General features: G+C 36.1%; 6 protein-coding genes across 13 annotated transcripts; 4 read left to right on the forward strand and 2 right to left on the reverse strand.

Annotated features, from left to right (window-relative positions):
• Window positions 1-2,309: 2,309 nt before the first annotated feature.
• Window positions 2,310-57,476, forward strand: LOC115620619 (protein held out wings). Of its 8 annotated transcripts, XR_003995230.1 has the most exons (9): window positions 2,310-2,390; window positions 3,248-3,797; window positions 33,178-33,311; window positions 42,896-43,012; window positions 46,087-46,227; window positions 46,714-46,810; window positions 47,099-47,443; window positions 50,896-51,579; window positions 55,085-57,476. XR_003995230.1 is itself a non-coding variant. In XM_030513945.1 (8 exons), the coding sequence occupies exons 2-8, from the start codon at window positions 3,539-3,541 to the stop codon at window positions 48,749-48,751; spliced, it is 1,128 nt and encodes a 375-aa protein (XP_030369805.1). In that variant the 5' UTR covers window positions 2,310-2,390; window positions 3,248-3,538; the 3' UTR covers window positions 48,752-52,259. The 8 variants fall into 8 exon arrangements, 7 of the variants coding, with proteins under 7 accessions (XP_030369805.1, XP_030369799.1, XP_030369801.1 ...); XM_030513945.1 differs by lacking the exon at window positions 55,085-57,476 and having other exon boundaries at window positions 48,717-52,259; XM_030513939.1 differs by lacking the exon at window positions 55,085-57,476 and having other exon boundaries at window positions 50,896-52,259.
• A 1,894-nt stretch (window positions 57,477-59,370) lies between these two features.
• LOC115621626 lies at window positions 59,371-64,369 on the forward strand. Its single transcript, XM_030515323.1, has 4 exons — window positions 59,371-59,689; window positions 61,705-61,847; window positions 62,335-62,473; window positions 63,953-64,369. Exons 1-4 carry the CDS (start codon window positions 59,436-59,438, stop codon window positions 64,200-64,202), a joined length of 786 nt encoding a protein of 261 aa, XP_030371183.1. The 5' UTR covers window positions 59,371-59,435; the 3' UTR covers window positions 64,203-64,369.
• A 5,653-nt stretch (window positions 64,370-70,022) lies between these two features.
• On the reverse strand, window positions 70,023-70,796 carry LOC115621292 (glycine-rich RNA-binding protein 1). The gene is made up of 2 exons (XM_030514894.1): window positions 70,658-70,796; window positions 70,023-70,590 (listed from the first exon to the last, which is right to left on the reverse strand). The coding sequence occupies exons 1-2, from the start codon at window positions 70,749-70,751 to the stop codon at window positions 70,313-70,315; spliced, it is 372 nt and encodes a 123-aa protein (XP_030370754.1). The 5' UTR covers window positions 70,752-70,796; the 3' UTR covers window positions 70,023-70,312.
• Window positions 70,797-71,902: 1,106 nt separating this feature from the next.
• Window positions 71,903-72,578, forward strand: LOC115621401 (immune-induced peptide 23). The gene is made up of 3 exons (XM_030515045.1): window positions 71,903-72,008; window positions 72,078-72,119; window positions 72,187-72,578. Exons 1-3 carry the CDS (start codon window positions 71,957-71,959, stop codon window positions 72,366-72,368), a joined length of 276 nt encoding a protein of 91 aa, XP_030370905.1. The 5' UTR covers window positions 71,903-71,956; the 3' UTR covers window positions 72,369-72,578.
• A 35,852-nt stretch (window positions 72,579-108,430) lies between these two features.
• Window positions 108,431-112,284, forward strand: LOC115620353. The gene is made up of 4 exons (XM_030513557.1): window positions 108,431-108,543; window positions 108,846-108,988; window positions 109,598-110,539; window positions 112,229-112,284. The coding sequence occupies exons 1-4, from the start codon at window positions 108,431-108,433 to the stop codon at window positions 112,282-112,284; spliced, it is 1,254 nt and encodes a 417-aa protein (XP_030369417.1).
• Window positions 112,285-118,922: 6,638 nt separating this feature from the next.
• Window positions 118,923-119,540, reverse strand: LOC115620763. The gene is made up of 2 exons (XM_030514163.1): window positions 119,172-119,540; window positions 118,923-119,118 (listed from the first exon to the last, which is right to left on the reverse strand). Exons 1-2 carry the CDS (start codon window positions 119,448-119,450, stop codon window positions 118,954-118,956), a joined length of 444 nt encoding a protein of 147 aa, XP_030370023.1. The 5' UTR covers window positions 119,451-119,540; the 3' UTR covers window positions 118,923-118,953.
• Between the last annotated feature and the right edge of the window lie 15,169 nt (window positions 119,541-134,709).

Raw genomic sequence — 134,709 nt, forward strand, 5'->3', positions numbered from 1 at the left:
CACATTAGCTTTGTGTGTCAATTGTAAATTGGCAAAAGCATAATTTGGCGGCTAAAGTCAAAGCGTTGGTGTTGCTATAACCACAGTCATAAACTTCATGCACATACACCAACTTGCTGGCGTTTGGCCAACAAATTTGCATGCAACTAAACGTGCAGCGAACAGAAATGGTGATGCCAAGGATGTAGCACATTGAGTGTGAATATTACAGGCGCTGCAAATGGTTAGAAACGAAAAAGAAACTGAACTTTCAACGCAAAACCTTTTCGTATTCCTCTGAATTCTGAAAAACGTTGCATTCGGGGGAAGCAATGTACACAATTTTGGAGCTCTGTACTGTTAAAGACAAAATTTATTTGCACCTATCCGACTTGTATATACCATATATGGGTATGCTTATTTAAATTTAGATAATACATTTGCGATCATTACTTTCCCTAGAGTTAACTTTTTTACATAAAAATGGAATTTAGCTATCCATCTTTTGAAAAATGTGAGAAAATAAGAACTGCTTGCAGAGATTACATTTTGGAATATAATCATCCTATGAGATGACCTAATCCCATATAATAAATAGGACCTGGTTAGCTGATCTCTAAAAGATGTGATGATAAATACGGGAACTATAAGAAAACAACGGTGGACGAGAGGATATATATTATATATTAACGATATATATATTATATATATATTATATATTAACGATATAAACAATACAATTTCTTGTATAGTTGCTGCAGCTTCATTTTGTGTGCTATGCTCATCTTGACTAAAGGGCATTGTGCAAGGCTATGGACGAAAAGAGATCCCACACGACATGGTAGTTTGTCAAACTGCTGCACGGACACTTCCTTATATGACCGTTGCCAGTTGTCTCTCGCTTTGGAATTGAGTTCAAACAATTGAAATGCATTTTAAATGCAATTTTCAGTTTGACGTTTTCATGAGTGCGAGTGTGTGGGTTTTACCACGAGCCTTGGATGACAAGTGGAGCACAATAACTCACGCCTTGCGCATTTGGCGCCGTTTTGGACAAAGTGGTGTTTGAGCATGTGGCACAGCAATTGAGGCATTTTAGTGTGCAGCTTTGCAGCTTGTTAAGACTTTTGTAGGATGGCACGAATTTGAAATCGTACACAATGATTCGAAGGTCTTCTTAACAGCTTAGAAGCCCACGCCATTCCAATCACTTGGTCGTAGGTGTGAAGATCAAAAGGGCTATATCTACATACATATAGAAATGAAAAATCCACAAAACATAACAAAGGCAAAGTCTTTACGCGCTCTGACACATATTTGAGCGACAATACGATATAATGCGCCTATATTTAATGCTCGCCATATAATCACGGCCCACACATGCACTGGCCAAGTGGCAGCAACTTGCACACAAATTTGGAGCCTAGTGGGCGCCTGCTTTTCACTGATCGGTAATATGTACATACATACATACATATTTATGCATGTGTGTGTGATTGAAAACTTTCACGTCTTGTTTAAGTGCATGCGGGTGCTGTAAGCCGGCCATGGTGTCAACATTTTGGTCAACCAACAAGCATTTACACGGAAGCCACAAGCCGACAATGCAATGCAATGGAAAGTAAAAGTTGTGTGGCTGTCTGTAGCCGCTTTTGGTGCGTCGCCATCGACGCCACCACTGCTGCTGCGTGCGAATTCCAATTTTCCCACATACATTTGCCCATGGGCTCTTACAGCAAACTAACACTAACACTTGGTTACGTATATTTCCATCAAAACAGATTTGTAATTTGCATAGATTTTTGGCCAAAAAGCCTGCCCACATGCATACATATGGCTACACAAATCTGCGGGGCTACCCGTCGTTTTGGTTCTAATAAATGCGCACAAAAAAGAATGCTTTTAACAACAACTTTTAACAATTTCCGTGTATAATTAATGCGCCTCCACTTTGATCACCATAATTCAAATAGCCGCCAACGCGCCAACTTGATAGCGCGAAGTATGTGTGTGCGAGCAAGATAGTTACTGTCAACGGCTCATGTTTGATAAGTGAGTGCTACCAGATGTTTAGCATACTGGTGATTGAAAAACATTTACAATCGTAGATTGCATAAGTCAAAGCCAACTCCTAATCTAGATGTTATTTTTGAAATAAAACTTCATTTAACACTTTATTTGCTTTGAAAGCCACGGTATTTGCACAGTTTCACTGTTAAGCCAAACAGCTGCGCAACACTGTATGTTAGCTGTGCCAGGTGGCAACGCTTGTATATGATCCTCAACACTCAACCTTTTTTCGCTTTGCGCTTTAGCATTCAGTTTCATTTTCTCAGTCTTTGCGTACGGTTCAGTGGTGGAAGAATCGTTGAAGTAAAGCGAGATCGTGCGTTTCCCGACTCGAATAGCTTGTAATATAAACACATAATAAAAAGGAATTCTCAAATTGTTTATTAAACTAGTGTACAACTTATTCAAAAATGTATGTGACTTTAAAACCAAAACGCAATTAGTGCAAAATGAATAACGAAATGCAGCCAAGCCCAGCAACAGCGTTGGCACCAACAACAACAAATACATAATCAGCAACTGTGCATATTTGTGCAAAATTCTCAACATTTGTATTTCATAGATATTGCCATTCATTGTGATGGAAACATTGCAATTGTGCCATGAATTTGAATTTTGTTTAGTTTTCTAAATGTCCAGAACACTGATTTGCATATTAAATAATTTCCCTTACTTTTTTTATTGTATTGGTACAAAGACGAAGTTTCAGGCTGCAGCAGCAGCCGCTAGCAAGCGCTGGGGAGTGAGCAGGAAAGCAGCACCTATTTTGACATTCTGCTTTCATTCATCTCCGTAGCTGCGCTCACCACGCTCACTTAGTTCACAAAGTCACTCTCCTCTCCTCTTCGCTTTGTGCTGCTGCTGCGCTGTTTTTGTATTTTTGCGTTTGCTCGCCAGTGCTTCTTCTTACATTTTCGTAAAACGATCAACGCTGCTCGCTGAGGAATTTTCTGTTTTATATTTTGGCTGGCTGGACTGGCTCTCTCCTGCGCTCGCTCACATCAGTTAGATTCATGTTGTTGTTATTGTTGCTTCTCACACATTTTGGGCGGAGTTGCTTTCATTTTGTTATGCTGCACATTAAATTTTATGAAAATAAAGGAAATGAGAATTGTTTTATCGACTTAAAAAATAAAAATAATTTATCGCGACAGTAAAGTGTTCTGAATTACATATGTACATATGTCTATTTTTCCAGTTTTTTAGAGATCACGATCACGCGTGTTAAGCATAAAGTGCAATTGTGCAATACATAAAGAAGCAAAATCAAAAGTTAAACGTTAATAGAAGAACAGTAGTGGAAAGTTAAGTATACATACATGCTCGCAAAATTATAAAAAAAAGAGAATCTCTCGTTTTAAACGATACACCCGCATTGTGCAAAAAGTAAACAATTGTAAAGGCATAAACAAACACAAATACAAACATAGAAAACACCTCTCATATAAACACACACATAGACGGAAATAGAGAATCAAAAAACAACAAAATGAGTGTCTGTGAGAACAAAGCCGTTGTGCAACAGCAATTGCAACAACAAGCCGCCGCGGCTGCGGCTGCCGCCGCCGCCGTTGCCGCTGTCCAACAACAGCCCCCACAAGTGGTGCCACAGCAGCACATTACACCACAGCAACAACAACAAAGCACACAGAGCATTGCCGATTATTTGGCCCAATTACTGAAGGATCGCAAGCAGTTGGCTGCATTTCCCAACGTCTTTACGCATGTGGAGCGTCTTTTGGATGAAGGTAAGCGTAACTGATGATCCACGTCGTAACAAATACAAATACAACAAATATTGTACAGTTCACATTTTCTGTGATGATTCAATAAAGTTTTAAATGTATTTGTTGTTTGTTATTCGAAATGTTCATGATAAACACATCGTTTAATCAATAAAGAAAATCTAGTAATAGTTTTATAGTCGTGTCGTTGCAGTGCATGTGCATTCCAGCACATTTGCACCTTCAATTACAGCCCCTCCCTTATCAATAGTTACTTTGTTGCTTTCTTTCGCTTAATTTCTATATTAAGCGGCATCTTTGGCTGATCTCTTCTGCCGTTTCGAGAGTTCATTCCACCTTACACTCAAAAGATACTTTTGCTCTGTTGCTGTTGTTTGTTATTTTTAGTGACTTCCTTTTTGTGCGCCACTTCGTGTGCTCTTCAGCATGGCTCTCTGCACTCCCCCTCTTTTACCTCAGCCAACATCAAAACATCATCAACGTCGCGACGAGGCCACAGGGCTGTGTCTGCATCTGTGTCTGATGCGCTTTCGTTGTTGTTCTGCTTTTAACTTCTTTGTTGACTCTTCCCATTCCATGTGTTGCACGCACCCTGCTGGCCCCCGTACTACCACTTACATATACATACATACAGATATGTATGTATACATGTACATACATATATGCGTAGGTATTTTGGAACTCTGGTGCACAGCATTCTCGTTCTCTTTACTGGGACGCTGATGTTCCGCATTTTCATCTGCTGCTTAACGAGCACGCACAATATACAGATACACAGATAAACATTGTATGGCGCTCTTATCGTTCAAGGCAATGATCTGCAGTAGTAATTTCTGTGCTGGCATGGGGCATAACAACAACAAGAGAAACCACAACAAGACCGCCCATTAATATGTTTTACGCACCATATAGAATTTTTATTATGTGCAAATGGAAAAATTGTATCTGAAAGTTGCGTCTCTTCTTGAACGCAAATGGTCAGAAAATGCGTGCGTATTGGAAAGTTGCCATGCCCAAAACAAACAATTTCGGTCAAAAAGTAACAACAACACAAAAAGTCCAGCCGTAGAGTCGTCAACTCTGGCGCCCGTCAGCAAAATCACGAAGCGGGGCGTATGAGGCGTGTGCAAACAGTTTCGAATAGTGTGTGTGTGTGTGTGTGTGTATTCGTTTTTTGTGAGTATGAGTGTATTATGGGCCAGGATGCGAGGGTTCGGGGCAATTACCTGGTCCGGCGGTGACGTTTCACAGTTCGTTTTCATTTTTCACAAACAATTATTTTGCTTTCTAGTTGGTGTTAGTGTTGGTATTTGTCCAACATCTGTTGCCCATGTGCATATATAGTAAGAGTGTTAGTGCTCGTGTAGCACTTTTCGTAATGACAAAATTATGTTGCACAGATACAGATACTTTAGACGCCACGGCGTAGGTACAAACTAGTTTCTGTCTATGAAATTTATTTGCTTAAAGCAAAGCGTTGACAATTTGTAAAACTCGTTCGACCAGTAACCCACAACAGCAACTGAGACAACAACAATAAGTAACAAAATTTAAGCAAAAACAGTAAACGCCATCCACAAAAGAAATTGTAATATCTTAGAACTTTATAAGAGCTGAACTAAAGACAATTTCTTTAGTACCAGACATTGTAATGGACCTTTTCACTGATTTAATTACTTTAAAACATACATTTTGAACCTGGAACGAAATGCATTTACGACTTTTGATCTGGGGTTCAAGTATCTTGTACTTGTATATTACATAGTTTCAATTTCAAGTGATGCGAATTAGTAAGTTCATATTATAGCTACCGAACTGATCAGCACGTCATATGCTACTTAAATATTCCTCCTACAATATTGGGATCCAATATCTAGTTTGGTAAAATTTCTTGTAATAAATTGATGTTTTTCAAATTCAAAATTTTGTTTAATATGCATTTCCTATTAAAGTAATTGTACATCGTTTAAAAGTTTTGGTACCGATTGAAATGGCATGTTCGAAAATGATCGGAATTAATTGACCAATAGAGAAACATTGAGTCCATGTGTAGTCTATTTAATATATTCTTACCAGATAAAAAAAAACTTGTCACGTAAACTAGGCACGGGAATTGTAAAAATGTGCATACAAAAGCAATCGTAACTATAATACACTTCTAACACGCATGATCACATACCCGTTGCCTTGAAGAACATTCAATCTTCACATTTTCGATAAGTGTTATTGCCTAAGAAAGAATTCCCTGTACTTGGAAGGCATCGCTGCATAAGTGCCGACGTCGTTTTTTTATCTGTGTGCTTTATCAGATTTTGGGGCGCGGCGTTGCGGAAGCGCGACCCAGACATGGAAAATGTAGTAAACTAATGTTGATCGCAGCCTCCCCGAACTCTTCTGTGAAGCTTGGCCTGCCAGCCAACTGCAAACTTGTAAACTCTTGCGTTTGCTTCATTTTGTTTCCTCAGTTTTTACCCGTCAAGGCAAGTTAGTTTTGTCCGGGGAATATATATAGGTATATATATATATTTTCGACGTTTGCTGTTTCTAAAAAGAAGTTTTTGCAACTTTCTCTTTTCAATTGCTTTTGTTGTGGTTTTTGCTTTTTTTTTATGGCGGCGGTTCGAGATGAGGGCAAAAACAACTTTGAACCGCACATGTGCCCAGCAAGTAATTTGAAAAACTGCCCCCGAGTTATTGGCGGGCCTATTTTTTTTTTTTTTTTTGTTGCTGCTCGCTTATATGAATGTTTGTGACTGTAAAAGTGTGGGTGTACAGCAGAAAAACAAGAAAAGTTTACTTTGATGACAAAACCCCAAAAAATAAAAAGAAAAAGGCAAAAGGCGGACTGCAACAAAGACAAAGACAATTCATTTCGCTTTTCAAAGTCGCCTGAAATACAAAATTTAAGTAGCTTAAAATTATTTTGTCCCATACACAGACACTCGCAGTCACTCACATCAAGGCGGACCTCATTAGGGTCTACCCTCCGGGTTGCGGATGCGGCGGGTGTCGCCAAACTATGGCTACCTGTTGGGTGCCGTTGTTGTAGTGGCTATTGTGTCTGCGGTCACTTGAAATGCACAGCTTGTGATTACATTTAAATATGTTTTTTTTTTCATTCTAATTTATACCCTATACACAAAATGTATTATGTGTATACGGGGCTACTGAAAATATATGTTACAGGTGATATTTATGATCAGTATGTTTATATAGTCATGTGCCCTGAAACTCTTCTCACAACATTTGATGAAAAGATGTTTAGCGTGATGATCAGTTATATGTTAGATTTGGCTACCAAGGCCGACTAACATTAATTAATTATACGTCAGCTGGGTGGAGGGTGTCGCACAGTCGTCCGACTATAGCATTCATACTTGTTTGTTCACACACACACACAAACATTTTTGCGTGCCCCTCTTTTTGTGTTGTCTTTTGGCTTATTATTGTCTTTATTCGCTCGACGCTTTTGGCACTGCTGACATAAATTTTGTTGTTCTTTAGGCTGACTCATGCCCAAATAATATAAAGCATCTGAACACAGCATTGAATTCTATCTCTAAAATACTTTTGCCATGTGACACAATAAGTAAGCGAGCTCGCAAATATTGTTGTTCTTGTTTTCCACATTATACATACGTATGTATATAAATTTACATACATATATGTATATATATATATATTTATATATATATATATATATATATATATATAGACGTAGATGGGTGCTTTGCACAGTTGAAGTGTGCCTAGCCTGTGGAAAGCCGACGTCAAAACGCTCAGATTACAGAGCCGTGCAGTCCAAGCATAACTGCACGTAAAGCTCTCGCCAAAGCATCTGTGAGTGTGTCTCGGTTTCTTCGCATATCTTCCGCATGACGCTTGTTAATTATGCAAGCAAATTGTGGCTTATATCAAACAAAATGCAGGGCATATGCGCATCTGGGATATACCAAGTCTTCTATACTATACACGTATAAGTTTAAAGGCAGTCGCACCTTTAATTTGATTATTTTGAAGAATTTCTTTTAGAAGAATTTTATGTAGCTCACAACGCCCACACTTGGCCGAAGAAAACAGGCAGAGCACAGCAACAAATACTACAGCAACACTGAAAAAAATTTCGTATCGTTGCTACGTGTCAACATCGTTTCATTGGACGCACAAGGCGCAGCGTACGTAGCTCTCTACATGCGGTGCCGCTCGATCTTATAGATACAATATACGTATATATTTACGCGTATATGTTATGTATATGTACATATATACTCGTATAGTATATAAATCTTGCGGTGTGCATTCAAAAAATCAAATTACGGCAACACCCGCTACAAACTGCCCGTCTATATTCATACATACATACGTATATACATATCGTGACTGCTTTATTCTGTATATGTGTGCATATATACATACATACACTCATATGTATAAGTATAGATATAGATGGTATTTTTCAGATACACAAATTTCGTTGCTACTTGCCGCCCCTGCAGCTACTGCCACTGCCCGACATTTTTCATGAAAATTTGAAATGTGTTTCATTTCGTCTAAATTTAGAATATTGGAAAATGTTTTTGCTCTGGTCTGCTCCCAGCGTTGAACAAATGTTTTTTTTTTTTCGAAACAAAAAAAAAAGAAATTGTTTTTTTGCGGCTCTTTCTCTTGGAATTTGGAATTGTTGCTGTTTTAGGGCGTTATAAGGCAACAAAATGTGAATTTGGGAGCTCTTCAAAATATCTCCGCACACAGAACGTAAAAATCAAAATTATTCCAAAGTTATGTATGTATATGCCGATGCGTCAGCAGCTTACAATATTAAACCTATGTACGCATTAAAAAATAAAAACAATTACAGATCTAGGTAAAATATGAAAATGTTTTAAGTTGATAACCGTTAACAAATTAATTGCGTACTATTTTATGAGCATTTATATTTTTTATAAAGCTAATATCTTTTGCGTAGATTTTTTAAATCTGATTTAATTTTATACCAATTTTATTACTCAATAGATGCTTCTGAAAGGTGCAACATTTTTCAAAACATTCTTCCAATTGCTTCAACTTTAGTGCTGTCTAGGACTAATATCCAACCCGTTTTGTGATACGTAATAAATATCCAACAGTTTATTGGCTTTTATTGCTTACTGCCTCTGGTAATCAAAACAAACAGTTACCATTTCCATTGTTTACCCCTATGTTTATTTATAGTTCAAATTTTTGCCTAGCTGATTGGTCATTACCCGATAGAAAGCTAATACATAGCTTCATAAGGCAAACAATTGCATTCGAACAACAGGCCCATCATCATCCGCATCATCTCACGCTTCAACAGATATATATATATAGTATATATATGTGCAAACTTAGATTGCAATCATCGCTCGATCGCTTGATTGCTTGATCAATCGAGTGCTGACATTGTCGCATCACTAGCTGACTACAAAAGATCGCCAACTGTCATTCCTCCTCTATGTTTTGGTCTGCGCCTGCGCACACGCTTTACAAACAAAATTTATTTTAAATTAAGCCCCATCGATGACAAAAAAAAAATTGAAAAAGAAAAACACAACATTTAAATTCAATTTTCAGCGTACAAATATTATCATAGGCTCGAAGCAATGCTTAACGCAATTTGTTGTAACTACAGTCCATGCACAACCATGGGGAGGCAGTGAGTCAAACCACTAGAGACAATACATATAGTTAGATAAATGACGTGCTCATAAATTTGTTGACAATTGTTATGCGGCAGGCGTACGCACAGCTGCACCCTCACCCGCGCTTGAAAGCCGTACCCGCACGTAGCATGTTTGGCTGTCCAGCCATCTACTCGATGACGACCTATTGGTCAGCACTCTACACGTTTCATTGGGTTTTCAAATTCAATTAAAATCTTTTGTCATGGCGCGGGCTCGCAAATATTGCGTGCCATTTGCCGTTTACCGTCCGCTGTTTACTGTTTTGATTTAGACGCAAATGGTAAGCTGATAGTCATTGTTTATATTACGCTACTCTAAAAGCGCTACCAAAAATGCAGCGAAGCGTTCGTCCACGGATGTTTGCTGGCCAATTGCAGTTGACTAGGTAGCCAGTTGGCCAACTGCATTATGCTGACCATTGAACAACTACGTCGCAAATGAAGCAATGTGGCTTTGAAAACAGCAGTCACACATGCCATTTAATAAATGTTTAATTTTTTTTTTACATGTTTTATAAAAGGGCATTGATCGTTGTCATTGTCAGTGGGGCGTAGAGTTGCCGGCCAATGTTTAACAAAACTTAACTATGTGGGGAAACATAGAAAGTGGAATGCAAAGACTAGAGATTTGTCAACAAAAGGAATGCATAGATCAATGAACTTATTTATACTATTGAGCGTCAAAGGTCCCTAATGTAATCTAGAAAAGGTGTTCATATAAAAATAATTCCAGAAAATAATACTTGTACTCGTATTAAAATATTTAATATAAGCCGCTTATTTATACTATTGAGCGTCAAAGGTCCATAATGTAATCTAGAAAAGGTGTTCATATAAAAATAATTCCAGAAAATAATACTTGTACTCGTATTAAAATATTTAATATAACTTCTCTTGTTTAAACAATAGGATTAGGCCTTTGTTTTGAGATTATGTTATTTTCGCAAAAGAATAGGAAACGCTGCTGCATGTTTAGGGGCGTACTACCGAACGGACGAGACGGACATGTTTAGCTCGATTTCTGTATCGTCCTGCTGAAAAAGAATATATAGTGTATAGTACTCAATTGGGTCCGAAAAGTTTCCTTCAGCCGGCTACATACTTTGCTTCTGGGAAGAGCGCATAAAGTACAACGCGTTTTTGAGTTACTACATACGAGTAGGAATAATGCTTTCGAAAATAAAATTACACCAATAAATTTTCCATTTCCAATTTCCATTATTGATATGATTTGTTAAGATGGCAAAGAAGTAATGAAACATTACATCGCATTGAATGATTGCTTCCTACACTTTGTGCCTCGTGGGGGTGTTACTAAACGCATCGTAAATATGATTACATAAAGCAAATTGAACGCCCACCAACAACCGCAACCAACATGCATGCTACCAAACTTTAATGATTGGCAGGCCAAAGCAAAGCGCCAATAAAATGGCATTTAACCCAAATAAATAAACGAGAGCCAGTACGACATAAACATTTTTTTAATGCGATATCAAAACTGCCAAAATAAAATAAAGTAAAATAAACAGACTGAAGCAATGCATACAGTAAAAACACACACACACACATAAAAATATATACATATATAGATATATATATATATATATTAAATGCGCACCTACACACACAGGCAGCACCTTGTACCGACTAGTCAAGCATAACACCTGAGTACAAATGCAACAATTAGAGGCACATTTTCCTACCTGCGCATAGAATTTTATGAAAAACTTTAAACTTTCAATTCAAATACTTCAACGGCATAAAAAGTTACAGATTTCGTGCGTTCAGATATGCGAAAATAGTGCAAAACTGAAACGGGTGTTGCCAAAAAGCCGACGATGACGGCGGCGGACCCAAAAAAAAAAAACAACAAAATGCCAATTCACTGACACAGACACAAATACACATACACAGTCAGTTAGACAGTAGTGCCCGATACGTTAACGCAAAAAGACGTGACAACGATGGCGGCAACGACGACGTTGGCGACATTCATTCATGCTACAAAAGTAAATACACGCCATGGTGCACGCAAAACTTGCCGTGTATTACTCAATTGCATTTGATGGTGGCACTTGCGGGGAGGGTGGTGTTGACAAAAGATACCACACAACATTTAGCGAAAAGATACCGCTTCGCACCAAATAGCAAAAGCTATTCTCAGGCTCTTTAAGTGCTAACCGCATTCATATGCTTTACCTCGATGTAGTAGTCTTTATCTAACTTCAATTATTTTTGCTCGCAGGGGAACGAACGAGAAACGCCCTTAAACCAAATTAAACTTACTTTAAACATATGTAGTATAATAATTTGTGGTATTAGTAGAAGTATCCTACAAGCTCCGCAATTCTGGTAAACCTCATTATTTAAGTCGTACAATGCAGGAGTCAGCATAATAAATATTCATATATGAACCTTTTGTCTGCATTTCGAACTTTCGATTATTATTTTGTAAAATATCATTAATTTGTAAAAGTGGATATACCTAAATTATTTCCCATGAGTTCAACATCTTGGAAACAAACTATGTACTATATTCATTAACAACCAATTGAGAATTCTTAAGCCATAGTGAAAAAACATACTTGCTTATTTCTTACAAATAATACATTTGTACCACTGATTATTATTTTTTTTATACCCTGTACCCGTAGGGTAAAAAGGGTATATTAGGTTTGTGCAAAGTATGTAACATACAGAAGGAAGCATCTCCGACCCCATAAAGTATATATATTCTTGATCAGCATGACGAGAGAAATCGATCTAGATATGTCCGTCCGTCCGTCTGTCCGTCCGTCTGGATGAACGCGAGGATCTCAGAAACTATAAAAGCTAGAATAACCAAAGTTGGCATCCAGATTCTCCTAAGTCCGAGTAAGGACGAGTTTATTTTATTTTTTGGAATTTCCCCCCCCCCCCCCCCCCCCCCCCCACCCTTCCCACGCTACAGAATTTCGTCAATAGCGTCCACATTTCAAATGGTACCTAAACCAAACTCTGCACACATAATTTATATATAATTGTCTACTGTTGTTCAAAATTTTATTCAATTCGGTCAATTCTAAGAAAAGTTATTAGCGAAACAAATTCTCGCCAGTACAACCCCACCAAACTGCAGCAACAAGTTTGCTCTTCTTCTTCCTCTTTTTGCTGCTGCTTTGGGCGCATATAACTCAGTGACGGAAGTTTACCTGGGTACAGGGTATTACACTGTCGGGCTTGCTCGACTGTAGCGTTCTCTCTTGTTTTTTATTTAGCAACTGACACACTTTAAATTGGCTGTTAAAAAATGCATAGAATGTAGGTGGGAAAATTTCAATCTAACTTTTTTGATTTGACTTGTATCTGCAGGTTACATTATGTATGTATCTTTGGCTATTCATTACGCGTCGCTATTAGTTGTCGCAAGTGACAGTGATCTTGCTAATGTAAAATGCAGCCTCTTCGACGATGAAAGGTATACACACACTCGCACATTCAAACTTACATACATACAATTTTTCAAACTGTCTCTTTTGTCTGCCACAATTTGTTGTATCTTTGCATCTTTTTCTGCACGTACGTAATGTCGTCGGCATCGTCTGGGCCATATGACGCATAAGCGGCAAATATTTCTTTTTGTTTGTCATTTTCATCAAGTTGCGTATCTGTTGGCATATCTGTAAGATGATTTCTTTTTAATGTTTGTCGACGGACGTACGCTTTATAGTTTCTATTGCTGTTGTTGTCAACGATTCGTGCTTTTATTTATTCCTCTAGATTGTTTTTTCTTTCTCAAAATTTTCTGTGCTCCACACATACTTGCTTCTATGTTTATACTTGTATTCATTTTCGCCTTATCTAATGTTATTGTATAATATTTATTTGTTTACATTTTAATTGTTTTGCCACTGCTTAACCCATTTCATGCGCAAGCGACGTTCACTGAGACAAACAAAAAACTACTTACGGTTTTCTTAATTATTAAATATATCATTAAAAATAAAGAGAAGCACGAACAAAACTGATATGAATTGAAAATGAACGAAAAGTGATGATAGCTCGATTCTTCATAAAAACCATGATGCCATAACACAGCTTTCGAATAGAAAATTCTGAGACAATCGATACATTTTTTACATCTAAATGTTTTGTTGGATTTGGTCTGTCTTAAGGTAATGGGTGAACGGTTTTCGGTCTGCTTGGGGTGTGTAATGCTACTTAAAAGTATGTATATACAGGCTGTATGTATGTACTTAAAAGTATATAAGGCCCGCATTTCACACGCCTGTCTGCGTGGCTGCCTGCCTGCTTTTCGGCTTTTCACTTTTGCTCCTGCATTGGCAATTGAAAAATTAAATTGATTAACGATAAAAATCGGCTGCATTGTGCGTTGCACAATAAAAGTGATTCACTTGCTCAAGTGGCAGTGCGACTGTCTGCCGCCGGGCTGCTGCCTTCCATAAAGAGTCAAAAAGCCAGCGATTGACCATATGGTGCGCGAAAAATAAAAAGCCACAAGGCACTTCAAAGCGAACATCGGTTTGGATCGAATCGAATCGCATCGTCGTTGTCGTCGCATGAGCTAGTCACAAAGTTGTCTTTTCATGCGCACATACTACATACAAGTACATATGTATGTATGTATGTACGAGTATGTACTTTTAAGCGAGGCGAGTAGCGAGCAGCGGCAACTCTCAGGCAAACAACTCTCAACAGGGGCAGGCACACACTCTCTTATCAAATTTGTTCAATTTGTGCCTTGGTGGTGGGCATATTAAAGCAATTGTCTAATTTCATGGCGGTCTGCTGCCACATGGCTCTTCGATTGCTCGCTTGCTCCCTTTTGTGTGGATGGGTTAAGCTGCTGGTAGTCGCGTGCCACACAAGTTTGAAAGGGAAGCGAAAAACACACTGTCGGTTCTGAACAAAATATTTCCATGTGTGTGCGTAAGTCTGAAAAATTGCCTTGCAATAACAATAAAAAAATATCCATATAATATGAGCATGTGAGAATGTTCTTTTATGCGATTCTCTTTTTTTTTTGTTTTTATTTCGTTGCTCGAAAAAATTTGGTAATTGCCGTACTCTGTATTTTAAGCGTAAAGAAGAGTTATATTAGAATCATGCAGGTGTATGTAACACTTCAAGGCAATATAGCTGAAAATGTAAACAATTTTAATAAATGAGATTACTAAGCCGCTAGGGCCTATTCGCCTATTCGTTATGAAATTCTGATCTATTAAATTTAAATACAACACTATTAAATTTTCTTGTTGTCCTGCAATAAGGAAACAAATAAAATTTTTAGCTAAAAAATATATTCAATTAACAATTAGAAGGAGGCATTGCACACCCCACAAAGTATAATCAGCCTTGGATCACTCTTAGAAATCTCAGCTCGTTGGTCCATTATTGTGTCTGTCTGAATGAAGGCATGGATTTCCAAAACAGCTGAGAACCCACATTGACTGAACCTTTTATTTAGACTCTCTAAGTTCCGCATCAGAATCTGGTCGAAACAATTTAAATACTATTTAATTTAATCGAAATCGGTTTTCTGAAAAGTCGCGTATAAAAATGGGTATAATATAGCGACGGCATTTTTATTTCTGGCTTTCTATAATGTTTTATTTCAAGAAATTTAAAATAAAATTGTGTTTTTTTAAAATGCTGTTTTTGGCTAAAGAGTATTTAATAATCACCTTATACTATTATGTTCACCTTTTTGTGCCTATGTTTGTGAATTTTTGTTCATATTATTTGCTGGTGATGGTGCTGTTGCTTCTTTAAAATTATATCCCATGTGCTGCAGTCGAGGCTATCAAATAACGTGCCAAAATGACGTAATTGCCAGTGAGTACGAATATCTGTGTGCATGTGAGAGTGTTTGTGTGGGTGCTTGAGTGTGTGCATTTAAGTTGCCTAGGAACTGTGAAATAGCTCATACTCGTATATGTACATATTTCCAAGGAAAACACATTCGATTCGGTCAAAACTCATAAGAGAATTATTTATGGTGGGCGCCACAGAGCAATGATCTGTCAATTATAGTGGCAATGTACTGTATTACAAAACAATTGATATCGATATAAAATGTAATACCATGTGATTATTTGGAAAATCTCAATTCTTCTCATGTCGAGACACAGTCCTACTTCAATGACCTCTGTTTCAAGTCTGCTTACGCAGCTTCGCACTTCACTTTTAAAGCATTTGGACGTCTGCCCACTTAGCAGCTTCACGTTCCAAGGACGTCTTGTGACGCCCTATCAATAAAATGCCACAGTATATACAAGAGTAACAACACTTCTAGACTGCAACTACCATTTCATGAATGTCATTGGCATATCCACTTGCATTTTCAAAAGGGGTAACTTGGACTTTAAAAAACACGTAGGCTTCTTATTTTCCGGTTTTCCACGCATTTCACAAACCAAAGAAAATCCCACACACACTACATTTTTATGTGTTCAAAACCCAAAGAGCGAGAATTATAGTGAGAGACGGGAAGTGGGAAGCAAACAAAAAAGTGGCACATTGACAACGACAACGCGTCGTCGCCTTCATTGTGGCCGGTGTCTTGATGTGGTCGTAACAACTAAAAATAAATAACAACGTGGGCGCACGCAAAGGTGTAAAGAACAAGTTGCATACAATAACAACAGCAGCAGAAGCAGCAGCAGCAGCAACTACAACTACAAAACAGCAGCTACATAAAATTAAACATACATAAACACAAAATCCGAAACGAAAAAGTAATGAAAGAAAAAAAAATGGTCTTACAAAACTATGATTGTTGCTCTAAATACGCTTGATATGTCCATTAAGATACTCGTAGATGCCAATAAATATAGGGGAATATAAAAAATAACATAGCTGTTCTCGATCAAAGTGACAAGACGGATTGATTTAAACATTTCATATTTGTCCATATTTCTGTCTCGTATTACCAGAGCTCCAAAAAGAAACCACTCCTCAGAAATATGCTAAACAAAATCCAAGTGTAGAAGTTTTCTTGATGTATACATTGCTTTCGAATATTGTTAGTTATGTTACTCTTTTTTTTTTATTATTAATTTCAACCTGTGGCAAAGTACGCTATATAATTATGTAGATATGAATAATCAAATAAAGAGATACTATAGAAGAAATAGCTGCCGTTGCTGTCGCATAGTTAGCCGTACGTATACAAAGATGGGCTTGAGCTGGGTAGGTGGAGAAGTGGGTAGGCAGTTGAGTTGCCAAGTCGTGTGCCTGTTGCTTTTTGATAATTTATAGCATCGCTTTATGTATTGTCTTTTATTTAAATAAATGCCTGCGTGTGTGTTTGTGTGGGTAGTAGCTTGTGGAGGCCAAAACGCTCGATCTGTTTGGGCATGCAATTCAACTCGCCGTCGCACTTTGCGGGACGTGTGTCACGTTGCGTATGCGCGATAATCAAAATTAATTATAAGTCAAGTAAAAAGGCAAACGAGCGAGTGACAACAGCGGAGACTACGACCAAGTCCATGATCAAGTGACATGTTAATGCCATGAGGGCTACCTATATACACAATGCTATATAGCATATATAATTTCATGCGTGGCCCATTTTAAAGCGCTTAATTTACCCGCCCACAGCTTGTTTTTCCTTCCTTGTCTGTCTTTGCCCTTCTTTGTGCACAGTTATGTATGTGTATTTCGAAATTTTGTTTTGACGATCTCGTTCAGTCGTTCGCTTAGTTGCTCCTCGCCTTTAGGCCACTCATGAATGATCGGCCTGTCTGTTGGCCTGGCCAGGTTTGGTAGTCAACGATTTGTACGTTATTAAATTAATATTAAAGCCAAATAGAGACATTAACAAGTTAAAGTTGTGCTTAAGTGTAGCAAAAGTATTTCTAAATCATGACATAAGCGGCGCACAGGCGGCGTTGGCGGCTGCTCCCAAATGGCACACACAACTTTCACTCAGACATACATACACGCAATCCATATAGAAACTACAATCTTAAATATGTGTGTTGTGTACCTAGGTACATAGTTCCATAAAAATTTATGGCATTTTTTATAAACGACCAAAAGTTTTTCTTCCATCTAACACGTAAACTTCCTTGCACTGCACTTTGCAATAATTTCCTGCCTATTTCTTCTAATATTTTTCATTTATTTTCCGAATTTTGTGGCCTTTTGGGCGCATTTCCTCATCACAACCGGCTGCGTATTTTCAAAACAAAATATTTTTCGTAATTAAAACAACAGCGCGAACAAAGTCAGAAAGACCAGTGAAAATTTGCTTGTTGATGGAGCACAGCTTGTAGAACATTTGCCGAATTGTTTACGTTTGCCAGAAATTGAAATAATTTTTTCAAATTTTTGTTTGGTTTTTTTTTGCGTTGTCTGTCCAAAGCAAAATGGCTCTGGTTGCTAAAGCTATGCCACATATTTGTGCATTAAAATGGCTGTCTAATAAAAATTAATTGTATAATTGCGCAGAGGCACGAGGCATGTATTAAATGCTGCATTTCACACTGGCCCGCATACTTCGATGCCAAGAAAGGACACTTAGCCTTCAACTTTTAAAGAGGTTTGAGGTGTTGTTCTCATGTGCACAGCAGTCGCATCAACACTTTTATCCTTTCACGGCTAATAAATGTTATTTATAGTCATAAACAAAGAAACATACTTTAGCCTACTTTTTACTGGAGTGTAAAGCAATAAGGGAAACAATTGTTGCTCTCAAACTTTAATGTTCAAACTGAAATAATTCATCACGATAAGATTCTGATTTAGCGTATTTTGTATTTAAACCCACATCTCTATTGATCACTTAGAAACTATAAAATAAGTGACTGATATTCTTTATCCATATTCTATATTTCTATATATTCTATTATAAAGCCCATCTTTTGAGATTTATCTAAAGAAATCCGCAATTATTTGAGTGATCCGACTGTCTTCAAACATTTTTTTCAATATCTGGCCCAGTGTGCGTTGTATAAATGGATCGTAGAGCGAACCAAAGCGCCGTAAAGGCGCGTTGACGGTCTACCCCCAAACGAGAAAAGGTCATGAACCCTGCGTATGCCAAATATGTTTCTTTCTATACATACTCGTATGTGTGCGTGCGTATCGCGCTGTAGAATTTGTTTTTATTACTTTGTTGGTTTATGCTGTGACTTCTGTGGTGGCAACGTCGTTGTCTGTTTATGTTCCACACACGTAGACCGACATCGTGGTCATATAAAGCGGAAAATTCATTCGGCAGACGATCTGAGCGGGTTCCAGAAATAAATGGAGGATAGCAGTCAGTGGTATTGTCGGAGTGGGGCACTATAGATGTTTTCTGTTATAAATATGTGTAAAAATAGCAGTCCCGAAAAATAACAGAAATGATACATTCTATGCTCTGGTGCTAAAAGCGATCCTAAATCAACGTGTTGATGGAAATACTCATGTAGCGCAGAGATCCCTGCAGCCAAACTATGAGCCATGTGTGAGATTTTAATTTTAAGAGCACGATGCTTTTCAGGTCTTCATTGTTTAGTTAGTACAGAATCTTAAAAAAATGGGCGTGCGTCAAATGCTATAGTCAAGAACGATTATAAATTATTATAAATCTATCTTGATTACTTATTTTGTGCCCTAGGCATTATGAACTCGCTGGCCATAAATTGATTTGAGAAACCCTATTTAAACGCCATTTGTTAAATATAATTAATCTAATCTTATCTTCTCTTCTTCATTGCTCGTTACAGGTGAGTTTACTTAACAACTTATCAGCTGGCGATAACAGTAGCACTACTGGCTATTGGTAATGCCAACAGTCAGCAGCAGCCATTGAAATAGCAAGAGGAGTAGCAGTAGCAGTAGCAACAACAACAACAAAATGACAACAAAATGCCGGCGGTGTGCACGGTTGGTGCTACCCAAGGGGGAAACTAACCTGATTGGTTGAGTACACAAATCGTGTATGACCTATACTATATGCTGTTAATTTTTAATTGGCCTAAGCAGCCATTGCTATCTGCCCATTCATATGTGGCATTTCTGTTTTGTGACTGACCGCGCTATAAAACAAGCGCGATTAATTGCTTTATAAAAGTTGAAATAACGAAATGAAAACACAATTGTAAATGGGTGCGCTTGAATCGACTATTGAGTCTACCATATTTGAATGAGTAATAACTGTCTGCCTCTTCCAACTTGGTATTGTGTATCCACCTTTGGAGGGTTTTACTACAATTTATGCATTTCAGTTGGCGAACGACTGCAATTTATTTGTTGTCATACTGAAGTGATTAGCTTAAAAGGTATAGAAGTCATATTGGAAAAACCATTTTATTTCCGGAAATTCACAAATACCCACTAAACATGTTGGTAAATGAAATGCTAGTAGACTCTTATAGTTTCAGCTTCATATTTGTAGTATTATATTTATTATCTTGAAAGCATTATCTTCTTTAACTGCAAATAGCAAAAACATATCTTTTAACTTTGTGGAACGAATACCAGTTCTGTGTTTGCGATACAGTTAAAATCCGTTAAAAAATTTTCTATTGCAGCTCTTCAAATATTGACCCAATTTTTACATTAATATCGTAAATATAAATAATACAGATTTAGTAATTTTCGAAATCGTTATATCAAAACCGTTATTAGCTCTGTAAAACCCTCGTCAATAATATAAAAATATATACTGTATAAGTAGCACAAATACTCTTCATTGCTTTAAAGAGTGTGTGTCAAATCTGATTTTTCTGAAACAATAATTATTGCTTTTTAGGCAAATTTTCGGTCGTTAAGATGTATACTTTACAGACAATTGAAGAATATTGCAATTATGAAATGAATAGCCGATGAGAACATATGTATAGAACTATATTTTCAGCCACAGTAAAGCCCTTGGCTACCCTACCCAAGCCCATGCCCATTCCGTGTCCCGAAGCCCCTGCATTGTGTGAATCTTAATTAATTTTTAAATATTGACAAGAAAAAAGGCAAAGTGAACGACTGAACGGAACGAACGACGAGCGGTCAAGGTGTGGCTTCCTGCCCAGCTAACTTGTCTGTTATACAATACAGTCTGTATCTGCGCTTTTTTTTTGCAGTCATTAGTAGTGCAAAGTTTTTGGTTTTGGTTTTGGGTTTTGTTACCCATTTTCACTTTTTTTCAGCACAAATTTACGCATTTATTGCATATTTATTGAATTGTTTTTTGGCTTGCGATTATTTTTTCTCTTGTGCAGTACGTGGGGGTATTTTGTTGAAAATTGCGCTCATGGGAACTGATTGATTTGCTGCTGGTCGGTTGCCTGATTGAATATCGCAGCTTGGCTCAATGCCTGCCTTGCACTATATATCGCAAAATAGCAGCAACAACTAAAACAACAACAAAACAACTGTTAAACTGTATAAATAGACATTTGCAACATTTTTTGGCAATGACAAGTTGCATTTTGCTGATGTCGTTGTCGCCAGTGATTTTTTGCTTGTTTTTGGAAAAATTGGCGTACAATTTTCGAACTTGTTTGCAATTTTCTACTTTTGGCTGCAACGCAACATGTTTGACCAATCAGTGAGTGCGCATTTGATGTTGTTTTAGTTGTAATTTTATTTTTTGGCATTATAGCATTTGTTACCTTCAACTAATGAAAATTTCGCACATTACGCATGTGTTTATTTATTTATTTTTTAAATATATATAATCACGGGTAACCCAACTCTGCATATTTTTCGTCTATTATATAACAAATTTATCATGTGAAGAAATTGGACTCGAATTCAATTCTTTCAGCCGGTTATTTATAGTCAGACCACTGATCATAAATTCTTGTTCAGTTCTGCTGCATTTGAATCAGAAGATCTGCCAATCTGTTCCCATATTATCTCTTCATTTGTGCAGTACACAGGTGAGCTTAGATACATTTTTAAGAAGCATTACATAGTTTTCTCTTACTCTTGATCAGAAATTGCAAACACGACCAGAACATTTATTGCAACATACTGTCTAACTCTCAGATTCATGTTGTCAAGCTTTAGTTAGTTGTAAAATGTCACGTAAATGTCTTGTTCTTAGCTCCACCTATAAGAAAAATAAACATTAAGAGTTCTGTACGAATAGACCGTTCAAGGCACTTAGGCAATGTTGATTCAGTGATTCAATTTCCATAAAATTGCCCTTTAGTGCGAAAAAAAGAGGATACAATACCGAGATATTGCGTTGCTTGGATTGCTAACTTTGCTGTGATTCACGTTTATTTTTGTACATACAAATTTTTGTTTATTTGCATTGTTGTCGTCGTTTTGACAGTAATTTGATTTTTGTTTGCGCCAAGACTGGTTTGCTGATTACTAACACACATACGAGCAGACATTGCCAACAACACAACAAACAGACTGGCAGGCGTGCAGACCGAAAATAAGATGTATTAAAATTATATATCAGGTAACTAAGCTAATGTCAGGCTGCAAGGCTGCCGGTGTCGTTTATAGAAGTAGTTGCTGTTGTTATTGTCATCAATTACGACACACGTAGTTCGTATGCAACTGTATTTGCTTTCATTATATGCGTGTGAAAATTTGTTAAGATGCCACCCACACGGCAGACTTGTTGTTTTAATAGACTAGCATGTACTTAAGTATTTAACTGCGTGTGTATGGGTGTGTTGTGTGTGTGTTTGCTTGCCAATGTTGCTGCGCATAATTTTGTTTGGTTTAACAGTTAGCTGCGACCCATATAAGATATGCTTGATGACAACTTTCCATTTTGGCCATTGTATTGTGAGTAAGTAGTTGGCGCTCACAAAAATTGAAAGTTCACGCTATGCCGTTGGCATTTCACTTCCTTTTTAACACACACATACTACGTTAGCTGCTGTGACGACGTCGCCCCAGACAAATTAAATCAGTCAAGATTTATGCGCACACATCGCTCGCCTTAGCTTGTCAAAAGGCATTCTAGCGTGGCCAAAAATGTCTGTCTGAGAAACAACTGCGGTGCCATTAGGCGGCGGCTGCGGGGCGACACCAAGTGAAAAGCAGCAGAGAAATGTGGCATGAACAACTACAACTAGTAACCACCTTCACTTTGTGCATTGTTTCTGTCGACTGCCACCACTGACATATTTTCCTTTATGACTTCTGCTGGTTATGCGAAAAAAAAACTTGGCTTTTACTCACACCTCGCATTTCCATTACCTTTTTACTGTAGTGGGTGAGTGAGTGTTAGGCGTTGTCTATTTGGCATTAATATTTTAATGCCCTAAGTCAGTCGTTTGAAACATTATTGCTCATATTAATAGTCGTTTTCAAAAATAATTCTGACTGCTTTGCCAAGCAATGCCAACCAAATGCCATAGAATGCCACATCCTCAGTCAGATTGCTCGCCCATTAAATTGTTTAATACTCTGTCTGTGTATTTGTTGCTTTCATTTTTCCTATTCCTATTAAATGACAACGGCTATATAAAATTTTAGTCACGATTTTTGCTAATTGCACGTATAAATCTAAGCTCATTTTAATCATAACGAATTATTAGCTCGGGCTATTTTAGATTATTTTTTTCTTTTTGACTTGCTGTCTTAACATTTTAATTTGGCTTTGTCTTAATTTTTTTAAATGTGTGAGTTGTAATTTATGTTAAAAAGTTAATAATATTGCTGAGCATTACACTAAGAACAGAACATACTCGTTGTGGTCGAATTTTTGGGTAGCATGAAATATAAGAAATATTTTCTTTCAAGTTACAAGAAGCCACCATTTAAATTTCACCATTATAGTTAGATTCCTTTAATTTTCAAAGCAGTCTCTTTGGCATTTAAAGGTAAAAGTACTTTCTATCTTTATATAAATTTGTTTATCGTATTTGTTTTCTTTTAACATTCCGCTATTAGTTACAAACTGACTTTTGGTGACTAATAAAAATGATCAAATAGTCTAATAATAAATCAAATTACTTCATCGGCAACGCGTTCGATACGACTAGATGATGGTCTGTGCAATTTATGATGTTAAAATATTGACGCATTTGCATTGCTGTTAAATGTTTAAATTATACAGATTCTGATAGCTGCAAAGAAATCGATTTGATTGTTCTCCGTAGTCTTGTAGTGAAACATTTCAGTAAAAACAAGGGAGAACGTTACAGTCGAGCAAGCCCGACAGTGAAATACCCTGTACCCAGGTAAACTTCCGACACGGAGGTATATGCGCCCATAGCAGAAGCAAAAAGACGAAGAACAAGAGCGAACTTGTTGCTGCAGTTTGGTGTGTGTGGGGGGGGGGGGTTACACTGGAGAGAATTTGTTTCGCTAATAACTTTTCTTAGAATTGACCGAATTGGATACAATTTTAAACAACAGTAGATAATTATATATATGTAAATGATCTGTGCAAAAATAAGTCCGTCCTTTCTCGGACCTAGGAGAATCTGGATACCAACTTTGGTTATACTAGCTTTTATAGTTTCTGAGATCCTTGCGTTCATCCAGACGGACAGACGGACGGACATGTCTAGATTGATTTCTTTCGTCATGCTATATATATTCCATACTCTTCCAAAGCCATGTCCGACTTTAATCGCATAAAACATGAATTACACCCATTTCAATTGTTGGGTTATTTAAATGGATTTATTTTTAATTGGATATTAATTTAATAAAGTTTCTGTTAAACATGAAAAGTTGTAGGAAATATCTGTAATTGTTTGCAGAATAATCTTTAATATTAGTTGTATACATTGCAAGCATCTGTCAACAATTATGAAATGTAGCCATAGTATTCATCGCGCCCACAACTCGTTGTGGTTTAAAATGTGCATTGTCAGACAATCCAATGTTGGGTATGTATGTGTAGTTGTTGTTTTTATAATGAGCGGCGTTAGAAATGTTTATTTAACTAATAATTTATAGATTGGGTTTTGTGTGTTATTGTTTGCTTAATGTGCGTTTTAACAGAAACGAGCTCGCAGTTTTGTTTTTTTAAGTGTTTATTGTGCGATCGCACCCAAAACTAGCCACTAAAAGGCGCCACGCGCGTATCCGTGAGTTTTTTTCTTCATGGGTAATGCAAACTTGAAGATACATTTCAAATAAACAAAGGTAGCGAATTGGCATTAGCCCGGCAAACCTTTTGCCTTTGTATTTATCTCAGGTGTTTTTGCTTCTTTGGCTTTTCGCTTCACGCAATTCTTGTGCATGTTTTTCAAAAGGTGTTTTGCATATTTCTCGTACGACTTTGTTCATAGCCCTTGGCCCCCCTGCAACCATGCTGCTGAATCATGACGAAGCTGCTTTTGTTTTGCTTTTCAGCTACGCGCTTTGCTTTGCCTCTGCTGTTATTGTTATTGCGGTTTTTTTTGCTGCTTGTTATGACCTATATCTCTACAGACAGTTTTTTTTTTTTTTTTTTTTTTTTTTTTTTGTAATTTCGTTGTTAATGTAGCTCGCTATGTTGTTTTTATGTATCTGCTATTTTTAATTACCTTTTTTCTTGCTCGTGCTCTCTGACAAGTCAACATGTTTTACCTAAGCCACAACTTTCAGTTGTTTATTTATTTTGCAGTCATAATGCAGAAGTATAGCAGCAACAATGTGAACTGAAAACAAAAGACTCTTGTACATTTGTAAAATTCACTTTTTATGCAAAAGTATATTTTGCGCATAAATTTCAAGTAAAGCTTTAAACAATAATTTTAGCCAGCGCGCTTAAAATAATAAAGCCATGCCAGCACAATTGTGCCATATACCATATATAAATAATAATATTATTGTTGCTTGAAATGTGTGACGGCTGTATTGTAGAAAATATGCGAGCGCGTGTCGAACGCGTGAGAACCAAAAAGTTGATGACAATTTTATTACAAACATGGTAACCTGAAATGATAAAAACGCACTAAAGCTGTCCCAATATTGCTTAACAAAGCATTCCCAATATGATTCACAACAAAGTAAACAACGACGGTTAATTATTCTGTTATTTTATTAAAAAAAAAAAAAATTAATTAAAATTAAAAATTAAAAAATTAATAATTAATATGATTGTAATGGGATTTTGTTTAGCTTGAAACTGAATAAGATATTAGATATTATAAAGCTAATTATCTTAATTCCCACGAAAGTTTTCATATAAAGAAGAATCTGTTTGTTAAAACATCTGCTGAAAAGCAAACATAATGTTATAAAATATATAACTATTTACACAAATTCTAAGGTACACAAGTTTGTGAAGGTACATATTTGGGGCTTAGATACGATCGTAACTCAGTTAGAATTTCCTTTTATAATGCGTATAGTCAACTGCACTATTCTAGTAGCACATTTAACCGAATTCTTTGTTCCATTATTAAGTTAATAATGAAAATGTAACAATATTCCTAACAATACTACATTCTCATCTTGCCTTTGCTGCGTTTTTGTAATTTAGGAATATGCATTCGTTCGGAATAAACTATCTAAACCAATAAAAATTTAAAACTATTGATACTATGGATGTGCCATAGATCTTTTATCGAATTTTTTTTTTATACTCACTAGCTTAACAAATACATATATATTTGGTTATAAACCTGACTTCAACTTTGTCTTTAAGAGTTTTGGTACACGAAAATGTAGTCTCTTAATTGAAATCTGTTTCAACCAGTTGACTCTTTCGATAACATTCGTTTTGGTATACTTAATATTAAAATAACCGTTTCTTCAGCGGGCAAAACTTGGTCGATGGGGAGTGTCCGGTTAATTGCGGTTTTACTGTAATTTATTTTACCCACCGTTTTTTGACCAGTGCTTTTTAAATATATACGAACAATTCATAAATGTTTGCATTTATTTATATTTACTTGCCACGCTATTGCCAAACCGCAGACATCAAAATATGCACAAAATATGCAAAAATATATGTATTTGTAAAAAAAATAATGAAATTACACACACACATGTGCATATTGTGCACTCAACATGACTTTGTGCCAAATTCAAGGTTAACCGCAGGCGACCAGCTAGCATTTCATTAGAGTTCATGCCCAGACCAGACCCCAGACCATTAAACCAAATGGCCCGATGTTTGTGTTCGCCTTCTGTCCAATCCAGACAACCAGTGGCGCCTGAAGTGCAAATAAACACAATTGCTTCACAGCTTAAAGCTATCAATCGTCGAATGCGTGCATTTGTGTTTATATGGCCAAGAGGCACGTCTTAATCGCAATACCAAGCAATTGTCATAGATGTTTGTGGCTTAGAAGCAAAATCTTGGCCACAATCAACGTTGAGGTTAAACGCTCTTGCACCTTTTTCGGGCTTAAACTTTTGTCATTGCAGCGACAATTTGTTAAACTTGGCTTGTCACAACTCGCCCACCACATATCACATGGAGAGTCGGTTGAAACACTTAGCATTTGACATTGTTGTTGTTGTTGTTGTTTTTGGTAACACCCACATATGTATATAAACGCCGCGACGCTCAGAATGGCGCGTCATCTAATTTGTATGAATGGTTTTGCATTCATAAATTAGCTTTAGTTTAAAATACAAGCGAACATGTGTGTCTGTGTGTGCGTTTGTGTGTATTATGAGGTGCTTGGGTATGTGTCGCACTCAAAACATAATCGTGAGCTAATGCAAATTGCTCGAGCACAGACACCTCGCACTAAACAACACCAACATCAATCAGCTTGGGATGGCTGGAGTTGTTAGCTTCGTTCGCTCTGTGACTGATTTTAATTTGACTTTGGTGGCGCCTATAATATCTTATGAGAGTGACAAGTTAAGTTTCAGTATCTAAAGTGGTACAATATCAGAGCTTCGAGTTGGCAAATTATAAAATTATTGATGTATGAGCTAGCTTACACCATAGATAGAGCTACAATATTTTTAAAAATACGATAATAGTTTTATTTTTCAGAAACTATATTTGAATTTAGATAACTTCCGATCATTTTAATACAAAGATTTTCAAATATTTTATGAGCTTACAATTTATTTTTCATTTAACATAGCCTTCAAATTCAAAAAATCATAGATTAAAGTATACTTATAAACAGTACTTACTGTGTTTATAATCAGATATAATCCGATTACGTTGAGATTAAATTCTTTATTTTCGAAAGGTTAAAGGGTATACTAGAAAGTCTAAACGCTATATAGTATGTAACAAGCAAAATAGGCGTGGCAGACTGTTCAGTGTTATTAATACTAAATGTCCGTCTGTCTGTCCGTCCGTATGAACTCCAAAAACGTTTGAACCATAACCAAACGTGACATATAGACTCATTATTTTATACCTATAGAGGGGAGAGGACATTTTGTGATTATGTGTTTGCTAAGCCCTAATAACGGATGATCGGAAATTAGTCTTACTATTTTTCTTAGTATATAAGTATTTTCAGTCTGTCTAAATTAGTTGTAGGAGGTTCAATAGTTTTATTTTCATTTAACCATAACGATACAAATTGTAAAACTATTGTAAAAGGTCGAAAATAGTAATGAACGAATGGTGAACACAGTCCACTACTATCCACTTCGTTTTAAACTCATTAATAAATGTTTCTTATAACCAAATGTGCATTGCTGAGCTCCGATTATTAATATTTTTCAATTTATTTTAATCAAAATTAATCATAATTTCTAAAACTGTTGCTCTAATTTCAAACGTCCAATCATCATTTGTCCTTGTTCTCTTGTCTGCTTTAATATCGCACATTTTTCCTTTTGACATTTAAATTAATGATATTTTATTTTCATCAACTTATGCGCAGCAACGCCTCTTTATTTGATATTGTTTCTTTTTGGTTTTATTACCGTGGACATAAATAAATTTGTAAATTAATGGAAAAATTATTTAAACCGGCACAAAAAGAAAGCAAGAAAATTGCATGCGTTAAGCCATAATAAAAATTGTGCACCTTTTAATTTTTTTTCAGTGCGACATAAAAAATAATCAACAAATAATAAAAACAAAATGAATGCATTATAGTATTTTTGGAAATATTAATAGCAAAATAAGAAGAAAGAAATTCAGTGGAAAATGTGGCAATATGGTTATCCATGTTTGTTTTTCTGACCAGCAACACTTGGGGGAAAATGAAAGCAAAGAACCCATAAATAAAGTGCAAAATGACAACAATCTACGTATATATACATACATATAGTATGCTCTGAGAAACAACCGATCGAGTCCATATAATTAAGAGCAGGTCACAAAGAGCTTGTTTTTCATACTTGCGACCAAAGCGATTTCAAATTCTTAAACATATATAGTATCAAGTAAAAGTGGTATAATTAATTTTATCCGACTATCGAATACACTGTTTACATTTTTTTATAGAGCCATTTGCAGTGGGCATCGATCAATTTAATTATAAGTACTACTTGGTATTATTCGGCTATTCTTTAAACACACAACTACTGGTGTGAGCTTCCTTCTGTTGCCTGCCTATTTCAATACATTTCAAGGTAGCTGTAACAACCGTTTACTTTTAAGGTATTGAGTATCAAATCTGAGCCTTAGATCTTTTGGTTGAGCATAAATGCAATCATGACAGCTGTCAATTTTAATCGAGCAAATGTCACGCATGTTCGCTGGCAGTCGTCGAGAGTTGTTGGCGTTGTTGTCGTCGTTGTCGCTGTCATGACTGATGTGCGCTACATGGAAGATTGGGGCGGATTAGATGAATAAGCTGCAGAAAATTGGTGTAAAATTGCATTTGCATATGTTGATGACGACTACAAGTTTGTGGCGACGACGTGAAGGCCTGGGGCGTCAAGTCGCGGGAATTAGTCATTGAATTAATGCTTGGCCGCTGGGCAGCAAACACAATTGATAGTAGCATTTATATAAATTACAATAATTAAGTTGGCTGGCCATATGCGCAGCGCAGGCGGCTTAATTAATAACTTGGCTGTGCATACATCTCTTAAGTTTTAGAACGCTCTCTCTTTCCCCCCATACTTTCCTCCATATTTTTTTTGCAAACTTCATCCGTGCTGTTTTAAGCTGTGCGTCAATGCGACTATAATTAAATCGTGCGCCATTCCATATTTCCATCTGGCCTTTTTAGGGCAAAAATTAGTTGGCGAACAAGTTTAGCGTTGGTCGCCATGTGAGTGTAAGTGTGTAGGTGTAGCGGCTGAATGTACAAAGAACCCCTCCAATGGCAATCTAATAATTATCAATGAATGATCTTTTCAATTCATTAACAAGTTTGCCGTTGTACATTTATGGCGAAAAGTGAAGTCAAGTTGTTCGTTTGGCGAGCAGTTTTCAAAGATTTCTATCTTTCATTTCATTCATTTAAATAACGTTCCTAATGCAAGTCAAGTTTAAGCCATAATTTATATGTGGCTCTATACACTTCTATTTTAACTTTATCTTAGCAATTTCAAATGTGTTGCGCGAAGGCTGTAACCACTCTATAAGGCCTGGGCAAGGTGTCTAAATTTGGCGTTACTGGCTATAACTTTTTCGCAATGTTATGTCTAGGTATCTGTGTGTGTGTGTGTGTGTATGTGTGTGGTTTGTGCATGTAGGCAAATGTTCAAGTATGATTATTATTATTTTGTATAATTTGCTGTTGCTATTGACTCAACCCCCACACGCTGCTTTAAGTGGCTCAAAAGAAAAATTTAGCGTGCGCATGCGTTGGACGTTTTGACAATTTGTGTTGTGTCTGTTCTTATACTCATACTCATAGTATATACCCTGCAACCAAAAATATAATATAGGTAAAAAAGTATATTCATTGTGGGATAAAGTAAAGTTAAGTTAAGCACACAGATTACGTTCTGTTGGTGCCACATCGATCATAGTTTAAGATATCCTTGAAGCTGAGCCGCACAAAGCTTTATTTATATTTTCAAAATAGAACTTAAAGGAATTTTAGGTATTTTACTTCCAACAAAATTAGTTTAAACAAACTTTTAGTATTTTTAACTTTGGCCGATTAGCAATTTTGTGAATCATCATAAAATGCTCAGTGTATGGGAATGCACATATGGGAAAAACTCTACAATTACGCTATCCGTTAAATAAACTAAAAACAATACTAACCAAAATATAAATCATTGATTTAGTAAACAGCATTCATGGCAAAATAAAACTGAGCTTCTTTAAGCATGTTGTCTATTTAAACGCAACATTGTGCACAATCTATAAATTATGTCCTAGAAAATTGCTATATAGCAGAAATATAGGTATACATATATGTACATATATATAAATAAAATGGGACGAGGTTCATAAAATTTGACAATTTATTGACAGTCGGTTGCTGCTCATAAGGCAAAATCTAAATTTAAATTGTTGCAAAATGTTGCAGCTAAACAGCATAGAAGGCAGAAGCCAGAAGGCAGACCTTCCCTCCCTCCATGCTTCCCAAGCAGCTAAGGGCGCCATTTCCTTTCGACATGTACCCACAGAGCCGTAAAATTATGAAAACCAAGTGTCTAGCAGAGAAAATGCAACAGAGGGCAGCTATTTTTGGGGATTACATGTTGCAATGCACACGTAAATGATATTTTCGTATGCGCAAGAATTTATGAAGCATTACAGAAAATTTCGCAGTCAAAATGTCCTAAACAAAAAATATAAATATACTATACTTATAGTTGTGCATATGAATACAAGTACTGTTTTCTAAGTTGTGTGAGTGGCTTTAAGAGTGTGAATGCCAGACCACTCATGTCATTAGAGACACAAATCCACTTTAAGCCAAGAGGCAAATCCTTAGCATGATAAGTTATTCTTAGCATGTAGAACGAATGTTTGTTGATATTTAAATACTTATTTAGGTAGAGAATATAAGTATAAACAATTTGTCCCAACAAAAAACAAAATTAGTATAAAATGCTTTGGATACATTGCATTGCCTTATAAAGCAGAAAAGTTGATTCAGCATTTTAAGTTCATAATAGTACATACTTATAAGTATAATAGAAACAAAACGCAATAATTTATTAAATATTTCATTATCTCGGAATTGTAAAGAAGTGAATGTGTTTCTTCTTCTTATTCAATAAAATATTTATTTCTATAAACAGTAGTATATAGCGTCTAGATATTTTAACTGATTTAAAAATATTTTAAAATAAAAACAATAAAACTTAAGTGACGCCCTTTACATTAAAATTGGACAATCTGAGTATAGAATGAGTATAACCTATGAAATTAAAGTTGATGTCATACAGTGACAGTTCTTAAGTCATTCCCATGACATCCGCTACCACCCACATAGAAAATATGGTAAAAATACTATAATTGTCAGTTTATATGTTTGGTGACAAATTATTGAATGTTAAAGCGCAGCCTTTGTAAGCGAAATGGAACGCATGTCAAAATAAACAATGCATACTATTAATTGCATATGCAAAACTAAGTAACACCAATACCAGGAGCAGCAACTGGAAAATCATGTTGATAATATCAATTGTTAAGGCGCTGTCAACTGACACAGTTGGTGGGCCGAGAATAGAACGGGCACGGGCCGCTCTACTCAAAATAGTGTGAATTATAGGCGACAACTCGATGACTGTCAAAGCTCAGCTCAACTAATGCATAAACTGCATAAGCACACACACAGATACACACGATTCAGTAAGCAGCTGCTATATCTAAGATGCTAAAACGCTTTTAGTCTATAATTTTATTGGCAAATGTATGCCATAATTCGTTTATATATAAACCAAATGATTTCATTAGTAGCAGACTAGCGTTGAGACAGCGTTTTACATCTAATAAATTAGCAGCATTAAAATAAAATAAACATTCACACGCTATTATAAACTAACAATGTTGTTGCTGCAATTTATAGCTGGTGTGTTAATAATACAAATAAAAGGCAAATTAGACGTAATTTAATCCGTGCGTTTAACTATATGACAAATTGCCGAAGCGCAATGAAATGAAGGCCGCTAGAGTGGCGGAGGGTACTAAGAGCTGCCACTAATGCTGCGGCAAATAAAATTATCAGCAATGCTCACATTGCCAACGGAACGGAACTGAACAGCAGCAGCCTCAGCACACGACAGTAGCAGCCAGTTGCCTGTCAAAATGGCCACGCCTTGCCAAAGTTTGTTTGTCTATTTTGGTTGTCAGTTTATTGTTTAATATTTTCATAATTTTCACAGTTTTGCAGCATAATTATTGATGTCGTTGAGTTTTTGTTGTCGCTGCTGTTGGCAGTGGGACCAACCCAAACGTTTTAACTATTTGCAGTGCTATTGGGACGAAATTGAATTATCTGATGCGCCTACAAATACAAATTATTGATTGGCGAATTATTTTGAAATATCATTCCCTTTGCTTAGAAGGTGATGGTAAAGACTTTCTTTAAAACATATACAAATTAGTGACTTTTCCCTCTTTTTAAGAATGAGCTTTTTTAGTCGCACTAGTATTTTAAAAGCAACGAATGAAAACCCGATACAATTACGAAAGGATGTGGTAGAAGAATTTTGATACACGTAGTTAAACAAGAGTTATAAACAGCATTTTTACTTTCTTGCTTAAATCAGAATGGAATTTTGACACATGAATTTGATTTCGCCAAAATTTATGAGTCATAAACATTTGCATTTGCTGATTCACAATGATTCAAGATAAAAGCGGTTCCCGGTTTCTTATCCCTTTTAAGGATTACGGTAAATGTCTCTAAGTTATGGTTATGCTTTATCTTTTTAAATTACAAAATAAATGAAATACTTATAAAATATTTTTCTATCTTCTTACAGAAATTGCACGCGTTCGTGCCTCCCTATTTCAAATTAATGGCGTTAAGAAGGAACCTCTCACGCTGCCAGAACCAGAGGGTGCAGTCGTCACATTGAATGAGAAAGTGTATGTGCCAGTGCGTGAACACCCAGATGTAAGTTTATAAAAATCGGTTGATGATCTAATTTATGTAGATGTATAGTATACTATAGCTATGTGTTTGAATGATCCATTTTATTATGGATTTATGTATGCGCATTAGAGAATCGAAACAGAAATGTTCGAAACGCTTCCGCTAATTAGAATTGACAACATAGAGCGGGGCGCACGCGCCTTTTTACTGCTGCTGCTGCTCAATGAAGCTCAATGAGCAACTGGTACACCGGAAATCGCTCTAAGGTGCGCCCTGCTGCCTGACTGACTGCTATGAAGACTTTGCTTTTGCTGCCGATGTTGCTGTTTCTGCAACAAATGGGCGGTTATGTAACACTTGCACAAACACACACACGTAAGCAGTCAACTGTTAAGTTGTCTAAGACAAGAAAACGCCTTAGGCATAAAGCCGGTCGCATTAACAAGCTTTTACAATATGTGTGTCTATGTTGCATGTTGTCAGTAAGAAGACGTAAATGCAAAATGCGTAGCAGCCACTGTCATTGCCACACCCCACACCTCGTTGCTGTTGGTGCTCCTCATAGCTCTTTAAATAGGTTAGACGAAATCACTGAAGCGTTTTAGGAAGTCGTCGTCGTTTAGATTTTGTTATAATGTTTTTTTTTTCCAACTGCCTCCATTTGTAGGCGTTCTGTTGTTATAGTTGGTATTGTTGTTGGCTGCCATGGCAAATTAGAATTTGATTTAATTTTATGCAATTTAAAAGGCCTTCTTTTTTATTATTTGGAAATTGTTTGGGTGTAGCTTGGCTTATTTATGGCTGACAGCATCGAGAACTGAAGCAAACTGAATTTTATTTCATTGCATGACACACTTTAAGTTTATGCTGAACTGTGACTGCTGTTGCTTTTTTCTAGTCTTCTACTTAATGGAGTTGTACGATTTCCATGTATAAGTATGAGCTACATACAGTCTAATGCATAAATTTAAATAACATTAATGAGTGTGGCGAAAATAAAAAGCGGCCACGCATCGTATTAAGCAGCTATGGGACAGGTGTTCAAATATTTTCCCCAACCAATGGCGCCAACAATTAGAACTGACAGCTGAGCCATGTTGTTTGTATATTCGCAATTTGTTTAAATCAAATTGAATAGAATATAGAACGTAAAGCTAAGTTAAAAGTGTCGGAGCATTGCCGTAAGCAAATATCAAGTATGCGCCATGTGGCACTTTGGTTCCAAATAAAGGAGCGTTTTCGTATGAATGCGTAAATATATGCTTATATAGAACTGCTCAAATTTTTACTGCTGCCTTTAAAAATATGGCTACAAACGTTCTTTTGTAATCTCTTATTTCAAAAATATCAAAAGCACGAAGCTTAATGAATCTTATTCAGTTCTCATACAAATTAAAAAACCGTATTACAGTACGACCATAAAAATGAAGTATGTATTTGAAAAGTTCTTGTAGACGGTGTTATTTTTTAGGCCTCATAAAATTAAGTTCTATACAAACAGAGATTATTCATCAAAGCAACATACTAAATACCTCTGGGTATTGCACCAGCTGGTAAATGTGTTAAATCAGGAGACAAACATGCATAAACATTAAATTGGTTTTTATTAGCAGCACAACATAAGATATGTTGACGCATGTCAAATGTTTTGCTCTCTTGGCCAACGAATTGGAACGAAATAAAATGAATATGAATGAGCTTAAGTAATAAATTAGAGAAAAAACATATTTTAAATCTTGTAGCGACTTTTTGATCATGCTGTTGTTGTTGTTGCTTCTTCTTCTTTTTCTCTCTCGGCAATCAACGCTAGTTGGTCAACGTTCTCCCAAAAATGATATGGGGCACAAACTTGGAAGATTTATGTGCCATGGGCGCTGATGTTTCAGGTGGTGCCGCTCAAAAACATTCCCATGTACTATATTTCGATGCCAACTAATTAATTTTTTTATGCCAGCGCCGCCAACTAACATATATTTTTCGTAAAGTTGCGCGGGCGTTTGAGCGTTGCGATAAATCATTTATTTAATTGCAAAATATCGCACATTTTTGACATTTTCTATTGGCATTGCGAAAAATTAGCTAATGTTTTAAGTCAGACAAATTTCTCGTTGCCAATTGCATGCTCTGAAGCATACTCATAAATATAAACACTGCTGAAAAATTGATTGTCTCTTAAAATAGTATTAGTAAAAAGAAACGCACTTGAGCACCAACGATAATTTATAAGTATTTGAAATATTATATACATATACCATTAATGTTAAAAATTAGAGAAGTTAAATAAATATAGTATTATATACTTGTATGTTGTTATGAGAATCTTTCACTCTCTAAGGTACTCGAACCCGCCCATTTACTTCCCAATTCTATATATTATATAGTGCATTAATTTATAAGAATTTATTTCTTGTTGCACTAGGAAATAATAATAAAATAATAATAAAATAATAATAATAATACAAAGGGATAAGCATTATTGCGAAGAAATTTAATGCCACAACTGTGCCTTATAATGTTTCTCTTCTCATTTCGAATCTATATTTATAAATAAATATGAATATTTCATTTTTTTAAATTTTAAAGATAAATGCACTTTAACGAAACAAAAAACAATTAATTAAATTACTTTTTGAATCGAGCTTTGAACTGTATGTCTTAAAACTCTCAACTAACTTGACCAACGGTAGCCAAAACTTACACTTATTCTAGTGCAAAAGGAGATGCGAAGGCCGTAGACCCATCCTCTTTTTGGGAGTGTTTCAAAAGCGTAAATCTTCTAATACGATATGCTATTAGATAAATAGACAATGGCTTGAAAAAAAAAACAAATTTGTCAGTTAATATTGGAAAATACGATTGATGAGTGATTAAACCACGGAATTTATATGAGATCAACGCGAGTGACATCAAAGACATCAATAAAAATGACAATTAAGATCGACAAGTTTTGCAATCTGAAGCTAAACAGACATGTATTAATATGCAGAAGAGAAATATTAGGATGCTTTGTGCATTTTAGAACTTAAAAGTCTGAAATTTTTTTGCAAAGAAAGCGGAGCAATATTTCAAAAATCTTGAGTTTTATGGCTTATGTATGCATATACTAGTATTTTTATTATTATTTTCTTTTAAATAGTGCGATACTTTATTTAGTGTGTGACCAAATTTTTCTCCTTTACGAGGGTGTTAAAATTATAATTTAATGTATTTAGTTTAACGTAGATGTAGACATGTAGTCATCGCCGAGACAATTTTAGGATTATGTTTGTTACACGGGCCATAAATTTCAAGGCATTAAAAACGGACTCATGCAAAACTAAACATGTCTAGTATTTTCAAAAGTCCACACATCGCTTAATAATAGCAATCAATAATTTATACAATACTTTTGTGTGATTAACTAGGTAAATAGAGATTTGTCTGTTAGTTGACAGAAACAACAACAAATGCCATGTAAATGGACAGCAATTTGTCAACGTGCAGCTACAACAATAACAACTAGTTATGGCAAATGTGAATGCAACAACATGTCAGGCTCTCATTTACAATATATATGTATATAAAAAAGACAAATAGAAGCGAACAGTCAGCAATGCAGCCTTTAAATGCGTTCAGTTTCAGTTTCTTTTATTTGTTGTGGCTGTTGCTGCTACTGCTGTGTCCAAAACATAAATACAACTTAATTAAAGTCAACAGCGGCGGCTGCTCTACCAGAAACAACAACAACAAAAGCATTAAACAGCTTACAATTAATTACTGCACGCCATTAGCGCGCATACTCGTACTTGTGCAGTTGGTGCCCCGCAAAACTGTCCAACTGTCGGCTGTCTTGTCTGGTCTGGTCTGTCAACGCATTGCGCATACGCCCCGTTGTGCCCATCTGACAATTGACCCAATGCGTTATGTGTTTGTTTGTGTGTTCGTCTGAGATGTTTGGCATTTTTGCTTAATAATTTAAAGCTGTCATAAATTTTAGTATGTTTTTTGTCTGTTCAACAGTTTTAATTTCCTTTGCTCTTCACAGTATTGTTATGTTCAAGTATGTTTAGGTGACAGCCCAGCTGACATCTTTTCAATGAAGACCCAAATTTGTTCTCTGCACATGGTGGTATATTTAAAGTTTCTGGGACAGTATCAAATTTTAGAATTAACAACAAATCTTTTGCCTTTGGTTAAAACATGCAATAATTCGATTTAATTTCTTTCGATATTTTAATTTGTATGAATTTGATTTCTTTACTGAAAAATTTGCCAAAATGTGGAACTGTAGATTGAATTTTTGTATTCAAATAGAAATGAAAATAAAAACTGTTCTGAGCTCAAAAAATCTGATAAATTCATTGCCTTCCATGCATTCTCTTAAATATTTATTGAATTTATATTAATGTACTTTCAATCTACTTATACCGTGGGCTTCTTCAAACATTGCAAGATTCATACAATTCTGAATAGAATACAATTCTACATTTGTCAAATCGGAGAAACGTAAAAACTCCACCCCCACACGCTTGCAAATCCAAAATAGCCAGCTCTCAAAATAAAGAAGAAGTCGATCAAGAAAAGCTGTGCAATAAATATACAGAATTATTTTTCAATTTGAGATCTTAAGTTATGTGTAGTGCAAAAACCATTTAAACTCTGTTTTTTTCTCATTCCTGCTGATCACTAATAGCTCATTTAACTGAGGGTCAGATGCCATCATTACGGAGCACATAAAGTAATACTTTATGCATGTATGTTCGTTTCTAGGTAGCTATATATTTAAATAATTTGCTGCACCAATATTTTTAACGCTATACTGTCCTAAAGTCGTTAAAAACACACTCAATTAATCTACAAAGTGCGGCAAATTAGTCATAAACATAAAATGCTAATTACGTTCAGTTTTTATATTCATTTCGTTTAAGTAATTTAATAGGTACAACCATCAAAATATACATTGAAAAAATGAGTCGCACATTTGCTTATGTTTGTTTGCATTTGATATTTTCAAGCTGTGTTTTCAGTTTTTGTGTTACATGTCAAACTTTGATTTATTTTTCCGTGCAATAGACACGCTTTTTGTATTCAGTTGCGCGTAATGCTGTGCATACCTCTCGATACTATATACAAGTATATATAAATATATGTAAAGAAGTAATATTAGACGTAATCTGTTTGATCTGCGCCGACGAAGCTGCGCCAAGCCGCAGACTTAAGTGTGAGTGAGTATCAATTAGTGTGTTTGTATGTGTGTGCATGGCATTTTTCTAATTAGCTGTCGGCTAATATGAAAAGATGCTGAAATATTTGGAAAATGTACAGAAGCTTTTAGGATTTCCATTATGCTTACACATTTATTTGCAAATGCCAGAAAGCGGCCCTAAAAAATGTTTAAATGTATTGCAATTGTTACAACATTTTTTTTTACCCTTATAATTGAGCTTTGGCACGTGTTTGGTACAAGAATTTATTCATTCGGCGGCTTTCTGTTTGCCAATTATAGGCTGTTACCAAGGGCAACATATCATTATGTGCCTGATTACAACGCCACGCCCACAGGGACTGTCTGTTTGACTGGCAGTGTTGCCTGATACTTTACATATTTAGATTCTAAAATAAAAACATTCGGCAAAGATTGGTACTATTATACAATTTTGAACGTATAAAATGGGATAAAAATAGACTCGTAGATTTGATATTTCGTATTTGCAAGTAAGAGCTCGCATTAAGGCGGTATGTAAACATTATTTTTATATATACTTTGTATAAAAGACTTACATTTGTCTTCCAGTCTATTTTTGGGTTCGCATTAATGTTGGCAACACTGCTTGATTCTTTGATTGCTTATTATAAATTTTTAATTTTTGTGCACTTTTCTTTTTGCCTTTTTTCCCTTTGTTGTTGTTGCTGTAAGTAGCTTTTGGCAAACTTGCGATTGTCCTCTGTGGCGGCTGTTACTGCGGCTTATCAATTGTTTGCTGGTTGTACCTTTTTCCTCATATTTAAGAGCTCTCTGGTGCCCTTATCAGTGAACACAATCTGTAAAAAGCTGCAGCATCAACTACTTGCACGTACATATGTGTTTGTATGTATGGCGTTTATATATGTATGTACATGTGTGTGCTTTATATATATGTCTTATGTATGAAGAAGATTTGTTTGCCTTCGCTGCTGCTCTGTTTGCTGCTACACTTCACTTTACTGAGCTGTAGCTGCCTGCGTCTCGTCTGTTTACAGCACTTTTTTTTGCTCAAGTGCTGCCGTAGATAACAACAACAATTTATTTATTTAGCGTTGTTTATGTTGTTGCTGCTGCTGCCTTTTATGGTGGATGCTTGCCACTTGAAGCGCATAATTGCCAAGTTATGAAAGGTTGTCTCTACATTTTTATTCTTCTCTTATTGATTTCGAATAAGCTTCACTTGTTTTTTTTGGAAACAAAACCCACTCAACACACATTAAAATAATTTATAATTTATTTGTACATTTGGTTGACTTTGCGCAAATATTTGTCAACTTTTATGTGCCGCACTGCGAGTCATTTAATTTCCGTTAGCCCACTTAAGCAGCTTGTGTAAACCTATGGCACGGATTGCATTTTAATTAAAATGTTAAATATACGCCTTCTGTTTTTAGCAAAGGGGAAACTGTGATAAAAATGTAAAGATAAGCATGCGCTTTGACCCAGAAATTCATTTTTATTGTTTTTTTTTTCTCAAACGATTCAGATTTAATGTGTACGTTTTTACTTGAACTTTCTGTAATACAATTTTTATTCATGGATTGTTATACAAATCTTTTTTTTTTTTTGAGATTTTATTTGTATTGATATACTACTTCCAACCTTTTACTTAAAGCTTTAAGGGCATTATCACAAATATGCAGAAATATTCTTTAAAGTCTTTATAATCTGAACATTAAGCCCCAAAATAACTATACTATAGACAAGAGCAAATAAATTGTTAAATACTTGTAGGTAAATAGTTCCTAGTAGGTCTACAAAGAACAGAAAAAGCGTAGACGATCTATGACGACAGACGAATCTTTATTTCTAATAATTAACTAGAAATCAAATATGACAATCAACGATAGAACATTTATAGCAAAAGCCTGCTGGATGGCAAACGCAGATTGGATTTTAATCCCCGTAAGGCTCAAAAAATAATTGCTTTTGGGTGACTTTTTGTGATCGTGATCCTGATCATTGAAAAACAATGAGGAAACAAAACATACATACAGACAGTAATAGAGACATTAATAGAGAAACGTTACAAAAGCAAGTTTGTAAAAAGCAATAGTATTCTCGGCCCCTAATTACATGTCGTTGTAAGCCACAGAGTTTCGGCGCAAATAACCATCCCCTCATCTTTAGTTCGTTTTTGCCATAACTAGATACTTCGTCTTCAAAACTTTTGTTGCCACTAGACCTATTTTCAGTGCATTTTTATGCAACCAACAATTTTATTTTAAACAACTTTTGCATATGCACGGCCCGACTGTAACTAAAGCTATATGTTGAAACTATGCTAATTGCATGTAACAAGACATAACATGATGCGGCAGCTTAACTTTCGGGCCTTGCAACTTTCCCATCAAATTTGGAGAGGTGGCATTGCAATGCGCTTTGAGAAATCGCGTTCATTGGTATAAATGCATGTGGCTGCACTTTAAATTATTTTAAAATTTAATTAAGCCTAAAGCCATTAGGCATTAACTGCATTTTTTTTAAATGGTTTATTTTGAGTTGCGCTATTAAAGGCCGTCAGCCATTTGTACAATTTAGCGTTAACGTGCGTTTGCAGCAATTTTCAATTGATTTGATCTCTAACGCGCTCTCGGCTATTCGCTCAACTCAAATCAACTCGAACGGCAATCTTTCGGTTACAGATACAACGGCTGCAGATACAGATACAGCGCAATTGCCTGTTGATGAGCAGGCAGTCGGCCAGTCAGCCACCCAGCCAGCCAGCAGCTGTAATGCGTCAGCGTTACTGAAATTACCAAGGCATTCACACACATACTCGCATACTCACATACCCATACACTTCACACATCACATCATAGCTTCAGAATAGATTTCGTTCTTAGTCAAATAGATAGTGAAACAAAAGGCAATTGCGCTATATTGTGGGTGGCCAGCGGCAGACTGTGTTCGGCCAATCAACGCGTGCTACTGCTGTAGTGGTTGTTGCTTTTGTTGCCTCTGGGCCGTTCGAGAACTAGTTTTTAATTTCCATTTCCAGTTCCACCTATCCAATGTAATTTATATAATTCATAGAAAATTGTTGATATCGTACCACCAATAAATCTAATTTATCATCTAATTTATGGAGCAATCAAATGACGCCACTGCAGGCGTGGTTATCGCCTTGGCTTAAACAGTTTTAACCTTTTGCATTTGAGTGTAAAGTTGGTCAACTATTTTGCATGCCAACCATTTGGTCGATAATTGGCGCCACAGTTTATGATTAAGAGCCGCACTTAAGCCGAAACAATTTTTGAACAATTTTTTGTTTTCCTCATCAATTATCCAGCCAGTTAGCCGCTTAGACAGACAGTCAACTTAAAACAAGCTACGAAGACGTTTATGCTGCATTTGTTTGCGCTTGGTTTGTCATGCCACAAGTAGTAAGATTTTCCATGCATTGTGAGCGATGGAGCAGACGATGACAGCGTCCATAAGCAGCAGCAACAATAATAACAACAACAACAACAAAATCACAAAGCAACATTGCTGTTCGACGTTTGCGTCAAACTTTGCACGCCAAGTTGATTGTTTTTCAAATGCTTTGAGTCCCGCCGCTTTGAGTAGTGGTTTGGAATTGATTCTAGTTGCTAAAGCTATATCGATAAAGATTTTTACCAAAATGATGTTGCAAATTGTTTGCCGAGAGCAGAACAATCTACAGATGCTTCGACTATTATTTAGGCCGTCAAGTAAATTTATATTATTAGTGTATATACTTGTATGAAGAATAGGTGGGCTGCAGTTTAATGAGATTCGATAGGTAGACTGCATCTGAGCATTAGATTCAAAAGTGACTTTTGTCACTGAGCCAGTGGTGTTGGAGTGGGAAATCAGTTTTTATTTGATCATAATACAGGTATAACAAACATTTGATGCCACAATCAGTGGGAAATAAGTAGTAATGTAACAAGATATGAAGGCTTGTTAAGTTTCACCCAAAAACATTTTTGAGCACCACTGTGCGCGTTGCTGATGCTGCTGCAGCAGCCGCTGATTGGTTTATCGTGCTAAATTCAGGCGTGTCGCCTTAGGTCATATTACATTTATGTGATTTTCCACGCTGACAGTATCTGTGCAGGCAGTCAGTCAAAGGCGTAGACGGCTTGTGACTAAGAATGCGCTTAATAATTTTGACTTTGAAACATTGTTTGGCATTTGGGGCTGAAAGTTCGCGTATTTGCGACAGTTGTGCTCACTCGTATTTCTTTCATGGTTTTATTAGCCTTGCATTTATAATGGCTATTAAATTTATTATATGAACTTTAACATTTCCAGACTGGAAGCTAAAAGCACATAGTTATAGCTAATTCAAATTAAAGTGATGTTTAATTGTTTCCTCTCTATTCATTTGTTTCTCTATATTTTTCTTTTGCAGTTCAACTTTGTTGGTCGCATTTTGGGGCCACGCGGCATGACCGCCAAACAGCTAGAACAAGAGACTGGTTGTAAGATAATGGTACGAGGCAAAGGTTCCATGCGAGATAAAAAGAAGGTAAGCGTAAATGTTAAGTTTATTTATTCAACAATAAAAATGTTCTATTAAATTGCTTCTTATTTAAGTTGAAAGTAGCGAACAAATGGAAACATGCATGCATTATAATGTACACAAATAATGAAGAAAGAATCTTGCCCTATATTCAGCATGAGAGCTTCTATTTATCATTAAAATCTCCGGTAAATGAGCATAGAAACGAAAAATCAATAATGTTGAAACAAAACTCAACAACTCATAGATTAAAGTTTTTTTTGGAATGGTGCCAAAGAAGACGGCCCTCGAACATCGTGGCCTATGGCACCTGAACTATTTTGCAAGATTTCTTGTTATGAGATGGGGAATCGTTTTAAAAGTCATTTGAAAGCTGTCCGAATATTTCACTGCTGGAAATGAGCCATTTGTTGATTTGTTAAAAGCAATCTTCTTTCATTAAAAATCACATTTAAATGTAAGTGTTTCACACAACCATTTGATCGGAAATTCAATCCACCTCCGCAGCCGCTTACACATTTCATTAACATGAACAGAAATAAGAGGCCAATTTTCTGACGTCAGTCACTATGGCAAGAGATTTATAGTTCAAATACCAAACTAAAACCGAAAACCAATACAGAGGCAAACACACATCTGTCCGTACATGTGTATAGATATATGTATTCGTAGAGCACTTCCATTTTAATTAGAATGAAATTCCTAAACACATAGACCGCTCACACACTCATGGGTATAAAATGTCTGTTGACAGTCGGTTTCCGTGCCAAATCAAAATTGCAGTGTATTAAAGAGGGTATACAATAAGTTTGTGCACAGCCACACATAGCCACATACACATATTCACATACTCATACACATGCATGTAGCTGTCACTCAGATGATGACTTAATTTCCTTTTAACGTGTCTGCTGCCCAAAAAAGTAGCGCCGATTAAATGTATTTTTGTATTTCTTAAATGTAGCACGCATTTTGCATCAACAAGAGAAGCGAATTAAAATTTCGTTTATAGCGTTGCATTTGTTTTTATTTTGATAATTTGGTGACAAAAGTTTCAGTAACAGCAACAGCTATAGAAACGACAGGCACCCACGCATCGGGCAACGTCTGTCAACTTCGGTTGACTCACAAAACCAAACACACATATACATTCGTGTATGCAAACATTTTGATACACTTTGTGAAAATTTGTAGTAGGGTTTTTCATTTTAAGCATGGGAATTGCAAAAAAATAAAAAACAGTCGAAATGTTTACCAACATGTTTTAAAAAAGTGCTGGTGCACGGTCAATTACTCATTGTGCGAAATGTTCGCTAACTTAGCGGCAAATACCGAGCACAGTATTTGCACTTTCTAGGTGAAAAATACATGTCTTAATACTAAATTATAAAAGTATATTCACTCAATTGAGCTCAATCTTTGTAGGGTAAGAAATTGGTCATAATTTCACATTCATTTCCTTTTTATTATAATTTATTATTACTAAAAACTAAACTAAACTAAATGGGTGAATTCTAAAAATCAACATCTGCTTTTAGAATAATGACCCAACAGTAATGGAGAGATCTTAGGATTATATTTGCCGATCTGAGGCCTAGGCCCATCTGTTCTGACTGTTAACCTGGAATTAATGAATATATGGCCTCTGGCAAAAAAATTTAAATTTAGAAGAACTGCCTATCTTTGTTTTTATTTACGGCCATTTTTTTAGACTAATTTTAGAATATTAATAAATTTAAGCAAAACATTATGTCAAAATACTTACGTGTTGAAGTGTATAGTATACATATGTATATGTATGGATGATGCTGTTATTGTTGTAGCAAGCACCCACCCGAAAGAGACAGTTTGGGACTAGGTAGGATGAGGTGTTCTTCTATGCAAATGTTATAAAAGATTTGTTGTGTGGCTCATTGCCATCTGACAGCTCTTCTTAATTTGACACATGAAAGCAACTGCGACGGAATTAGCCGGAATGCCTGGACACTTATGTATGACGAGTCAACAGTAGAAACTTCAAAAACCAAAAGACATGTGACAGCTCTTTTGCAATTTTGAGCCTAATTGATTAGGTTAGATGCCAAAGCATTTTTATGGGTCATAAGTGCAGTGCAGATGTGTCTGTTTTTACGCATGGGTGGAAATATGAAATATATTATGAATATATTTTGTGTTGCTCCTTGTTATTCTGTACAAAATAATATTTTTGAGCATTGGTCGTCATTATCAAGTGCTCATCATTGTTGTTGGTCGTTGGCATAAAGTAATGACTGAGAAAATGTTTTTAATTGCATTGCAGCGAAACGCCCACATTTTTATTATTGCCCATTGGGCAAAGAAATTAAAAGAAAAGCCGCAAAAATGCTCAGCAAATTTGTTGCTTTTAATTGTTTGGCTAAAGTGTTGGCATTTGCATTTGCACCGACGGCTTCAGTTTGCGACGGTCGGTGCCTGCCATTATGCGCATCACTAATAAAATGTTGCACTTTGTGGTTGCGGTCTGTAAAAATAGCAACTAAATCAAGGCAATGACTTTTATTATGCTGAAAAAAAAAACAATTTTTGTTTACAGCCAAACAGTAGCGAGAAAGTAAAAGGGTGTACTAGATTGTTAGGAATGTTTGTACTTATATATAAAACCCTTGTTCATTGGTTTTCATCTCTATCAGTCGTTGTTTTTTTGTGGGCATGGGTCGCCTAAAGCAGCGCATTGTGTTAGTTTCTTCATTATTTGTTATGGTATTTAAAAATATAAGATCAGAAAACCAACCAAATCCAATGGCCTTTAGTTCCTTCAGATAGTTCTTCTGATCAGATAGTTTCAGATAGATCAGATAATTTTCTATAAAAGATAACCAAAACCTATGTAGTGAACTACTGCTTTCAGGAAATGCATACTCCTATTCCTTCATATTATCTATAAAAAAAAAAAAAATGTTGTAAAAAATATTTGTTAATGAAATGTTAATGTATGCTTTTTTAAAGGCATTTTCAATAGTTTTATGTAATTTAGCGACACATAGATGTAAACTCTAGTTATGTTCACTCTCAAACATTTGATCTTGTATCTTCATTTACAGGAGGACGCAAATCGCGGAAAGCCCAACTGGGAGCACTTGTCAGACGATTTGCATGTCTTGATAACTGTCGAGGATACTGAGAATCGAGCCAAAGTTAAATTAGCTCAGGCTGTTGCCGAAGTCCAGAAGCTTCTTGTGCCGGTAAGTCTGAAGTGCTTTAATTAGCGTGAATATGTTAGAGTGCTTTTTTTTTGTCCCCATGCTTGATCCAAGTACAAGAAGAAACACTTAAAGCTTACAATTAAACTTAAAGAAAGAAGAAAGCTCAATGAAAAGAATTGGGCCGTCTTTCTGTCTTGTCTATATGTGCATTAAAATGAAATTATTTTGGAAGCAAAGCCAAAACCGATATGCCAGTTGTTTTTAAATAATAAAATAATATGTTTTTCATTTAAAATGAATAATTAAAAAGAATTAAATTGTGTGTTTATTTGCGCTGTCTCTCTTTTTTATCTGTATAAAATAAATAATAAACTATTTCTCATAGCTAAAATGTTAACAAGATATTAATAATGAATTTTTTATATTATTTTCATTTTTCTTACCAAAATTAATATGCTTTAATGTATTTTGTTTAATACAATACATTAAAAAAAATCACACACACACATGTACTCGTACTAACAGCAAGCCGAAGGCGAAGATGAACTAAAGAAACGTCAACTTATGGAATTAGCCATTATTAACGGCACTTATAGGGACACAACAGCGAAATCAGTCGCAGGTATGTCTATAATGCTCTACTACATACTTCTACTTACTACATACTCTACTATATATGAAAAAAGGATAATGCTTTTTTATGATCGTAATCAATAATATTGTGCTTAATTGAAACGTAACCACCGGCCCTACTGACTAACGGCGTCTATAAAAACAAAAGAAAAAAATAAAAGCTCTAATAACTACTACAAGTTTAACATAACACAACGATATCTATAAATAAATATTTTTATAATACTATTTTGCCACCACAATATTCAATTTACATCCACTTTTCTTTAACGGCCAGCTTTCTCATGCGTTGGTTCTTCTTCTCTTCTGTATCCCGCAGTGTGCGATGAGGACTGGCGTCGTTTGGTTGCTGCATCAGATAATCGTCTGTTGACGCCCGCGCTGCCGGGACTAGCCACACAGATACGCACACCCGCCAATGCACCCCTTGGCGCCCCATTGATACTTAATCCACGCATGACCGTGCCCACCACGGCCGCGAGCATACTGTCCGCCCAGGCAGCGCCGACTGCTGCCTTCGATCAAACCGCCCATGGCATGATATTCGCACCCTACGGCGATTACGCGAACTATGCAGCACTGGCTGGCAATCCTTTGCTGACGGAATATGCAGATCATAGCGGTGGGTTGTTTGCTAGATAAACTCTATACTATACTTACTATACTATACCTACATACATACCTACATACCCTATCTTACTTAAACTCTCTATACATACATGCATATATATCTGCATATTCTTATAACCGTTTTACCACACACATTTTTAAAACAATCGAAAATGATTTTATTTCACATATCGACTTTAACTGCAGTAAATTTATATCTATATCTATATATACATATATATGCGCCATAACTGATTACCAGCACTCAATCAGCACACAAACATGCACACTTTTATATCCCAAATTCGAGTTAGTCATCTAGGCAAAAGAGCAAAGGGGTGGACAGTAGCCCCAACTGCATCTTTGAGTTATTGTAAGCTACTGTATATATTTTTTTCCATTGTTTAAATACTTCCCAAGCAGCGAGCAAAAGTACTCAACAAATACACGCCTAATATTTTAATATTTGCAATGCTTTAGCTCTACACTCTACACTGAAAGAAACAACGGTTTGCAAAATGAATACTACATAGCTGTGTTTTAAATCATTATTTTCTTATAATCAAAATTTGAATCCACCAGATGCAAACAAATCTCTTATTCTATTTAAAGTTGATCCCAGATTTTCTAATGGAGATCAGCAAATTTAAATTCAATTTAGTTTCAACTCAAAATATCTCATACGGCATTCTAGTATACAACAAATGAAATAACACTTCGCAAAAAATACGAAAGAAAATAGAAAAATAAAACTATTCAAACAGTACTATGTTTTAACTCAGAATTTAGCTTTAGTGAAGTTATCAAAAGAATTTACTTTGAAAAAATTCAAAGAGCGAATGTTATCGGTGTTTAGCTTGATTTCATATTTTGTTATTTGTTTTTTATATTATTTATTTGTTTACATGAAATCTTGAAAAAGTTGAACATTTTGTATACATTTATTATTAAAAGCATTTATTTATGTCAACTTTGTTTTAACATTTTAAAAACAAAACAGCGACTCTAGTGTTGAATAACTTTTTACACAGTGCCATAAAGTATGCAGCAGAATATTTTTTTCACGCACACTTTAACACTTAACATGTTTGCTTTGCATGACAAATTGTGTTTAGTGCTTTCAATTAACGCTTGATAAATCACCAACAAAACCGAAACTTAAAAAGAACAACAAAAACATCGGCAACAACAACAATAATAACCAACAAATGCTAACCAGATTTCTTCTAATTATTGTTTTCATCAATTTTTTCTTATATTTATTTGTTATAAATAAATTTTTACAGTTGGTCGATTTATGCATGCCGGCTCCGTCTTTTGAACTTTTTTTGTTTGAGTACAGAAAGAATTTTCAAATATACTCGTACAATAGATATATCCAATATACAATATACCAGTAAAATAAAACGTCTTAAGAAGTGTTAGTATTTAGTTATCAATTATTACACGCCCACAAAAACACACAACATAAACATAAACACATAGTATATGTAGTACTATAGCTGTATAGCATATTTATATACAAGCCTATTTATTTAGAGCCAAGCAAAGTTTACAACAGAAAGAGAAGAACATCTGCAACATCACACCAGCAATCAACAATTTTTAATAGTTATAATAATGGCGAAGCCATTCAACACAATATAAGAAACATTTACAAAAATCAAAAAGAAATACTCAAAGGCAAATGACAGGCCTGTCTATTTATAAAACAATACAAAAACAAATATTATTGCTCGTCAAAGTTTTTATAGTTAGTTTAAGGCCCGAAACATTTCTGCATATATTATTTAACTGGCAAATAAGTGATTTTTAGGCGCTTAAGCGCACAATTTATATATGCATACATATATATTTAGGTATCTATGAACGTAGTCATTAAGCGAGTGCAATTTTTTCAATTTTCTACTTTCAAAGTACGTGCAAATTAAAAAAAAAAGAAAAAAAATTGATGAAAAATGAGTATATTCTAGTTAACAACAACAACTGTATGAACAGCAACAGCAGCAGCAACAACATCTACTTGTTTGCTATACTCTGCTGCACTCGGTTGTTGTTAGGAACCATGAGTATTCTATTCAGAACTTTCACATAAGTTTCTGGGTTATTTAACATAGGGTTTTTGTTTCTCTCTTGTTTTACAACTGTTTCTTATAAACTTTGCATCTTTGCATATACACATACATATGTATACAGTTTCGTTGTTTTAAGGGTGTGGGGTTTACATATGCTGTTGATGTAAGTGCAATTTATAGCTTAAGTTCAGTGTGTATGTGTGTGTGTTTTTTAGAAGTTACAAAATGCAAGTATTTATGCACAAATGTACCTTATGAAAAGTATCTATATCGGTTAGGTTTTTGTAGGCACAAACCGTTCGATTTTTTCCAGCTAGTGCCATTTTATTTGAGCTGCTTTTAATTTCTAGCATTTTTACTTATTGTTTTAATTCTATTCGATTCTATATACACACATACTATTTATATAGTATAAATGGAGCCTTGAATCACGTTGGTGCTTACACTTAATAATTATATTACAAAATAGGGTTCGTAGTGGCTTCATCTTGCGACAGCCGTCCAAGCAATATCTAACGACAACATTTGCACAACACTAGTCAGCAAAAAATATATTTAAAACAATATGAATACTTAAGCACAGGCAGCTTAGTCTTAGGGATTTTCTATGCAGAAGATAGCCGGAAAAAATGCTAAAGAACTCTAAGCTAGATGTTAAACACAATGAAAGGCTAGGCCTAATTAAGCTGCTTAAAAATCACTTATTTTGTCGCATGCGCCATGCACACAAAATCAGGTTAACATACTATATATCATATATACAATGCAAGATTTGTAAAAGTTTACACATTTCGTCAGTGAAATGGCATATATATACGACTCATTCCAAAGAAACAGAGAATTTAAAGTGAAGTAGCATGCAAATGAAAGAACTTATAGAAAAAAATTACACATTATTTTACAATTGGCAGCAACAGTAATATAGTACTGGAAAAGGAACATTTATTTTTATAAGGGGAGTATCTGTTCGAAAGGAAATGGTAAACACTATTTAGGGGCTTCACTCCAATTTTGTTGTTGTTGGTTGTATGTATGGTATTGCTATAATTCCTGACTAAATAGTACATCACAGTTTAGCGAAATTTGAACAAAGTTTTGCCTAGTAATGGAAACATTTGAAGTACCTTACCTACTGTTTTCACTTCCCAATCATTTCTTTAAAGTATAATACTCCCCTTCATTGTAGGAAACAGCAAAAGAATAAAAAGAAAAGCAAGCAACAACATTTTCGTAGCAATTAAGTAGGCTTTGCATATCTATATTTATACCCATACCACATAAAGTAGACAACAAACATATATATTTATTGCCTATAAAAATATATTTCTATATACAATAACAACCTATATATATATATTTAAAACTACATGTATCGTATCGTATATTTTAGTAGGCGCCATTAAGCAGCAGCGTCGTTTGGCGGCCAACAGAGAACATCCCTATCAGCGTGCTACAGTTGGAGTGCCAGCTAAGCCGGCGGGTTTTATTGAAATACAGTAAATTAAATGAAATACAAATCCGCACCCACTCATACAAACACGCGACTATTACACCACAAATCACACACACAAACACGCCTAAAAATTTTTGTTTTTGCTTTCTTTTTGCGATGGGGAAACCCAAAAAAAATTAATATACTTGTAAAGAACATTATAGTTGCAGTCCTTGCTGCACTTTTTCTCGTTTTTAAATTTTTCTTAACTTAAATAAATTAAATTTTGTTTTTTTTTTTAATAATTCTCTCAGCCTGCCGCCATTATGTTCAAAGATATGAAAAGGCAACACAGTTTAGTTAAATTCTTTTTATATATTTGTTATAGCTGATAATAATAATTTTTAAAGCGATATAAACAACAAATTATGTGAACATGTTGTTTTAATTTATTTTATTTACTGTAACTCTTCGATGGGACTCAGTTGTCCTTCAAAAACGCCGGCTGAGCTTGCGCCCAACTCTGTAAATCGCTGGCACCTGGCGCTGTTCTCTGCTCTCTGTGCGAGGTTGAATAAAACTCAGTCAGAAAACCCAAACAAAACTCAGAAAAAATCAAGAACATTTTTCAGCGCCTAACAGGTTAGTTGTGTTTCTCTACTCATATATATTTTTATACCCCTACATATATATTTTTACTATATTCTTAAAAAAAAAGTAAAATGCAACTCTGTAGGCAAACAATTTGCTAGTTGCATTTTATTTCAAATACTTCCACTTGTGAATTTTGCGAGTTTTTGCAGCATTTCTTTTCAATTACATGACTGTTGAATCCATATACACACATACAGACACACGCCCGCAAAATTGCTGCTAATTGAAAAGTAGTTTCTTTAGAAAAACAAAAGAAAAGAAAAGAACAAATTATTGTTTTTTCCCCACTTTGTACACGTTGACTTGTGCCTTTGGTATTGAACAAAAAAAGAAGAAAGAATATTATTTAATAGAGGATTTCCCAATACTGCATACTCCAGAAATATATAAATACATTTATTAGTGCACTCTGTATATTGTACGATATGTTTCTTTGTATTACTTTCTGTAAGCCATATATACATACATATGATGAAAGATTAATGATAACGTTGAGACGTGAAGATAATTTTACATGTGTATTTAGAAATATAAGCCATTGTTAGATGTAATGTTTTTTATTATGTATATCATTTGAATGTATGTTGCAATTGAATTTAAAGTGTACCAGAATAAAGATCAATGACTTTTGTTGAAGTGAAAACGAAAACAAAACCACAACAAATGCATACCAAGTGTTATGATTTTACTATATTTGTTGTACGTATAGTACAACGTACTTCCCTAGAGAGATGACAACAAGAACCACATCGGAACTGAAAACTTTTTTTCCAGTCTTTAAACCTAACGCTTTCGACTTTAACCAAATCAATCGTACCAAATCGTAATGTCACACATAACTCATTGATCACTAAAGAAAAACACTTAACTACTGTTTGCAACTGTAGAATCTAAGTCTTAACTTTAGCCTTAAGTTGTATGCTCACTAGGATAGTTCAAATCGGCAACAGCCACATCCACAAACTAATGAAATCCCAATCGATTAGACAAAATGAACGGCATTCCTCCAGTATGATAGTATATCGCTTTACTCCACTAATATTTGAACTATCCTAATACGTACACGTTCTTAGCCAACGCAAGTTGCGGAATTTAAAACTTGGGTCCTGATGTACTACCATAACTACTACTAGCAACTCCATACTGTCGTATATGGGCCTATCACGCCAAGTAATTGTATAATACTATAATATATGCTTCAAGTCTGTTTTACGCACTACTCTCCCACTATATAAATACTTAAATCATTAAAACATTTATGTATGTCGCGCAAAAATGTGCCAACAACATCAACCAATACCCACCACTAGCAACAGCTCACTATGTGTATTTAACAGATTTAGAACCAATTGCTCAATGTTAATTTAAACTTATTGTAACAATCAATATTTATTGGCACCTTATGCCTATCGCATGTAAATATTAGGCTTTACTCGTATTTTACACAGAGTTTGAAAACAGTTTTTAACTGAACATTGAGATATTGGTTCTTACTACTATCTAAGCTTAATGGTTCTGGTATTCGTATCAATCAAATGTTTAATATCTAGCTTATTAAGTTTACATATTTTGTATGATGTTGAAAAACAAAATTAAAAAATTGCATTCGCATTTGCTTTTATAAGCAACAATCAACTCACAATACACCCACATAGACACACAAACATACCCCACACGAACTACTTACTAAATCCATTTTAATGTCATGCCAAATGTTTGATGAAAAGTAACCTCGTGCTTGTTGATATGCACAAAAAATTTCCCCTTGTCACATGCTTAAGACAACAAATCAATATAAATAAAATAAATCTATGATACATTCTTTTACCGAAAGTCGATGTAAATAACGCTTTTATTTTTGGCATATTCGAGATGAATTTGTATTGATTGACAATGATTGACAGCCAATGCACTTGCAATTTTACTTTTGATTTTTTACACACTACACAAAATTCTTTAATGATTATTAAAAACTTACATTTTATTTATAAAAAATACATTCTCTATAGCATTTACATAAAGGATAATTCTTAAAAAATATAAATATATACCAAATATGTGATGTAATATTATTGCTAATTTTAACTAACCAAAGGCCAAGTTAACCAAACAAAGAAAACAAAAAACAACATTTTTATGTTCTTGTAAATTATACTCGATTAATTGATAAATTCGATAACCGAAACTTCTTATTTTGAATTAATAACGTATAGTATGTAACAAGATATTTGTTATATACAGCAAATCATAAACTCTTATTATTTGTTGCACTTCTTTACAACTTCTATACTCTTTCTCTTAGTTCATTTTCAATGCTACTCGTAAATGCAAAAATGTGTACTCGTATGTGTTGTTTCTTCTACTCTTCAAAACGTTGCAATACAACAACATTTTCAGCCTACATACACACATGTACATTGTGGCAAAATAAAACTATTTAGTTAACATTTTAGAATATAATTTTAATTTACAAGAGACGGAGATCAAGACGACAAAATCAGACACAAAAGACAAGGACGGGTGATGACAGAAAAACACAAAGTAAGGCTGATATTGACAGACTAGGCAATAAATAACAGACCAAGAATGCACGGACAACTGGAGGCAAATCTTCAAAAGACATACAAAGTCGGTGGAGAAAGGAAGACAAACACGCATAAAATCAGGCAAATGAAAAGACGTCTAAAGAAAACAAGGATTATTTGAGAAAGACAAAGATATACAGAAGTCAGACAATGTTAATAGCGTTTATAGATCGAAGAAACCAGAAAAGGACATACAATAATAATAAAACATTGCACAAAAATAAGCAAAGCAAGAACAGATAATGGAAAAAAAAAACAATATAGGGAAAGCAAGGGCGTAAAAATGAAGCTAAAGACAAATAACGACAACGAAAATGTAAAGACAAACAAAGACAAAAAATAACAAAGAAAAGTACAGACAAATAAAGTTAACAATGAAAAGTAAAGACAAACGAAAATGAAAAACTACTACTACAATCTAGAAGATTGGCCAAGAGAGACAACGACTTAAATGAAAACTTAGAATATTTTGTATATTTTAATATTCCATTTTAAAATAGTTTTTGTGCCACCATGTGCTGTGTGTTTAGCAAAAAAAAAAAAAGTTACTAAAGATGCTACGCTGATTTGAATTGCATGTTTATAATACCTAAGCCATGACCATGCCATTTAGTAACTTTTTCGACAAGAACTCGCATATTAATCTTACATGTTTAGCATTAAGAAGAAAAGAAGAAGAATAAGCAAAAAAAAACTAACTGCTAACCATTTAATAAACCAAATTTCCACTTCTATGACTCTTTTTATTTACATGCTAACAAAAATAAAATCAATCAAAAAAATAAAATTTTAAAACAACCCACATACATTTAATAAACACACACACGAAAACGCATAACAAAACCACCAACAACAACAACAACTACAACATCATCCATCGCCTGCTGCCTGCCTGATGCGTTTGGTAGATGAGCTCGATTGGGGTCGCAAGTATCAGAATCGGTGCAGGGAGCATGCAACATTGGCAGGCGAAGCCGCAACCGCATCAGCATTGTGTCTGTATGTGCCATGTTAAATGGAATGTGAAAAGCCTAACAACAGCATTGACAGCACCGACAACATCATCCACAGCAATACCAACAGCAACAACATGTAAATGTCACTGACAAACACTAATACATACAAACCAGCACGCACATATTCTCGTAAATGCCTGCCTGCCTGCCTGCCGACCTGCCTGCCCATTCAACAGTAGACCCAACATTATCTGAGAGACAAGTGCAACAAGAATCATCATCGGCAGCAGCAGCAGCAGCAGGATAAGCAGAAGCCGGAGGAGAACAGCTGCAGCAACATTAGCAACAGAAGCAACAACAAATACAGCAACAACGTGTCGTCGATACAATTTTGTGGCCATTTCTGTTACGGTTTGTTGTCAGTTAATATACAAGCCAACAACAAATCAAACAGCGCCTAGTTTAATAAAACTCACAGATACACACACACACCCACACACACACACACCCACACACACATTTAAAAATTGAAAGTTCAACGAACAAAAAATGACTTAAACACATAGATTGGGGCGCCCATATACATAAATATTTAAGTATAAAATGCGCCATGAAATTTTTTAAATAATTTAAATTTGTTTTCTATTTAATATGGAATCTCATAAAAGGAAGCCCCAAAACATTATTTTATCTCTTTTCAATTTTTTAAAAATCTCACTGTCGGCAAAACGCAAATCATGTTAAAAAGCGTAGAAGAAGAAGAATCTTTTATAGTTGTTAAGTTGAAGGAAACATATGTTTGTTTGCTTTGTGTAATATCATAATATAGCCCCCACCCCCACTGCAAACTCATTATGAAGCAGCAAAATTATTTGTTGTATATTAATTAAATTAACTTAAATGAAATGAAGGGAAAAGAAAAAACTAAAAGTAATATTTCTGTTAATTCTGACGCACAGTTTTGTTAATCAATCATTATGAGTATTTGGATTATGATTATGTTATGTAATAATATTACTTATACCTTTATATATACATATATATACATATAATAACGAAATGCAGCGCGAACGCACGCGCTATCAAATAAAACATTAACACTTATAAAATAACAGCGCCATATTTAGTTAATACAGAAGAAAAGAGGAACAATATGAAAATCATGCATTAATAATACATTAAATTAGTTTTAAACAAATATATAATATATATATAAATATATTGATGAAATGGGAGAAATGTATTTTATGCAAAAAAAAGAAGAAAACAAACAAAAAAATCAAACAACAAAATTAAATGGCTGTTAAATATTCTTTAATATAAAATAAATACTAGCGATTGTAGTGAAAAAGAGTTTAAACAAGATTTTATACTTATTTTTATAAAAGCTGCAAATAATAACTTTTAAGCCAGTCAGTCGAAAATTTTTAAGATAACAATCCTACGAGTGAGTATCTATAAATAAAAAGTGTTTTATAAAAACAAATTAAAACATCAATTGAATTGCATTTAAAACATGGTACAAATAAGAATCAAGCCAGCCGAAGCTGAGCTCACATAACTAATAGAAATTATAGTTTAATTTTTATATTAAAGAATTTTTAACGGCTTGTTATGATAAAAATAAACGAAATGTAACTGGTGTGCCTTTTTAAAAACATTGCAACTATAGTATGTTTAAATATAATATGACAATCAAATCAAAATGCAAAGGCAAAAACTTGAGCACACGACATTTGCTGCATAATAACCACATAATTAAGTAAATAAATTGAATTAAAAGAATATCGAACTACATACTCATTAGTGTCAACAAACAAAAACATCAAGAGAATTATGCAATGTGCATAAACTTATAATAATATAATTATAACAATAATTATAAACATAAAAAATATTACGGCAATCGTGCAATCGTCATTTGCAGCATCGCCAGAATTGAAAATCTTTTGGTGTGCTGTTTCTTTTCTATAGTTCTGTAGTTTGTTCTTGAACAAAATTGATTTCGTGGCCGAAACTCAATTAAAAACGATTATGAGTAATTTAACTTTTATATATATATTAAATATTTTGTAGTTTTAAGTTCATTCTCATTCAACAGTTGATATGTTGTATGTACTTGTATTGTGTTTCAATTCAAAAACCAACCCATATCTAATTCATCCATTCATTGAATTCATAAGATTTATTATTTTATATGTAATTGTGAAATCATCGCATATACAAGCTATCGAGAAATTATCATGTTCAAATATAAAACATAATATATAATAACCCGCGAATGTAACAAACAAATCAAATTATGTATAATTTTTGCATAAATAAATGTTTATAAAAACTCCAACCAATTTCTTTGCTTTTATTTCAACAATTTTCTTAATGATATGTTCCCACAACGAAAAGGACGATTTGGACGTCTTTCGACACCTTTGTCTTAGCTATTTGGTTTCTCAGCAAGACGAACCAAATAACAATGGGAGCCGAATACTAGATGTAAAATAAAATAAATTTATTGTAGTCTTTGTTGGCCTTTGTTTAGTTTGTTGTTTTGTTTCTAGCATGTCATTTCTTACTGTTACGCACAAATTGTTGTATAAATCTGTGCAGCCTTTGTAAGTAAACAGGCTGGAAATTAATAAATTACATTAGAAATAGCAATACACCTAGGGGGGTTGCGTTTCTGGAAAGCCTCGTGTTAGGGGAAATCGTGTTAAGCGAGACAAAAGTAAGTAATACGGTTATTTTTATACTCTGTACATAAAATGTACAAGAGTATATTAGGTTTTGCGGGAGCTGAAAATGTAACAGGCAGAAGTAGACGTGGCAGACCCCACAAAGTATATATATTCAGCATGACGAGACAAGTCGATCTAGCCCTGTCTGTCCGCCCGTCTGTCCGTATGAACACCTGGATCTCAGAGACTATAAGAGGTAGACATCAAACTTTGCACAAAGATGCGTTATGTGTGTACGATGTGCAAGTTTGTTTTATTTTTTTGATTCCCCCCCTCCCCCCACTTCCCCCCTATGGTGATTTTCCCGATTTTCTATTCGTATAATCGCCTATATCTCGGAGACTATAAGACCTAGGTTCACCAAATCTTAGTCCCAGGTGCTTTATGGGAATACGCAGAAAATGTGTATTTTGGAATTTCCCTCCCTTTCCCCTCTCCCCAGCAAATCGTAACTCCCGTAATTCTTGGAATTTCGAACTCAAATTTGGGAAATACCCCCAGTTAGTTATTATGTGTCCGTGTGTCAAGTTTCACTAAAATCGATAAAAATGTTTTTCTTTGAATACTCTTAATTTTTGTTATTTCTATAATTATTCTAAATATATGTACAGAGTATTTAAAAGTCGGGACACCGGACTTTAGCTTTTTTACTTGTTCAATTTATATCGTGTTTTCTGCGTTTCAAGCGTGTTAAAGGTAGGTAGAAAAGGTAGCAAATTTTTAATCGTGTTAGACCGAGTTCATATTAAAATAGGTCACCGTGTACCGAGCATTTTATAGTAGAAAATACAATACAAGGAAGCTCCTACGTTTGCTAATAATTTTCCATAGCAAAGTAGGTAGTAACGCATACCATGAATGTAAAAAATGCAACTCACAACCGCTGTTTTATTAAATACTCTCCTCGTTGCTATTAGTAGGGACTATGTGCGACGGAAACAAGAGTAAGTTAATTAAGTCCACTTTGCAAGCACCGTGTGGCGCCTACACACAGGTTTCATAATTTATTTAGCTCTTAATTGACACTGTAGCCAGAAAGGCAACCTTTAAAGCTTAATTGCATGCTTAAATTTCAAGTAAAATGTCAACAAAGTTGAATTGTTTCGTTTTGCTAAGACCGTAGCATACGTTTAAGGGCATTCTACATAATTTACTTTAATATCCGGCTAATGACTGCTAATAAACAGTTTGCGAAGAGCAGCAGTAACAACACTCTAAAGTTTTCAAACATAGATGGTTCAACTCGAAAATATACTATACACTCGTAATATACGTACTAAGTAATCTACACACACACGTACTTGGAACTGTTTTGTAAACAAACCACAAAACACGTGCACCGGTTTGCAAAGCGCATGTCCAACAGGCATCACTTAACATTTATCTAACAGAGCGTTAACAGCGTTCTCTGTAAAATCATCTTAAAACTGGATAGAAGCCTGTCCCACAGAACAGTTTGTCTGTGGCAGGCTCGTTGCTCGCACCTTCCGAGCGAACGTACGAACAATTTAAGCATCGAATTATATTAAGTATCCTCGCAACAAGTGTCTGTTATTTTAATCGGCAATATGTGTGTGCGAAGTATTTTGTTGACTATTTGTGGGCTTTATGCGCTATTTGCTTTGACAGTGGCAGGCCAAAACGTAACCAACGACAAAATAAGTAACAACAATAGTTCTTTGTCAAGTGAAGAAGAAGAAAGGTGCGGTAGCACCCAAGATATGGTAGACGAGTGCTTCAAGGACTTACCGCCGCATCTAATGGAATTCCTGCAAAATACAAAAGTCGTCATCAGCAAGAAAGAAATTATTGCCAAATGCAAGTACGTGAGATCAAATTTGCTTAAACACTTGAGTGTTGCCTTAAGATGTGTGCCTTGTGTGAGTGAGAGGTCGTTTTAAAAATAGAAAGTGTGCAACACGAAGCCTTAAACATAAACGAAAACTCATTAACGATTCTAAAAAAAAAAAGGTATACAAAAGCCCAAGCGCACATTTCGAGTGAAGAAGTCTGTAGAAAATCTAAATGTGGCAAAATTAATTAACATCTATGTTTGCACAGAATTTCAATTATAGGCACACTTGATTGCCTCTTCAAAAGGGTTAAGGTTATGTCTTAGGGGTCACTTCAGGTGTCATTAAGTCCAGAAAACTGCGTGACTTTATTGATGGCGTGTCGAAATAGCCTGCTACAAATATTTCCAATTCATCTGTGTTTTTATTGAGTGCGTGCCTAACGAAAGACTTGGGTAGAATACCCGCGCGCTAATTGCAAAACGTTCTATTATAACTTCTAAACATAAAATTGCAGGGCAACCAAATTAGTAAAGTAATGAACATGAAGTAAGGTGTTGACAAGTGAACTGCTTATGCTCAAACATAGTTCTGTCTAGATTTGGATAGCAGTGCTGTGCCAATAGGTATTAATCAAATCGAATGGCAAATAGTTCCACATCACGGTTTTTGCAAAAGCTGCATCCATGAGGAAATTGATTCCCATTTTCTCTTGTCCGAATAAGCGAATTAATAATAATAACGTAGGAAAGTTCAGCACCTCATCTAGTCTAAGCGAAAAATTACAGCAGACACTGTAAGAAATTTATTTTGTTTGCCATCCTAAAAGTAGGCAACATCTTTTGTACATTAAGCACGCCCTCCACCTCATCGTCCCATCCAATATTTATTGTGGCAAAATTTAATTAAAAATGAATTCAATGGGCTTTAAGGAAGTGTGTCATGGGAAATCTCGCCCGAAGTAAAAGCGGGCGAAACCTCACAACCATCTTGACGGTTGTGATGGAAGGAAAAGGGCAATAATTTTAATTAACTCAATTTAATTTAGAGTCAGTGCAAGAGTTGTTACAAAATTAAAGCCAAGCGTGGTGATGTGGTAAAGTCCATTGCATATATCCTATATAATAAATAATATTAGAAAACGAAACTTTTTGAAGCCAAGTAATAGCTGGATGGCTGTTGGTACTGTAAATCAGATTAAAAGTGTGAGAATATGCTATAGCTGCTGTATTTTAACAAAGCTTAAGGATTTTACATACACATATTTAGTATGTATAAAAGTTAAGAAATCGCCCCTACTACATGTTTTTTAATGCTTGTACAGGTATTAAGACAACAAAATTAAACCTATGAAGCCTGTGTTCTTACAATAATATTTACCTTCTAAGATATGCTTATGTATTTGAATGTGTGTGCTGGTTCAGCTGGCAGAGCACTGGAGGAGATAACATTTCGGGTAACAGGGGGGGTTGGTTTCTCGGGTTTCTCTAAATTTCCGAGACAGAGGAACGTGAGTAGAACGACTCATCTTTGTCATGCTTATCAAGAATAAATGGAATTGAATACTGTACTGATACGTGTACTTTAGTTTGCCTCAACTAACCGATTTCTAAAGACCTTTCGGGGGCAGCGAATAAATAAAATCATTAGAAAATGCATGTCGCTCTCAGATTTTTTGTCTCTATTCGGTATATTATTCAAGACATTAATAGTTATTATTCTCCATTGGGCCTGTTATTTTACTGCCCGTTTATATAACTTTAGAAAAACTAGCTTTCAGACGTTAAGAACGTCTCGTAACAGTTGATGTTTGCATTTATTTAAACAAATCTGTTCACTTACTTTATTTTTAATTAAAAGTTGAATAAACTTGAGTTTTTTTGTATGCGTAGTATTTTTAGATGCTTGTAGCTCTAAGAACGATTATCTATGTGTGTATGAATGAGTTGTGACGTAATATGGTTCACAAATTAAAGTAATCAGACACGAGTTATTATTTTATTCACCATTTCACCCAATCTCTAATTAAATTGATTTGTTACAGTGTTTTCAATCGCGGCATGAAATGTTTCGATGCTTACTCGGCACGTTGTCTGCAAAACCGCAAGCTGAGCATGTTTAAAAATAACGTCGAGGGCGCACGCAAATTTTTCATCAAATTTTGTAGTGACGTCGATTTTCAGCGAGGTAAGTGTTGGTGTTTCTGTGGTTGTATGTCTGTTTTGTCTGTAAACATAGCCTGCAGCAAAAATATTCTGTCAAAAATCAGAAATGAAATGTTTACTCGTGCATGCACTTACACATGTACTATCGTACGTAGTCATTTGCATATATATATACAAGTATATAGTACACTCACATATACTTTGGCTGGAAAGGCTCTCGAGCGCAAAACCCACAAAGTTGCTTCCACTTGAATCTGTCGAGGCAACAGCTTGTTACTCACAGCTTTCACTTTGTGGGCCTTTCAAATGTGTGCTCTAAAGATTTTGACACAGAAACACAAATATATATGTACTATATTATATACTTTACACAACTCATTATTTATACATTGGCTTAGCGAATGTGACAAGGCAATCCCCCACACTACAACATTCACAAACTGGGCAAGAACACTTGCATCCACTTGCATGACAGATGGATTGACACTAGCTCGTCGTATCTTTTGCAGATTACCTGCGGCACAAGGACTGCTTCGCTTACATACAACTGGATTGGGTGCGCTGCACAAAAGAGTTTCAGAATATACTTACTGAAGAGCTGCACGATACCACGCGTAATGTGACTGACAAATTCATGGAATTCTGTTGGTGAGTACACTGGTGAAATAAGGTGGGGTGCAGATGAATTCCTCTCAAAGCCTTGATAATTATAGCCTGTACCCAAAGGGTGAAAGGCTATACTAGTTTTGTGCGAATGTATGTAACACGCAGAAGGAGGCGTGGGAGACAACACAAAGTATATATATTCTTGATCAGGGTGACAAGGCGAGTCGATTTAGCCATGTCCGTCCGTCCGTCCGCCTGTATGAACGCAAGGATCAGAAGGTACAAGAGCTAGAATGACCAAACTTGGTAACCAGGTGCCCCTAAGCCCTAGGCAGGTAAAGTTTATTTTTTTATTCTGATACACCCCCCCCCCCCCCCACTCCCCCGCAATTCGTGTGTTTTATTTTATAACTTCCGTAATTCTTGTTACGTCCAGTTAGTGCTTATGTGTCCGTATGCCAAGTTTCATCATGATAGGTCAATTCTGAACAAAGTTATAGCCATAAATAAAATCGCTACTCATCCTCTGCTTGCAGCGCTGCCCGCATCTATTGTTGTTGTTGCTTATGTATATACACGTACATAAACAAGCATAGACAAGTAATGTAAATGTAAATCTGTACATAAAGATGTCTTCTATGTTTGTATTAAATAAATGTTCTTAATTATTTTAATAATTTAATTAAATTTTTTTAAAACTAATTTATTTTTCTTTAAAATTTTTTTTTTTAATTTTACTTTTTTGTGGAGAGTACAGGCTATTTTACTGTCGGGCTTGCTCGACTGTAGCGTTCTATCTTGTTTTCAATATAAAACCTTTAAAGTTTTAAATAAACCCTGGTCTTTACGACCCAATAATGTGAATCGACCCTTTTACTGTTTAATGTATAGAATTCAAAGAGAAAAGTTACAGTGAAATTTATCGGAAAGCTATGAATAAATTAGCAATTAGAGAAGAATATAGGAAATAGTTTAAATGTAACGATTTTTTGCAATTTTTCATTTGTGAAAAAGTCTTTCTTTTGTTTTTTTCTTCTGTACAACATTGCACTAAGCTGTAAACTTCTATACTAAAGCAAAGTCTTCGGACAACTTTTTTACAAGGGAGCGACAGCTTTGGTCGTGAACTTGAAAAGCGTGAAAATTCTCCTTTTACATTATCGACTATCCGACAGATTTAATTAAAAAGGAAACGCAATTTTCACTAAAAACGGAATGTCGATGAAATGAAAATTAAAAATATTCAATTGCAAAAATATTCAAGAAATTATATTATATTATGTAAATGTATTTTGCACAGCAACATTGTGTTTTTTTTTTTCATGAAATAATTGGAATTCGCTGGAATTGGTTTTTAGTTGACTTTAATGGAGATTGTCTGCATTATAGTATTTTAAGCTGCGGCTCATTTGGAATTGTGTATATACCAGGAACGAAAGCCATTTGCATTTGTTTTCCCCGTTATGTTGGCGCCAGTCATCCATTGTACATGATCTGATTTGTTTGACTTTGTATTTTCAGTGCACGTTATGCCTATGAGAACTGCATATACAATAGTGCACGGTTCAAATGCTACAAGCACTCGGCTGAATTTGCTCGCGAAACGGCCAAAATGCTGTCGGATGAGAAGCATTTCAGCAATTGTCGGTACTACGAGGACGCCATTTGCGCTGGAACGCAACGGTTCAGAGCTTCACATTCGAGGGGCCTCCTGTTCTTTTTGTTTTTACTGCTGTTGAGTCGGCGCATGATGCAATCACATCTGCCATAAGCCGGCAGATTGGCACGCTCGGTTGATATACTTGTAGTCTAATAAGAATGCATAGCATTGGTGAAGTAATAGAGGACGTGGTCGTATTTGTGTGATTCTTAGAGTACTGCTTCTCATGCTCATCTATTCAATGAAGAGCGGTACTTTTTAGTTATATAAGTGTGAAATGTTGCAATTGAAAATAAATTTAATTTCAAAATTATAATGTGCTTTTATTTATTTTAACAATTTATATAAATAATGGAGAATGCGCGTGTACTATACGTAATAAATAAACAAACAATGTCAATTTTCATACTGCCCATCCATTGGCCTTTTCAGCGAAAACATAAATAAATAAAGTATTTTGTTCCTTGCATTTTAGTTGGTAGTGCTAGAGTTCTACGTGCCGAATTCCTGCACTACCTACTACTAATTTTGAAATTTGTTTCATATTAAATATTTAATTTTTTAAATTTTGATAAATTAAAAAAAAAATTATAATTAAATGAAAATAACAAACAGAAAGTATATAACACGTAAGTAGAGACTTTTCTATATGAATTAACAGTTACAAAAGCATACATTTATTTGTGAACATCTTTGATAAAATCCATTATAATTAATGTTATAGGAAATTATTAATAGATGACATGCATAGTGCTCAGGAGAATATGTTTACTAAGTTTAACATGGCCTGGTCTTCTCATACTGATCAAAAATATATGCACTTTGTGAAGTCTGCCAGGCCTCGTTCTGTGTGTTACATACATTTTCACTAAACTGTTGGACCCTTTTACCCATTGTGTGCAGGCTACACAAATAACAACAAAGATGTTTTTAGTGCATCTCATCAAAATATTGCAAATTTAACATAAAAGCGAGCTGGCGCTGATAAAATGTGCGAATAACAAAGCGCCGAAAAAATACAAATTTCTGGAAAACGTATGCGTATCATGAAAAATTGTGTGGGAGCTTAAAATGAAAACCCATGTCAACCGCAAAAGCCATAAGCATTAACATATGTACATACATATAGTTTATAACTATAAGTTTTTATTATTACACTGAGTTACAATATTTAAAGTCCTTCTTCGATTTAACTGATAGCTCTTCACTTATAACTCTGATGAGGCACCTAGTTTCAATAAAATATAAAATTGAAGAAATAAATGATTTATTTTTAGATAGATAGATAGTTAGAAACAAAGGATCAAAAAGATTTAAAAATAAATTAAATTTAAATATTTGATCCAATTACTAATATGAGCTTTTAATTATTATTATATCAATTCCTATTTCATTTAATTCTGGACGTTAGCAAATACACAGGATAAAAGGATCAAATATGGGTTAAATATAGTTTTCTTTTAATAAGAAATACATATACAACTTTCTATTAATAACATATACACAATAGAATATAAACAAATACTTAGCTGTTCATTTGTAAATAACATGCCAAGATACATACGTGTATGTAAGTTACTTAATGTGTTTGCTTAGCCACTTTTAATGCAAAAATGACTTAAGAATGCTTATAATGCTTATAATGTAAACTGAATCCAAAAAAAAAAAAAAAAAAAAAAAAAAAAAAAAAAAAAACAAGAGAGAACGCTCCAGGCGAGCAAGTCCTTCCGACACTGAGGTATATGCGCCCATAGCAGAAGCAAAAAGAGGAAGAAGAAGAGCGAACTGGTTTGGGGGGTTGTACTGGAGAGCATTGGTTTCGCTAATAACTTTTCTTAGAATTGACCGAATTGGATACAATTTTAAACTAAAGTAGAAAACTGTACAAACTGTACGATTTCCCTCGCCATGCTGATTCAAAATATATATACTTTATGGGGTCGGAGATGCTTCCTTGTGCATATTACATACTTTATACAGGGTATAAAAACACTGTGCCAATCCGCTTAACTTGGTGTCGAGCAAGCAGCAATGGGGCGCTCCATTATGATTCTTGTCGGAAAACTTTTTAAGTCGTAAAATATTGTGTCCATATTGTGTTTTTATCCCCAAACAGATTTAATTTTTTTTGCTTTTTTTTTGTTGTGGTGCAAAAAAGTAAAGGTGCCGGGCTGCGGCTTTTGCTTTTAGTTATGAATTTTATACATATACTTGAGCTGCATATAAGTTAGTCTTGTATCAAAGTTTGTGATAATAAACTTTCTAAAGATGTTGATACTTTGCTTTATTAATACGCAAGAAGGGAACACAAAAAAATAAAGTACAAACAAAAAACAAACCGAAAACAGTTCAACAAGCCATATCGAACAAGAGAGAACGCTACAGTCGGGCAAGCCCGACAGTCAAATAGCCTGTACTCTACACAAAAAAAGGAAAATAAAAAAAAATTAAATTATTAAAAAAATGAATTAATTAATTAATTAATTAAATTAAATTAGAATACATGTTTATGTTCAGTTTTAACAGCATACATTTACATCACGTACCTATGCGTGTTTATATGTGTGTATGTATGCAGCATAAAGTTGAACCAAAGCAGCAACAACAACAAAAGCTGCGGGCAGCGCTGCCGGCAGCATTTTATCAAAATATCAAATCTGCGCTCTCATAAAAGTTCAGGGGCCTGGCATAGCTCAACGAGCTAACAGGAATCCCATAATGTGAGTTCGTTTCCTAAGAATAACTCGGTTCGAATCACGGCGCTAAAACGTAAACCATGATTTTTAAAATGTTCATATTTATTAAATGTCAATCTGTCGTGTTATGGCCTAATCTGCTTGGAACGCACCTTAAGTCTTGTGAGTATACCCTTTCAATCATAGGGTATAGGGCATTGGAAGATAAAATGTTAGCTATTCAATTAAACACTAAGTACTTATTTTAATAAATATAAATGCCAAATGTGAATATTATGCACTTCAGCGTACTTGTATAATAACCTATGTGAGGCAGGAAGAAAGTTGAATTTCTTAGTGGCTTCCAAATTAATTAAACTAGATTTGTACATGAGTAAATTAATAACTACCGAATATAATTAGAGCTAAAAATAGTTGCATTATTAGTAAGTGGTGGTATATTGCATTTGTTATATTGTGTATGTTAAATTTGAGAGAATTCCTTGCTGTATCCAAATCAATAATTGGGTGAACTATGAAGCGTAACCCTGCTATACAGACTTGCATACTTGCAAGTAATTATATCTTGTCAATAGCGTAATATTGACAATGAAAAGACAAGAGAAAACACAAATCCTTTTCACCCACACAAGTATGCAGTTTATTGACACTAGCACTAGAGCTCTAGTGGCACTCGAAAAGCCTTGCATACTTCCCGTGAAGAGCTGAAACTGTTTACTTCGAACACATTTGCTTTGCACATGTACGAGTACATAAGTAAGTATGTATATATCTTTAGAAATCCGTAGTCGTAGGTATGTACGTCTATTTACTTTGCCGAGCGACTGGGAAATTAAAATTGATAGCAAGTCAAAAGAGCTCAAGAGCGAAAATGCACAGTACGCTTCGCTGGATGTGTATAAGTACAGAAGTATTCATATTTTTATGAAATTTGAGGCTTCAATTTGCAGTCTTCGCTGTACTATGAAATCGATGCGCCATTATTATTTTAATTAAATTAATTTGCTAGAGTTTCACAATTTGCGCTAAGGGGTCAAAACAGAAGCGAGCCCTGCATACTACATTTAAGGAGGCGACTTAAAGTTAAAGTGTTCGTCTCATAACAGCCAAGATATTTAAAAACTTTATTGTGGTTGGCATATTAATATTTTCACTGGACTTACCAAGTTGTTGCCGTCATTCAATTTTCATATCAAAGATGAATTGAACTTGCCTTTCCACCTTGTCGTGAATGCTGAATGAATAACACAGTAGGTACATGAAAAGGTATTTGCAGTTCCTTCATTAAATATTGACGTGTAGTACGAAATTTGTGCTCTCACGTTTATGCCTGAGTATCCATCGTTTATTACAAATTTTACAATGTATACAAATATTGATCAATTGATGTAAGTAGAGTGTAATAAAATAAATGGTACATATACTAAAGTTTAATTATAAATATGTATAACAGGCCGGTAAGAGTCAGATATAAATAACTTTTTAATGAGAATAACATTTAATTGAACATTGCAGGGATTTTGAAAGCAATATAAAACTATAGTATATTGACAACAAATGACTTTGAAATTAGTTTATTTTACAACGGATGCATGCTTTGAATTTATAAAATCCGTTTTTATTTATTTAAATAAAAGATTGCTTACTGGATATATTTAAAACACGAAATCGGCTATTAGTAATACTATGTTCTACAATAGCTCTTATCATGAAACTCAACAATTGAGGTCTATTATGAAACTCAATAATTGAGGAAATAAACTAAAGGGTGTCCTTTTTTACGTTCTCTTTTTAAGTTCCTTCATAATCATGTTTGCCTTTGCACAAACGTATATGTGCATGCAAATGTTTCATGGAATTGTATCAATAATAATTAAAATATTGATTGCACTCAGCTATGGTCAGAAGCCAATAAAAAAAATATGTTTCATATTGCCAACTCCTCTATGTTTTGTTTATCATTAAAATGCAATGGTTACAAATGGAAACGAAATAATTTAACGTTTAATGTATATGCTCTTTTTTATCAAACAGGTATATTAAATGCACCTTACTCCAGCATGACTTATAAATCAAAAAACCAAGTGGGTCCTCTGAGTACCGTATAAGGAGGCGCCAGCGCGTCTGGGTGAAATAATTTGCCGCATTCAAGCATCCCAGACATTCGAGTATTTACAGACTTATACATAAATATATGTATGTATAAATTTATTGCCTGTTTTAAGCCCTCTGCCACAATTATGGCCTTGGCTAACATCATAAAACAGGTAAGCTTTGAGCACGCACATAAATGACCAAAATAAATTGTTAGCTCCGTGTTTAAAGCTTTTGTCGACTTAAATCACAAACAAAGCACAGCAATGAAAAAAGTTTCAGTACCTAGAATGCATATCCAACCGCATCATAGATACTGACACGCACACACACGCACACACACACACACACACACACACGTACTCGTACATTGTGGGCATGCAGGAAAAAGTTGAAATTAAAATATTTTGCATTCGGGAGAGTGGTTGCCTGTCTGTCTCAAAATTCTTATATAAGTAGTATGATAAATATGTTGTCAATGCAAAATATTCAAACATAATACTTACCGGGTGCATGGTTGGGGTATTACACTGAACTCTTCGGTCTACACTGAAAGAAATTAATGTAATTATGATTGTAGGCCAAATAAGTACAAATATTTAGGTAAATATTTTATTTATTGACTATTTTTTATTGAGGATTCGCTTCATTTCTGTGAAAATTTTAAATCTTATTTAAAACTGATATAGTGTGCTTCCAATATGGATTAAAAAACTTTCCGAATGTTTTAGTGAAAATACAACGGAAAAGAAACTATGAAGGGTACCGTCCATAATTTTAGAATATACGTTTCGGCTAATTTTGAAATCTATCTACGTTTTACAAATAAATATAATATATGAATAAGCTAAAGCATTATACAAGTAGAGCAAATACTTGTTTATGTCAGCATTTTGATTGAACTGAGAACAGAAACAATAACAAATATCTTTCAAAACTGTCAGAATAGCATTGACTAGAACATTTTTAAAACGTAATAAATATTATTTAAAATGTATATAGTATAAGTATAGAAACGAGCGATGCAAAAAACCGTTGATAACTGTTAACCTTTTCATTTCACAAGCCTATTTTATTTACACATTTTTAATCATCTTTTTTTGTTTGTGCTTATAAATATTTATTAAAAAAGATTTAGCAATGAACTTGTAGTAACTATTTATTTGGTGCGTTATTTCCGTAATTGAAATCTGAGGTGACTTATCGTTTTGTTTGTATAGATAGAAAAGCAGGGAAAAGTAAGTAAATCAGTTCTTATACCTGATTCTTACATTTTTTTCAACATATTCTTTTCTTAAAATGCTTGTCTCGGGTGTTTATAGAAAATATTCATATCTCATTAACTTACATTTATACAAGTAATTACAGCCAATTGTTTTTGAAATGATTTGTTAGTAATACAAGACTAAAACTACATACGATCTACACATATTACGCGCCTATATATTGAGTGACGCCACCACCATAGCCATCATCGTAGCCTTGACCACCGCCTCCGCCTCTGCCTCCTCCATAGCGCGCTGCACCACCGCCATTATAGCCATTCGGGCCAAAGTTGCCTGAGTAGACTGGACGACCGGCGCCACCGGGATTGTAGTAAGTGGCTCCGCCACCACCACCACCACCACCGCCGCCGGCATTGTAGTAGCCGCCACCACCTCGACCATTTGCTGTGTAAACGCCAGGCGCTTGTCCACCTGGCGGATTACCTGCAATATACACGAAGTGCTATTACTAAGTGGAATCAACAGATCGGACAAGATCGGTTTATCTTACAATCATAACAACCGCCGCCTATATAGACGGCTGCCTGTGTTGAGGCTAAGGTGCCAATGACGAGCACCGCAAACGCAACCGCAAAGTGCCTCATATTGTGTTTCTTCTGAGCGAGCTGTTGAACTGATCTGTTTGGAGCTATGCCTTCGACTGATACTTTTATACAGCGACGTAGTATTATAGAATTACTTTTTGCAATTTGTTTTTAGATTTGCAATAAACTGATCGTGTTATCGTCGTTTCACATACAGTATACATTCAATGAAATATTAATCAAATTCTGGAAATGCCCACATTTATGCGATGCGACAGCAGAAAACCATCAAAACGACTCAGCAGTGCTCGTTACTGATGTACACTACGTTCTCATTGAATGTAATGGGATGGGATGACATGAGATAAGTTGGTAAGCAACGACAGAACCAGGTAGTATGGTGCGGGCGGTTGTCATAGAACACTCAGCTCAGTCACGACATTTTGGCACAATAACGACATTAAATATTTTTTCCTCCATTCACGCTGCTGGCGTTCCCCTGCCAACTTCTCAAGAATTATTACTTTACATGTTTATAAACAAATGTGTATGGTGGGTTTTGTTTTGTTTGCCAAAGCTGCGAAGTGATGATTATTATTACTTATTTGATGTGTAATTTCCATAGCATAGTATAGCATGGACATTGGAGTGGGAAGTAGCATTACAGAAGACCCATAAATTTTGCTTTAATATATTCATTCAATGGGCACTTGCATCAGTTACCTTATCAATGGGGTTTTCCCATTACGTGACTGATGTCGAATTAAATGAAACTGTTTTTGATTGATAAGCCCTGTACTTTACAGAACAAATGCAATTCAATATCGGGGCGCTATGTAGCGCATATGAAAGTCGTACGGTGTTTCGATTTCCGTCAGACCAGTCAACCGGCAAGTTTTAAGCTGTGAAGCTACTGTGTACGAGTATTGTTGTTACAATGGCTACTGAATCATTCTGAGCGATACTTATGGGCATTAAGTATTCAGTTATGCGCGCTGTTTGTTAGTGAAATGAAGCTTTTCGTTACCGCACATTCTAATGAAATCGAAAACGTTCACACGCCCCCCTTTTTATCGATGTGTAGCCTTGGGTGGAAGGTAGAGTATTCAGTCATCGCCGCTGGCCAAATGCAAATAGATTGATCCGTTAGCGATAACATTACAGCACACATAATGCAAATTGTTTTGATCTACGTTTCATATAAAAAGTAGGTATATGGACCTCTAGACCTGCCATTTACTTTGCATCGCTCAACGCCTAACAATATGTACTTAAAGTGTTTATTGCTGCTGTTGGCGCTGCCAGCTTTAATAGGCGGTAGGTGAATTGGAAAGATAGCGATCTTTGCATCTCAGTCGTTAATGTTTACCCGCCTTTTATTTACAGCGTTTCCGAGTAATGTGGTAATAAATGGTGTTTGTCTGACCTGTAAGTAACGCTTGATCATAATATTATCGAATTGAAAAACTATTTACTTGATGACTCGGCGCGGCAGGTCCAAATCCACACGGTGAGCCTGTCATTATTGACGGTCAGGAATATCGAAGCTTCAAGTCAGGGGGTAGTAGTGTTATACTGAACAGACCTGGCTACAACAATGGACGTGGCACCGTATATAGCCGTGGTGGCAACACGGTCATCAATGGCCGGTGTGAAATATGCAATGTGGATGTGTGAATAGCATAAGTGGCTGCTGTGAATCTCAATACAGTGTTCCTTCGATATAGTGTTTGTACTCAATAAATGCATTCTCTTAATATTAAGTTTAAAACATCTGTCAGCTTAACGAGATGGTTTCAAGTCATCCAACTATTGAGAAAGTACTCTAATTTTGTAAATGCTTTACTAACATCCTATTTACATGCCAATAAAGTTTTTAAATGAAAACATTGAATTGTGAAAATATTTAAGCATCATCTTTGTTTTAGGGTCATTTCTCAAGTGATGTCTAACGAATGAAATTATTATCTCTACATACTTGTATATAAAACAGTTCGTCCTAACTGACTGACTGATTGGCAATCAACGCACAGCCGTAACGGTAAGAGCTAGGAAGCTGAAATTTGTCACAAGTTGTGTTTTATGGTGTCGGTGAGCAGCTTTATGTCCTAGCTCTCGAATCGTGCCAAGGTAATTTGCTATTTGGGAAATGAACTCTTTGGAAATGAGAAATAGCAAAGCCCAAATGGTAAGCGTTAAGAAGCTGAAATTTTGGACACAAGTTTCCTGTTAAAGTGTAGGTGACTTTAACTTACACTTGGATTATTTACTCTAAGGAAGAAAATGTTCATTAAAGCGTAGAAGAAATTATTATAATAATAATGTACATACATACACACAAATTTATTAGTTCATATTTTTGAAATTTTACAATTGAATTCTCAATTTGCCAGCGCTTAGGTACTTGGCATGGGAATCTCAGAGGAGGGCGCCCACCATATTTTTTTTTTTCAGAAATTTCAGCATGAATCAGCATGACGAGAGAAATCGATCTAGCCATGTCCGTCCGTCCGTCCGTCTGGCCGTCTGGATGAACGCGAGGATCTCAGAAACTATAAAAGCTAGAATAACCAAAGTTGGCATCCAGATTCTCCTAGGTCCGAGAAAGGACGAGTTTATTTTATTTTTTGGAATTTTCCCCCCCTTCCCCTGCTACAGAATTTCGTCAATAGCGTCCACATTTCAATTGCTACCTAAACCAAACTTTGCACACATAATATATATGTAATTGTCTACTATTGTTTAAATTTTATTCAATTCGGTCAATTCTAAGAAAAGTTATTAGCGAAACAAATTCTCTCCAGTGCAACCCTCCCAAACTGCAGCAACAAGTTCGCTCTTCTTCTTCCTCTTTTTGCTGCTGCTATGGGCGCATATAACTCAGTGACGGAAGTTTATCTGGGTACAGGGTATTACACTGTCGGGCTTGCTCGACTGTAGCGTTCTCTCTTGTTGTTATTGGACTTGCACGTTTTAATCAGATCTGTCAACTGAACGCATTTTCCAGAGTGCAGCTTCGAATTTGGGTAAAAGCCTTAAACTAATTCAATTACTTTGACAGCTGGCGCATTGTTTGTGTTAGAATTTGCATTGCTATTGTTATTTGACCTTATCGTGTTGCTGCAGGACGCCTGGCTCGATTCTCCAACATACATTTGAAGCCGTATATACTTCTATGTTGACAAACAGTACTTCAAAGCTTACGACGTCAACAAAGGTGCATTGTTTGCATGAGTATCTAAAGACTATTTTTCCTGATTCCTTCCTGATTTCCTTCATTGTTTAATAGGACAGCAGCATAATGATCCATCAGTTTTTGAATGGTGTTGTTAGTCAGTCAGTCAGTTTGAAATGAAGTTAAATGAGGCGTACTGTTGCATATCAAAATATACATGTCTGCCACCCACTGTATGATCAAGCCTTATCATTTTCAAAGTCGTAGAAATATTTCATCAAGTTTATTTAAAAGTTGGCTGCTAGCCTGCCTCACACACATTCATCCTAACCCACACATTCAGACAAAATGTTTGTTGACAAAATATTTATTCCGTCCCCTCACAACTTCGTTTCAAAGCAATAGCAAAGCCAGCAATGCTGCGTATATTTCGCATTTTATTGCCATGTTCTACACAAGTGAGCCTACCTCAATAGTACAATCACACAAACATAAGGTAGTGAACTGCCACAAAGCTACAAATTCTCGGAAATATGCTGTTGAAATGCATGACAGCAATACGTGTATATCATTCGGATGAGGTACGGCAGAGCAACATACATACATATGTACTTGTATTTCCGCTTGTCGGTTTCAAATTATTTGCTTTAGCTGTATTCGAATTACTACAAGTATTGGCCAGAAATGAACAAACCTACGTTCTTCTTCTTTCGACGCTCTCTAAAGTTTTTTAAAGAGTTCATTTTCCAAATAGCAAATATAGTACAATAATTACTATGTATGGTTATACGTACATACATACGGGCGAATGCCAGTCCTGACTTAACTGTGTGCTTCCTCAGCACGCTTTGTACGCACCGAAAAGTCCGAAGCGGGACATTTAATTTTGATTTATAAATCGGGACGTCCCGCCAAAATTGGAGCGTTCGGCAACGCTGATAGGTACATACATTTAAATTTTTCATGCAGGCGTTATCCCCCTATATACTTGTACATACATACATACATATATAAGTATGTATTAAATTTTCTAATTCAACACTAATTTGTGTCTTCAATTCCAAATATGATTGTTGTGAATGTAAAAGGCGTGTTTCTGCTTTTGTAAATCGCATGAATACACTCATAAAATAGACTTAACGGTAAATGACTCTTAGATTTGTTCAGCATACTTCTGTAGCGTTGTTAGCTAACATTAAAACGGTAAGTCGCTGTAAATATGCGATCAGCTGAGATGCTAGAGATGGGCATGTGTCGGATGCTCTATGTGCTAGAGCATCAAAACTATCGATAGTTGAATCGATACCCACAGTTAGTAATTATGTGTCCGTACGCCAAGTTTCATTATGATATACCCATTTAACAAGAAGTTATAGCCATAATTATATTTGCTGCTGCAGCGCTGCTCAAGCGCTGCCCGCGGCTGTTGGTGATGCTGGTGCTTTGGTTGACTGCGAACATGCTTACACAGTCACGAATATACGAGCATATACATACATACACTCACATAGACGCAATTGCTTTGTATATGTGCAATTATACACCCTTTACGTGAGTTCGAATACCAAAAGAGGTAAAATCGAACAAACAATTTTTTTTTAATTCTCCTACTTATATTAATTTCTTTAATTAATGTAAACATATGTACAGAGTATTTCGAAGTCGGGACACCCGACTTTAGCTTTTTTACTTGTTTTTAATATTCTTAATTTCTATAATTATTCTAAACAGACTATTTCAAAGTCGTTACACCCGACTTTAGCTTCTCTATTTGTTTCTATTAAATATTGGCACTGGAAACCAAAACATAGCTAATATTTTGAACAAGCTTCTCATCTCACACATGCCCATCACACCGGCAATTCCCATAATGCTTAGGTAAATGAACGCCGGCACGTGTGGCTGAGAGTGGCTGCTGGAGCGCATGACATGGCTCCCCACTTTATATATGTATGTATGTTTTTACGCGTGTGTGATTGTTAGGTAGCAATACGAATTAGCTGGAAAAATGAATTGAAATGGACTACTATAGTTGCCAACTAGCAAATGCAGTTTTTACCAGTCGGACGTATGTATTCGTGGGTTGAGCACAAAGCTACGCTGTTGATTAGTTTTAAAATGTATTGTGGCTTTCATTTACCTCTTTCGTAGAATATCCCTTGAGCGTTTAAAGCTTCAAGAGTATTATCACTTTTCAACGGGAATAATTAGTGTATACCAAAGGTTTATTTTTTTAAACTTGTATGTGCATACATAACAACCATCTACTCATATTTCCTTTTTTAGTTGTATATAAATAATAATTAATTAATCAAATGGCAAACACAAACTAATTTGTAGCATTATGTAAATGGATTTCCCACACAAGTATATCACTTTCATGTTTGCAACGTCTTAATTATGTTATTGGATAACAAGACTTCCGGACAGAATGTGTTTGTGCTGCCTTAAGAAGGTTACGCAATATTTGCGTAAAATGTTTAATATGTAATGTCTCGGGTTACACTAATACTGTACTTGAGTTAACCACACAAAGGCCCAAAGTGCAGAAAATATTGAATAAGATAACCTGCAAAGGCAAATTCAATTCGAAAGATAAATAAATAAAGGCTATTTATATTTATAATTTGAAATGCGAAAAAGGAGCTTCACTGAACAGAAATAAAGTGCGCACTTTTATTTATTGTTATGGTATGTGGCACTGAGCCACATGAGCGATATATGGCTAGGTTTTCGTTTCAAAACATAGCATTTCTAATTGGCTTTTACCCGAAATAAATTATGTTTTCTTTTTTTTAAATACACGATTAGCCCTTATATACATTCCATTTGAAATTAATATTTAAGTAAGGTAACAGGTCCTGCCAGCCTTTTCAATTTTCAGTGGTATTCTGAGTAACTCGATCGCTGTAAGGCTCGATTCGTACCCCTATATTTTTATACCCTATAGCCAGAGGTTAAAAGGGTACAGGGTAAAGCAAGTGCAAGAGCTAAAATAACCAAACTTGGTATTCAGGTTCTATGGGGCCCTAATCAGATAAAGTTTGCTAATTTATTTTGATACACCCCCCAACTCCCCCCCATTTGTGTATTCGTGTCTTTGGAAATTTGTACTCAGATTTGGCAAATACCTCCAGTTAGTGATTATGAAACCGTATGCCAAGTTTCATTACGTTAAGTTAATTATGAAGAAAGTTATAGCCATAAATATACTCTCTGCCGAAGCTCTGCCAGCAGCTGTTGTTGTTGCTGCTTTGACTTAGTCCTGTACTGCATACCTACACGCATATAAACACGCATGGACACGATGATAAAAATTATGCTGTTGAAACAGTATATAAACATGTCTTAACTTTTGTATGTATTCATTGAATATTTTTTATTTTATTAAATTAATTAATTAATTTTGTTTAAATACTTTTTAATTTAATTTTCATATTTTGTGGAGAGAACAGGGTATTTTAATGTCGGGCTTGCTTGACTGTAGCGTTCTCTCTTGTAATTCCTATTTAGCTGTTCCCATATTCTTTTAAGTATTTAGTCTCTAATATCTGCACATTTGTCTTGGCCATTCTTTTATTATTATGCTGTTGACTTATGGTATATTGCGAAAGTATACTTCAGCCATGGAAGCATGCACTTTTTTCTTTCGAAATATGTATAACTTTAATGTCGCTTAGATTTATAATAATTTTTCTATACAAAATGAAATTAATTTGCTGGATATGCCAGTAAAATCAATTTAAAGCTGAATGTTTGAATCGCAGAATATGATGAGAAATGCTGGTGCTATTGTGTGTTGATAAATTAAAATACGGTAGCGAATAAAGAAAGGTCGTGGTCTGTCATTAAAGGTACTGTTACATATTCCGATCCAATCTGACATTTCATTTTCTTTGGGGTGCCCAATCTTAATTACAGCCCGGTTTTGATCAGTGTATTTGATATTTGATAATATACAAAATGGATTATTAATTCTGAGAAACCAATGTTTAAATTATGTGAATTCAAATGAAAACCTAAATAACATGTTGAAATTCTACATTTATGTTTATTTTGAGTGATTTACTTTTCACTGTTTGACTCTAAAAAGCCGAGAGCAATTACTTTAAGTAATTAGCATAATTTTGAAATAAGTACAATTTGAACAATGATGGCGCTGGGATTCCTACAACACAGACTGTTACTGCTTTGATAATACATACATCTCAACAGCTGCTTAGTTGTAATTTTATATATATTAACATGAGTTTATTGAAGCCTATGGACCCCCTATGGACAAGCGTTATGTATAGATTGCCCTTTCAAGTGCATAAATTAAGATTTTTCTGGCATATTAGGTCCAACTTCAATTAAAATGTAAAGGCTTAAATGCACTTACATACATTTTGCTTAAGTTCTTGTGTAGTTTATAGCTAGTATTCACTACACGAATCACATTAAACTACTCAGCTACTTGAGTAGTTCGTGCTACGAGAAACAATGCCGAATATGCAACAAAGTGTTCGTAGAGTGTAGTCTACAGTCCTACAAATTCTTGCAACATATATATGCACACAGGTCGACACATGCTCAACAAATATTTGATTTTAGGCCGTCATCGGTGGGACTAGAAAATAACAAAATAGATATACGGCAGGGGTTCAGCCAATTGAGCATCTTTGACTGAAAATTTGTGTGAAATTGAATGATTTTAATGGGTAACCGAAAACTGCCGGTGCGCATGAATTTAACAATGAAAAGGTAATGGAAAAAGGGTATAAAAGGAATAAAAGGACCTGATGGGAGAACAACGAGTTGTCAATAAATTGTCAATGAATTGTTTGTGCACAGTTCACTTCAGGCTGTGATTTAGGCATTGTAAATTGAATGCCTCTTTTGAAGTGGCATCCAGAAAACAGAATAGACGTATTCCCTTTTTTTATATGAATATTACACACACGCACAGATATGAGCACGTGCCACAAATGACTTTGAGTATGAAAGAAATGTAATAATTTGATCACACCTGCTTTCTGGTAAGTTTCAATAGCACAAAAAAGGTATTACAGCTATTGCTGATGTTTGACAAATCAAAGCGGCGTATACGTAATATTACGCACATGATTTATGCAACAGTCTGTTGAACAGGAAATTGAATTCACTGCAGTTGACTTTAAGTTAAAAATTATGTTGAAATGGTGCTGTTTAGCAGAAACTTATTGTTTAATGTATCATAAATACCAAAATACCACAGTGATGAATTATGTACTATTTGATTAAGTTATGTTTCTCTAAATAAATGCAAGGATTTCGAAATGTTTGAAAGTCAAAAGATGCACCCTTTTAAGGTTCAGAATTATACTTTCTTAATATATATTAGCATACTGGCTGACCACGCCTAAATGTTATATTTATGCCATTTATTGATATAAACCTTTTTATGTTCTAAGTTGAAACAAATCTGGCATTTTGAAAATGTATATATGTAAGTATGAAGAAAATAAGAATAAGATGGATAGACACATAGATAGATGGGAAGATAGGTAGACGGATAATGTAGCTATAGCTACAAATACATATAGACATATAATATGTATTTATTTAGATCACTGGTAATTATTTTATTTTAATTAATATGTGTGTTATATATATAAATTATATAAAGCATTCTAGCTGAGAGAAAATGTGTTTTTCTTAGCATATACATGAAGCGTAACAACATGTTGTTGTGATTGCGGAAACCGAAGAAGTTAAATTTGTCCTATATTTCGATTTGCATACCACCCACCACTTTTCCACTGTACATTATTTAGCTCCCATCATCATCAGCTATATAATTCACATCTATATTGATTTATAAACGGTATCAATCGATACGACTCGATGCTTCATAATACTCTTTTATTGGTGACTCTAGCTCCCTATCTTAACAGACAAAGTTCGTCTAAGTAGCAACAACTCCGTTAAATGTGAAAGCCGGCCATTCAAAGTTGCCTTTAGAGTGCATTAAAGAATATTAATCGTTTTAAATATTTCGTACTGTATTCAATTTTTCAATAGACCATTTGGGTTTTTTAAAAAAAAGCCCTTCTCTTTGTACAATCGAAGTGTATTTTATGATCAACAATATTGTTCTTTGTTCAGCACCTTTGAAAATGTATTTCTGTTGGCTGGTAGCCTTGATTATTCTGCAATTGGTTGCTACGTGTGCCGTTGTTCGTTTAATAAGAAGCAATTCTGGCTTTTGTTGAGATTAATTTGCTATTTCACATGTTGGTTTTGTGCTATTTTTATTCACAAAATTTGGTGCAAATTGATTTATTATCCTGGCGCACATTGTTATTGGAGTACCTCAGAATATAATTTTCTTTCATTGAATTCGGTCAAGTACTTTGAAGTCCTGGTGCTCAACAGCTTGTGAAGTGATTTGTCATGCTAGTGATTGTTTTTCCATATATTTGTGTGTATGCTGTAAACGAAAATTTGTAAATTTTGATTTGTTGTGTGCATGAGATGTTAAATTTTGAAACGTGTCCTGCCAAATGTATGCATGAGCATGGATTTGTTTACTGTGGATTACATGGCGTATGCCTAATTAAAATGCATTGATGAAGCTCACATTGAAGCAATGTCACGATTTCTTGCATGTGCAGCTCATAATCAAATATGATAGCCACACAAACAACTAAGCCAACGAATAACCGCCATTTGCAAGCTAAATTAAAAGGATTAGAATTAATTTAACAATGCTACTTTGCAAGTGAGTTGAGCAAATTCATATAAAAAATGTATGCCGAGCACGTTCAAAGTATGCTTTAAAAGTAACAATTAGGTACAAAGAGTTCAAAGTTTGATGAACATCAACTTCAAAGTGCTTAAGTGTATGTATGCGATAAGCCTAATTAACTGCTCGGCCATAATGACAAGCTTAGCGAATGGCCTTTATCCCTGTCTACCATAACAAATCCAACAGCAAGATGGCCATGCAAACACTCAGGTGAGACGAGGAAAAATGCCTGTGGCATAAACTTGGCACACAATAAGCTTTGCAGAAACTTTGCAGCCAAAACTTTGTGCAACAAACATTGAGCTGTGAGCATAAGACTCATGTTCAAGGTAATCCTTCCTCGCAAGGTACCAGTTCAGTTAAGTTTTGCATTTCTACTTCATAAAGCGCTAAGATTCTGACAGACTTCTTTAAAAAGATAAATTTTCAATGTGACTTCAAATTGGGTTTAAGACGACATTCGACAATTTGCGTTCAGTGCGCACCCAAAGCTGCAAAGTTTCACATTGGAGCCAATGCAAATGTCTCTTGTGCATCAAATATGTAAAAGGACCTCAAATTAAAGCTATTTAGTATATGCAGTATAAAAAGTTCGCAACAAGTAGAGCATGTGCCTGACCTTGACATTATGTTGTAGCTGTGAAAAAAAATGATAAATTTACGAGCGACGTGAATATGTCAAAGCCAAATAGCAAGCTATGCTTTAATTTTAAAGCATTTTTAGTAAATATATTTTGTAAATAGCCTGATTATATAAACAGAAAATACAAGTATAGCGAATTGTATAGAGATACCCAATAACAAAACAATTATTACGTACTAACATACCATTTTACTCTTTGACTGCAGAGTATAAAGAGTAAATGTTTTAGGGAATGTACTACCATCACAATAGAAACGAAAATGTCTGATTCCCAGAACTTTGCTAGTGCCGCCATAACAGTATTCTCATAAACATCTATTGTTCTTTCTTGTCTCTGTCCATAATTGGCATGGTAACGCGCTTAGAACTTTTAGTTAATTTAAGGATGAGTTTAAATACCCATATCTTTGTATTCGTATTAGTGTCGGTTGCTGGTGCATGTGCTGTTCAGTTGTTTAAATGCTGATTGCTCCAATTATGAAACAAACAAATTGAAAAAGCATGGAAAAAATAGGTACAATTTCGTAAATAAGTTAGTGCAAAAGGCAAGTGGATTATCGAAAAATATTATTTAAAGCACCAACAAATGGTTCATCAACTGCAATTTTTTCCCTAAATATATATAAAAATAGTATATTATAAAATTTTTTACCATGCCATAAAAACAATTTCTTTTTTGGGCATATTTTAGCACAGTGTACAGCGTATTTTGTTTAAAAGCATTTAATTTATTTATGCGATGCACTTAATGCGCACCTTCTGCAACAAAGGATTTAAGAGCAAATGAGCTTGGACAAAATATTTGGAATTAACCACAGAAAACCAACAGCAACATTTGAAAAACAAACAAAAACTTGTCTTTTGTTTTCTCTTTTTTTCGTGTTTAAATTGAATTGAATTATGTCGCGGCTGTTTGCATTTTCGATGATATTAATATACATTTTTGATAGGCATTGAAAGCAAACGAAATCTGTTTGTTTCATTATATTTTGATTTCTCCAAAATGTCGGACAATAAATGCTCAATTTTTATGATTTTCTGGCAGATAAAATAAAAACAAATGCGCTTTGTTAAGTATTTCCCATCCTGTTAGCATAACAGCGCGCTGTTAAGATTTATCTGAAATGTGTTGTAATGCCGTGGGAGCTGCTGTAATGCTGGAAAAATATTAAAGTCAAATGGCCGCGTAAAGTTATATAAATAAGCAGGTATGAGGCGAAATGCTTATTTAATTAAGTATACGCCCTGCAAACATTCGTCCTCGGACACAAGAAATATGTATGTACATATTATAACATACTCAAAAGACAAACATGTGCTCAAATATTGACGACGAATTTAATGGCAATTTACACATTTCACTCATCATGAGCACTTTTTGTTGGTGTCGGCTTAAAAAGTGAGCTGGCAGTGAGTTTTGAAAAGTGACAAGCTGGATGCATGGATTGCGGGTAGTTGTGTAATGAATGAGGGTATTCAAAAGCACTGATTAATTGAAGACTGAGAAAATACAGAGCTAATAAAAAAAAGTGCACTTAATCAAGCATTACAAGAAATAGCAAGTTAGTTCAACGTCCCTGTTTGTACTCTTGCAATTCTCTTCTATTTCCCGAAGCGCTTCAACTATTTTCCAGTCAATTAACTTCTTTTAATAATGCCTGAACACTTTTGCTTTGTCATTAAACATGCATATGTTGTCAGCTTAGAGCTAGAGAAAATTGCTGATTAATCAAATCATTTGTAACAATTAATTGATAAAAATTGCAATTCATTTATGTTTTTAGGCTGGCATTTAATATAAGGGGGTGAATGTAGAAACTAATTTGGAAAATGTGGATACGTTTTATATAAATTATCAGCATGTTTTCTCGAAAATAAACACAGCGTGTTCTTTTTAGACAAAATATAATGTTGAAAATAGACAGCGAAATAAAGGCAAATAAAGCAAACGCGCATGTTATCCTTATTCCATATATTTCAAATATGTGGGGGAAAATTTCAACATTGTTTTAGCAGCAAATTGTTGGTGTGCTGGAGTGTTAGTGGAGTGGTTTACAAGATATACAAATGTTGATAATTTATGAATATTCATGAGAAACGACTTAAACTTCTACACTGTTTGACAGTTGCATGAATTATGGAACGTGCCAATATCATACGATGAGTTGTTGAGCGTGTGTGCCTGAAGGACTTGTCGCAGAGCACGGAATAAATGTCTGAATTGTATTTGATAAATTAAATAGGCAAATATTTAGTGGCCGCACAATTGTTTCAACTAAATTTGCAGCAATTATATGCAAGTGTTTGTATGTCAACAGTACATAAGTGCAAAATGTTCCCATATGGCTCCTCTAAGCCCTTATAATAATCATCATGATTGAGTTGTCTGACACGTGTAATGAAGCCATCATTTATCAGCTTACCAGGGCATGTGAATACCCTCAATGTACTAATTGTGCGCTGCTGTTTTTGGTAGATAAAAATAAACGCTTCCTCAGAAACTATACAACAATTTATGACTTGTCACTGCTGTTGACTGGTCCATGAAAAGGCTTTAAATATAGCTTTCTTTGGCATAATAAGTCTGTGGTCAACGTCATCGCTAGTGTGCCACACGGCGTATACGCAATATTGTTTTACTTTGTCAGGGGCAATTGCTAAAATTGTAGTTAATAAGTTTTTCGTGGCCATTGTGTCCAATATGTATAGCATAAGTTAAATACAAAATGTAATATCCAAAGTGTTTCCATATACTATTATTAGCGTTTCATCCTTTCGAAGAGAGCAGTGTTCGGAGTCCGGTCAAAAGCCAACAAAAAATGCAATCATACCTATTGTTATTACTGGAATGTTTTATTCTTGTTTTGTTAATATACGACGTAAGCAGATTATCTTATTGTTACGTAAGAGGCCAATTTATTAATAAACTATTTCTGTGTGGTAATTTTGTTGCTCGAGTATCATTCTTGTTGCTATAGTGAGCAGACACTTGTCAGTTAAATTACTTGTATGTGTAGTATCAACCCACAGAGTGAGCATAGGCGTGTGTCCATGTGCATACCTGTATGTTAATTATAACTGTGTACTATATATGTATTCATTTAAAGCCCGCATTCGATGACGTATGTAAGATGTATAATACGATTATAAAACACACATATGCTGTTTGTATGCCTGCAAGTCAGTAGGGGCCGACATGGCGTTTGTGAATTGGAAATTATCTGATATAGTAGAGCCAAGCCCTTCCAATTTAATTAATTTATCTTCTTTGTGAAATGAAATGAAAAACAAAATGTACAAACAGCACAGAGGACCATAGTTTTGTGGGCATCGATGTCACTTCAATTTCAGATTGTACGTATTATTCGTAGTCTGCTGAGTCTTGTCCAATCCTTTATTATTCAAGAGAGCAGGTTACAGTAGAGCAGTTGCTATAGCTGCGAAAAATAGTAACACGTTAAAGGCATACTATTATTGCTGCCCTTGCTTAGAGTTTTGTGGGCGGTTGTCTTGGCTGAATAGAGCTAAGAATTACATAAAAAATATTGTGCACAAAATTGATTTAAAGAGTCTACATACTGAGTTTAGTGGATGTGTGTGTTCCTTTTTTTCCAAATGCTGGCGTTCATCCAGTCAGGCGGAGAGACGGCCATGCTGACATAGCAAGATCGACGCATCTCGTCATGGTGGGGAATCATATTCGTATAAATCCTTTCTTTAATAGAGGACTCTAATTTGTATTGCTTTCATAGTTTAGTAGTAATTTGTTCGTATTTGTTTGCAAAATTGTTTTAAAATTAGTTCCGCTTTCTTTTCTGTTTTACCTATTAATGCTAATTATTAATGCCATTATATATAAATAGTTACATGATTTTTGATTCGCTTTTTTTTTTTTTAGAATATCTTCATTGTTTCTTACTTTGAAAGTAATTGTTAATTTCGATTTTATTATCCTTTATGCTTTCTATTGGCATCCCTCAAATTGAATTTATAAAATTTGGTATAAATATGAAAGAAAGAAGCCCTGAAATTGGAGCTCTTTCTCACTGATCTTCTTCCTTCTCTTCGCTGCTTGAGCAGCCTTGCTTATTTAGCACGTCAACAACTTTCTGCACCCCTAGATCCTTTTCTATATGAGTCACAGCCAAGAGCGTACGCAGGGGGGGGGGGGGGGCCGTTGCCCCCCCTAAAAAAAATTTTTCCATATAAAGTCGACCACACGTTCATTATTATGACGCACTATTTCGCCTTAAGATGGATCTGCGTTGGATTTGTTGAAGTTTTTTCATCGATCATATGCATAATTTATTTTTTAAATGCATCGGGCATTATTTAATCAAAATTTTAATTTTTTGGCCCCTCCTTTGGTAAAAGCTGGCTACGCCCTTGGTCACAGCCCTCAAAAAGTTCCAACGATGCTACGTGATTCAAACTGATGTTTGGGGTTATTATTATTCAAGAAATTTTACCTTATTATTATTGTTATATTTAAAATTAGAGGCACTTTAATTTGCATTGTAGTCAAAAATAAAATTCTTAAGATATATTATATTATTAGTTTGTTTTCTATACTTTAGGCAAAAACTTACCAAATCAGCACCTCAGCGAAGCTAATAAAAAACTTGGAGCAATAGCTTAAAGCTGAAATGTTGCCAAACAAATGTGCAATATGTTCTAATAAAGTTCTGCTGTCTCTGTGAGTTGGCAGAAACCGACTGTCTAAAATATAGACCAGGGATATTGTAGTTTATGGCATGCAATACGAACATCGCTTTCACCCTTCCCTCTCTCTCCGCCTCTCCATTTCCATCGCCAGCACATATATTTCTGTGCACCATCTGTAACATTAACAATGCCAATGCGTGCCATAGACCGAATAGATTTACTGGCAAGGCCATTTGGCTGACATTGTTCTATGCCGTTCTACTCGTATTTACCTGGCTGTCTGGGCATTTACAGCCCATTGCCATTTCAATTCATCTTCAGAGCAGAGAGTACGGTTGCTGGCTGAATACATCCAATTGAACGTTAAAGCTTGAATGAGCAGATGGGCAAAAAGCTGTCGACTTTTTTTTTATGAAGTACCACATGACGTTTTTCATAATTCGTCAGGCCTTCCTGGCTCAGCTTTGATTCTCCAATTCTCCAATTCTTCTTGAATGAAAGAGCTGCAATAAATGATTGACAATTGATTGAGTGATGAAGTTGGGGCAGCCACCGAATGGCCCAGGCACTAGTCCAATGACTGAAATGTGACTCCATTGCTCTAATGGGAGATGCTTTAGTAGCTTGCAGTCCAGCAGACTGATAAGACAGATTTGCTTTAAAAAATTGAAAGTTATTGAATAGTTTTATATGATTCTATAATGTAATCAGCAGTCTGAATACCTCGGAGTGTAGGAGAATAGCGGGTCTACAAATAAGCTTTAAATTTAGCACCTGATAAGCCTTATCCTTAGCCCAAAGGCGCAGGGGTTTAAATTGGAGATAGTTGACTGTCTTGTGTTTGTGAAGTTGTTTGTGTAGCGTTAATTTATTTTAAATTAATAATTTCTAAGTGCATAAAATGTATTTTAAATGGCTTTAATTATTTATCTTACTCTAGATAATTGGTTATTTGCAGCTCGATTTGTGTGTGTGTGCTTTGCGAAATAATGAAATGAATTACAAAACGTGCAACTTTTAATTCATTAGTATAATCTTGAAGCTGCAAAGCAGGTGAAGTACATTTGGAATCTGAATAGGTTTTTATGTTTAGTTGAACATTTTCAGGAATACACAAAGTATAGTTTGTTGGCCTCTTGCAACAATTGTACTAATCAATTCAATGTTTTTATTATAAATTGCCAACAGTAAAATATGGAGAAGCTCGATTGAGAGAACAATCAAGCGCGGCATGTGGCAGAAAGTGTACAATTGTATAAGCATTGTGTGCAAGCTAAACAATAAACTAAACAATAAACTATATGTTGCTGTTTCTGAAAGCTGTTAGTTGGATTCCCATTTAAATTTGCTTAAAAGATTGAAATAAAATACATACATACAAAGAGTGGGAAACGATATAGGAATTGGTCTGTGGTATACTAGTAGAAGCGCTTTAATATAAAATACTAAAGTTTTTAAGTTAACTGGCCTTTTTTATAAGTCGAGCAAGTGATCAAAACATAAAAATAATTTAAATAACAAGCATAATTCGATATATTTTCTTTCTTTCTTCACCATTTAACTAGACCCCTGGTGTTTAGAAGATTTCTATGACTTCTGTATGTAAATTATTCTTACGCTGCTGTTTTTAGGCAAAAGACAACTTGACACATATGGCGGAGTAGGTGAAATGTGCTTACTGAGCAAGAGAGTCACCTTTACCTATGGGTAAAATCTGCTCACTGAGCAAAGTAAGCAAGTGCGCAGACAATGCCTATGGGCAAATATGAGCATTGGGCTAAATGAGCATGTCATTAACCCCTACGTATGGGCAAAATTTAATCACTAAGCTAAGTGAGCAGGTGAGGAACCCGTGCCTATGGGTATAATGTGATACATGTGCGTAAAGTAAAGTGACCAAGTGTGGGTAAAAGGTGCGCACTGATGGGTAATGACTTCTCAGCCCAGATGTGTCATGCAGTCTGTCTGTCTATCGCATGAGCTGTTTAATCAACAATTGCTGAAGACTCTAGAATAGTAAAAAAAGGTTTTTCTTGATACCAACATCTCTTAAAATTTGTGTTTTGCGAGAAAACTGCAAAAGTATCAAAGTAACTTAAAGTTGCAGCCATTAAGTCCGGAGAATATGGTGTTGCTCTTAGTTCTCAGTAAGTAGCATTGACATTTTTCCTGGAAAACTTTGCAACTCAATTCTTTGCGAAACAACAGCTGACATATAAAGACGCCTGTTGCTTGGCTTCGTTTTATATAAATACATATACTACACTGATAAAAAACCCACGGAAATTTCAATATTTACACGCAGATTTAACTATTTTTACCATAGATTTTGCACCATCATGTGTTTTAGTAAATATGAAGTGTGCACACTTAAATTTGAAATTTAATATTAAAATATTAATATTTTAATATTAAATTTAAAGTGTGACGAAATTAAATCACAAGTGATGATGTGGAGACGTGGGTTGGATTCACGCCAAAGGTTTTTTTTTATAATTATAAAATATTTTTTCCACTTTTGTGTCTACTCGACTGGGATTTTTTCTAACTCTTTTCAATATTGACATTTCCATTTTTCCTTTAAAATACTTTTTTTATTAAGAATTATTTTTAATATTTCTTGGCGTTTTTTATGCCTTTTAGTACGGATTGAATAACACTTACTGGACACATACCTAACGACCATATCTGTAAGTATGCCAATCAGTTACATTTCGTATTTATACCACACAACCGCTGTAAACCGACTTGAGAATTCTAGTCAATTAAAATTTAATATATTTTTGGTATATTTAAATAGACTACAAAAAACTTCAATTAAAGTCGAGAAAAATAGTGAAATTTACTCTTGAATATAGTAAATTTAACTATTTGTATTTGAAATGTGTGCATATTAATATTTAATATGGTACATTGAACATGTCACACTTCAATAACGAAGTTTAACACTTTGTTTTGAATATTAGTCATATTAAAATCACTAATTTGAATATGTTTTAAGTAAAATTTACGATGTTGTTATATTTGATTTGAATATGAAATAGGTGAACATTAAATTTAATATGAAAATATTCAACTTTTTTATCAGTGTAGCATATTGCATATACGAGTATGTATGTATGTATGCCTTTTAGTACAATAGCTTGAATTTTTATAGGCCAGGCGTTAGTCAGAGGCGAAAATAAATGTATATAGCAGCCAATTTATGCATATAGAGTTGCATAATAAAGGGACGCACACATCGCACTCGTGAGTGATACTTGATTTATGGAAGTCCCAAAAATGTTTTTATGGCTATTTAATGTTATAGTCAAGCAGATGGTTTCTAATTTGGTTTCTAGCATCGTTTCATGTGCACTTTATTTCGACCTTTGACACAATTAAAAACTATATCGTAGCTCCTACAAATTGAAATTTTTGAGTCAAACAGATAGGAATTTCGTTGTGAATGCACAAAGAGTCAACAATTGGTCAAATGGGAAGTTGCTGTTGGGGCCAAGCAAAATGTTGCACGATTAATGGCGAAGATGCTACTCCTAGCTGCTAATTTATGCATTCAGGGTCCCAAAATAAAGCGACGCACACATCGCACTTGTGTGTGATACTTGCTTTATGGAAATCCAAAAAATGTTTTTATGGCTATTTAATGTTAACGTCAAGCAGAGGGAGAGAACTGTTTTAGCCTCATAATGGTTTCTAATTTGGTTTCTACCGTCGTTTCATGTGCACTTCGCCTCGGCCTTTGAAACAATTCATTAAACACTCAAGCCGAAGCTTCGGCAAATTGAAATTTTTGAGTCAAACAGATAGGAATTGCGCTGTGAGTGCATAAAGAGTTGACAATTTCCCAAATGGGAAACTGTTGTTGGGTCAAACAAAATGTTGCATGATTGATGGTGATGATGATGCTAGCCGTATCAGCCGTATCAGCCGTGAATCAATCATTGTTTGACATTTGCTGCAGATGCTCTTGCCTACAGCAATTGATTAAAGTCTGTTAAGTGTTCAGGGTAAGAATTATGCTACGAATATAATTATTGTTAATTCATTTGGCACAATTCCATCTAAGTAAAGGCGTATGAATGGCAATCGAGCTCACTAAAGGCTACAGACTTTTGAACTTTTTACTGACAAATAAGAATTTCAGCTTGAGTGCCAACCACAGATCAAGCCTTTCACAAAACTCGGTAGTCCTTTTCATAGAAAACACAAACCGACATGACAGGAACCGCAAGCCCAAAGACCAGCACCAGCGCCAGCACAAAAAGTATACAATCTGCTCTATATTAGAATATTTGTATGAAAGTAAGGCATGTGTGCAAAGCGGCTTAAGTTCAATTAAAGCTTTTTAAATTGGTCGCCCTTGTATGAAAAAAACGCATTATTTTACACACATTGCGTTTGAAATGGGCTGGAAGTGCTGCTGCGAGCCTACAGTCAGACAGTCAGACTGCCAGACAGACAACCTGCCGACAAATTGGTGAACAATTACTACAAAATTTCACAAATCTCATTATAGACATTTCAAAAGTGCCTTAAACTTGTTATCATTTAAAACCCATACACATACATTTAATGCTAGAGACTACCGTCTGTCTCAATAGCCTTCTGAGTCTGGAGTGGACTGAAGAATTTTGTTAGCAGCCTTAAGCTATGGTTAGCTGAGCAGACGAGTAGTTGAGTGTCTTACTCAAATCACGATATCTTTAAATCTTTCCAAATAGCTGAATAATCGAGCTGATTTTTAAAATTAACATTCAACACTCCCCACATCGAAGTCTGCAAAATATTGTTCCTGCTACCTGTGTTCAGAGGTAGTTTATTAAAGCAAACATTAATTTATTAGCTCGATGGTTTTAATTCCTAAAATTCTCCGTAAGTGTTAATGTATTTATTTTAATGAGTTTTTAAATTCTATTAGCTTATGCACTTAGTATACTTTTTATACCCTGTACCCAAAGGGTGAAAGGGTGTACTACTGCATAATCTCTGGCTTTGACTTATTTCTGTGCTGCACATACACGCATATAAGCACGCATAAACACGATTTTGATGTAACTGTATGCTGTTGGAACTGTACATAAACATATGTTTTCACTTATGTATGTATTGAATATTTTTTATTATTTAATTATAATAATTTTAATTGATTTAGTATATAATTTGTTTTTTAAATTTTTTTCTCTATCGTACCCACACAGGGTATTCCACTGTCGGGCTTGCTCGACTGTAGCGTTCTCTCTTGTTTTTTACATAGCAATGACCGCGAGTTGCCAGCTTAAGTGATTAATTAATAATTAAAATAATATCAACTGATAAATGCGTGTGGCAAATTGTGTCCCACCTGACCGTATGGGAACGGCTGTACAGAAAAAGTTGTCTGAACTTAATTTAAATCAATTACAGTCCTTATTGTCTGCACATCCTTTAAGAGTTAAGTGGCTGGTCACACGTACATAATTACATAATTCAATCATAAACGCCTCTTACGTATGGAATTGCGTTAGTTTACTTCTTCAGCTATGTATAGTATGTATCTACCCCACCAATGCGAATGTCTCCATGTTAATTTATAGATTTTCTTTTAAATAGAAAATCTGCACATTTGCAAATGTGCATTTTGTTTCTTTCCGTTGCACCGACTAGGAAATGAAAATCAGTTGTAGTTTGAAATCGATTGACACACCATGTAACCGGCGGCTTTTACGGTTTGAATTTAACAATAAGTTAACACACATTTTTGTGAACAATTTTTGGATTACAATTAATTATTATTTTCTTTCGGATAAATCCAGTAATATAAAACGATATTTTTTAATTCAACTTCAATGTATTCTTAAGCATAAGAAAATGTGAATAATAATCTTTGTAACATACCTTACAAATTTAAATGCGCCATCTATTGGTCAATATATTTGTTTTCCACCAGCTGTTGAGTGTGCGAGCGCCACCTATTGAGTATGGATGGCGCCCTCTTTGAGTTCTTCTGGCAAACAATGCAAATGAAATTTATGTTAAAACTAAATGACTGTTAAACATTTGCATTTATGTATTTATTAACTGCAATTTTACAGTTAAAACTATGACGTAGCTTAGAAAATACAGAGTTAGTCAAAAGTATTTACACAAGAAACATTTTTGTTCACATGTGCATAATCCCCTAAAAGTGGCGCTTTGTTGTTGTTGCAATAATGTTTTGTTGTGGCAATGCTAATAAAGTAGGAGCAAATGAAAGATGAATTGAAAAAAAAAAAACGGCTCGTACAACAAATATAGTAGCAAATTAAATTTCAAAAGTATTTAAGCATATTTTATTAGCGTCTAGAGTATTTCCACATCATTTAAACTCAAAATAGTTTTATTTTTAACTTTATTTAAGATCCATTATTTCAAAAAAGATGTAAATTCGCTGTCATTTCTTATCATTAGGGAACTAAGCTGTTTTATGAAGGACTTAACATTTTTAACCAAATTAAGTCAGTTAATTAGTAGACTTTCCAATGCATTTCTGACACCCCTCGGTATATATGTACATACTGTATGCGATCAAAATTGCTTCCGGAACAGGATATACAAATTTTATCAAAAAAGTTAATAAATTGTGTTTTTAAAATATTTATTTTTTTTTATTTATTTATTAAATGTTCCTATGCGATGTGAAAACGACATACGAACAGTAAGAACAAGCTATAGCTCTGTGGACTTAAGCTATAGTGTTTTTAAAATAAATAAATTACTAACAACAAATTTCTAACTAACTTCAGCTTTGGTTGGACTAGACAAAACACATAATAATTCCAATATACACAACATTGTAGTTATGTCCCATTTATATAGATATACTAATATGGCATTTGCGATTGATAGCTAATTCGAACAGCTCCATGTTTCTCACTAGAAGCAGAGATTGTATTCAGTAAGGAAATATTACATAAATAATTTTTCCTCTACTTTGTGTATCTGCAAAAAAAGGATTAAAATAGATTCAAAATTAACAACTTCGTGATATGACATTAACTGAAAATTGCCTTATATGCCGACTTTAATAAAACCCTGATCCTTCGCCAACTTTGCAATGTTTCCCAAGGGTATACCTAAGCTAAAATATACTCTTTAGTTGCGGCAAAAAAATTGTGAATATGGATGCGGAACTTGGAACTTGCGCTTGGAATCCGGCTAATAGAGTTGGTGTTTACGCGCTTTTGTGTGTGACACGACAAAGGTGGTCGCAACTGACCGGCTCGGGTTCGGGCAAATGCATTTTTCAGTCCGGCCCAGGCCCAGGCCCATGCGCCCTTTGATTTGATTAATTGATGCATTAAGCTCATTTACGCATAATTAATGCCACTCCAATGGCATTGATGTGTGGGTGTGGGGCTGGCTCTGTATGTGTTTGTGTGTGCTTCAAATTTTAAAATTATTTCTGCCCGCTAGCTCTCCATTGACTTGCCTACAAAGGCATCATTAGAAATTCTAGTCGTGCGACAAATCAGTGGCGGCACAAAAGGAGAAAAGAACGCTGCCAATTCTCTATGCCGGCGGCAAGAGCGGAAGTACAAATTCAACTGCATGTTTGCATTTGACTGCGTGACTAGCTGACTGACTGACAAACTGACAAACTGACAAACTGACTGACTGACGTGCGTATGTGTGCACGATGTGTTTGCAGATAAATGTATGATAGATGCGCCCACAGGAGCAACTTTTATACTCGTAGTACCTGTAAGCGACGCTACGGCTACGTGATTTCTTGGCTCGGAGCTGGAGACAGAATGTCGATTTCTTCAAGTTTGTCACAAAAATTCGAAAAACTACTAAAGACAACGTGGCAGGCTGGCAGTCAGTAGGGCCTGCATGCGTAATGCGTCAACTTTTCGTCGCTGCCGACTTTGTTGAGTCCTTTTGCCTAATTTGGGTCATTTCCTTAAAGTGCAATGCGTTGCAGTTGATGACAGTTCTTGAGAAGCCCACACAAACACACATACACACACACACACACACACATGCGCACATACTTTTCCTTTCTCAAAAAGCAATTACAGATAAAATCGGCTCATTTCAGCCGCACAATGTTTGGCCAAGTGTTAAGAATTTCGCTTTTCACACTTTTGATTCTATGTTTCTTATACACTCTCTCAGCGAGAACTGTACGAGCACCATGGACTGTTGCCAAGACATGACATGGGTGGCGGAAAATACAAATATAAAAAAAGAATTTAACAAAAATATAATAATGTGGAAGGCGAATGCAACGTTAATTCAAACAGAAGGCACAATTACAAGAACACCTTATTTATTCAATCACTCGAAAGAGAAGCGACAGCGAGATCGGGGAAATACCTGATAGGGCTGCCAGAGTTCCTGTGTACATACATACTTATCCTACTGGATCCGATTTACCCAAATGTGCTCAGAGATGAAAATATACCTAATATTAATAATAGAAGAGGAAAGTATTGTTCTAATTAATAGATAAATAAATAACTCAAAAAAAGGAAGTGCAAACTCTTTAATCGGGTAAGGATAATTTTAACTTAATATTACCTTAAGAATCATACAAATTAAACACTGAAGGGAAATTTGCATATTTTCATACTAAATAATTGTTCCAATATTTTGCAGTAAAATCTAACATAAGCAATACTTGTTTATCTAAAAAAACATATTTACTATTTATTTAAATATGTATAAAGAATATTCAAAACATTTGCAAAATACAGGACGATCAATCGGGTAGTTTTGTTATTAAAAGGTGTTATCAGCACAATGGAAAACAGGAAATTATACCTTTGCAGGATCCACGGATGAATTCAGTACAAAAGCCATAAATGTTCAATAAAATAAAAGTGTAAGCACATTTAATTCAATGCATTCAAATTAATTAATATAAAAACAATCGAAAAATGGGTACAAAATAATAATAAGCGACAAACCTGTTCTTCTTTGCATAACAAAAAAGTTAAGGAATTCCTATTCATCCAACTGTATAAGGCCCTTTAAGAATTTAAATACCCTAAACATACCCTAAAACTGCAGTAGTAACTGCTCTAAAATTGATAAATAGCAACACTTACCAATACTTACCTATAAATAGTTGCTAATAGGCTTTAAAGTTTAAACTAATCATATTACTTCTGATAACAAAAAGTAAAACATATTTATTAATTTATTTTAACTTTTTGTTCGTTTGTCATTGATTTAAATATACATGAAATATAAAATATTTTACTATATTCTATGTATTGATTATAATTGTATTTATGTGTTGCTTTATATTACATTCTTCTCAATCGTGTCAAAATCATGTCTCTGGATTGGTCTTTTAAATTTATTCAATAGTCAGAAGTCAAAGAAAGTTAAATAAATTCTCTGAAAATGGAGTTGACTGACCCATTAAAAACACCAACAGCAGCAGCAATGTCTCCAGTTGTGAATCGCCACTTTAAGAGCACGAATTAATTGTATTGTCTTGGATGTGGTTCGCCTTCAACACTTTCTCTTGTGTTTTTGACATAGCCTGTTTATTGAAAGCATGCCGCAACATTCTTAACATTTCAATTAACAATTCAATTGTTATACAAAATTTAATCAAACGGCTTTGTTGAGCAATTTTTGACTTATTTTTGATATGTTGGCAATAAAGAAAATGGAGCCAAATTCGTCACAATTCACAGTGACAGTGTGGCCAACTTATAGGGATTAGTTCATATCTTAACACCCCCCTCGATTTCAGGATAATATTTCCGGGTCATACTCGCACACAATATTATGCATCGCATTCCAAATCGTTTACTCGAAGAAAAAATAAAAGTTAAAGAAAATAGACAGACGATGTTTTTAATTGAATGTATTTTATGGTGTTGTATGTATTTACTATATAATGTGATATAAAAATGTATATTTATGTTTACAGGTTCAGAATCACATATGCTGGATGAAAAAAACAAAATTAAAATAATAATAAAATGTTTTAATGTTTATATGTGACATCTTATAAGTGGGCTTTTCGCTCGGTCCCCAGCACTACAGACAATCGAAGTTCAACTGTGTATGAACCCTTAACTGAATGTAGAGCATGCCCACGTCGGTCTCTCCGCAACAAACCATTTGTTTATGCTGCTGCTGTTCTTCTTCTGCACCTTTTGCTGTTCTGCTCTGCTCTTGATTACCATCAGTCGCTGTTGCTTTGGTGTTGCTTTGAGTAGTTTCGCTTTCTTTTTGCACAGTGACACAGTTCGATGGCAAACAGATGATTACAGACAAATTTCCAGCTTAATTTCTCCCTGGACTGCACTGACTTATCGGCCTATTCCCTAAGGTTGGCAAACAGGAAGTCTCAAGGTGCAGTCGTTGAACTCAACTGCCAACGAGCACTTAATGTGCAACAGAATGCAAGCAAAATCCAAAAAAGCAAAAAAAAAGAAAAAAATTAATGTCATTAATATTAATTAGAGGCACTTGGCTGTCTGTAGCAGCAACAGTCCGTCCGGATGGCATGTGTAGTTTTTGAATCTAATTATCATAAAATAAGCAAACTTCCAAAAATTTCAGTAGCGACATTTCAGCAGCAACCTCAGAAATTCCGGCAGCATATGCCGCAGCGTCAACTTTTTTGAGCAGAAATTTGCGAGGCGCCCACAAAGCAATTCCCGCTTGGTGGTCCTGTCTGAGTGCGCATTGCATTTCGCTGATGAGGGTAATTAAAAAGTTTTAGCCGCCCCCGCCCCCGCCCACTACCCCCCGCACCCACCATCCTTCTTAGCTAATACTCAGCAGCACCAAAAAAAAAACAACTAAAAAAAATGAGTTGCAAGCCAAAAGTGCAACCAATTCAGGGGAAAAGGTGGGGGGGAGGGGGTGGGGTTTGGTCGGTTAGGGGTTGGAGTAGGGGTGGTGGTGTTGGTGTGGATAATAAATGCATAAGTAAGAAAGCTGAAGAGCAAACAAAATTTCAAAATCGACATGCATTTTGTTAGGCAAGGCACCATGCCATCATGCCAGGCATAAATAAGACATATTAACTTGCCTTGTTGGCGCAAACGGCTTGTGCAAGCACGATTGTGTGTATCTTGGTGTGTGCGGTTGTGGGTGTGGGTGCGTCTATACTTTTGATTTTTGACTAATTTCGCATAGAGATTTTCGCCAGCTAGGAAGGACTTTGTGACGAACTTTTTGTCTGCCAAACTTTTATGACAAATTTCGTGATTATGCGACCAAGAACTTGCCAGAGACTGAGTTTCAGGGGTGGGGTGGCGAGGGGGACTTTTAAAAAGTGCTGAAATGCATTGGTATTTGCATTTGTTTGTTTGGTTGTGTGTGTTTGCGCAAACTTTAAATGCAAATTAGATTTTAAATAGTTTGTTGGGCGCTTTGTGTGTAGCCGCTGCTTTTGGCTGCCTCTGCTGTTTCTGCTGTTCTGCTGCTGATTGTGACTGAAGTCGAAAATTCCCAGCGCCACATCAGTTTCCACTTGCCGCCAATCTTCAATACAATTTCAGTTTAATCATTTAACTGGGGCCAAACACTTAAAGCCGCAGACCACACGCACACACACACACACTTTTTCAAAACTTTGGATTTAGTCACTAAAAAAAAAAAACAGTAACTAATTAAGAATTTAGTTCACCTTTTGTAACCATGTAACCAACTGTACATTCGTTTTTCTTATATTTTTGTATTTTATTAAATCAACAAATGTGGAAAACAGCTTCAGATTACAATAAATAGAATAACACTACGATATAATTTCAATTTAAAAGATAAGAAAGCTACAAAAATAAATAAATAAATAAATGTCAGAGATTTCCCCAAAAATAGCTGTAAAGAACAGATTTTATGAAATAGAGAGAGAGAGAGAGAGAGAGAGAGAAAGACAGAGAGGGAGACATATAAAGAGAGAGATATAGAGAGAGAGTGAAAAAGATCAATCAAACGATTGTGCAAAGACTAGATAAATGGGAAAATAATGCATTCTTGTTGTCTTGGAACTGAAAAGTTAAATCGACCTAAATGGGCGGAAACAACCTACGGATGGTTAGTGCTGGAAGATTTAGAAGCTAAAGCCCACAAGTGAGCGCTGGATCCCAGTTGAATCCAAATTTAATTTAAAACAAAAAGTATAAGTTGTTTCTGCACCGGCTCCATACATTCCAGCGGGAAGCATGATCAGTTTTTAAGCACAGGACATACTGAAGAAGTGTGTAGATGTTTAAAATAAATGAACGGCCATTAATTTGTTGGAACAAACATTTTATGAATCCAAGTACATCCTTGCCTTTATTTACAGTCCTATAGATGTGAAGGTTGAAGTGAAATTTGGAATCGAAAAGTATTCATACAACAATCACTAATTGCGAGCGGGTGGGGAGAGGGAGAAAAATTCTAAAATGCAAAATTTCTGGGTGTTCATAAAAGGTGTCCCTAGGTCTTATAATCTCCGAAATATGGATGATTATACGAACGGCGTTTCTGAAACTGCCCCATAGCGGTGAGAAGTATTCCAATATCAATTGTCTATATATGTTACAGTGGCATATTTTCAATCGTATAAAGGTCAAATGGATCGTAATTTTTACGTTAAACACAAAGACATGTTTGAGTATTAAACATTGTTTTTTGGTTGAACTTTTGATTGAATTTTTCCATGTTTCTTTCAAGGTAAAAGCGATAGTGTATGTCTTGTCTTGAGGCGGGATCTGCGCAGAACAGTCTTCTATAAGTGATCTAGCCAGCCTATTGCATTGTTCGCTATATCCGCAGATATCACAGTTTATTAAGTTCTACAGTTTCTCGATTTGGTTCATGGCAACGCGTTGAAAAGATTTTATTCTGAAGAATCTGGACCCAGGAGTTTTCTGTCAAGGCATACTTTTAGTTTCAGCTGAAGCCTCTTCAACTCGAATATGTCACATAGGCTGGAAGAGATCAGTCTCAGTTAAGACATCGTTAAAGCTTATTTTCAGCTACTGGGGCATACCTTCAAAACGTTTGTCTTATCGGCAAGAAGAGTCCAGCTCTAGCTCAGTCGCAGTTACGTCCTCGGATCACTGGACTTCAAAGCTACTTCTATATACTTTTTGACGTCGATTTGTTTTTTTTTTTGACCAGGTTTCCGCGTAAAATTAACAAAAATAAATGAATATAAAATGAGACTTAAAATGCACTTTGTATGGAAATTTCCGTATAAAAAATTAAGCAACAGTAAACAATAAATGTGGGGGGCTGGGTGTTGGCCGCAAAAAGTGCAACTCTGGCGAAATGCCTAAAAGCGGGCAATGCAATGCAGTTGTTGACCCCCACACCTCACCCCCGCCCTTGGCACAAAATTGCAGCCACAACACGACAATGACAATGACGACAAATAATAATAATAATAAAAAAAACATTGCATAGGTAAAAATACCTTAAAGCAGTTGGGTTTGGCAACAAAGGAAGCTGCAGCCCTCAGTCTGCGCTTCCCGTGCACGCTCAGATGACGACAAATTGCAAAAATCCGCAGCCTGCCGCTGCCCCCACAACCGCTGCCTCCTTTGGCTTGCCACGTTCGGATGCAATGCAACGGAAATGTGAATGCACCATAAAGTGAAGTGAAAAATGCACTTGAATTTTCCTATTTTCCTAACTGTTTTAATCACTTTTTTTCTGTTAGCATGCCGCTGTGTTGTGTTTGTTGTAATTTTCGAAGGCCAAAAAAGACTCGAAAAAATAGGTAAAAATTAAAATGAGCGCCGCTCAGTGCAGCGCAGGCAGCAGGATCAGCAGCAAAACGGCAGAAACAACTCAAACATAATAATTTGCAAGTGAGCATTGTGTAGGGGCGCGGGACAGGGCCAGGGGGCATGGCATGGCACGGCATCGCATCGCATCGCATGGCATATGCATGCACAAAAACAACAACAACAAGAGGAGCAACAAGAGCTGCAGCAGTAACAACAACAACAACAACAAGAACAATATGAACGGCCCACGTACCAACGCCACCGTTGAAAGGTGCAATGCGCGCCCCGCCCAAAGGGGGCGATGAAGCAACTTGTTAGCTCGCTGCTTGTTCATCAACAATGCGTCGTCGTCATTGTTGTTGTTGTCGTTGTTGTTGTTGCCTTCTTGTAGGAAAATTTCATTTTCAGTGAGGGTTGCGCAAACATACAACCCATCCCTCGCCGCTTATGCTGCTGCTGCTGCAGTTTCGTTTTGCAAACGGCTCCCGGATTTTCTTAATTTTTCTCATTTTTATTTTTGTTGTTTTGCTGCCGAAAAAAAAGAAGCGTACAAAATTAAAAGAATTTTTGTTAAAAAAACGCTTCAAGTGGGTACTATGATGTCGTTGTCGTCATCCCCGCCGTCGGAGGGGGGTGGTTCGGGTGGTTACGCTGGTGGTAACGTCTGTTGACTTGGGGTCCGACGTAATCGTAGGTGTGTGTGTCTCTCTAGTGGGCACACGTATGGGTATGTGTGTGTGTGTGTGTGTGTCTCGCGCTTCTCTTGACGCAAAACACCTCATGTGTTGTCGCCGTGTTTCAGGTTGCCTTCGCCGTCTTCGTCTCCGTCCCCGTCACCATCACTGTAGCCCTGTCCGGGTCTGGGTGCACTGACATGCTGACGACAGAGGCGCTCTTTTGGCTTTGACGCTGATGCTGATGCTGGCGTCGGCTTTGGCTTTGGCTATGGCTCAGGCGCTTGATTTTTAGCAGTAGCTTTTAATTTTTTATTCTAATTTTTTATATACATATTTTAATGCACTCTTTGATGTGGGTATACTAATTTCTTAAAAGCGCATGTGACATACTTGTAGGTGGTGTTTAGGAAATTCGTACAAGTGTTCGCAGATCAGCAGGTGTGGATTATGTAGACGATGGTTTCAGAAGTTCTTTAGCAAAGGAGACTTCTTACCATATCAGTTTTTAATTGGAATAGAGCTTACGAAAAGTTGTATTGAACTTGTAAGTCTTATTTTGTGGGAATGTACTTGTCTGTAACACAGAGAAGGAGGCAGACCCGGACAAAATAAGTGGATATCGCCGTGTCTGTCTGGATGAACGCAAGGATCTCAGAACAGTTTAAGAGCTAGAATAACCAAACATTTCCATTAGCTACAAGAATTGTAGCTATTTATTTACTATTTTGCTATTTACTCTTTTTATAAATGATCATTCATCATCCTTAACTCACTCTCGTGCCGATGTTCAGTTTCATGAAAATTAACAGTTTGATCTCAATGCCTTCCAATTGTGGTGTTCCCGGAATCTATTGAACCTGCATTCCACCGATGTAAGCCTCACTGCATATTCATATTATTTAAAAACTTTCCTTTAGAACGTATTTACAAACGACTTAGGTGTACTGTTTGATGCTAAACTTTGTTTTAATGATCACATCTCCACCATTGCTAATAAAGCAAAGCACTATGCTTTCTAGGCTTTATTAAGCGTTGGGCGAAGGAATTTTAGGACCCCTAAATAACTGTAATTTTGTATACGGCTCTTGTGCGGCCTAGCTTAGAATATTGCAATACATAAAAATCGCATTGAATCTGTTCAAAAGCAATTTCTTTTGTTTGCTTTATGTGGTCTTGGATGGAGTAGAACTGACCCTCTACCACCATATTCTCACCGGCTACAATTGTTAGGTCTTCCATCACTTGCCAATCGCCGGATTTCATTAGGTGTTGATTTTATTCATAAACTACTTATTTATTGGCGAAATCGAGTCCTCGGTGCTTGTTAGCCAAATTAACTTTACTGTTCCTCAAAGACATACAAGATTTTTTGCTCCCATAAGCCTACATCGCTGTACCACCAACTATGCTTTGAACAGTTCGTTTCGGGTTTTCTGTAGCAACTACATTCAATTGAGTCAGCTCCATGAAAGTTCTGTCAGTTCGATTAAATCATGCATACTTAATTTCTTAAGCTAATACAGTTGGGGCTCTTTAAAATCTTTACTTTTTTAAAAATGATTGTAATTCTATGTAATTTTAATTTTTTTGTTTTTCTTGTAAATAAATATATTAAGCTTTGGCAGACCAATTGGCCATTGTGGAACTGTGGACGTCAATGAGCAATGCAGGAGTGGTAGAATCTACTAGAGTTTATGAAGAAAAAGAAGTAATGAGTAGCATCAGATCAAAGAGTCGGGTAGAGAGACGTGCTGACAGCGTGCTCTTGCTAAATAAATAAGAAGAGTTATACGAATGTTGAATTATCATAACCTGACCTAATATTAATTACACAAATAAACCATTAAATATACGAAGGAGAGTGTGTAATTTACTTGGAGTAAGACCTTCGACAACCCACGCCTTGCAATTCTGCCCTACTATCTATAGGGCTGAAATCTTACATGGACACCTAATAACGTGACTGCCTTCAGATATATAGTACCCTAAATAAAAATAGAGTTATGATTAGGCACGTCACATAAAACTTAAAACGAGCTGCTCACGTTCATCTCTAAAATTGGAATAAGTATAAAGTCCTACATAATAAGTTTAATACCACTGAACTTATGGCTTGCATAATTATGTAAAATAAATACTTTGAATTATTACTAGAGCTACCAAGCTACTACCAACAGTTATAGTACAACAACAATCTGCAGGCTCATCCGACCCAAGCAAGTAACGCACTCAAGAGTCAAAAGAGTTGACCTTTATACAGGTTTTGAGAACTTATTCTCAGTCTCACACTGAAACAATACAATGAAAAAAACATTATTTAAAAGATATATTGAATACACAACGTTATCCCGATATTTTCCGTGGCATTTGTGAAATGTGGAATGCTGGTGGAGATGCTGGGTTTGTAGAGTATTTGGCGCTCGTTGCAGCTAGGATATGCATTTTTTGTTTGACTTTTCTTTATTTTGTATTTATTTGTCCGTTTTATTTTATGCGGCTTGTACATACTTGGCTTTTACTCGCGTGCTTTTTGGCACAGTGGTGTGTTTGGTGTTTGGTGTCATCTGGCTTAGCGTTTGGCGATGCATAATTAATTCGTGCGGCAGCAACGCGCTCTTTGCCAGCCAGATGCAGTCGGGAGCCGGGAGTCGGGAGTCGGTGTGTCGTGCACTTCAATAAAAATTTATATATGTATATATATATATATCTTTTATTTTATTTTTAGTGGTGCTTTTGAAAAATGTTTTTCATGTAGTATCTGGTGCACTGCAGTGGCGGGGGAGGGATACGTAAAAGCGCAAAAATGTGACGGGCACGCTTGAGTGCAGTCGCGTTGTTGCCTATTGGGGTGTACGAGTATGTGTGTATGTGTGGGAGTGCGCTGTGTATTGTTTGTCAAACAACTTGACGCAAAAGTAAAGTTTCAGAATGTTGCTGCAGCTGTTGTTGTTGTTATTGTTGTTTTTCTTGCAATTGCCTGTGGGCGTTTTATTGGGGGTAATGACTTTTTGGGCTACCTGGATGGGGCGTGGCTCTAAAGAGAAGCTTTTGGTTAGCATCTTCGTTCATGTCCCGCATTCATCTCCAGCCCCTGTTCACCTCATTAGCAACCCTTTTTTTCTATCTTCGACTTAACTGATAAGCCATGCATGAGCGCCTTGGCCATTGTTGCATGCCCTTTTTAATTGGCCGGAAATTCGCGGCACTACAACCCCAAAAGTCCACATTTAATTATGTGCAAAAACGCATTACATTTTTAATTTCAAATAGAGACTAAACACACACACACAGAGCTCGCAGCGCACAAACAGAAAGAGGAAAGGAAACTGCTTAATTTTCAACAATGTTTGCTTAGATTATTTCATTAAATTGACCAGCGACAAAGCAAGTTAAACAAAACCAACGGCGAGGACGGCCTTTGTCCAGGACCAAGGCGACAAAAGCAGCAACAAAAAATTATAAGAAAAAACCAACAACAAAAGTGTTGAGCAACCCCCCCAAAAAAATAAAAAAATAAACAAAAAAACAAAAATGAGTATCCCGCACTGCCACTTGCACCCGCATTTGCACCCTCACGCGCTATTAGACGTTGCTGCCACAAACGCAGACGGCTCGTAGGGCAGGCACGAAGGACAAAGGTCCTAGCGGCATTGGCGGCATTGAAGGGAACGTGCACTTAATTAAAGATAAGAATTAACTGCTGATTAGTAGTTCTTCTTTACACTTGACACTGTGTAGTGGATGAGCAGCTGCTCCGAGCTATGTCTTAGGCCAGCCAGCCTTGGGCGGCAACTGTCGAGGCACGTACTTAGTAACCAAAGTTGAGCATCTTGCTCTTGGTAGCCTTAACAAGTTCTTATTTTTGTTTCATTGCGTTTGTATTTGGCGGCCGAAACACGAACAAAAGCTCGCAGCTTGCAAGCCTTTTGGCCTTAATGTAGTTAAATGATTTATGCTCCTTAATTTATGACCAGACCAGACCACCCGACCATTCGAACAAACACACCCATTCCTACCCACCCTTGCACGCCCATACGGAGTGGCTGCTGCAATTATGAACATCAGGACAATTACATATGCATTGTGCATGTTGTGTCTTTTCATTTTTAATTGATGTGCCAATACGTGTCTAGAACTGAGCCCGCACCTTTCTTCTCTCTGCTATAATTTAATGCGTGTACGTGTTAATCACAGCAATTAATGTGCGCGTCAAGCCTCCACCCCCTGACTAAACAGACATAGACATTCCCATAAACAAGACAACTTTTTGCGCGCACGTCTTAGGCCAACAGTCCGCACGCACTCATCTTAAATGCCCTATTTTCCAGTCATTACATTTTTGGGGACTGGCCAGTTGGGCGGGCGTTAAAAGCTTATACAAATATTGAAATATGTGCATAAAAATAAATAACAGATGCCATCTACAACTTCCAAGGAGACTTATCTCTTATACCAAGACTATGACGACACAAAAAAAAAAGATTTATAAGCCAGCAGTCGGAGATTCAACTGTAAATTGCTAAAATCTGGGCCAAAAGGTTGGGCTATGTCTCTACTCACATCCATAACGGTCAGGAATTCTATCGGAGTTATTTGGAAACAGTGAGGAGAAGAGCGCGATTGAGAGCAGGTGAGAAACTACATTATACAATAAGTTCATGCAGGATGTAGTCGGTTTAGTATCTGTTAAGAAATGAGCCAAAAAGTTAGTGGCTTCGGAGGGTAAAAAATAATCTAATATATTAGGATAGAGGAATGAACAACTCCAACAATCATTTGGTGGAGAAATACAATAAGCATTACTAAGCAGAAGACTACTCATTAAGACCTAAGTTGATGACGCAGCGAAAACAACAGAAATTGCTTCAGATTGAACTCAATTTAAAAAAACAAAATTTAAATAGGCTTTTATTGTATTCCATAAAAGTTTTAAAAGTATATTATTGTTATAGAAAAAGGAATTTATAGTTACAATAATATTCATATTAAAGCTGCATTATAATCCGGCGACTGTATTATTTATTTATTTTTAATAAATCAACAAATAGTGCTGTTGATAGAGATAACAATAAAGATAACTGCAACTTAAAATATAAGAATGCCTTTCATGTTTATAGTTGTACGCTTTTTCCTTGAATAGTATGTAGTGTATGTATTTTTAGATTTTAATTAATTTTTTATTTATTTTTTCTGTGTCTCAACTTTAATTGCGGAAAATTAAAAGGGCCCGAAAAGAATGGTGGAAAGCATTATCGCTGCTACAAAATTTAAAATAAAAAAAACAGCAATCGTTTATGATAGAGCCGCCTGAAAGTATGCAACAAAAATGAATGTGCAATATGGTTCTTGAAGCTTCGTGTTTCGAATCGAATTGGAGAAGGCTACCGAAAGTACAATGTTTAAAGTTATTTATATTCTTGGGAGCTCAGCTGCCAAGTTGCTTTTTGATTTATTTTGATTTTCGTGTTGTTTTTCTTGAGTTGTTTCTTAAAGCGCATATTTACCTGACGTAGAGAACACAGAATTAAAATCCAAATGAGGATTGAAAGTCAACTGCTTATAATAATAATAAAAAAAAACAAAATAAAACATCGTATTCAAGTATTTTCAATAATCACAGCAGTAACACCAGAGATAAAATCTACCTTTACCTTAAGCTACTATGTTGGGTGGAAGTATCAACTGTATGCTTCAAGAATTATCTACTTTGAGAAAATGAACATGATACTGTTTATTTAAAGATTAAGTCTTTAAGATTTAAAATGCTATATACTCCCCGTTTGAATTTCTTGACATGTAGCAGAGTATATAAAAAATGCAGAGCTACTTGTACTTACTTACTATTGAGTCTAGCCCCAGTAAGGCGGCTTGAATTATGTTGACAATGGCGCCAGTCGGGCCCAAACCACCAAAATTGAAAGCCATATACTCGTGCACACATATGCTTTGGCAACCCTTAGAGCATTTGACTTTTTGATTTGCTCTGCTTCGTTGTGTTATTTTTGAAGATATCAGCAAAATTTGTCTTTTTCTTGGCTTTGCTTAGTTTTTTGTGTTGCTCGGGCAGCCCGAGGGGGGTTGCACGACAAATCAAAGCGTAACAAAGCGCGCGAGTGGCAAGCGCAATTGTGCAACGTGTGGCAGAGCCAACAGTTGACAATTTATTATTATATGCTTTTGACTTTGTTGTCGCTGCGGAAATGTTAAATATTTGTTATTGCAGTCTAATGCCTTCCTGTTTGCTGCGCGGCGCGTCCTCTTGCCCTTTTTGGCAGTCGACTATTAGCACAGACAATAAATCTTGCAACCAGATACATACGAGTATGAAGTTGTTGTCTTTACTGTCGCGTTTGCTCTTACAAGTTGCCACTTGCATCTGCCACAAAAACCACAAGCACATTTGTCGCACAAGCCGACGCGACAGAAATTTTCAATAATGCTGGCGAATTCTGGCGAAGTGCTGGCGATGTCATCGCCATTGTCTTCTCATCGTTGTCTGATCGTCGTCATCATTTTTGGGCAAAAAGGCCGCATGCATGCCCGGGCATGGCACAATTATGACAATTTCTGGTGCATAACGTTGCAGCGCTTTTAATGCAATAAAGCAGCCGACTGCACAGTCATTAACACTCAACGTTTGGCTGACAACAATGAATGGGAATGTTGAATGAAGGGAGCCCTGGTGTGGAGGTGCTGTGGCGTGGCACGGCGTGTCGTCTCGTCTCGTTTCGGAGGTAGGTTGCATGCCTCACTTTGTCGCCATCATCATCGTCGTCGTCATCGTCGTCGTCGTCGTGCACTAATTGTCTGCCTGGCCAAAATGCGCCGCATGAAACGCTCCAATGCAGGTGTATGTCAGTTGGTCGCACCGCAAAACACTTTGCAAGCAATTGTCAGTTTGTAAGTGTTAAGGTCGAGCGGGTGAATGGAAGGATGGGTGGTTGGTTGGGTGCATGCAACGGCGGTGCAACTGAAGCCAAACTCACTTAACAACTGACAATGACAAGCAGTCACAGGTAGTTGCAACAGTCGCCAGTACGAGTTCGCCCGTTCGTGTTGCCGTTAATAGCTGCCTGCCAAGTGTCTGGCCAAGGCTTTTGCAGTTCCAGTTGCCTAAGCGACATTGTCACTTGCGGTTGCATCTGCCACTGCTTGTTGCCAACAGTTGCAGCTAGTTATCTTACTTTAGTCTTTTGCATACAAAGTAGTTGAGCCAAAATTTACTTCAACTTGGCATTTCGCTTGTGCGTACCGCAAACAAAATTCACTCCACAACACAAAGCGCTCTTGATGCTGTGCGCTGTTTTTTTCTCATTTCTATACGAATATGGATACAACTTTAAACTAACTGGAATTTGCACATTAAACATAAGAGGGAAGAAAATAACATCTAATAAATATTCTAACATTTATTCGCTGCAAGACCGAAAGCACATAAAAATGAAGCTGGTGGTTTAAAAAAAACCTTCAAATTCAAAAAACAACCTTTTTGAGTTCTTTAAGCGGATTGGGAATATGTGAAGTTGTTGGAAACAGTTTTAGTTAAAAAGTGTTCCTAGCAGTAAGATAATTCTTTAAAATTAGCGATTGGTGATAATGGCATTCCATTCAGATGACTTCTAGCTCTGCAAAAGTTCAAAATTTGACACATATTTCTGACTTTATACTTGTATAGAAATTAAATAAAGAAAATCAATATACGTGTATAATGATAGCATGAAAATATCCACAATTTATTTATAATGTATTTAAGAAACAGAAAAGTTGCATGGCAGGCTCCATTAAATTCTTTTATATACACTTTTATTCTTGAGCATTCAAATATTTGCATCATATGTTTGTATTAAAAACGCATTCTTCATAGATACGAGAAATATGACAATGCTGCAAATGTCCTTAGCAACGATTCTGGCACTGGTTCTGTATTAAGGAGTAGGCATTCGGCTAATGATAAATGTGGTCTACAATTGTTGTTTAAGGATTTATTTAATAAACCATATAAATTGCAGATACAGCCACCACGAAATCAACATTGTGAAGACCGGAAATCAATTAGAGTATATAAAATTGGAAATCAAACGTCAACGGCAAAATGTCCTTTGGGAATATGCAATATCAGCAGAATTTTCAACAGCAGCAGCAGCTTCAGAGACAACAACAGCAACAACATCCGCTGTTGGCAGCCATTTCCGGAAATAATTATGCGTAAGCAAAAGCAACGACAACGAAATTTATGCGTCGCCTGACACTGATGGCTTTTTTTGTGTGTGCGCGGCCAGCGTCATATTGAATGCATAAACAAGCCAAAAGACGGACAGACGAACAAGTGGACAGACGGATAGACAGAGCGGGACAAAGCAAGTGCATGCCCGTGCTTACCTGTGGCTGAGCGACCCAAGCACTTAGCCATGTTTATGTGTGCCAGCAAAACCATCATCCAAAGGCAGCTCGGCCGCGCGCATTTTGCTGCACTTACTCTCAACTCTGCGCCACTGGTCTCTTTGCAGCCACGGTCAAATACAACGCGCCCACCACCTCTGGCCTCAGCAGATGCCGCATTATGGGTATGGGCATGGTCATCCCCTTCAGGCCGCTGGCAGTAACAACCACAACGGCGCTTACGCGAGCGCCGCAAGCGCCCACTCGGGCTATGCGTGAGTATTGTGTTCCGACATTCTGTACGTAGAGATGGGCGCGTGAAACAATAGCTCGTGAGAAATTTAAAAAAAATGTTTGATTCCAGATGAAATTTTCAATATAGAGCACGACATATTCTAATATGGAGTAATTATAATAAATATTTTCAACTTAAAAACATTATAAAGTCGGGGGATTTAAAAAATATGTATAATTTGTTCTATTCGTTTAGAGAGCGATTGGTAAAAGATACAATTTTAGGTTTATATTATCAGAATTGCGGGTTATAATTAAAAAGTTTGTTGGATTCGATTTAAATCGTTCTAAAGGATCGTTGAACAACTCTCCAAAAAGATCATTTTCATTTTGTAGAGCAGTAACAGTTTCTTGAGGTGTTTGTGTTCGATTTTAATTTATTCTGTGGATATTTAAACATATTTTCCCAAAATTTTGAAGTGAAAAATAATATGAATTAATTGATAAGGAACACTTTTCATTCAGCCCAATTTTTATGTCTCTCAATGAACATCGAGACCTTCAATTTCGTGATCCCAACGATCACGCGCCCATCTCTAACATCTGCCCACACAAAACTGGTAACCATTCTAATGCAACTTTAAACACGGCAGAATGGATCCATCTGTGGAGTATGAGCTGCATCAGTCGCCGCACTCAGCCTCGGGCAGCTACTCCTCCTATCAGCCGTCAAGCAGCGGCAGCAGTGGGCCAGCATATCCGCCACCACCTCTGCCACATTATGGACCGCCACCACAATACCATAGCTCCGGTGGCAAGCCGCCTGCAGCTATGAAGAAGAGCAAGAACAACAACAACAAGAAGAAGAGCGCCTCGGCTGTGATGTCGTCGCTAACGTTACTCTCGTTCTTCTTCTTTGTGAATTTGTTGCAGAACTGCATCAAGGATCACATGGCCACCATGAATCCCACCGTCATGGTTCTAACGGCCACAAACGGCCGCAATCGTTTCAATAAATTAGCTGAAATGAACTCACGCGAACAAAGCTCCTCTTCAACGGCATCGAGCGCCACTTCGTCTTGGCTGGCGTCAGAGACAATGGAGGGGGCTGCATTGACGCCATTGGCCAGCGCAGCGCCCGCTGTGCCCATTGTAACGCCTGCCGTGACTTTGCAATCGCCATACAGCCCTAATAAGCAGCAGCAGCACAGCAAACCAGCGCAAGCTTATAATCATTATGCGCAACACGATGACGATGATTATAATTACGGGCAACGCACACCTTATTCCCAATCCCAATCGCAATCGCAATCCGATGTCCATGCAACATCCACCCATAGTGGCGCCGATTTCTATCCTAATCGCACACATATTGACCAACAGCGTCCCACTGATTACTACCAGCACCACTATAGCAACTACCCCGACAGGCATCATTACACAGACCCGGGCTATCCTTGGTCTTACAGAGGCGACTCGCATGTGAGCAACAAACGTTACTCATCCGCACCGTGGTCTTCAGCTTCGTTGGGCGCTCATTCGGGCGTGAGCTCTTACTTGGATAATGTGCGGCAAAGGGGCAGTGATGGTGATGCTGGCGGCGGCGGTGGCGGTAGGCGTGAGGGTGATGGTGATGGTGACTCTGATGCAATGGTCAGCTCCAGAGTCCACCAACATTATGCTGATGATGATGACGATGTTGAGAATGATTACCGGCGTCGACACAACGCTGCTTTCTACACACGCATTAATTGAATGTTGCTGCGCACAGTTGTATGCTATTATTTTTTTAGCTTCTGCATTTTCTGTGCAACGCTGTTTGGTTTTAAAGTTGTTTGTTTTGTTGCAGCAAAGTAAAATAAATATTTATAATTAAAAACAAACAACAAATTCCGCACACACCACACCACACCACACCGCACCGCACAAAGTACAAGTTGGAGAGGCAGACAAAAAACAGCAAGCGCCAAGTTTAAATCCTAATGAAAATTAATGCTAATTTGTTGCACAACAAATTAAATGCTGCATGTTCGTGCGAGAGCGTGGCCAAGGAAATAGAGAGGGGAACGTAGGGGTAACATGGAATGCCTGTAGTTAGCAAAAGCGTGTGAAGCGTCCGCCTGCTAAGACTTTATTTTATTGCTTGCCACAGCCATGTACGAGAAGTGTGTGTGCAACTTGTGACGGCTGCCACAGCATTCACCACGCTCTCCGTTCACTGTGCGTGCAAAACAAATTAAACATTTTCTAATGCATTTGCTTGGCACAAGGTGGAGCAACATTTTAAGCGTTTGCTTATTTATTTATGATCGTTGTTCTCGAAATTTTTGATAAAGCATGACCAACAACAACAGCAACAACGACAACTGGGGTTCCATGCTGTAAAATAAGTACAGTAGACACTCGATTTATGAGTTTTATATGACAACAGAATATAGACAATATTAAAAATTAAAATCATGTATAAATATTTTGTAACAAGTTTTATTATCGTGATTATTTCCCTTTAAACTAATGTATCGACTGACACAAATTTGCACGAATTTCAAATTTTTACTGATAATAAAAAACAAATAAAAATTTTTTGAGTGTATGAATGTCTATGCACGTCTATTCGTGCCTTTGTGAACATGTTTGCAGTCAACCAAAGCACCAACATAAACAACAGTTGCGGGCAGCGCTTGGGCAGCTAATATATTTATGGCTGTAACTACTTTTTAAATCGGTCTATCATGATGAAACTTAGCATACGGACACATAATCACTAACTGGGGGTATTTCCTAAATTTGAGTTTGAAATTCCGAGAATTACGGGAGTTAGAGAGGGGAGGGGAATATTCAAAATCCACATTTTTTGCGTATTCATATAAATTTTGGTGACCCTAGCTCTTATAGTCTCCGAGATATAGGCGATTATACGAATGGAAAATCAGGAAAACACCCATAGGGGGAAAGTGGGGGGAAAAATAAAACAAACGTACACACATAACGCATCTTTGTGCAAAGTTTGGTGTCTCTACCTCTTGTAGTCTCTGAGATCCAGGTGTTCATACGGACAGACGGACAGACAGACAGGGCTAGATCGACTCGTCTCGTCATGCTGATCAAGAATATTATACTTATACCCCAGGGTCTGCTCCCGCAAACCTAATATACTCTTGTACATTGTATGTATAGAGTATAAATATTGATAGACAATTCGCCATATGAAAATCTTAAAGTATTTTAATGTTTTTTACATTTTAAATTTTAAAATCCGAGCTATCCAAATTTTTAGCTAATGTGGTAGAGATATTGAATTGTGATTGCCGTTTGAAGATTAGTCTCTGGTGAATGGTTATGATGACTGATTGGTAATATTACTAATTTTTGAAAGAAAAGGAGAACAAGGAAAACTTCTGCAAGTTCCAATGAAAATATACTTTTATTTAAATAATCTCAGAGATCTATTTCGAGAGGTGCCACAGATGGTGGCTTATTTGGTCCACAGCATACATCTTCGAGTCCTCTACTTCTCCAGATGCTTTTAAATTCCTTCCTGGAAGGGGGTTCTTTGATTAATGGAGAAATTCCGAATAAATAAATTGCATCTCTGCATATTACAAATAAATTTATTTTTTAAACCAGAACCAACAATTATATTTATTTTTTAAATTACGAGCGCAAATAGCCGAACATAGGAAACCAATTTTAAAAGTTATTACTGGCCCTAAGCTTAAACATTCTTTGCAGTAAAGATATGGGTCCCATTTCAAGCACGATAGTTGCATTTCAAGCTGTTATTTTACACTCTTTTAAGGTATTCCTAATTAATTTAAAGGCGGCTCGTATAAAAAGGAACAAAAAATGTTGTATAAATGTTGACATTGGAATGCCGAGAAAAACAAAAATTTTGTCAAAATGACAACCAAAACCATAGCAATGTTTTTCATTTCGTGCAGAAATTTTACCTGCATCTTCATGTTAATTGCCAGATAACTATGTACTTTTTGGTTTATAAGAACGAGAAAAATAAACAAACACTATCCCTATTATGTGTTTTGCTTTAATTTGTTTGTTAGATGAATCATGCATGGAATCATGTGTTTAACTGTTGAACTGCTTAATAATATTCCATGTTCATTTTCAAAATAAGTTAAATGCAACGAAATTTGCTGTCTTTTGAGTAGCCATTAGAACAATTAGAAATGGCTTCTACAAAATGGTTTCCTATTGTGTGAAGAAGTCAATTTCGTTGAGTCAGTGCGCTGCGCCTTGGTGCTTTCTCATATCAATTTTCACATAGAAACTTCAAGCTGAAAAGAAGCGTCGATGCACATGAAACTTGATAAAATACTCTCTTGAATTTAAATTAAAATTACACAAATATTATGCGAGTTGATTAGTAACCGAACATGAAGACTCTAATTATTATCTTTTAATTTACGATAGAGTGCAATGTCTAACTGTCCACAATACGATATGTTATGATGGACTAAAATCAAATTGAAAATAATCTCATAGTTCAAGTGTTCACAGTGGCGTGTGAAATGTGTTTTATGTGTTAGGATTCGCATTCGGTTCTACTTTTCTGTGCCCTGAAGATGCGACAACAAGGCAATGGCAACAGAGGCAGCGCTTGTGTAAAAGCAAACTCATGTAGGAGACGCCTGAGATGGCTGACAGTCTTGGGATGTTGCAGGCGGGCTTTAATTAACACATTTAGCGCACTTTAAAATGCATTATGCAATTTATGCGTACAAACAATGCTATCAATTTCAACAAGTTTGATTAAACGTCATTTACAGTTGCCAGCCAAGTTGGAGTGCAGTCATCGTGGCTGTTGCTGTTGCTGTTGCTATTGAGGCTGTTGCTGCAATTGGCATAGTCAGCGTTTGTGCATGCTTGTGTGTATGTGTATATGTATGTGTATATGTGTATATGTGAGTGTATGTATTGTATGTTGCTTCATTTGCAATTAAATGCATGGAAAAAACGAATACACGGCTTGCTGCTGCTGCTTCGGCTTGCTGGTTCTGCATTCCCATTGCTGCTTTTCGGCGTTGCAGCCGCCACTCAAAAGCGTAATTTAAAATTCTCTTGGCTGCCATTTTACAAGCACCTCACCCTGTGCGCGCGCTTTTCTTCGCTTTGCGTCAGTGATATGCCTGTTTAAGTGCTGTTGTTGTTGCACAGTGTGCGCACACGGTGCGTATGAGTTATGCCTGGACTGCATGACTGCATATGGGAGCGACTTATTGTATGTGTGTATGTAAGTCCGTGCCGTGCGTGTGTGTTTGTGCTCAAAATGAAGTTAATATATATTTTCTTTAAAGCGTAGTCAGCGGCAACGGTGGCGAAGCACACGTGTGCGGCTTATGCGTTTATGTGTGAGTTATATTTAAATAAATTTATGACTTTAAGTGCAAACCTGCAGCTAATGCGTGATTTTTTGTTAAGTATTAACGAGACTGGCGTCGAAGCGAAGTTCACCATTTTATATTTTACTGTCTGTGGATGCAGCGAGCACGTGACTTGTGGTCGGTATGTGGCAAGCGCACTGAGACTTAAGTTGAAGAGCGCGAATTGGTTTTGTGCTGTTAAAAAATTAAAACTATACAACATGTGTATTGTTGCAATTAGATCACTGGACACCAAATCGAGACAGTCTTAGTCTATTCCGCAGGGACCGCAAGTTATAAACTCATAAGGATCTTCATCTTCTTCATACCTTCTCCGGCCGTCTTACATCCACTTAGTTTTTCAGTTCCTTTTAGACCAACAAGAAAATATTTTTCATTTATCCGTTTAGCGTTTTTGGGTAATTTTTTCTAAATTTAATGATCTTTCACATTCGAAAGTAAATAGACAGAACTCTCCCTCTCTGTCTCTCTCTTTATTCTATAAAAGATATCCTTTACATTTATCTCCGTTAAAACCTCTGACCACTTACGGTTGTTATGCTATGCTATTCCCACACCTTTTTGTTCTGCTTCTTACTTCGTCTAGATAGCTCTTAAGTAGAATTAAGTCTAATATATATATTTTTCTTAGATTCTAAAGCTTATAATGTCTCTGACCGCATTTAGCTGTCGGGGGCATAGCTGGCTAAATAACAATTAAAATTCACCCAACGTGTTGAAGACATTTATAGACATTGTTATTTTTGAGGCCTTTTTAAGGTGAAATTATATAATTATATGATTTAATATATTTATTTTAAAATATCATAGAGTAATCTGTATCGACAGTGCAATTTGTTGATTTATTAAATATATAAATAAATCGAATTGACGCTTATATCACAATTGGAAATGTAAGTTTTCTGGCTTGTTTGAGCTCATATTTTAATTTAAAAGGCCAAAGAAATTTACATATAAATGAAAAATAACATAAGAGCACTGTTGATGGCTTTAAAAGTGAGGAGGCGGTAAAGTTACATTAACTTATTCGAATTATTAATTATTAAGCTTAAATAATGTATACTAATGTTATAAAAAGGAAAGATTTGATTGTTTGTTTGAATTGAAAATGCTCCGAATCTACTGGACCGATTTAATGGAATCTTTCGCTGTTGGGAAGCTACACTATCGACGGTTAACATGGGCTAAAAAAATTACCTTAAAAAACTCCTGGATAGCATCATGCTGTTAGTTCATAATCATCCTCGAAACATTGTCACTTTAAGTATTAAAGCAATATTATTCAAAAGCCCCCGCCAAATTAAAGATTACAAATCAATCGACACCGTGATTAATATTGAGGACATTTAAATTCACTAAACCCATGTGGACTGCCGCCACATGAATTAACGGTAAAATTCTGAATTTTAATCATGCTTTTGAGAAATTAAAGCCTTGCAAGCATGTGCAATGGGACGAGGCTGCTTATTAAGGAATTGCAGGACAATTTAAGTGTAGCAACTAATAGCAACGGCCTAGCTACTGGTCAACTAACTCATATAACGAGGATACCGAGGATATCGATGATCCCATTTGATCATTTATAAGGCTTCAATTTCCGGTAGTCCCCAGGCCAAGCCTTCGAATTAGTAAGGATCGACATACGAAAGCAATGTTTTACGGTATGTTGACCTATCACGGGTCGGAGCTCCTGAAATTCTATTTATTTTGCTACCACAAAATAAAACATCACATATCTTTAACAGAGAACCTTAGGTCAGAGGAAAGGAGAAAGAATAACAAAAAATCTAAAAACGAACAAAAAACCATTAAAATAATAATATCCAAAATAAATTTTACTCCTTCTTAGTAACTCATAGCAAAAAAAAGGGTTTATGTGTGTTGAGTGTGTGTTATAAAAAGTATAATTTTTAAAATTTTTGTAAAAATAACCGTACGAAGCAGGGGCAGTTCTAGTACAAGTATATTGATTTAAAATCAAATCTAAAATTCTAACCCTCACCGAAATTATTTCTGAGCAACGCAGAGCAGATCTAACATATACCCAAAAATATGAGTAGAATGCAATTAACTAATAAAACCTTCTATTATTGTAGCGAAATTGAAATTCGATGATGGGTAATGGAAATTATTAGCGTGCTCCGCTACTTCACTTTCTAACCCTCTCCCTGTATATGCCCATCTGAACTATTTGCATTATAGTTAATAATAAGCAGTTATGTTGTCTTTCGTTGCAAATCAGAAGCTCGTGCTCAGCATATTGCCGTAGACGATGATTTATTGGATACGTTTACAATCGCATTAACATGGCAATTATGCTCATACTCGTACTATTACTGTGATGGGCAGTGTGCGGATTATTTAAAACGGAAAGTGAAAATTTGTGTTGCATACCCGCGGGCTGAACATATAAATGCATTGGATCGTGGTGGTGGTGGTGGTGGATGGGCCGGCAATAAATTTACTTTAAACGCAAATAAATTCATGAATAAAATAAAGTAGTTTTTTAATAAATGTCGTTTTTTATTCAATGGCCGCTACTTCATTAAAAAATAATTAAAAAGTGTTATCGTTGCAAATTTCTGTCTGCGTTTGCAAAATTATTTATGCTCACAAAATTAAAAGGCATTAATATTGGTACGAATGTGTTGTGTCAACTATAAGTGTGCAGCAGATATATTAACAACAAACAAGCCAATGCATTTACAAAAATTATTAAAGAGCATATTTATTTATTTAAATAAATGTCATTTTCATTACTACAACATGCAAAATACTTAAATCCATTTACCAAAATACAAAATTCCTCAAAGCAAGCACAACAACTACAACGACAACACTAATAGCAAAGCAATGGTAAGAAAAACAAATGCAACAACAACAACGCCAACTGATTCGGTCCGTGCGCTTAACGCTTTGCTATACTGCTTTATATGGCAAACAATTACGGTAAGTAATTTATTTCTGCTCAACTGAATTAGAAATCTCTTAGCACTAAGCCAATACGAAAGCCGTTCGTGAGGGTTGCTAGAAGGCGTTATAGAGTTCTGTCTGTATGTTTATATAAGGATGTGAAAGTATGTGTGTTTGTTTGTCTGTTTATGAAGATACAATAAGATATGCAAGAAAATTAATAGTAGTACATTTTTTACAACACTTTTGTCTCGGCTGCTGCTGCTGCTACACCGAGTACTACTTTTGCCTTTGCCTTTGCCTTTGCTGTTTGCTAGTGCGATAATTCATTGCCTGTCTGCCTGCCACGCACTTCCTGAATGCCGAACCCCTCTGCGCCGCTTTGGCATGAGTTACTTTCGTGTTATAATCGGCTTAGTCTACGCTTACGTTTTGCTTTTTGCATTGCCTGCGCATTTGTATACAGCGCAGGACTTGTTCCCTTTGTGCTCCTTTTGCTGCTGATGCTGCTGTTGTTGCTCCTCTGTGTACATTCCAGAGGTGTTAAGTTGTTATTTTTATTGCATTTTATTTCACTGTAAGCGTCTTTTGTTTTAGTATCTTAAAGTTCAACGAGTGCCTTCATTGGTTGTCTGGTTTAAAGCAACCACATCACGTGCCATGTCCATGGCCTGGTATGCTTCATTTATCACACATTTAAATGTGTCAACGTCGCATGCAATGCGGCTGCTGCTGTTGCTATTGCTGTTTCTGGTCGAAAACCCATAACTCATAGACAACGCTCTTGAGTGTATTGTGGTCGGTTTGGTGACTGGCCATCGCTGCTACTTGGTCACATAAATGTCACTGCATGTGGCATAATTGTGTCACAATTGTATGAGAACTGTATGCAATTGCATGCCCAGCCAAAGCCTAACCAAATAATAAACACACAACACCGATAGTTGATTGCTGAAGATGGCTCGTGAGTGTGAAGCAAAGAGAAAGTTGGACAATTTCTTAATTTAAGTTCTTCATTTACAACTTTTTTACTTAGTTTCTATAAAATAAACTTTTTGAAACGTGCCGAATTGTGCAGCTCTTAAAAAGTACAATAGCTAGAGGGACATTCGCTAATTTTATTAATCAGCAAGACTATCCGCTTGTATATATTTGATTTACAGGTAAACAAGTGTTCTTCTTCTTGACTGGTCTTCAAACCCGTTATCGGGCTATGACCTGACGTAACACAGCTCTCCACGCGCCTCTGCTTCGCGCGCGTCGCTTCCAGTTGGTCACTCCGCAGGTAGTAAGTGCGTTCTCTACCTGGTCCTTCCAACGTAGGCAAGGCCTCCCCCGTCGTCGTCTCCCCCCAACATCCGCATCGAGAACTTTTTTCGCTGGGGCGTCTTCTTCCATACGCACGACATGACCTAGCCAGCTTAGCCGCTGGATGTTTATTCGCTTGACTATGTCAATGTCAGCGTAGAGCTCGTACAGTTCGCTGTTCCATCGTATGCGGTAGTCGTCGCCAACGCGTATGGGACCGAAGATCTTCCGAAGCATCTTTCTCTCAAACACTGCAAGAGCTGCTGCATCAGTCTGCGATATCACCCATGCTTCTGCACCATAAAGCAGCACGGGGAGGATGAGCGTCTTGTAGAGCGTTAGCTTGGTTTTTCGGGAAAGGTCTCTGCTACTCAATTGCCTACTGAGGCTGAAGTAGCATCGATTGGCTAGAGTTAATCTCCATTTGATTTCTAGGCTGACATCGTTGGTTGCTGTGACGGTGGTGCCAAGATACATAAAATCTTTCACCATTTCGAAAGTATAGTTTTCCACCGCGATCTGGGAGTCTGGTTGCCGCGTGTCCCTGCTAGAGGAAAACATATACTTAGTTTTGCTCTCATTTATCACCAAACCCACTTTTGCAGCTTCCTTCTCAATAGCCGCAAATGCTCCGGTGACGCCTCTCCTGGTACGGCTGATAATGTCTATATCATCAGCGTACGCAAGAAGCTGAACGCTTTTAAAAAAGATCGTTCCGCCTCGGTGTACACCAGCTTTGCGCACCACACTCTCCAGCAGGAAGTTGAAGAGATAGCACGAGAGGGCATCGCCTTGCCTGAAACCTCGAACGGTATCAAAGGGTTCGGAGAGGTCCTTTCCTACCTTGACGGAGCTACGAGTGTTGCTCAACGTCATTCTGCAAAGTCGCACTAGCTTTGCAGGGATACCGAACTCAGACAGTGCGGCATATACACGTTCCCTCCTCGGGCTATCGAATGCTGCTTTATAATCGACGAAAAGATGGTGGGTATCGAATTGAAACTCATGGGTTTTCTCCAGGATTTGGCGTAGCGTGAATATCTGGTCAGTGGTGGATTTACCAGGCATAAAGCCGCACTGATAAGGCCCAATCAGTGCTATCGCAAATGGCTTTAGCTTATCACACACTACGCTTGATATGACCTTATATGCGACGGAAAGAAGGCTGATTCCACGATAGTTGGTGCAGACCGTGGGATCACCTTTTTTTAGGACGGGACATAGGACACCGAGATTCCAATCATCAGGCATGCTTTCAGTTAGCCATATTTTGCAGATGAGCTGGTGCATGCACCCTACCAACTCATCGCCGCCTGCCTTAAACAGCTCCGCAGGCAGCCCATCTGCTCCCGCAGATTTGTTGTTTTTGAGCCGCTGGATGGCTGTTTCGACTTCGTCATGGCTAGGTGACGGTACTTCAATACCATCGTCGGCGATCGGTTCTGTGGGGTCATCTCCGCTGGCGGAATTGTTAACATCTTCGCCTGATAGAAGATTGGAGAAATGTTCCCTCCACAGTCTCAGTGCCGCTTGCCCGTCCACCACCAGATTTCCTTCCGAGTTCTTACAGGCTGACGCTGCGGGCTTAAAACCTTGTGTTAGACGCTTCACCTTCTGGAAAAATTTCCTAGCGTCGTTCCTGTCTCTACAAAGCTCCATCTCCTCTCGCTCTCGCTTTTCTTGCTCTCTCTTCTTGCGTCTAAAAAGCCGCCTCTCCTCCCTCTTCTTCTCCCGATATACATCATGCACAGCGCGCGTTGTCGCCGTCTGCAGGGTTCTTTTGTACGCGGCATTCTTCGCTGCAGTGGCTTCGCGGCACTCCTCGTCGTACCATTGGTTTCTCGGTAGCGGCTGTTGGAAACCAATGACATCTTCTGCGGCTGTGTGCAGTGAGCGGGAAATATGTGCCCAAAGTCCGCTACCAGTATCGGTTTCCGAGAACGGTTGAGAAAGCAGCTCAGAGAGTTGAGCGGAGTAAGCTTCGGCAGTCTGTTGTGCTAGCAGCTTTCCGACGTCTAGTTTTCGCTGCGTGTTGGGGCGTACATTTTTCGCCATGCATAATCGCATGCGGACCTTGGCTGCAACAAGTTGGTGGTCCGAATCAATATTCACACCACGGAACGTACGCACGTCCAGCACACTGGATGCATGCCTTCCATCTATCACAACATGGTCTATTTGATTTTTTGTCATTCGATCGGGTGACTGCCAGGTAGCTTTGTGGATATCAAGGTGTTCAAATCTGGTGCTACTCACCACCATGTTTCGTGCTGCGGCGAAGTCAATTAGCCTCAGTCCATTGTTGGATGTTGTCTCGTGGAGGCTGAATTGTCCGACTGTCGGGGCAAAGACGCGCTCTCTTCCAACCTTGGCATTAAAATCGCCAAGAACAATTTTAATGTCATGAGAGGGGCAGCGGTCATAGACTGTCTCCAGTCTCGCATAGAACTCGTCCTTGGTAATCTCGTCTTTGTCCTCCGTCGGAGCGTGGACGCAAATCAGGCTTATGTTGAAAAATCTCGCCTTGACACGGATGGTTGCCAGCCGTTCGTTCACAGGTGTGAACCTAGAGACACAGTTACGCAATCTCTTGCTGACCGCAAAACCGCATCCAAATTCGCGTCTTTCTGCATGGCAGCTGTAGTAGATGTCAAAGGCTGCTCTTTGGGAGCAACCCTGACCTGTCCATCGCATTTCCTGGATGGCGGTGATGTCAGCTCTTACTTTATTGAGAGCATCCGCCAATTGGATAGTAGCACCTCCTCTGTTAAGGGTCCGGACATTCCAGGTGCATATCCTTAAATCGTGGTCCTTTAAACGTTTGCTAGGGTCGTCAACTTTTGGGTGTTCCTTATCCGAGGCTGTTGTTATGTCCTTCACTGGGAGTAAAAAATTTTCATGTGGTGGGTCCCAAGCCCTACGCACAAAAGCGCTGCACACATTTGCTCACTTACCAACTCCGGATGGAGCCGGAAAGCTACCCAGAGAGCACCGCGAGGAGGTCGTGTGTCAACTTGATGATGGCAGAGACAAAGATCACTCTGGCCATTTCCACGTTAATGGCAGTCAGAAGCTTTACATTGTTCTACCAAAATCCGAGCCCTCCGTAAACAAGTAAACAAGTGTTAGTGCTACTAAAAATTATATAAGTAAATGTTTCAGATATGTTCAGATACGTTCAAGTTATTACAATATGCATATTAATAATACAGCCACAGAAAATTGCTATGAACATAAAAGTATTGTTTATTTATGTATTATATTTTTATGTCAATAAACAATTGGACATAAGGACAACATAAGGAAACAATATAAAAGTAATAAAAAAGCCTTATTACATACATATTACAATAATATCTAATAAATGCCTCCGACTCGGTGAGGAAACAATATTCAATAGATCTATGATGATGAAATTTATTTTACAAAAAAATTAAATTATGAACGGACAGCTAAAACAGCTAAGACAGAGTAATTACCTTCCAATTCACAAATGCCTTTAATGGTGTAACAAGTCGTTTTGGAAAATGAAAATCGAAAGGACGGTAAAGGGACTCCGAAGTGTGAATAGAAAATTCGTATTTCGTATCCGCACGACTTCAAACTTTGTTTGTGCAATCTTAAAATGAAACCAAATCAAACAGCATTCATAATTTCTGGAATTTTCTTAAGCTTTAACAAAAAGATTATATTTTCGTTGAGTATTTTGGTGACCTTCCTCATAGTTATTTTTATTGTTTGGCCGGCTCGAGGTCAGAGTAAGAAAAACCAATTTATTTAATTTTCTTTTCTTTTTCCCGGAAAAAGAAAAGAAAATTAAATAAATTGGTTTTTCTTACTCTGACCTCGAGCCGGCCAAACAATAAAAAAAAAAAAAAAAAAAAAAAAAAAAAAAAAGATTATATTTTCATTTCATCCAAAATCCTCATGAATCATTGACAAGGTCAAATTATCAATGCAATTTTGAAAACAGTTTAGAATTAGAGTGGAGGATACCAGTCCTGCATAATAGTTGCTTCATCGCCTACTGGCTGGCTTCTTATCCCTCTGCTACAACAACAAGATTGACTTTAAACTGGCGCCCACAAGTATGCAACACTTGCAATTCAATTACCGTGCAGAGCGGCAAAAGTTATTATCGCAAATACTGCTAGCAGTGCACAAAAAAAGAAAGAAAGAAGAAGAACACCGTTCATACATAGAAAACTATTAAAACCTATACATACATTCGTTGGGGTTTTAAGCTTAGCAAAAAAATTCAATGTGTGCACACAATTCAGTGCCAGAATGGGATTTTGGGCAGCGAATAAAAAAGCAAAAGTAGACACAAAATCGACTGAACTTTATGTGCATGCTAAGAAAAGTGCTGCACACAGCAGCAGTAGCAGCAGTAGGAGCAACAGAGACAGCAACAACAACAACAACAACATCACTAACAACAACTGAACACGGAAGTGAAAACGTTTCACACTCCAATTGCTTGCTGCCCTGCAAAACTTTATGTAGGGACAGCGGCACATAAAATAGTTTTAAATAAGAAAGGCGAAAGCAAATAAACAATTCTATTTTTCCCGCAACTAAACGTGCAGATAGGTGGAGCGGTAGGAGAGAAGAGAGGAGTGGGGGACATACATACATGCCGTTGTAGCCGCAATCGTTGCAAGGACAGTACGTAATAAATGTAAAGCTTTGTATGTATGTAGGTCTGTGAAGGAAACGCGCATGAAACTGAAAATTTCCTGTAGCATACTTTGCCGAGTTCTGCAACGTGCGGCATACATTGGCACACTAACACACACACACACACACACACACACACACACACACACACACACACACACATACACATATAGGCAGAGGAGCTGCAGTTTAGTTGGCCGTGTGAACTATTTTTACTCACACTCTTACACTCGCAAACACACACAGTGCACACAGCCATAGTAAAAGTTTTAAAGGCGTAATGCGTATTTAAAGCTATTATTACGCATACGCCACATTGGACGCGCTTGACATTGTAAATAACACACATACATACACACGCACACACGTTCACATGAGCAGCCTGCAGTTGATTTAAATTTAAATGCGCTTTTTGTAATTAAATTGACTTTTTGGGTTTTGTTTCCCTTTTTGGCCAGCGCGAGGGCAACTGCCAAAAATTATGCACACCACATGAAAACACATCGACATAGGCACGCACATCTGTGCGCACAGCTGTTGACACATGCCGCCAGCGGCCATTTTGTTGCCAGCGTTGACAATGTCTGACAATGTCCATACACACCAATACACACACACCCATACGTGCCTACACGTGCAGTTAGGTATGAAAATGCGCGTTCGTTCGCTGATACGAACGCCATTGAGATTTGCGTCATGAAATTTTAACGCTTGAGGGCACATTTGACCAGTCAGGCGGCGGGCCTGCTTGCCGAATGGCTGGATAGTAGCTTTGTTCGCTAGCTGGCTGGCTGGTTGGGCGGCTGGTCAGCCGGTCGGCCAATTTATGACTTAATTTTAATATAATGTCAAACATTGTTCGCGCAATGCCATTTTCAATTTCGTTTTCAATTTATGAAATATTCATAGATGTCGTCGCAGGCACCGATGAGTTTTTCAGCAGCATAGAAAGTGCGAGGGTGGATCTACATCTTGGCGACCAAATGAAGAATCCCTGAACATTATTTTTTAGATATTCAAATTTTTCCACTTGTTATTAACGGAAAAATGTTCTTTGTAGACCCCAAGTAACAATCTATAGTTTTAGTTTTTCCTTAGAATTACAGATTGATAGCATATGATTGGATATCATTATAATATGTGTTCTCAGCTTGAAACGGATGAAAAGTTATCGTCGGCGTACTATATTCATAGTCCTTGTTTTGTTATATCTAGTTGTTTTAGTCTAACTTTTATTAATTGATGATATACTAGCTATATATATATACTCTGCTAGCTCACGCACTTTAACTTCCCGGTCAGCCAACACCATTTCATGTAGTTTATGGACATTTTCCGGTGTAACCGCATCGGAGGGCCTGCCACTGCGGACTTCCTCGGTAGTGGAGTTTCGGCCAGCACGAAACTCTCGAAACCAATATTTTACAGTATAGTCTGAAGGAGCATAAGCCCCATAATATTTGTCCAACTTTTTTTTCGTTTCCTTTGCTGTTTTCTGTCTCAAAAAATAATGCTTTATCAGAGAACGAAAATCGGTTTTTTCCATGGTCGCCATTTTGCCAAAAGCATCAAAAATTATCAGCTGTAAAAAAAAAACTAAGGGCTCCATCGAGCTGAATTTTACCAGGGATACCTAAATATGAATGGACTATAAGGCCCCATAATCATTTTATCGATAGTAGCGCATTTTGGTAGTCAAGGAGGTTACTTTTCACCCCACCTAGTATGTAAAAAAAAAACGTTTGCACAGCAAGACAACTAAAACCATTTGAAGATCGAGTTAACTTTTTAAAAAACGAGGTCTCATACTTGATCGCATTCTTTCATGTCCTTGTGCCAAAATATTCACAAGATATACTATAACAACGTTGCAGACTCCACGTTGTGGTGGGTGTTTCTTCAGAACCTTTTGCGCTTCACAGTTTTTAATTATTTTGTAAAAATTAATCGCTAGCATTTTTCTTTAAATTTTGTATATTATATGCCTAAATAAGCTGATCTCCCCCAAAATTGTAGCTTTCTATTTGCTTACTTATTGTTTGGTTATGCAGGCGCCACAGCCAAAAGGCAACCTTTCATCATAAATACATTTGTTTAATTCGATCACAAAATCACTCAATTTGTAATCTTGCTCTATGCAGCAAGTTGAGCCATTTAACATAAACTTAACTCATTGTTTGCTTTGTCGCTCAAATTCCTATTTTTTCCTTTGCGCATTGTAATTTTGCCTAAGGCGCTGCACTGCTGCAGCGGCCCAATCTTTTTACTTGTTAACCAACTGTCAAATCGCATCGTACTTTGTTCGCTTGTGTCGATACGGCAAAGCCTAGTTTTCCGTCTACTAGACCAATTTTTACATTAACATTGCACTTCGGCAATTGTGTAATAAATCGAATTGCATTTCGGCAATTAAAATCTACATAAGTTGGTTTTTCGTCGCTTAATACTGAACTTGTACTATTTGAATCGCAACCAAACATTTATAAATAAATAGCATTTTTAATTCGAACAATTTCGCACAGTTGAATATTAATTTTTGCCTATTATTAGTTATAGAAAAGCCTACAGCTATACACTTATCATGAACTATTGGATCTGCCTTCGAGTTGTTGCATTATACCATCGACTGCCACAAAATGGTCCATTATATTGGCGTTGGTCGACCATCGCTGTTGTTGAATGTTGCGGTCGCCTCTGGCCCCCTTGCACACCACACACACACACACATACATATTTGTATATGTACGAGTATGGAAATGATACACGCGAAACTGGAGCGTATACGACAGGCTGCCATTTGCATAGCCAACAGCTTGCGGCATAAATTGTATTATAAATAATATTTAGCATGCATTTTGCAACTGTCAGCAATGGAAATTGCTATAAAAAAAGAAAATGTTGGAAAAATACTGAGAGAATCGTGGAAAATCTAAAATACAAATTGCGGTTTCTAAATTGAAAATAGTGCGTGTGCGTGTTCGACAAGCAAGCGCATAAACAGATTTACTTATTAAATTTGTTGTAACATTTTCGTTCTTTAATGCGGTTGTGGTTAGGAACAGGAAAAACAGGAAAATAAAAAAAATCAATTTTAAAATGTAAGACAATATTTTATTGCCTAAAATATTAAAATACATTCCCATTTCAAATTATATTATTTATTATTTATTTTTTTATTTCTGACAAGGAACTTTCAATTTAAAAACATGGAAACATACAAAAATAATAATAAATAATAATTAGTTCAAATATAAAAAAAAAGAAAAAAGAATAAAAAATTACAAAAATTTCTTTAAAAGATTAGAGGTTTTAAAGTGCATTTCCGGAATAATATTTGGAATTCAGAAAACTGAAAATGTAATTTGTTTTCTGCAAGCTATTTATAAAAATATAATAGCAAGCTAAGTAATTATCTGGATCTGTGGCGAATCTAGATATATTGCTTTGATAATGCCCTTTATAGTTTCTCCATAATAGTGGTCCATTTATGTATATCTTACTGTGGCCGTTCATTCATTTACCTTTGTGTCGTACTTTCTATCTTTGATATCCCGGATTTTTCAAAGGCTTTCAAAATAAAATAATGCCGTTTTTATACCTGGATTTCGGAAACGGTTGAGCGCACATTAACCAAACATGGTATATAGATGCTCCTAGTCCCTAAGCTACTCGAGTTTATTTTATTTTTTGAATTGGAAATGAAAATAAAACATGTATTGTTAAGATGAATATAAAATGTAAAATCTGCAGGCCATAACATTTTTCGGCCCTTTGCAGAATGCTTAAATATAAACATGCTCAATACCAAGTTACCATGTAAGTTATTTAGTGAATGCAGTTCCCTTTTTGAAAACAGACACAAATAGATAAAACCTTATATATGAACATGGGCAAGCAGGTCATAAAAAATATTACTCGCACAAGTGAGTGCAAGGAAAAGGGTAGCTGAAACCCAAGACAGATCATAAACTTTGTAAGCATCTGGTATCGATTAGTGCGATATCATGTGCAGATCGAAGATAGAAACAGGAAATAGGAAATACAGTCCACATACAAATAGGAGAAGGAATTATACACCAAATATAAATTAAAGGGAACAGCAGTAAGATAAATTTGATGTACAAGATAGAAAATAAGAGTAGATCGTAAGTAACAATTGTGTATAAAATAGGCAACATTTTTATGCTCTGTACATGAAATGTACATTGTATGTATATTATTAAGAATAAAACGGATCCATTTTTGAATTCAGTAAATAAAGTGGTGTTTTTCTTTTGAATCCCATTCATTTTTTAACGGATCAAAAGTGAAATTACTTTATGGTAGTGCTTTTTCAGCTTGGAAGGCATAGAGCATGAGCTAGAATTAATTTTCGTTATAAAAAACACAAAATTTAAAGTCGAAGTTTTGGTTCGCCTCTACAAAGAAGTTACGCCAAGCACAACAGCGTCTATGGAATGTTCGCTTATACCTGTGAGAAGAGTCAAATCTTTGTTTAAATAGTAATTAAAATAAGGTAATTAAATGATAGCCTCAGTCAATATTTTCATAAAAAGAAAACATGTTTTAGACAAAAAAAACCTATAATTTCTATTCTATAAACTACCTCAGCATACTATCTGTCAAAAAGAAGAAAAGGGGCCAAGTTTAAAATTTTTGACGGGTGTAGTGATTGTAACAGACCGACAGACGTGATTTGGTTTCATTTCGTGACACTAAGCATATGATCATATATATATGTAGTAGCTATAAGTGTTACAAATTTACACACCATAAACCATATATCCTTACACTTTTCAGTAAAGAGTATAGTTAATAAGTATACAAGATTCAATAGAAATTGAAAAATCCTCAATTATAAGGAAATCGCAAACCCGGACGATCGTTTAAAATTTTATTGCAATTCCAAGAATATTCCAAAAGAGTGGCTTATGTTGTAAACGCCAAGCTTCCGACGACTTTCTCTTCTATTTTGACAACACTTTTGTATTATAACAACATATATCTGTGGTTTTTTAAATAGTTTATATTTAATCTTAATTATTCATTTTTACATTTAATTACACTTTGATAAAATTCTGTTATCGCGAGCACAGACAACTTTTCTCTTCAACAGCTCCTCCCGACTCTCGAGTATGCAACTGTATTCCATTTCTACGATCCTTACTCCTGCAATCCTACATATACATATCTTTACACAGTGAAGGGAATCATTATTATAAAAGACACATAGCCTTCAAATTGAAGAAAATCGTATTCATAAGAGATTTGTCATTTGTTAAACGTGAACAGGCCCGCATATACTTAGTTCCTCAAATATTGAGAAGCATTAATAATAATTATTATTGCGAGTGGCTAAGTAATGTAATTTCGGTGCAAATGTGTGCATGTTCTTGACTGCCTAAAGACATTTTGCTAGCTGGCGCTCAATCAGCATAATTAAAAGCTCATCGTGCAATTAGCATGCCTTGGTGACAATTACATGCGCTAATTAATGTTTCATAAACTGTTTGAGCAGCTAACGACGAGCAGCGTGCAGCGTGCAGGGTGATTGGGTGAGTGGGTGGTTGGGTGTGCATGGCAAATTAATCAAATTAGCATCGTTAAGCTTTAGGCGTGTGCGCCTTGTAAACTGACAAAAACCGCAAATGTAAACAATAAAAACAGCAACAGCGACAACAATCCGAACAAAAACAATTACGTCGAACAACAAATTGTCATAATTACAAACACACACTCACATACATTCAAACAAATAAACACACACCGACCAAAACAATACAACAAATTGTGACAATTTGGCGCCTGATTAATGACAGTCTGCGGCTTTTCAATGCAGACAGCTAAGTGTAATATTCACTCATACCTACATACATATGTATATACATACTCGTTCCAGAATAAGCTCGAAACCATCCTCATGGTCAGCCTCAGTAGCATTCATGACTGTATTTTGGATTGCATTTGGGCAACCAGTTGCTGGCCAAAACAAATATTGTTTACTGAGCGCCCACACTAGACTGGCTCTTGGTTTTCATGAAATCTTGAAGAGAAAACATTTCCATTCATAACAATAAGCTTTTGAATAGATTTCCCTCTTAAAAGTGTGCCCGAGGGAAATGGGAATCAATTCACAATACTATGTAGTTTGGAAATACTATAATTAAAGGCCTTTATGAATACAATTAGCAGCTTTTTTTTTTTAAATTATGAAATTTATAGTTTCTGCTTTGGTTAAGAAAAAACCAATAGGAAATTCGAATAATAGACATGACCGCATTATCTTTGACCCAAGCCATTATTTAATTTTCCAAAAAAGGAATAGTGCAAAAGGAATGGAGAAATTGGCATATAAGATACTTATTTGGTGTATCTCACTACTTATATTTTCAAAGGATGAAGCAATTTGTTAGTTGGATAAAGGTAAGCCATACACAATAAAAAATTATTATTGAAAACATTTAGTATTCAACTTTTTACGTTACATAAAAATGTTAAAGTCTAAGAAGCTTTTAAACCTTATTTTATAACACAATTTTTTGTTTACATATTTAAGAAAGCTCAGACAGCGTTAAAATGTGAAAAAACAGGGGACGTTCATCTTCAAAAATACTTTCTTTTTTAAATGGTTTCAACATGTTTACATTTTTAAATGTTTTTAGATAAATATTTAATTTGCTTCACTTCTGCTAAAATCGAAAAATGTTCTGTTGGAAGACTTATACATATACCGTATACAAGAAATTATTCCAAAATGATGATTAAAAGTTTACGGAAGAAGCTATGCCAAAAGATTATGTTTAAGAAGATCCGTTTGATTGTAAAGCGTTTGGTTTTTCAACATCATAAAAATGTGGACATTTTTGAGACCATTTCAAATTGTTCTCCTCAGATATAGTGTATTGTTTTAGGCGCCAGTCTAACGCACATTTCGCTCTACTTAAATGGCCATAAAAATGAAATCATTTGAACCATAAATAATGGGTCAGCTGCCGCACGCTGCGTTTATTGAGTATTTATTTATTTGTTTGAACAATTTAGATTTCCATTTTGCACATTTCCATTTAGCCTTTGTAGCTGTCGCGTCTGGTGGCTGATCGACATCAAGGCGGCCTATCGATCGGCCGCCAACTGTTCGCCATCGGTTCCACGACAAATTTCCTCGCTGGCCGAAGACAACGACGCCGACGAAGACGCAGCTGCTCTTCAGTCACTAAACGCTTGTTGTACCGTCTGAACGTGCGCCGAACGCTTTAAGGTGCAAGCAATAGAGTCGATAAGTGAGGAATATTTGTTGCGCATACGCCGCATGTGCCGCCGCATGTTGCAGCAAGTAGCGGCAACTAACAAGTGGCGTTAATTACGTGTGTTGACAAAAAGCAAAATGTGGCCCTCAAGCGTGAAATGCCTAAACGGAAATGACAAAACCAAAAATAAAATTTAAATAAAAGAATATTATGTGCCTGTGTGTGTTTTGTGTTGTAACAAAGCAATCAAGTGTTGAGCATTATGTTTGTTGTTTTTTTGTAAATAACAAAAAGAAACCAAATAAATGAGTGTCGATACATATGTAAGTTGTCAATTAATAAGCAATATAACTTATAACTCGTTCAATTAGTAAAATATCATACAATGAGAGTCAAGGGAGCTTTTTCCAAAAGGAGGGGCCAAAAAATTAAAATTTTGATTAAATAATGCACGATGCGCTTAAATAATAATTTATGCATTTGATTTGCATATTATTAGTTAGTTTGGATTAAATATTGAATATATGAGAGCTTTCATTTTCTCTTTAAATACATTATTTGGTTTGATCCTCAAAGAAAAACAAGCGCTTACAAAACGAGTCTTCATTTTCGCATAATTTTTTTTATAATCTAATCTAATTTTATAAATAATCTAGTTATGCACATTTTTATTAAATAGTGTTTTTTAGAAATTAATTTAAAAATGATTTATCTACTTAAACAATTTCAAAGCCCTAGATAATTTTCTTGTACATATAAAGCTTCTATTACTTCTATTTGCTTAATATATTTTCAAAAATTTGTAGAATAAGTACGTAGCAGACTAGATGAGAATCTGCACTCAATAATAATACAATATTTAAGTGCATGCAAATGCTTTAGCTTTAAATATATATGTTGCCGTTAGACTGCAGCCTCCTAGCCGGGTTTAATTCTGTTGCCTTTTCAGTGGAGATATGGGACTCGCTTCACCTGCCTCTCGTGTCCTGTCCAGTCCATTTGAATTGACATGCAAGCAATTTATTTGAAGCTTAATCTTGATTGTATTTAATAAATCATTAATTCAAGCACTAAAATCTGACAAATTTGGCTGCAGGAATTTCCATTTCACTAGAGCGTTGCTTATTTCTGTAGCTTAATGTGCACCATTTACTGCGTTTATTGCAATTATTCATATATTTTCATATTATTCTGTCAATTTGAAGTGTTCCAGCAAATGCTTCATTAATATTTTCAGCACCTACATACACATAGTTTTCCATCGTTATGGCGCAATATTTTATACAAATGTCACATGCTTTAATAGTTCAAATTGTTTTTCTTAACTTATTTCAAAATTTATGCCTCGCCCTCGCCTTCGCGCTTTCCCCCCGCGCCGCGCAGGCCGTTTTTACAAATCTCTTCATAATTCAATGAAATATTTTTATCACTTTCGACTGGGCACATTTAAGACTTTTTTTCAACGTTTTATGTGTGTCTGTATTTGCATTGTTGTTGTTGTTGTTGTTTGGTTCACGACAAAACAGCTACAAATGATATGTAAAAAGCAGACAAACAGTTTATAAAATCACAGCAGCTAAGCAGCCTTAGCAGCAGCAGCGACAGCAGAAAAAGCTTAACAAAAGTCAAAAACAAAACATTAACCCACACACGACACAAAATGAAAATCTGAAAATCGCTTTATGGGAGGAACCCATGGAATAAAACATACGCTGCCGGGTCTGCTGGCATCAGTCAATGTCAGTTGGCGCAGTGCCAGTGCCCGAGAAGAGCGGGTGGGCAGGCTAGTTGGGTAGTTGGGGTCGGGGATGGAGGTGGGGGAGGGGGTGGTGTTGCAGCCAAACAAAAGGGAAAGTGTGTTGCAGCCATACGCTGCGTTCAATGCGCTTCAACGAAATACGAGCAACTTCCACAATCTCTAATACCAAACATGCTGAGAGACAAGTTATTTTCCACGACAACGTGGCAGGAGTCTTTCAAGTGCTTTCTTTTTTTTCACATATCAAGTGGCAAGCTACAAGTGCCTTGAGGAACATCTTTTTAGTGCGCAGTGAACATCCAATATCTAGGATTACTGCGTTGTTGTGGATGATCTTTCAGAACTGGAATTTAGATTGCAAATAAGTTGACCATTAAGGGACTAATCTGCGACTATATCTTGACCGGATATGTCGATATGCTTACATTTTCTTGAGCTCTACTTCCATTTTTACATGTTATACATGAAATTTATTCGTTTTTTTTTTCAACGCTAGCTTATTTCATATAAGCAATAAGGCATAATGCACCATAAACGAATTAAGTATATCAGGTATTATAACCAGAACTCTTAATTGCAAACTAATTATAGAAACACACGAATATGAGCCAATTTTTGTGAATAAATGATATGAAAAGAATTGATAAATCAGTATCGTTTTGTCTATTCTTCAATATTATAAACACTATATTATTATAATGATAATTCCAAGTAATGTGAAATAAAGTATTATAATTGTAACGTAAGAATCTGGAAGAATTCGCGGTTGAAAAACGACTTAGATGCACGCCGCTTTGACAAACTATTGTTGACTCCTCTAATGGCTTTACCTCTCTGATTACACAAATCTTTGCTGGACTTCCCACCACGTGTATCTGACAAGTACTACCTGAGTACATTTAAGTATGCTGACTGAGTACTTTTACCAAGTACTTTTACCGAGTACTGAGTACCGAGAACTGACGAGGTATCGCGACAATACAAGTATTGTTGCTGGGTGTGCCTTCAATAGCGCTGTAAGGCCTTTTCAATATATTTATATCACAATTTCCACATAATTATCTTTAAGCGGTTTGCCTAGCGAGTGGCCACTGTATACAAATTGTACGCCAGCGTATATATATCAACGCCATAGATTCTATTGCGAACATATGTGACAACAAAGCACGCCAAATATTTTCAATGGCTATAGCTTTTTATATTTTTTTGTTGGTATGTTTCTTATGTATATTTGAATTTCTATTAATTTTATGTTCCACCTAACAAAACAGAAATAACAAAATTCTTTACGTTTTCCGTTAATTTCGCTTAATGGATTCACTGAAAATCTATCAAAATGGCCAACGTAGATCGCCTGGCAATGGCCAAGTGAACAATTTATTGTTCCATTTATTCCATTTACTATTGGGTTGCGTGTGCTGGCTATTCTCAATTTTGGAAAAGATTTCAAGTTTATGCATATAAATTTTAACTTGTGCAATAATTGGCATGAGATATACATTGTACAAATATAAACAGATTCACATACACACTACGTACTACAAGTATACATATGTAGGGGTCCTCATAATTTAATGTGGCATATGCCGAAGGTTGTAAACTTGAATATGTACGTTTAAATTTTGGGTCAATGTGTGTGATGCGGAGAGAGCTAAAGAATCTTTTGGGTGGATTGCTGGAACTAAATTCAAGAGATGCAAAGTGATATTAAAGGGATTAAATGGAATTAAGCTGGATCTTAGATATCATTTCTGCAAATAAAATCTAATCGTGATGGAAGAAAAATACACAGTCATAAGGAAACTTTGATGAAAAGGGTGAGCAAAGTAAAATGGAATGATTCGTTTTGTGGAGCCAAAAAATTAATTGCTTGCAACAGATTCATACCTCCAGTCATTTCCATATCGATTCAAATTTCACAAATATTTGTTTGTTTTTTAGTCGGATAGAGAATGAAAATAGTTATAACGATTTTTCAAAAAAGACTTTTATAGGAAATCGTTGTAGTACGATACGAGCAATTCGATCGTAAGTTGAATCTTAATCTGTGATTCAATAAAGAAGATGACTGTGTTTCATTACTGATCGCAATTGTCTTCCAAAACAAATTCATATCTAATCTTCATAATATCTAATTATACAAACAATATCTAGATATTCTACTTCTATAAACATGATATTTTCCGAATTTCGAATTGAGATATATTAAGGAGCTTTTGGGACTATTTTTTTATCATCCCAGCATTGTGCAACTAATTCTTGTGAAAGTTCCATCTGTGTCAATCTTCCTAGAGTGACGTGCACACAGGAAACAAATATTTCGTTTATAAATCGATATTAAACAGTAACAAAAGTATATTCAGACTTCAAATTATTAGCCACGACAAAATAATCTTACTTTAAGTACGTTTTTTTAGGCCTGAATATTCTAGATTTTGATTTAATGTAA

The sequence above is a fragment of the Scaptodrosophila lebanonensis genome, unplaced genomic scaffold (genome assembly GCF_003285725.1).
Source record: "Scaptodrosophila lebanonensis strain 11010-0011.00,11010-0021.00 unplaced genomic scaffold, SlebRS2 tig00000024-arrow-pilon, whole genome shotgun sequence".
NCBI classification, from domain to species: domain Eukaryota; kingdom Metazoa; phylum Arthropoda; class Insecta; order Diptera; family Drosophilidae; genus Scaptodrosophila; species Scaptodrosophila lebanonensis.

Bases quoted from the DNA above. Each gene is read 5' to 3' on its own strand.
- LOC115620763 (XM_030514163.1), bottom strand. From the start codon at position 119,450: ATGACGTTGAGCAACACTCGTAGCTCCGTCAAGGTAGGAAAGGACCTC. The intron at 119,119-119,171 runs GTGGGTTTGGTG...TTCCTCTAGCAG, and splicing joins TTGAGAAGGAAGCTGCAAAA to GGACACGCGGCAACCAGACT.
- LOC115621292 (XM_030514894.1), bottom strand. From the start codon at position 70,751: ATGAGGCACTTTGCGGTTGCGTTTGCGGTGCTCGTCATTGGCACCTTA. The intron at 70,591-70,657 runs GTAAGATAAACC...TGTATATTGCAG, and splicing joins AGGCGGCGGTTGTTATGATT to GTAATCCGCCAGGTGGACAA.
- LOC115621401 (XM_030515045.1), top strand. From the start codon at position 71,957: ATGTACTTAAAGTGTTTATTGCTGCTGTTGGCGCTGCCAGCTTTAATA. The intron at 72,009-72,077 runs GTAGGTGAATTG...TTTTATTTACAG, and splicing joins GCTGCCAGCTTTAATAGGCG to CGTTTCCGAGTAATGTGGTA. The intron at 72,120-72,186 runs GTAAGTAACGCT...TCGGCGCGGCAG, and splicing joins AAATGGTGTTTGTCTGACCT to GTCCAAATCCACACGGTGAG.
- LOC115621626 (XM_030515323.1), top strand. From the start codon at position 59,436: ATGTGTGTGCGAAGTATTTTGTTGACTATTTGTGGGCTTTATGCGCTA. The intron at 61,848-62,334 runs GTAAGTGTTGGT...TATCTTTTGCAG, and splicing joins TGACGTCGATTTTCAGCGAG to ATTACCTGCGGCACAAGGAC. The intron at 62,474-63,952 runs GTGAGTACACTG...TTGTATTTTCAG, and splicing joins AAATTCATGGAATTCTGTTG to TGCACGTTATGCCTATGAGA.
- LOC115620619 (XM_030513939.1), top strand. From the start codon at position 3,539: ATGAGTGTCTGTGAGAACAAAGCCGTTGTGCAACAGCAATTGCAACAA. The intron at 3,798-33,177 runs GTAAGCGTAACT...ATCTTCTTACAG, and splicing joins GGAGCGTCTTTTGGATGAAG to AAATTGCACGCGTTCGTGCC. The intron at 43,013-46,086 runs GTAAGCGTAAAT...CTTCATTTACAG, and splicing joins CCATGCGAGATAAAAAGAAG to GAGGACGCAAATCGCGGAAA.
- LOC115620353 (XM_030513557.1), top strand. From the start codon at position 108,431: ATGTCCTTTGGGAATATGCAATATCAGCAGAATTTTCAACAGCAGCAG. The intron at 108,544-108,845 runs GTAAGCAAAAGC...GTCTCTTTGCAG, and splicing joins ATTTCCGGAAATAATTATGC to CCACGGTCAAATACAACGCG. The intron at 110,540-112,228 runs GTGATGCTGGCG...CCAAATTTTTAG, and splicing joins GCGGCAAAGGGGCAGTGATG to CTAATGTGGTAGAGATATTG.